This window comes from Mytilus edulis, chromosome 7 (genome assembly GCF_963676685.1).
Source record: "Mytilus edulis chromosome 7, xbMytEdul2.2, whole genome shotgun sequence".
In the NCBI taxonomy this organism is placed as follows: Eukaryota; Metazoa; Mollusca; class Bivalvia; order Mytilida; family Mytilidae; genus Mytilus; species Mytilus edulis.
This window is the reverse complement of record NC_092350.1, coordinates 54669453-54809872: the sequence shown is the minus strand read 5'-3', so window position 1 is coordinate 54809872 and position 140420 is coordinate 54669453. Positions and strand designations below refer to the sequence as shown.

General features: G+C 32.3%; 1 protein-coding gene and 1 long non-coding RNA gene across 2 annotated transcripts; one reads left to right on the top strand and one right to left on the bottom strand.

Moving 5' to 3' along the window:
* Positions 1–31848: 31848 nt before the first annotated feature.
* Positions 31849–128754, bottom strand: LOC139483225 (uncharacterized). The gene is made up of 6 exons (XM_071267256.1): positions 128699–128754; positions 124084–124184; positions 122725–122798; positions 67883–67971; positions 61155–61269; positions 31849–32022 (listed from the first exon to the last, which is right to left on the bottom strand). The coding sequence occupies exons 1-6, from the start codon at positions 128716–128718 to the stop codon at positions 31849–31851; spliced, it is 573 nt and encodes a 190-aa protein (XP_071123357.1). The 5' UTR covers positions 128719–128754.
* On the top strand, positions 97160–98397 carry LOC139483517 (uncharacterized). Its single transcript, XR_011655015.1, has 2 exons — positions 97160–97248; positions 98277–98397. It is a non-coding gene; the product is annotated as an uncharacterized lncRNA (long non-coding RNA).
* Positions 128755–140420: the final 11666 nt, after the last annotated feature.

Sequence of the window (140420 nt, the reverse complement as noted above, 5' to 3'; positions counted from 1 at the left end):
TTTTTATTGTAAATTGACAGGTAAACAAGTAGTTAAAAAATGTATTTTAAATGAATAATATTCTGAAACGATAACATTCTTAGTTCTAAAGAACATGTGTGACCTATTCTATTTTTAAAATGTCAAATGGGTTGTGTTGTTAAAAAAAGAAAAAAAAACACACGTCATTGTATACATATCTTTCCTACAGTTTGTTTGAGTTATAAATAGGGTTTTAGTTGCATGGTGTTTGCATATGAGCAAGCCAAAAGTAACCAACAAGATATTTTTTGTATTTACCGCTGTTCAAAATTCGATTAAATCGATAGAGAAAAAAACAAATCCGGGTTACAAACTAAAACTGAGGGAGACGTATCAAATAGAAGAGAACTACGACACAACACCGAAACGAACTATAATGTAACAATGGCCATTTTCCTGACTTGGTACAGGGCATTTTATGAAAAAATGGTGGGTTGAACCTGATTTTGTGGCATACCAAACCTCCCGCTTTAATGGCAGTGTTAATTATAACATTAACATTACAACATTACACGAAATGGTAACAATAAATAAACAGATAAATGGGAGAAAATATAGGACAGAGAAACAAACGAATAATAGCCATCCAAAGGTAACAGGTTAACAAAAATATATTTATACACTAGACGCACGCTACGTCCACACAAAACTATGCTCAGATGTAAAAAGTTTGAAGGCGATAACAACTACCAAGTTGAAGATCGCCGAGGACCGACAGTTCCAAAAAGTTGTGAGGTCGGGGTTATCCGCCTGGGACAAAACATCATTATTATCAAGAATAATACATAGTTTTGCAAACAGTAAATTTTATAAAATGACTATATGATAGATATATATGATTAAACTGAAGTGGTGACTAGCTAAGAATAAAAAACGAAGAAATTACAAAATCACAGCCCTGTTAGCCATATTCACTGCAACGTCCAAAGTGACGTCACATATAATATTTTTAAAACGTGTTCCGAAAATTAAGAGAATTTGGATGAAAATCAAGATTAGCATCTTGCATGGTACATCAAGGATAATTTAATGACACACGTTTTTATATTTTTCTTCCGTCGACGTATATTAACCGGCTTCGGAACTAGACCAAATGCGGTAGGTTAGATGGATTAGGTTGGAGATAGATTTACTCATAGTCTTAAATCAGTCAATTATATCAAGTTTTATTTATCGGATTGTCCAAAACTACAAAAAAAACCTAAAAAAAGTAAGCCCGTGTATAATCAATGAAATGCGTTTTTAATTAATAATATTATTAGTTACATAGTGTGCTCGTAACCTCATATGGTATATATGGGGTCAGTAAATTCCATATGGGGTGAGAGCGAAGCCATTACTTATCGTGTATGAAAGAAGCCCCGCCTTCCTACTAACCTAATATCAAATATACACGGTCTTCACGCGGACGCTTTTAACCAATCACATTCCTAGAAATGTATAGGAGGTAAGATAAATATCAATACATACAGATTGTCAATCATTGGTGGTATATGTCAACCGAACCATTTTACATCGTGCCAGTTTTTATAATAACTGATCCATAAAACAATATTGATATTCAAATACTGAATACCAGCATGTTTTATCCAGACTTAGCGCTAAATGTAAATAAAGTCAGTGATGAGCGTATATAAGATAATGTTGAATGTTTGGACCGACAATAGTGACGCTCGTTCTTTGCTTTTATCATGTCAGTAACGCTGTTTCAAAACTCTTCATCAACTAAAATAGCACCCACTAAGTGTTACGGTTAACTTTTATTGATACAATTAAATAAAGTGCGTTACGTATTTTCGTGAAAACCACTTCCTGTAGATAAAAAAAAGTATTTACCTGCAAATTTGATTTCGTTGTGTTACTGATATCCAAATTTACATTGAACAAGCATAATTATTATTAAACTCCTTAATATACGCATAAAGATAAAAAAATAAATAAAAACATGTTTTGCTATGGACATTCTTGATGAAAGATATTACAGGACCAACATATACACTAAATCCATTGGATGTTGTATGTGCACGGATTGATAATTTAGTCTTTGATGCATGATTGTTTTATTAGTTGTAAGTGGCTTTGAACTAGCTGTCAGTTAACTGCGAGTACTCTCAGATCTGTACCTAGTGTTGGGATGTACAAGTTCCCGACCACTTTTACTTTTGTCCATCTGATGAGTTTAGCCCTTTTCTACTGATTGTTTTAGTTCGTTCTTATGTTGTACTGTTATGCCACTGTCCTATGTTAGGGAGAGGGTTGGGATCCTGCTAACATGTCTAACCCCGCCACATTATGTATGTATGTTTAATTCAGTGTTTGTCGTTTGTTTATGTGTTACATATGTGTTTTTCATTCATTGTGTGTACTTAAATAAGGCCGTTAGTTTTCTCGTTTGAATTTTTTCACAGTGTCATGTCGGGGTCATTCAAAACTGACTATGCGGTATGGGCGTTGGTCATTGTTGGAGGCCGTACGATGACCCATTTGTGTTAATTGCTTTGTCATTTTGGTCTCTTGTAGAGAGTTGTCTCATCATATACCACATTTTCGTTTTTTTATATACAAAAGCGAAATACTAGATTAAGTTAGATTATTTATTCAAACTTTCAAGTCACATATCCCTTTTTTAAAACATTACATAGTTTGATTACAAATTATAACGAGAAAACATCGAGCATGCTAGGTAATGGTGATATTTTAGAATAATAACAAAATAATTGACAATCTGAAGGCCGTGACAAGTGAAACAGGGACCATTGTATTATGATTTGTTTTAGATACATGTTAGTTAAGGAAAACTTTCAGAACAAACTTTGTTCTTAACCATGATCCTTTCAGCAGTCTGTATATCAAAAGGGACCTGAAGATAATGTTTTATTAAGGTTTGTTTTAAGTAACAAGGGTAACTACTTAGAGTTGAGACCATCCATGCACCAAGAGTTCTTTCCAACAATCTTTATTATTCATGTTAATAAAGTAAATTGTTTTATTCCAAAACCTTAAGTTCATAAAGGTAACTGTTGATATATCTATGATGCCATTAGCATGTCGAAATGAATTATGTAAATTTACGCATAGCTTATGCTAAAAAAAGGCGTAAGCTAGACCTTTCCCCAAAAGATATTACCCACCTTTTAGCATCTTTGAAACTATTCTTCCAAGTGAAATATTTGTTGGCGGATACTTTAACCAAAAGGGTGCTAATTTAGCTTGCTTGGTTGACATTTTTAACACTATATGGTTAAAGACACATTAGTTTTCAAATATCTGAAAAATGCTGTTTAATTGATTTTCGAATTAAGACACAAAGAAAAAGGATGGCTTCTACCTTGTACATTGTTGCGCCTGAAACACTTTAAACCTAAATCCTGGAACTTGCATTTTGCAATTTAATTCCATAACCATTGATTAACAAGAAAACAAATAATCATGGTTTGAACTTATTGTGTCCTCAGTTTTAAGGCAAGGACATCATGTACATGACTTCTAAGATAACATTAGAATATGTCTCTTAGCTATATTTATAAACAAAGGAAAAACGCGTTTGCTACAGAAATGAGACACATTAAATTTTACAAATATTACTATACGTTTGTAGAATAAAATTGAAGAATATGCACAATTCGAAGATACATGTGGTTTAAAGAACTGTATGTGTCAGTTTGTGAACAAGGTCTAATATTTTGAACGAGACACTTATGAGCCGGTCAATGCAGAAAGGTACATGCATTTTATGCACATGCCAAGTGTAAATATCTTATTAAATAAATTAAAAAAGATTTCCATTTCACTTCATATTTAGCCTGTTTAAAAAAATCGCACAAGTTCTAACCCTTGCAAATCAAATTGAAACTAGGAAAATGCAGATATAATGTAATTACAGTTACAGTTATTCCCCCTTGAACGCTTTGCCAAACTTAAATGTATTGTTAAATGTTTTTTTTTTCTCATGCAGGCATAGTAAGTCAATCCTAGCATATATTCCTATGAAAGGAATAACATCGAATAATTATTAAGGATGTCCACCGCTGAGGAGTAAACATTTCTAGAGATAAACTTATTTCTTAAAATTGGGAATAAATTATCAACCGACTTTTGGGTTTATATGAATGTGAAAAAAACAACAAAAAACTAAAAGGTAATGCACTTCTTTGTTTGCTACGGTCATTTGAAATTATCCAATTCTGATGTTGTTGTTTTTTTTAAATTTTTAAATCAATGTTAATAGTTTTTATGGTTATTTTCATAAAACAAATAACAGTTTTGAAATAAAACTATTGTGCATACTTCCAATAAAGATGCAGTTGACCAATCTGAATTAAATTAACTTGAACATAGGTGTTAATGTAAGAATTTAAAGTTTTATAAACTTGATCGTGTCAAATTTACACAGCTGTCAATTTCGTTTTTTTTTCTCAATTTTTTAAACTCAAAGCAAATTATTTCAACTTCTTTGCTTTAAATAATTATTGAATACACATCGAATAAATTAGGTAAGAAAGCATTGATAGGGGATGTACACGTTTCTGATCAAATAATTTCATGTACCCCTCACCTATTTTATCAACATTTATCAACTACTTATTGTGAATACACAATTTTTTCACCGAGTTATAATTGACTAAAATAATTTTTTTTAGATTCATTGATATTTTCCACTTCTATCATATGTTTTGAAATATTTTCAGAACAAGATATCAATAAGACTAAAACGTCAGAAGAATACATCCTTAATTAGAATTCAAAGTAGTTGAAGAAGGTGACAAGTGCGATTGTTGCTGATTCAAACAAAGAAAGCATTGAATTAAATCATATTTCAGTTAACAGTAGGTCAACACAAGTACTCTGGAAAGATTTTTTTTCTCAAAACAATCAATCGATACCTCCATCGTGTCATACTTTTTTTTTTAATATAATGTTCAAGGCTATTCAAAAGAAATAATCTTAAATGGTTTTTACAGAAAAACATCGTCCATGTCAAAAAGATGTGAAGGAAAAGATCAATGCGTACACGTGGAGCTAATACAGAAAATGGCACATGTCAGTCAACATGGAAAACTGCTGACCCATGCAAAAGGATTTAACATATTTTGTATGTGTTGACATTTTAAAACATTTGGGAAAACACGAAAATATAACACCATGAGTTCGGCAAACACATTGATAATCTACTTCCTGATTTATATATTGGTTTATCACTACACAACACTTACAAATTGTTGTCTCCTTGTAATGCAAATATGCTTGCTTCTCTATAAACAGACTTGAATATATGAATTATTGTTTAAAATGTCTAAATTCGGTGCTACAGTGAATAGTTTTAATTTAGTTTAAAAGCTGATACAAGTTCGGCATTGGCAAATTTTCTTACAATCAAACAGAAGTTAGGCAGTTATGTTTAAAGCAGAAAAGCGAACAAACAAATCTATAGAAACAACCAGTTTGATTGGTTAACTTAATTTTGCATTGCTTTTCAAAATAAAACGAATCAATCTAGTGTACATGTATGTCTGACTAAAGTGCATTTTGTTTTGTATGAAATCAACAAGGCCATTTATATGACGTAAGGTGTTTATTATCATTCACACTTTAAACATCCTGAACAAATATAAACCATTTATTTAAACTTGCAACAACAAAAAAAAGATCAGTTGCTCGATAATAATTTGTTAAAAAGCTTCCCACCGTGAAACAGTTATACAATAAAATTCAATAGAACAAAAGTGTTTACGCTTAACATGCATACAGATGATGTAATCTTTTGTTCTTTAAAAACTTGACAATCAGATTAATATTTGGTTTAAATACGCTGATTCACTTGAATATATTCATAACAAGAAAAGTTTACAGGAATCATACACAATAGGAGAGTCTCAATACACATCTCAACATAAGACAGTGAGGACAGTACACAACTGTTTGCTTCATAATTCAAAAATAAGAAGATTTGGTTTAATCGCCAAAACGGCAAAAGTCAATTTTAGCATAAATGAAATTCAATTGAATATTGAAACTAATGCCCCATAGTGCTGTTGTTTTTCAGAGGTATTTCAGTGTAGAAAATGCCTCTACAAATATAACATGTATAACGTTGTTTTAAATATATTTACCTTGATGTAAAAATCAAGGTAAATAAATTTGAAATGTTTACCCCATTTAATATATAAAAAAAGAGGATTTTATCATTACATATGATATTATTTTTTGAAAATTATTCTTCGACTATGGTATTTCTGAACATTGTTTTCTAGTATGGTCTGGCTGTAATTAATTTTAAGGGTTGTTGTTATTGTAATAAAGGACAATTAAGTGTTCGTATTTTTTCTCCTTTGGAGCTTTTATATCTTTGCTTCACTATAATACAATATTTAACAAATCTCTATTATTCCCTCTTAATATCAACTATTAATTCGGTTCATAAGTTAAAACATTCAAGTTGATCTGTAGTAAGAAAACCAAAACGGGTTCAAACAGAAAATTGTGAAAGCAGACAAACGACCCACCTTACAATAAGAACGACTTTATCGGACGACACGGGGAATTAAACAAATCCAGGCGAAAGAAAACATTTACTGTAACATGTATAACTCAATCATGGACTGACGAAGATGGATCCAAGTAAATTCAGTATAATGCGAGGTTACTCTAACCTGTTTACCGAACTGTAATAAATTATTAAGACTACTCAATGTAATCTATGTCTGAAAATAGTGAATCCGATTTTTAAATAAAACAGCATTATATAAATGAAAAGTAAAAAGAACAAAACAACTTTACAACCAACAAAAATGTGTAAAGTAAATAGTTGTATGTACTGTTTCTATATAAGAACATGCCTTTATAACCATGTCAGGAATATGACAGTTGTTATCCATTCGTTTGATGTGTTTGAACTTTTGATTTTGCCTTTCGATTAGGAACTTTCAATTAGGAATTTTTGAATTGAGTTCTTTATTTTTGTTATTTTACTTTTTGTTTGAAATTCCATCTATCTATTCCAATGGAATAATCTATTTCTCTCCATATGCCACTGTGTTCTTGATCTCTTCTACTAAAATAACAAGGTTCAATTTGTTGCTCGACATGATGTTATTACGACAAATAAAATAAAATTCACCTTTATACATACAGTTGGGTGCAGACCAAGCATTACATGTAGACGGGCCGAAAAAGTTAACGCGGCGTTTACTCGCGTGCACTTCATGTAAACGCCGCGTTAACTGTGCGTTAACTCCGAAATTGCAGTAGACATTAAAAGTAAACGGGCGTTTACTTTCGCGTTTACCTCCGCGTTAACGCAAAAACGGCGCGTCTTCTAATTTTGTAAAGAGTAAACGGGCGTTTACTTTCCCGTTTACCTCCGCGTTAACGTGGAAAAATGCGCGTCTTCTATTTTCCTAATAAGTAAACGCGCGTTTACTGTTTGTAGTAAACGGCCGTTAACGCAGATTGTCATCGTAACCTGGATACACTGACCTAAAATATGAAATGATAAGGAACATCAAAATTAATTGACTAACCGGTCATTTCTGCTTGACATATTGACGATTAAAGTTATTTAAAAATGTCACACAATTGTATTTAATTGAACAATAATTATAGTAAATTTCTTGTTCTTCGCAAATAATAGTTTTCTAATCTTAGACAGACTGACTCGTAAAACAAAATTATTTGATATCATTAACCAAAACTGACAATATTTACCTCTTAACAAGTTATCTTATTCTATATAGAAGTAATTCAGTTATATTTTCATGCCATAATTGATCATATAATACGTAACAATTGACAGCAATTTTTGTACCAGCCTGACGGACATGACCTCTTTTTATTTAAAATATTGAATAGTAAACAAAATTCAGTAGTTTTTATACATCAAACTAACTCGTAATATATAATTATTTGTTTGCAACACCAAAACTGACCATATATTAAGCAATTTATTATGTAAATCTATATAGCCGGCATTGTAAATGAGTTATAGTTTGATATACAGATTGATTGTATAATAAAAAAGGAAGCAATATTTAAATATTATGACATAAAAAAAATTTTTTGCATCAATTTAGAGTGACAGCATGTCCTTTTTCACACAAAATATTGAATCGCAAACAAAATTCAATAGTTTTCTTACCTTAGACTGACTCGTTTAATAAAATTATTTGTCCGCAACACTCAAAACTGACCATATAAGCATTTCATTATGTAAATCTATATAGCCGCACAGTAAATGAGATATATTTTCATGTAAGAATTGATTATATAAGAAAATAGGTAGCAATATTTGAATATTATGACTAAAAAATTTTGTTCGCATCAATTTAGAGTGCCAGCATGTCCTTTTTAATTCAAAATATTGAATCGTAAACAAAATTCAGTAGTTTTCATACCTCAGACTGACTCATATAAAAAAATTATTTGTCTGCAACAACCAAAACTGACCATATAAGCATTCTAGTATTTAAATCTATATAGCCGCATAGTAAATGAGTTATATTTTCATGTTATGATTGATTGTATAATAAAATAGGTAGCAATATTTGAATATTATGAATAAAAAATTTTGTTCGCATAAAGTTAGAGGGCCAGCATGTCCTTTTTATATTCAAAATATTCAATCGTAAACAAAATTCAGTAGTTTTCATACCTCAGACTGACTCATATAATAAAATTATTTGTCCGCAACAACCAAAACTGACTATATAAGCATTTAATTATGTAAATCTATATATCCGCATAGTAAATGAGTTATATTTTCATGTAAGGATTGATTGTATAAGAAAATAGGTAGCAATATTTGAATATTATGACTACAAAATTTTGTTTGCATCAATTTAGAGTGCCAGCATGTACTTTTTTATTCAAAATATTGAATCATCAACAAAATTCAGTAGTTTTCATACCTCAGACTGACTCATAAAATAAAATTATTTGTTCGCAACAACCAAACCTGACCATATAAGCATTGTATTATGTAAATCTATATAGCCTCATAGTAAATGAGTTATATTTTCATGTAAGGATTGATTGTATAATAAAATAAGTAGCAATTTTTGAATATTATGACTAAAAAATTGTGTTCGCATCAATTTAGGGTGCCAGCATGTCCCTTTTTTATTCAAAATATTGAATTGTAAACAAAATTCAGTAGTTTTCATACCTCAGACTGACTCATATAATCATGATAATAAAAATTATGTGTCTGCAACAACCAAAACTGACCATATAAGCATTCTAGTAGTTAAATCTATATAGCCGCATAGTAAATGAATTATATTTTCATGTAATGATTGATTGTATAATAAAATAGGTAGCAATATTTGAATATTATGACTAAAAAATTTTGTTCGCATCAATTTGGAGGGCCAGCATGTCCTTTTTTTATTCAAAATATTGAATGATAACCAAAATTCAGTAGTTTTCATACCTCAGACTGACTCATATAATAAAATTATTTGTCCGCAACAACCAAAACTGACCATATAAGCATTCTAGTATTTAAATCTATATAGCTGCATAGTAAAAGAGTTATATTTTCATGTAATGATTGATTGTATAATAAAATAGGTAGCAATATTTGAATATTATGAATAAAAATTTGTGTTCGCATCAATTTAGAGGGCCAGCATGTCCTTTTTTTATTCAAAATATTGAATCGTAAACAAAATTCAGTAGTTTTCATACCTCAGACTGACTCATATAATAAAATTATTTGTCCGCAACAACCAAAACTGACTATATAAGCATTTAATTATGTAAATCTATATAGCCGTCTAGTAAATGAGTTATATTTTCATGTAATGATTGATTGTATAATAAAATAGGTAGCAATATTTGAATATTATGACTAAAAAATTTTGTTCGCATCAATTTGGAGGGCCAGCATGTCCTTTTTTTATTCAAAATATTGAATGATAACCAAAATTCAGTAGTTTTCATACCTCAGACTGACTCATATAATAAAATTATTTGTCCGCAACAACCAAAACTGACCATATAAGCATTCTAGTATTTAAATCTATATAGCTGCATAGTAAAAGAGTTATATTTTCATGTAATGATTGATTGTATAATAAAATAGGTAGCAATATTTGAATATTATGAATAAAAATTTGTGTTCGCATCAATTTAGAGGGCCAGCATGTCCTTTTTTTATTCAAAATATTGAATCGTAAACAAAATTCAGTAGTTTTCATACCTCAGACTGACTCATATAATAAAATTATTTGTCCGCAACAACCAAAACTGACTATATAAGCATTTAATTATGTAAATCTATATAGCCGTCTAGTAAATGAGTTATATTTTCATGTAATGATTGATTGTATAATAAAATAGGTAGCAATATTTGAATATTATGAATAAAAAAAATTTGTTCGCATCAATTTAAAGGGCCAGCATGTCCTTTTTTTATTCAAAATATTGAATCATAAACAAACTTCAGTAGTTTTCATACCTCAGACTGACTCATATAATAAAATTATTTGTCCGCAACAACCAAACGGACCATATAAGCATTCTATTATGTAAATCTATATAGCTGCATAGTAAATGAGTTATATTTTCATGTAAGGATTGATTGTATAAGAAAATAGGTAGCAATATTTGAATATTATGACTAAAAAATTTTGTTCGCATCAATTTAGAGTGCCAGCATGTACTTTTTTATTCAAAATATTGAATTGTAAACAAAATTCAGTAGTTTTCATACCTCAGACTGACTCATATAATAAAATTATTTGTCCGCAACAACCAAAACTGACCATATAAGCACTCTAGTATTTAAATCTATATAGCCGCATAGCAAATGAGTTATATTTTCATGTATGGATTGATTGTATAATAAAATAGGTAGCAATATTTGAATATTATGACTAAAAAATTTTGTTCGCATCAATTTAGGTTGCCAGCATGTCCCTTTTTTATTCAAAATATTGAATCGTAAACCAAATTCAGTAGTTTTCATACCTCAGACTGACTCATATAATAAAATTATTTGTCCGCAACAACAAAAACTGACCATATAAGCATTTAATTATGTAAATCTATATAGCCGCATAGTAAATGAGTTATATTTTTATGTAAGGATTGATTGTATAAGAAAATAGGTAGCAATATTTGAATATTATGACTAACAAATTTTGTTCGCATCAATTTAGAGTGCCAGCATGTACTTTTTTTATTCAAAATATTGAATATTGAAACAAATTTCAGTAGTTTTCTAACCTCAGACTGACTCGAATTTTAACCAAAACAGATAATATTAGCACTATATATAGCTGCATAGTAAATTAGTTTATTATATCCATGTAAAGATAGCAATATTTGAACATTTAAATTGACGAGATGACCGGTACAAATGTACATACTTATATTACCCTTTATCGATATCCCTTTCAATACACTGTACAATTTACGTCTTTTTTTTTATCATTTGTCAAAACAGAATCTTATCATATAAATCCAAGGCAAACAAGGTGAATTTCGATTAAAAATCATGTATTAAATACCCCGAGTTATAGTAGGAATTCGAAGAGACAATTATGAATGGGGAACGAAACAATATAAACCATGATGTTTATATCCCATCATATTAAAATATTCTCCCGATGTCTCGGATAACCTTTCTTTTCGTATCGATATTTGCACATGTAACTTTTGGAAGAAAAATATAGAAAATCTGCCAATCAGTAAAGTTAATGGACTTAATGAAAGTGATTTTGTGTAATTTAATATTTCGAATTAAAAGAGTTTTTGAATTGTTCTGGTTTGAAACACATATACGTAAAATATTAAGACTAAAGGTCGTTTTTATAAAATAAATGTGCAAATGAACTTGAAGTTTATTTCTAAATTTACCCAATCAGTTAACGCGAAAAGTAAACGTGCGCTTACTTTCAAGTGCACGTAAAAATATACTTGTAAAATCTGTACTAAACGCCCGTTTACTTTTAAGTGCACGTACAAATAAATTTGAAGAATTCTGAAGTAAACGCCCGTTTACTACTGACTAAACGGACACATAGTAAACGCCCGTTTACTAAGGTAGACATTAGAAATTTCCATTTCAGCCACGTTAACGTAATTATAGTAAACGTGCGTTTACTAGTAAACGGGAGATTTGAAGTTAACTAACGAAATATGTGCACGCGGCGTTAACTTGCGTTTACTTTATGTAATGCTTGGTCTGCACCCAACTGTACATGATATGATTAATATATTAAAGATATTGGTGTAGTTTTGAAAATCAAACGATTCTGTACTTTTTTTGTTTTTCTAAACAATCAATTATAATATCACCAATTATAAACAAATTCCGGGTCAAAATCGATGGCAATGCCAATAGTATATGTCATGTATATTTCCCTGTTGTAGTTGCGTGTTTTCATCTGTGTATTTTTCCTCTATCAGGAGATCCACGAATTCTTCCGGAATTTGTATATCTAAAGCCCTGGTCACAACGAACCTACGACACATCTGTGAAGCGCCACGTCATGAAATGTGGTCAAATCGTAGGTCATTTTTTGTCTTCGTACGACAGTCGCAGGATATTTTGAGCATCGTGGCGCTGTCGTGTGTCGTGGGACGAAAATTGGACATGCAATTTGTTTGCTCTACGATTTGTTGTCGTGTAAATGTCTTGTGGCTATCGTGAGCGTGTCTTACCACAATCGTGCGACTGTCGTGTGATAAACACATTGTCGTGGGTACCAACATAAACAATTTTAACAAAACAATCGTACGACTGTTGTACGACTGCCGTACGACAATACTACGACTGTCGCAAGACAATCGTGATACAGTCGCACGATTATCTCGCGAATACCAAATTTCGTACTATGCTCGCACAAGATTGATTGTTTGTCGTACGACAGTGGTAAGTTCGTCGTGCTACATATTTTTGTTTTATTTTAAAGAATACAATTCGGTGGGAATTAATATGGAAAAACATACCGTCGTCTGCCGTTTAAAGAGGATGACTATTCCACCAGAACGATAACGCTTGGCCCTGCTGGATAAGCGCCTCGCAGGACTAACAAGAACAAAATATGGGTTTGGTAGCGTTGATTTGAGCTCGTGAACAGTTAAGGAACCAGCGAAATGCCTAATGTTGGTGGGTAAGGCATCGACCGGCGCTTGATGTTTGATGCAATATAGTATACACTGATGCAAGAGTTGGAGCTGGAATCTGCAGGTGATTTCGTCGGATTCATCCGGATAGAGCCTTGTATGATTCAAGACAGGACAAGACAGTCGTACGACAGTGGCACAACAGCGACACGACAGCAACACGCGCATCCCATGACATGCAAACCTGAAAAATAGCCCCATAAAACTTACGATTGTCGTACGACTGTCGCACGACAAACTCACGACAGTACAATTACAATTCTTTTTTCTCTGTCGTGTACCCATCGTGGACATGTCGTAATTGATGTGATTACTCTAAATATCTTTTTGACATTTTGCACGACATTGCCACGACAACGATTTTATAGATCTTCCACGACACAAAATCGTACGATCTGTTGTGACCGGGGCTTAAGCTACATGCATAATATGTATAATACACTATTTATTTAAGTATCTTTTCTTCCATCCCAATACCCTAAAAATGTGGTTTATTAATTAAAACATTCAATTTAGTATATAGCAAAAAATAAACTGGGTTTGTACAGAAAATAATGACAACAGAAAAAATAAACTGACAACTACATGGCTAAAATAAAAAAAAAAAAGACAAATAACAGTACACAAGACACAACATAGAAAAGTAAATACGAAGCAACACGAACCCAACAAAAACCGGGGGTGATCTCAAGTGAACATTATGCTTCTTCTTTAGTTTTTTATATTGCTATTGTTGTCTGTTTTATTTTTTACCATGGCGTTGTCAGTTTATTTTCGATTTATGAGTTTGACTGTCCCTTTGGAATCTTTCGTCCCTCTTTTATGCCGCAAGTTTTCGCAATTGAATTGTTTTATATTTATCAAGTCGGGACCACTTAAAGTGAACTAAATGGTTTGAGGTATTATTAATATTGGAAGCTTTACGGTTGCCTATAATTGCCTACATCCACTTCATTGGAAATTCGGGGAAACTTATCAATGTAAGTCGTTCCACCTCTCCTTAATTTTCATCATTTGTTTTTACGGACTGTCTGCTGATCAAGCTATCTATTTGACGCTCGTCTCTTGATATATGGCTCTCTTGATATATGGCTGTCTTATAGTGTCCCTCATTTTGTTTAATGCAATTCGAAATGCAAACTGCATAGTAAGTTCATAGTCATTAACAAATTCCGTGTCAATTAAGTGTAAATATCTTATTTAATAAATTTAAATTATAGAAAATGATAACCAAACATAATGTTTTATTTAAGATTTTCGTTCATTTTCATAACTTGCTTGTTTGAAAAAAAATCACATAATTCATAACCCGGGCATATCAAGTTGAAACTTGTAAAATTCAAATGAAATGTAATTTAAATCAAGTTATCTCGCCTTGTACGTTTGGGACTTTCAAAGAGAGTTTTCCCAAATTCATTAAATTTTTTCAAGTATACACTAAAGTTGATTGTCTCGTATAGGGATTGGTTTGTTTTATATTGACCAGCAACTGGTCAAATGAGTTTACCGATTGGAACGATATAAACTTAAAATAGAACGCGATCGTTGTGCGCAATAACGGTTAATGATTCTTGTATTGATGCATCATTCATGATATCGTATCATAATAGAAAATTGTATCATACATTTTATTATTACATATTGTTCGGTCAGTTTTCGTTAATTTATTCGGAAGCTTAGATGAAACTTCAGCTTGCAAAATTGAACTTAAATGATTTTGGTCAATACTTACAAGTTTCTCGTAGTTTTTTTTTGTAAAAACAAAAGCGTTATGATTGATGTGTTTGTATTTGAAGGTATCATAAGCGCAGTAGTCTGTCTATTGTTGTGATATTAGTTTCCCCATTCTGTTTAATAGAAGTTTCCCAACCTCGTACGAACGAAGGGAATTCTACGAACGTATCATTAAGGATCAGTTATTTTGTTATAATAAAATCCAAAATAAAAGTCTACCCATATTGCAGTGTTTTTAAAGACAACAGTTAACAATTGCATAGTCTTTTGCAACCAAGCATTTTATTTATTTTGGTAAAACATCGGTGTTCCAATTTATTTTCTGTTGTTGAATGTTACGTATTCTTACGTTGAGTTATAGAGTTTAGTTTAAGTCAAATTCAGAACAAGTTTTTTTTTACGAAGGTGGGATTCCGTGTTTTACACTTGACATACAAAAAATGTATGCCTTGTTGTTGTTAAGCGCTAGACAATTTTGTCATATTTATCTAGCAATACTATACTTGGCCTATTTTGGACATAAATATGTGTTAGCGCTTCATAAAAAAAGCTTGACAAAACATGATCTATCGCATTTTTTAACATGTCTTTACATCAACATGAAATGTTGTTTTATTTTGAAATGATGGATTTTATATCCACGCCGAAATATAGCCTTTACCGAATTTACTATTTACAATCTGTCGTCAACATATATCATGAAACATTTGATTAATAACTACAAAAAATAACCTATATACATTGTAAACAATGCAAGGGAAACAATAAATGGTACAAAGATTCAAAATGGATTTAGCGTATTTTAGCTAGCATTACATGACAATTTTAAAATGACGAAATACAGTAGAGCGTATTTTGATTGTATATGTACTAAGATGGTGTAACTATGCAAAAGGTGCGATAGGGACACTAGAGTGTGGTGGTCTTCGCCGAAGTGTGATGGTTCTTTTCAAATTTGTGCTGAACTATATGACGCATTATTTCTAGTTATAAATATAATTTCTAGTATAATATAAAAAATTATTGTTCTTAACATATTGATGGCATTTCGGTATTGATAAATTCTTTGTTACGGTTTCAAAAAAATAATCAGTAAAAAATATCCTTATGCAGTACTATGGATAATAGTATATTTATTAGATATTATCTGTATTATCTATATCGTCTATACTTTCAATGTGCATGCACATCGTTTTTAACGATGTTTACAATATTTGAAATGATAAAGGATATATCATGTATGTCCTCGGTTTTATACTAAATGAGGGAACATCTTATTCTGTGTTGCAGTCATCTCGTGATGATTTATCATTACCTGAAAAACGTGTATTTGCTGTTACAAAACTATGTAGGTTACTTGTGAAGTAAGGGAATAAAAAACATGGAATTATGGACTGGTTTAAAGGCTGTGTTCAATCGTTAAACATTATTAAGTTAACATGTGCGTTTTCCCAACCATATATTACTATTTCTTATTCATACCATATTTTTCTTCTTCTTTTGTAATCTACTGACCTTTGATGATAAATTGATGCTACCTATAAAGTTGTTACTGATACATTTGCTAATTACATAATGTATATGCCTGTATAAATATATAATAGTTGGTGACAGGTTTTTTTTTTGTACATTTATTGTAAATGCGTGAGTGATAAATTATATGGTACTGTTGAATTATCAAAGGGTGTGTTGCTAAATAAAGGAAGGTAACACTTCATTGTATACAGATCTTCTCACTTAAAGAAATCATTTTGTATTGTATTGTAAATAATCAGTTTTGACTATTAATACTTGAAGTATCAGTTTTCAACTTTAAATGCTTTTATTGTAAATTGACAGGTAAACAAGTAGTTAAATGTATTTTTAATTAATCATGTTCTGAAACGATAACATCCGTAGTTCTGAAGAACCTGTGTGACCAATTATACTTACTGTTGAAATGTCATATGGGTTGTGTTGTTAAAGAAAGAAAGAAACACGATTTATTGTATACATATCTTTCCTACAGTCCGTTTGAGTTATGAATAGTAATTTTGTCGCATGGTGTTTGCAGATGAGCAAGCCAAAATTAAGTAATTAGATATTGATTGTATTTAGTATATTTCTTAAAATTAGCAAGACACAACAAGGATGATTTAATGATACACGTTTTTATATTTTTCTTCCGTCGACGTATATTAACCGGCTTCAAAACTAGACCAAATGCGGTGGGTTAGGGTGTAGATAGATTTGCTCATAGTCTTTAAATCAGTAAATTATAACAAGTTTTATTGATCGGATTATCCAAAACTGCCAAAAAAAAAAAAAACACACTAAAAAAAGTAAGCCCATTTATAATCAATAAAATGCGTTTTTAACGAATAATTGATATCAAGATATACAGATTATCAATCATTTGTGGTATATGTCAACAGAACTATTTTACATCGTGCCAGTTTTTATAATAACTGATCCACAAAACAGTATTGATATTTAATTACTGAATACCAGCATGTGTAACCCAGACTTAGAGCTTAATGTAAATAAAGTCGACGATGAGCGTATTTAGGATAATGTTCAAGTTTGTACCGACAATAGTGACGCTCGTTCTTTGCTTTTATAAGATCAGTTACGATGTTTCAAAACTCTGCATCAACTTAAATACTACACACTAAGTGATACGGTCAACTTTTATTGATACAATTAAAAAAAGTGCGTTACGTATTTTCGTGAAAACCACTTTCTGTAGATAAGAAAAATGTATTTACCTGCAATTTTGATGTCGTTGTTTAACTGATATCCAAATTTACATTGAACAAGCATAATTATTATTAAACTCCTTAAAATAAGCATAAAGATAAAAAAAAAAATTGGCCATGAACATTCTTGATGAAAGATATTACAGGACATAAAAATATACACTAAATCCATTGGATTTTGTATGTGCACGGATTGATAATTTAGTCTTAGATTCATAATTGTTTTATTAGTTATTAGTGGCCTTGAACTAGCTGTCAATTAACTGCGAGTATACTCAGAATTGTACCTAGTGTTGGGATGTACAAGTAACCGGCCACGTCCACTTGTATTCATGTCCATCTGATGAGTTTAGACTTTTTCAGCTTATTGTTATAGTTCGTTCTTATGTTGTACTGTTATTCCACTGTCCTAGGTTAGGGGAGGGTTGGGATCTTGCTACCATGTTTAAACCCGCCACATGATGTCTATATGTATAATTCAGTGGTTGTCGTTTGTTTAGGTGTTACATATTTGTTTTTCATTCATTGTGTGTACTTGAATAAAGCCGTTCGTTTTCTCGTTTGAATTTTTGTCACATTGTCATGTCGGTGTCATTCAAAGCTGACTATGCGCGTTGCTCATTGTAGAAGGCCGTACGATGACCTATATATGTTAATTACTGTGTCATTTAGGTCTCTTGTAGAGAGTTGTCTCATTGTCAATCATACCACATCGTCTTTTTTATATATATTCATAGGCGAAATATTAGATTAAGTTAGGATATTTATTAAAATTTTCAAATCATATGTCCCTTTTTTAAAACATTATATAGTTTGATTACAAAATATAACGAGAAAAAATCGATCATGATAGGTAATGATAATATTTTTGAATAAAAACAAAATAATTGACAACCTGAAGGTCGTGACAAGTGAAACAGGGACCATTGTATTTTGATTTGTTCTAGATACATGTTAGTTAAGCACAACTTTCAGAACAAATTCTGTTCTTAACCATGAGCCTTTCATCTGTCTGTATATCAAATGGACCCTCCATGCGCCAATAGTTCTTTCCAAAAATCTTCATTATTCATATTAATAAAGTAAATTGTTTTATTCCGGAACCTTTAGTTCATAAAGGTAACTGTTGATATCTCTATGATGCCATTAACATGAATTATGCAAACTAACGCAAAGCTTTTGTTATAAAAAGGTTTAAGCTAGACCTTTCTCCAAAAGATATTACCCACCTTTTAGCATCTTTGACGATATTTTTTTCAGGGTGGAATATTTGTTGGCGGATAAACTGTAGCTTCTACCGTACAATTTATCCAAAAAGGTGCTAATTTAACTTGTATGGTTGACATTTTTTAACACTATTTGGTTAAAGACACATTAGTTTAAAATATGGTATTAAAGGATTTCAAAATTAAGACACAAACAAATAGGATGGCTTATATCATGTACTTTGTTGCGTCTGAAACTTTAAACCTAAATCTTGGAACTTGCGTTATGCAATTTAATTCCATAAACATTGATTAACAAGAAAACAAATAATCATGGTTTAAACTTTTTGTGTCCTCAGTTTTAAGACAAGGACATCATGTACATGACTTCTAAGATAACATTAGAATATGTATCTTACCTATATTTATACACAAAGGAAAAACGCGTTTGCTTCAGAAATGAGACACATTAAATTTTACAAATATGACTATACGTTTGTATAATAAAATTGAAGAATATGCATAATAAGAAGATACATGTGGTTTAAAGAACTGTATGTGTCAGTTTGTGAACAAGGTGTAATATTCTGAACTAGACACTTATGAGCCAGTCAATGCAGAAAAATACATGCATTTTATTCAGATGCCAAGTGTAAATATCTTATATTAAATAAATTGAAAAAGATTTCCATTTAAATTCATATTTAGCTTGTTTATAAAAAATCGCATAAGTTATAACCCTTGCAAATCAAATTGAAACTAGGAAAATACAGATAAAATGTAATAACAGTGACAGTTATTTTCCCTTTAACGCTTTGTCAAACTTGAATGTATTGTTAAATGTCTGTTATTTTCATGTAGGGATAGTAAATCAATCCTAGCATACATTCGTATGAAAGTAATAACATCGAATAATTATCAAGGATGTCCACAGTTGATGAATAAACATTTCTAGAGATAAACTTATTATTTAACATTGAGACTTAATTATTTACCGATGTTTTGGGTTTATAAGAATGTGGAAAACAAAACAAAAACCAATGCACTTCTTTGTTTGCTATGGTCATTTGAAATTATCCAATTCTGATGTTCTTTTTATTTTTACATCAATTTTAATAATTTTTATGGTTATTATCATAAACAGATTACAGTTTCACAATTAAACTATTGTGCATACTTCCAATAAAGGTGGAGTTTACCAATTTGAATTAAATTAACTTAAACATAGGTGTTAATGTAAGAATTTAAAGTTTTTAAATTTGTTCGTCTCAAATTTACACAGCTGTCACTTTCGTATTGTTTTTCTATTTTTTGAACTCAAAGCATATTATTTCAACTTCTTTGTTTTAAATTATCATTGTATACATATCGAAGAAATTAGATTAGAAAGCATTGATAGGGGATGTACACGTTTCTGATAAAATAAGTTTATGTACCCCTCACCTATTTTATCAACATTTATCAACTACTTATTGTGAATACACAATTGTTTTACTAAGTTATTATTGATTAAAATATATTTTTTTAGATGCATTGATATGTTCCACTTCTATCATATGTTTTGAAATATTTTTAGAACCTGATATCAACAAAACTGAAACGTTAGAAGAATACATCCTTAATTATAATTCGAAGTACAAACAAAATGTAGTTAAAGAAGGTGACAAGTGCCATTTTAACTGATTCAAACAAAGAAAGCCTTGAATTAAATCATATTTCAAGTTAACATAAAGTCAACACAAGTACTCTGTAAAGAAGTATTTTTTTCTTTCAAAACAATCAATTGATACCTCCTCGTGTCATACTTTTTTTTTAATATAATGAGAAAGGCTAGCCAAAAGAAATAATCTTAATTAAATGTTTTTTTATAGAATAATATCGTCCATGTCAGCAAATATGTGAAGGAACAAGATCAATTCGTACACGTGGAGCTTATACAGAAAATGACACATGCACAAAACCACGGAAAACTGCTGATCAATGCAAAAGAAATTTACGCACTTTTTATGGGTTGACTATTTAGAACATTTGGGTACACAGGAAAATTTAATATCATGAGTTCGGCAAACACATTGATAATCTACTTCCTGATTTGTATATTGGTTTACAACTACACAACACTTACAAATCGCTGTCTCCTTGTAATGCACACATGCTTGTTTCTCTACTAACAGACTTGAGTATATAAATCATTGTTTAAAATGTCTAAATTCGGAACTACAGTTAAAAACTGATATAAGTTCGGCATTTGCAAATTTTCCTATAATCAAACAGAAGTTCGGTAGTTTCGTTTAAAGCATAAAAGCGAATGAAATAAACTATAGAAGCAACCCGTTTGATTGGTTAACCTAATTTTGCTTTGCTTTTCACAATAAAACGAATCGATGTAATATATTGCTAACTAAAGTGCATTTTGTTTTGTTTGAAATAGACAAGCCCATTATCATGACGTAAGGTGTTCATTATTAGTCACGCCTTAAACATCTTGAACAAAAATAAACAATTTATTTAAACTTGCAACAACAAAAGGAAGATCACATAGATCAGTTGTTAAAAATAAATTTGTTACAAAGCTTCCTACTGTGAAACAGTTATACAATGAAATTCAATAGAACGAAAGCGTTTACGCTTAAAATGCATACAGATGATGTAATCTTCAAATACTCGACAGTCCGATTAATATTTGGCTTTAATACTTTGATTCACTTGAATATATTCATAAACAGAAACGTTTACAGGAATCATACAAAATAAGAGAGTCTTACTACACATTTCAACTTAAGACAGTGAGGACATTGAACGATTGTATGCTTTATAGTTTAAAAGTAATACTTGTTCGTTTGATCGCAAAAAAGGCAAAAGTCAACAATAGCCAAAATGAAATGAAATAAAATATTGAAACTAATGCCCCATAGCGCTGTTGTTTTCAGAGGTTTTTTATTTGTAAAATATAATCTTATTTCAAAAATAATCGAGGTAAGCAAATTTGAAGTTTTACCCAATTTAATGACAAACAGGGATTCTATCATTACATATGATTATGTTTTTGAAAATCATTCGTCGACTATGATATTCTCTGAACATTGTTTTCTAGTACAGTATGTACTGTCTGTAAGCATTAATCTTGAGGGTTCTTATTATGGTATCAACGGACAATTCAGTGCTCGTATTTGTACTCTTCTGGAGCTAACAATGTAGCAAAGCATCTTTAAATTTCACTTTTATAAATACATGATAGCAGGTGTATACCAAATCCGGCGTATTTAAGTTGGTATGGTGACTGTTCATATATTACTCTGTTGAGGAAGAGCAACTTTATTATTGTAAGGGGTATTTTTATTGCATCATGTTTGTGCATCTTCTTGGAGTACACTCTATACTGGTTATGTGTCTGTTTTGATCCCAATTAATACAGTCATTTTTGTTTTGACTTGTCAGGTAGTGAGACTATATACTGCAGGTAAACACATGATGTCAATATTTTCCACATTAAAATCATAATGATTATAACTATTAATTTTAAATTGAACAACATGGGGTCAATTCAAAATTCTACAGTTCATATATATTCGGCGAGAGAGAGAAGAGATAGATAGAGATAGACTTCCAGAGCTGTTGCAATACTGATGGATACACAATTATTCCTCTTCGAGTCCACCGTCTTCTGAAAAAAGTCAATATTAAATATTAATTTTTTTTATGGCTGAACAAATGTCTTTATGGAATACAAAGATTGACCGACTCGTCGCTTTTAACTTTTGTTATACTTGGTTTACATACAACTCTTATCATAATTGCCACATTTAAAATATTACAATCGCAAAAGTATTCCACAGACAATATGCCAGTCAAAGGACTATACCGCTCCAAAAATATGTTATATCACAGATACTCTGTCGCAGAATATACACATACAAAATCCCCAGTACGACACATATATCTCTATCAAAGAACGTATGAGTATAAAAACCCTTAAGCATTGTGTTAAGATGTATACGTTTTCCACATATATTTTCCATCCAAGTTTATCTTACAAAATACAACTAATTCATGATAACATGAATATATATCAGCGACAATAATTACTTATAAACCATTTATTGACTTGTATTTAATCCACATACGACGTGAAGACAACTAAATTGAACGATTCAACAACCTTTTATCTACTTTTCAACATATCTTTGACATGTCCTTTTTACCATAGCAAAATCATTGATTCTTGAACTCAGAATATCACATATATCTCTATCAAAGAACGTATGAGTATAAAAACCTTTAAGCATTGTGTTAAGATGTATACGTTTTCCACATACATTTTCCATCCAAGTTTATCTTACAAAATACAACTAATTCATGATAACATGAATATATATCAGCGACAATAATTACTTATAAACCATTTATTGACTTGTATTTAATCCACATACGACGTGAAGACAACTAAATTGAACGATTCAACAACCTTTTATCTACTTTTCAACATATCTTTGACATGTCCTTTTTACCACAGCAAAATCATTTATTCTTGAAGACACCGTTTGGAAAGCTACTGTGTGCAGGAAAATTTGATGGTGCATTGCATTTAAATACTCAGCATACTCGGTGCATGGTTAGCAATTTACCCTCGCAAAGAGTTAGTCAGCATTTGAATATGAAGGTTGGTTAATTATTAAGTCTATTAAATATGTTCACCAAGCACTTTTACTTGGTTCAGAAAGTTATACTTTATGGGGTACTGCGTACTGCATGGGGTATCTTGGTATGAACATGAGCTCTGTATTTTATTTTTATACAAAAGCGTTGTTACGTGTGACAAGAACAGGAACACGTAACGTTATATTAGCCGCGTTATTCTGAAACTAAGTATAAGCAAATAAAAAAGTATTAATTACACACATAAATAAAGTGGATATATATATTAAAAGAAGTCAGTAGATACTGTAAGGTCCTGATAAGCTATTTTTTCTGTAATATACGAATCAGAAAAAATCAACGGACATCTGCATGTATCCAGAGTTGTACTGATATCACAGTTATAATATAAACACTTGCATCGTATTTACACAAGTTAAACCACAGTAAAAATACCAGCTTTCAAATCTTCGGGTCGGGACAATATGTAAAGTCAATACACTATCATTTTCTTTATACTGCAATCTAGAAAAAAATTCATAGCTGTTTATTTTGTTATTGTTAGTTATGTGATTTTAATAATGGGAAAAGGGCCTCATATCTAGCAGGGAAATATATAACACAATGAAATTTTACCTGTTGGGACCGAGCGATGAAGTTGTTTGAGTCTGGACTAAAATATCAACAATACGCAGAAAACATAATGATTTGAACAAAAACATATTAAGAAGTGAAATATGTCTTTTCCAACAATTGTTAAAAAGAAATAAGTTTGAGTCGTTGCATGTTTCGTTGTATACATTGGAAACAAGTACCGTTTGAAGAGGTCGTCATGAATAATTATATAAAGTATAGTTCCAGCAACTACTACTTGGATATGCATGAGGAAAAAAGATATCGGGTCATTGACTGTATATGACCCATAAAATATACAGTCGACGCATTTTGACTGCCTTTATAGAACGAGTGCAGTATAAATGACTTTAAGATGTATATCAATCAAATACTAATTTATTATCAGTAGCTGAAGAAGGCAACCTGTTCAATGTTGGCTAATTTTAACAAACAAAGCATTTGATTGAATCGAATTCAATAAAAGGAAATCCAACGCAAGTCCTCTAAAAGGATGTTATTTTCGAATAATCAATTGATACCGTCATCATATCATACATTTTTTCAAATAATGTGTCAAGCTATCCAAACAAATCCTTTAGTATTTTCAAGGAAGAATTTCTTCCATGACAGCAATAAGGTCAACAAAGGAGATAAATGCATACTAATATAGCAAACACAGGATTAACACGTGGTAGTCAATATTCAAAACTGCTAACCTACACTTTTAACGGTTTGACTATTTAAAACATGTTAGAAAAATCAAACATATAACACCATGAGTTCGGCAAAAACATTGATAATTTACTTCCTCGTCCAAACATTGATTTAGTACTATATCAAACCAACACAGTATTTTCTCCTTGTGATGCAAATATGTATGTTTCTCTAAAAACAGACTTGTGTATATAAATTTCTGTATTAATGTCTAACTTTAGTGCTATTTCAAATAAGTTTGAATTTTGGCGTGAAAGCTGTTGCAAGTTCGGCATTAGCGAGTCTCTTAAAATCGATTGACATTTCGGCAATGTAAGAGCAAGGCAGAACACCAAACAACATGAGCTACGGTAGCAACCATTTGATTGGTTAATAAACATATATGTATGAATTGCTATTTACAGTAAAAGCAGTCGCTGCATTGTATGGTTGTCATTAATGCAGTATTGTCTGAATGAAATCGACAAGGCCGTTGTTATGAAATAAAGTGATCTTTATAAGTCACGCCTTAAACACCCTTAACTAATATAAATCATTCAGTTTAACTTTCAACAACAGCAAACGATAGATCAATTCGTTTCGATTAAATTTCTTAAAAAGCTCATTACTGTGAACTATTAATACAATGCAAGGCAATAGAATGGACGTAATGTACGCTAAATATGCATGTAGTAGATGAAATCTTTCATTTCACGAATACTTCACGATAAGGGTAATATTTGGTTTAAATACGTTGATACATGTACGCTTTAAAGAAACGTTAATTTAATTGTAAGCCTGGTATCTTTGATAACTATTTACAGAATGCATACAAAATAAAAGAGTCTCACTAAAGTTTTCAAATTAAGACATTGAAGACAATGAAATAAGGTTTGCCTTATAATATAAAAGTTAGAAGATGTAGTATGTTTGCAAACGAGACAAAAGTTCACTATAAACCAAATTACATAGAAGTTTACAACTGTAGATCACCGATTATTGATACCAACGCACTATATCGCTGTTGTTGTAGGGGTTTTATTTACCCCGCCTTTTAAAAGTGAAATGTCTCTACAAATACAAAAGTATTCTAAATAAAATTATAGAAAATAGTCCTTAAGTCTTGTAAGTATAATAAATAATTTGAAATTTTTTACCATATTTAATAAATAGAAACAAGAATGTGTCCCAAGTACATGAATGCCCCATCCGCATTATCATGTTCTATGTTCAGTGGACCGTGAAATGGGATAAAAACTCTAATTTGGCATTAACATTAGAAAGATCATATCATAAGGAACATGTATACTAAGTTTCAAGTTGATAGGACTTCTACTTCACCAAAAACTACCTCGACCAAAAACTTTAACCAAAACTTTAACCTGCAGCGGGACGAACGGACGAACAGACGAACGGACGCACAGACCAGAAAATATAATGCCCATGGGGCATAAAAAAATCTATAAATCTAACCTAGCATACATAACTAACACATTATTACTAATTTAAGAAAACCATTCGTTGACTATGATATCCTCCGGACGTTGTTTTCTAGTATGTAATATCTGTAGTTCATTAATTAAAAGGGCAGTTATAATTGTTTCAAAGAAAACCATCTATTACTTTTTCTTATTCTTTTGTAATCTACTGACCTATGATGATAAATCGATGCTACATTCAAAGTTGTTTTACTGATACATTTATCAATTACAAATTTATATGCATGTATAAGTATATAATAGTTGCTGAAATTTTTTTTTGTACATTTATTGTAAATGCGTGGGTGATAAATTATATTGTACTGTTGAAGTGTCAAAGGGTGTGTGTTGCTAAATAAAGATAGGTAACACTTCATTGTATACAGATCTGTTCACCTAAGTGAATCATTTGGTATTGTATCATGTGTATTGTAAATATTAAGTTTTGACTACTGATACTAGAAGTATCAGGGTTCAACTTTAAATGTTTTTTTATTGTAAATTGACAGGTAAACAAGTCGTTAAGTGTATTTTTAATGAATTATGCTATGAAACGATAACATCCTTAGTTCTGAAGAACATGTGTGACCAGTTATATTTACTGTTGAAATGTCAAATGGGTTGTGTTGTTAAATAAAGAAAGAAAGACACACCCTTCATTGTATACATATCTTTTCTACACTCCGTTTGAATTATGCATAGTAATTTAGTCGCATTGTGTTTGCAGATGAGCAAGACAAAATTAACTAGTAATTAGATATTTTTAGTATTCTTAGCATGGTACAACAAGGATAATTTAATAATACACGTTTTTATATTTTTCTTCCGTCGACGTATATTAACCGGATTCGAAACTAGACCAAATGCGGTGCGTTAAACGGGTTAGGGTGTACACAATTTTTACTAAAAGTCTTATCACTAAATTATTGTTTTATTTATCGGATTATCAAAATCTGCAAAATAAAAAAAAGACTGAAAAAAGTAAGCCCATGCGTGTTTAATGAATTATTAATATTAATAGATACAGATTGTCAATCATTGGTGATATATGTCAACAGACCTATTTTACATCGTGCCAGTTTTCATAATAACTGATCCACAAAACGATATTGATATTCATATTCATTGATATTTATAAACAAAGGAAAAACGCGTTTGCTTCAGAAATAAGACACATTTAATTTTACAAATATGACTATACGTTTGTAGAATAAAATTGAAGAATATGCACAATTTGAGAATAAATGTGGTTAAAATAACTGTATGTGTCAGTTTGTAAACCAGGTGTGATATTCTGGACGAGACACTTATGAGCCAGTGAATGCAAAAAGGTACAATTGCATTTTAATCAGATGGCAAGTGTAAATACCTTATTAAAAAAATTGAAAAAGATTTCCATTTAACTTCATCACTAGCTTGTTTGCTAAAAATCGCACAAGTTATAACCCTTGCATATCAAATTGAAACTAGGAAAATACAGATAAAATGTATTTGAAGTTACAGTTATTTCCCCTTGAACGCTTTGCCAAACTTGAATGACTGGTTAAATGTGTTTTTTTTTATGTAGGGATAGTAAGTAAATCCTAGCATACATTCCTATGAAAGTAATAACATCGAGTCATTATAAAGGATGTCCACCGCTGAGGGGTAAACTTTTCTAGAGATAAACTTATTTCTTAAAATTGAGAATAAATTATTAACCGATTTTTGGCTTTATATGAATGTGAAAAAACTATTAAAAAAATTAAAGGTAATGCACTTATTTGTTTGCTATGGTAAAAAAAACATACAATTCTGATGTTTTATTTTAATTTTTACATCAAATTTAATAATTATTATGGTTATTACCATAAAAGAAATGTTTCACAATTAAACTATTGTGCATACTTCTAATAAAGGTGGAGTTAACCAATCTGAACTAAATTAACTTCAACATAGTTGTTAATGAAAGAATTTTATAAAATTGTTCGTTTCAAATTTACACAGCTGTCAACAATTTCGTATTTTTTTTTAATTTATTTTTTTAAACTCAAAGCATATTATTTCAACTTCTTTGTTTTAAGATATTATTGTATACATATCGGAGAAATTAGTTAAGAAATCATTGTTAGGGAATACACATGTTTCTGGTAAAATAATTTAATGCACCCTCACCTATTTTATCATCATTTTGGCTTAAAACTCAACAACTACTTATTGTTGAATACATAATTTGTTCACTGAGCTATAATTGATTAAAATATATTTTTATTCATTGATATTTTTACTTCCATCATATGTTCTGAAATATTTTCAAATATTTTCAAAACAAGATATCAACAAGACTAAAACTTCAGAAGAATACATCCTTAACTAGATTTCGAAGTAGTTAAAGAAGGTGACAAGTGCGATTTTGGCTGATTCAAACGAAAAAAGCATTGAATTAAATCATATTTCAATTAACAGAGAGTCAACATAAGTACTCTGGAAAGAAAGTTTTTTTTTCTAATAACAATCAATTGATAACTCCATCGTGTCATGCTTTTTGTGCATATAATGTGCAAGGCTGTTCAACATAAATAATCTTAAATGGTTTTTACAGCAAAATATCGTCCATGTCAGTAAATATGTCAAGGAAAAAGATCTATGCGTACACGTGGATCTAATACAAAAAATGACACATGCCAGTCAACATGGAAAACTACTGACTTATGCAAAAGGAACAAACATACTTTTTACATGTTTGATGGGTTGCCTATTTAGAACATTTGGAAAAAAAACACGAACATATAACAAATGAGTTCGGCAAACACATTGATAATCTACTTCCTGATTCATATATTGGTTTACCACTAAACAACACTTACACATCGTTGTCTCATTATAATGCAAATATGCTTGTTTTTTTTTAAAAACATACTTGGGTACATTCTCGCTACATTGAATACCTGTTGGTGACCCTCTGCTGTTCTTTTTTATTTGGTCGGGTTGTTGTCTCTTTAACACATTCCCCATTTCCATTCTCAATTTTATTGGGTATATGAATTACTGTTTAAAATGTCTAAATTTGGTGCTATAGTGTACGCATAGATCTTTTTCCTTGACATACTGATTGATCAGCCAAAATCGCACTTGTCACCTTCTTTAACTACTTCAAAATCTAGTTAAGGATGAGAGTCTCACTTCACATTTCAACTTAAAACAGTGAGGACAATGTAAGACTGTTTGCTTTATAATTCAAAAGTAAGAAGAACTGGTTTGATCGACAGAAAGGCAAAGGTCTACCATAGCTCAAATGAAATACATTAAATATTGAAACTAATGCCCCAAAGCGCTGTTGTTTTCAGAGGTTTTTCATTGTGTAAAATTCCTGTACAATTATAACCTTATTTCAAATAAAGTTTATGAAAATAAATAAAGGTAAGTAAATTTGAAGTTTTTAATCCATTTAATGACAAAACTAAGGATTCTATCATTACATATGATTAGGTTTTTTTGAAAATCATTCGCTCCTAGTACTCCTACCGGCATTTGACATGCCAATTGCTTGCCAACGTTCATCCACAGATAACTTATGCCTTGCCATATTACACAATGACTTGATGAAGGTCAAATTTCACCTGTACGCGTGACAGTAGGAATGTGATTTAAAGGTATCGAAACAGTGTATTTGTAAAAGGCAGATGACCTTTAATAAAAAGTTGCTTGAAGGGTTTATCGGAGTTCAATCTTTTTGGTCGTAATGAATTTTCTTAGTGTATATTCAAGGCAATTCATAACACCAAACATTAATAATTTGTTCGTAATAGTTAAAATAATATTTCCAGTTATATTTAGGTGGTGCTTAACCTTTGGCGGACAGTATATATCACAAGAGGTCATTAGATAATGTAAGGTCCTGGTAAGCTTGTTTTTCTGTTTCAGAACACACCAACGGACATCTGCATGCATCACGAGTGGCACTAAGCCACAGCGATAATATAAATACATGCATCTTATTTACACTAGTTAAACAACAGTAAAAATATCAGCTTTCAAATCATCGGGTCGTGACAATACATGTATGTCAAAACCAATAAACAATTATTTTTTGATACTGCAATCTAGAAAGAAAAAAAAAACATTTTCATTAGCTGTTTATTATGTTATTGTTAGTTATGTGATTCATATCTAGCGGAGAAATATATAACACAATGACATTTTACCTTGGTAAACGAAGTTGTTTGAGTCTGGACTAAAATATCAACAATAAGCATAAAACATAATGATTTCAACGTAAACATAATAACAAGTGAAATATGTCTTTTCTAACAATTGTAAAAGTAAAAAGTCGTTCCATGCTTTGCTGTATACATCAGAAACAAGGATGGGTTGAAGAGGTCGTCATGAATAATTAAATATAGTTCCAGCAACTGCTACCTGGATATACATGAGGAAAAGTGATATCGGGTCAATGACTGTATATGACATAGAAATATACAGTCAACGCATTTTGACTGCCTTTATAGAACGAATGCAGTATGAATGACTCTAAAATGTATATCCATCGAATAATAATTTATTATCAGTAGCTGAAGAAGGCAACCTGTTCAGTTTTGGCTGATTTTAACATACATAGCATTTTATTAAATCGTATTTCATTCATTTAAAAGAGAAATCCAACGCAAGTCCTCTGAAAAGATGCTATTTTTGAATAATCAATTGATACCGTCATCATATCATACATTTTTTAAAATAATATGTAAAGCTATTCAAACAAATCCTTTAATATTTTCAAGGAAAAATTTCTTCCACGTCAGCAATAAGGTCAACGAAGGAGATCAATGCATACAAATGTAGCAAACACAAGATTAACACGTGGTAGTCAATATACAAAACTGCTGACCTACATTTTTAACGGTTTGACTATTTAAAACTTGTTAGAAAAATCAAACATATAGCACCAAGAGTTCGGCAAAAACATTGATAATTTACGTCCCAGACCAAATATTGCTTAGTACATCAAACCAACACAGTATTGTCTCTTTGTAATGCATATATGCATGTTTTTTTTCGAAAAACATACTTGTGAATAAATATAAAAACCTATCCACATTTAAGTACTTATGGGTGGGAGAGGGGGGAACTTATCAAGAACCTCATCAACCCAAACAGGCAGTATGTATTGCCTGACCAAACATAGGCCTTAAACCAACCACCACTTGGATATTGAAAGAATGAGGATGTATCACATGTACTTCCGCCAAAGATATCAAACAATGAGGTTATACACATATCCTCAGTGATTGATATAATCTTGCATCCAGTTCCTGTTAAGTTTAGGGCATAGAAAACTCTATAGTCCATACAGCATATTTGCAGGCCAATCTCAAATTACACCACTAGCAAGGCTGCCTCTTTATGAATAGTATTCCAAATACTCAAAACAAAACTATCTTCAACACTTTTATTAAAAATTATTCCTTAATTACTTTAAAACACTACTAAACATTTAAAGATACATGTACACAGTTCTTTATAAATAGTTCATAATTCAATAAATTCTCATCAATTTGACCACATACAGACTTTTAAAAGTGGAGTTAAGGCAATGAATTCTTATCAAAATGAACATTGTCATTATTTTAATAACATCTTCAGCATGTGGAAAGCTTGTAAGCAAAGGGACTTCACCTCCAAGTGTAAACTACGCTGGCTTGTCTCTTTCGTTGCTGTTGTAGTATCAAACACACTCTTTACTTCCTGATAAGGAGCATTGACAATTGTATTTCCACTTAATTCTTCACATGTCTGCTGAAAAGATATTCACCAATAACAAATTGTTTATTTGTACTTAAGACAGCATTAGTCACACTTTGAGAAGGAAAAATCCCTTTGCCTAAAATCCACTTCGAAAACCACTAGGGAATCAGTGTCCCTCGAATTGTAGACAAAAAAATTTAACCAGACATAAAATTTAAGTATACATTTTTACTGGTATACAAAATCATTCAACATTATATTTATTGAATAAAACAAAACAAAACAAAACTATTGCAACCGTTATTTAATCTCCCAAGACAAAAAGATTTTTGTGACATATTTCAACACATCAATGAAATTATATACACATCCTATAGTAACCATCATGAAATTACGGACACATTATTAGAATAAATAGGTTCATTTGAACATAAATCTGGGTTTTTTTTGTAGTACCGTGCCATATTGGCATCTTCTGCCTTTCTCACCAAAGACATACATAATTTAGTGTTGTATCCATATTTTCCCCATTCATTATTTTCCTTTTTTTCAGAAATCAAAACATTATATAAATTGCAATTTGTTTTCACCATATTCTGATCAGAAACAATCATTTCCTTTTAGGTTGTTCGAACTCATTGACATGATTCAGCGTGCAATGCCATATTGCTTCTCCTTCATTCATCAGCCTGTCAAAGCTGTAGGTAACACCATCTGAAAATAAAAACACCTATTCTATTCTATGTACAATCAAACAGACCGCTGAACGCGGATCTCGACGAAGACACCTTATAATTCAATACCCATCACTCCGGTAAACAACATTAATATCAAGTGACATGTTACACTAAATTATTTCACTTTCTCAATAATTCTATTCTTTTCTAACAAAGCCTTTAAAGATCATTTTCTATCAGCATTTACGATGTAATAATCAATGAAAAGTCCACTACACTCAAAAGTATAAAAAAAACTATTTACCCTATAAACAATTGTTTACTCTCCTTTCAACTAGCGAAAGCATTTTGCCCTGCGTTTAACCGGCGCATGGTATAACAAATATCTGACCACCTGGGTTGATAATAACTACCCAAGGTCTAAATCCCAAAACAGTTTGCCACCAAGGTCAAACATTACCATCTAGTTCTATCAAGAAGCCACCAAGGCGAATATAAATGACAACTAAGGTCTTGACGCCCCCAAGGCTAGTATTTTTAATTCATTGTTGCCACCAAGGCTAATGTAAAAAATCATAAAAATGACCACCTAGGTCTATTGCCATCAAACCATATATAAATGACCACCTAGGTCTATTGCCACCAATGCATATATAAATGACCACCAAGGTCTTACAGCCACCAAGGCTATATTGCCACAATGGCAAATGTATGTAAAAGTCAAAGAATATAGTCACTTCCCGAAAACACGTGCAGCACGACCTTCCCACAGTTTGGATATTGAAAGAATGAGGATGTATCACATGTATTCCCGCCAAAGATATCAACCAATGAGGTTGATAATTGAACAAGTAATTACCTGTACAATTGTTGTGGAGAAACGATAATAACTTTTAGTAATAGTTGTGTACTCTCCTTTCAACTAGCGAAAGCACTTTGCCCTTCTTATTCAAAAACACCTTTTTATCGGTTTGTTGTTCTGGATTTTTTGGCATTATGTCGTGTTTTTTTTACTTTATTTATTTGTTTGTTTATTTTTTCGAAGCAGAAACCAATCATTGTACAATGTTGTATGTATGGAATTTTTAAATGTATATTGTGCTTGTTTTTCTTTCGTATTTTTTTAAGTGTTTATAAGTATTGAGTTTGAAATATTAGAAATTTACAGACGAACTACGGACACAAAGTAATAACATAAAAACTTTATACTTGTTATGTCAGTGATTGCTCTTTAGACAGACTCAAGGTGGAATGTTTATCTCTTGAGAAATTAAAAACAAATATTCTAACACTGTAGTGAATTGATAAAGGTTATTATGCATAAATATACGCAAGCATCATACCAATAAAAAGGCCAATACAGAAATAGTAAAAATATAATGAACCCACACACCGTCGATTTAATCTGATCAGCAAGTAAAGTACTCGTGTACAATTAGGTACTTCATGTCCCTAGCTAATGTACAACTTGGTAATTAATGTCCCTAGCTAATGTCATAGTCAGCATCAATAACTTCAATACAGCAAATGTAAGTCTTTTCTATAGTGTTAATGTTTAGATGTGCAATATTATTTCCTGGGTAAATTCATGATTTAGTAGGAATGAATTCAAAAATGAAATGTAATGGCAGGCTATTATCAATTATATATGTAGGACTCTAAAGTGCGATGGGGACCCTAAAACGCGATGGTAACGCTAAAGTGCGATGGCCTACGCTAAAGTGCGATGGTTTGATACGCTAAAGTTCGATGGTCTGTGCTATTCATTTGAACACTCTAAAGTGCGTTTTTTCCGCACAAGTATCGACGTTAGCAACGTTCGACAGCATTATGACGAGAATGTTTGTCCAGATTAAGGATTTTTATTAGACAAGAAAAGAAAGAAGAGAAAAATAAATGATCACAATCTGGAACTTTTTTGGTCGTTGCTGGAAGAGGTTAACTTAATTTGTAAAATTGTAGAAAGAACTTTAATCAATACAGTTACTTTCTAATTGACTAATTCTATTAAAAAAATACAATATGGTTTGTTATTTCTGTTAAATAATGTATATACGTCATCTAGACAGCAACCTTACGAACAGATGTGTAGTATCATCATACTATATGGTTGCACATACGACAACTCTCTATCTTCAACCTAATGGCATTGATGTATGCAACTTTAGGTATGACCTTTAACGCGGATCATTGTCTTGCACAACATATTATTTTATTAAAAAAAGACTTCCATTTATTTCCGGATATACTAACTATAATGAAGTGTAACCATTACACTTTTTGGACAACTATCGTACTTTAAATAAAAATAAGAAGATGTAGTATAAACTATCCATCCAACCCCAAATGTCGTTCATGTATGCAACTTATAATCATACGGCCGTCAACGTAAAACCTTGACCCATGCCGCATAACAAGCTATATAGGGTTGTACAATGACAAGTGTAAAACAATTCAAAAGAGAAGACTACGGCTTGATATATAAATAAAACAATAAACGAAAATGTGATAGGAACTCAGCAACAAACGAAAACTATTGCCTGAACCACATTCCCGTTACACCATCGGACTTTAGCGTTTCATACCATCGCACTTAAAAAAAAAAACAACAATCGCACTTTAAATAGCGTCTGACACCATCGCACTTTAGCGTAGACCATCGTACTTTAGCGTGACCATCGCACTTTAGAGTACCATCGCACTTTAGAGTCCTACATATATACATTAGATTAATCACATGATATTATTTCACAATTATGATCTTTTAAATTACTTCTTTTTTTCATATGTTTCATGATAATTGTCTTTTTAAAAGAATGATATTTATTTTAATATTTCACGATATTATTTTCAATGATAATCTGTGAAATTATTTCCCATTATGATACATTTTTTTTACCAATAAACAAATTTACGATAGATGAGTATTATGTAACCGGTTTCTTATGCAATTGTTTATTAAAAAAAATATGTTTTATATACATTTAAATTCATGAAAGCGTCAACCCCGCACTTATCCACAATACAATGTGTGTGTTGATTGCTTTTCTTTTTAACAAAATTAAGTTAAAATTCAAAGGTAATAGAAATCCTTAGAGATATATCGCGTCTTTAAATATCGAGTTTGATGTCACGAGCCAATAACATAATAGGTTATATTAACAATAATCCATAAAATTAATAAACACATGACAATTTAAAAAATAGATGTGGTGTGGGTCCGTGTATATCTGCGTCCATTCGTTTTTCGTTTTGAAATATCAAAAACAAAAAACAAAAAACGAAAGCGTTTTCATTTTTCGTTTTTGATTTCTTAAAAACCAAAATGAAAAACGAAAGTGTTTTCATTTTTCGTTTTTGATTTCTTAAAAACCAAAATGAAAAACAAGAGTGTTTTCGTTTTTCGTTTTTGATTTCACAAAACAAAAAACGAAAAACAAAAGTATTTTCATTTTTCATTTTTCATTTTTCAAAAAATCAAATTTTCAGTAATCAAGAAAATGTAACAAAATATGAAATAAATTCTGCAGTTACAAATATTACTGACATTTTAATCGATTATGCCAAAGCAACATTTGGTAATAAAAATATGCTGAATTGTAGTAAAAAGCATACTACACAATGGTATAATTTTGATTGTAAAAAGGCAAAGAAAGAACTGAGAAAGGCACAAAATATGTATAAACATTATAGGTCAAATTTATCTAAAGAACGATTACGACACTGTGAATATTATTATAAAAGTTTAATGGACGAAAACATTAAGAAGTATAATAGAGAAGTAAGTGATATTATGAAAGATTAAAATCCAAAAATCCAAAGGAATTTTAGATTTTTTTTAACAAAGGAAGACAAAGAGAAACAAGTAATATATCTATTGAAACTTTATTTGATTTTTTTAAGGAATTGAATGAAAACATATTTGAAGACAAGTTTGTCTTCAACAATGATTTGAACTCACATCTTGTAAATGAGACACTGAATGGTGTATTTACCCATGACGAAATCATTAAAGCTTACAAAAAGGTGAAAAATAACAAATCGCCAGGTGAAGATAAAATAATCAATGAATATGTTGCAAATTCTCTTGACAGCATGATTGATGTATATTGTAATTTGTTTAATCTTATTTTTGATACGAGTATTCTGCCGGATGCCTAGCTTATTGGAAAGATAATACCAGTTTTCAAGAACAAAGGATATAAATTAGACGTAAAAAATGATAGGCCTATTACTTTATTGTCATAGATATAGGAAGATGTGGTGTGAGTGCCTTGGTAAGATTTTTACATCTATTCTTAATGATAGATTGAGGGCATTTGTTGATGAACTCAATATCTTAAACGAAAATCTAGCAGGCTTCCGACAGGGCTACTCTACTAACGATCATATTTTTTCATTATGCACTCTTCGAGTTGCTATGTGTCAAACGAAAAAAAATACATTGTGTATTCTTTGACTTTGAAAATACCTTTGACTTTGTGCAAAGAAACTCACTTCTGTATAAGCTTTTTTTAAATAAAATAGCTGGTAAATTTGTCAGAATTGTAGAAAATGTGTAAAAAGATGTGAAATCAAGAGTTGTACATAATAATGAAGCAACTGACATGTTTGTTAGTGATATTGGGGTCCGCCAAGGGTAAACTATTTCTCCTTTATTATTTTCTTTATACTTAAATGATCTTCATGAATTTTTAGAAAATAGTGATTTAAAGGTATACATTCAATTACGTCTGATATATAAGATAAACTGGATATTTGTCTAATTGTATGCTGACGAATCGATTTTACTCGCTGAGACAAGCACACATTTGCAATCACTTATAAATAGTTTTTCTCAATATTGTGAAAACTTGAAACGTAAAATTAATGTAAACAAGACAAAGGTAATGATATTTTCAAAAGGTAGACCACAGAATAATTTGAAATTTTATATTAATAATGAAGAGATAGAAATTATTAAGAACTATTAATACCTTGTTGTTATATTCTCTAGAAATGCATCTTTTTTTGCAACTAGAAAATACCTTAGAGATCAAGCGACTAGAGCTATGTATTGTGTTAAGAAGTGTAGATCAAACCATCTATCTATAGAATGCCACCTCGATATGTTTGACAAAGCTGTGTTACCTATACTCTTATATGGGGCCGAAATCTTGGGATACGAACATCTTGACATTTTGGAAAGAGTACATTTGAGATTTTGTAATGCCCGCGTCACACTGTCCCGATTTTTATATGCGATGGACACCCGGATGCGAAAATTGTAAGTTCGTACGAAGTTGGTCCCGATCTCGTTAAAATACCAAAAAGTGACCGAAGCAAGTACGATGAATAACAAAGTCTATACGATGGTGCCGAAATTATATACGATAGCAAAAGATGGACATACGAAGGTTAACCGAAGACGGGTATTTGAGCTTCATATCTCAGCCGAAGCCTACACGATGGATCACGAAGGCTACACGATGGATTACGATGATGGCGCGATGGCCATACGATGTCTAAAAGACGTCGTGTACAGCTTACGATGCATTTAAATTATATGCCGAAGGCATCACGCGTTTTAAATTGTTTGATCAATATTGAATATATATTATATTGTACATTTAATGTCTGGTTTGTATATGACACATGCATAACATGGTAAATTGAATATGCATATTTGATACAGGCATTATATGCAGAGACTCAGAGTCAAGTTTTACCCTTCAAGCCTACACGACGTCTTTTAGACATCGTATGGCCATCGCGCCATCATCGTAATCCATCGTGTAGCTTTCGTGATCCATCGTGTAGGTTTTGATGTTATATTTGTTATTCTCGTGGGAGTTTGTCTGATGCTTGGTCCGTTTCTGTGTGTGTTACATTTTAGTGTTGTGTCGTTGTTCTCCTCTTATATTTAATGCGTTTCCCTCGGTTTTAGTTTGTTACCCCAATTTTGTTTTTTGTCCATGGATTTATGAGTTTTGAACAGCGGTATACTACTGTTGCCTTTATTAATCATAAGACGGAAGACCGTGGGCTTGAAGGGTAAAACTTGACTCTGAGTCTCTGCATATAATGCCTGTATCAAATATGCATATTCAATTTACCATTTTATGCATGTGTCATATACAAATATAGTGTCAATATTTGTCCCCAATATGTTACATACGAGGGGATGCCACGCCCGGCATTGCCTTGTTTGAACTGTAAAATGTGTGCACTAGTCTGAATAATCCCCCATGATTATGCCCATATAAAAAAGAAGATGTGGTATGATTGCTAATGAGACAATTATTCACAAAAGACCAAAATGACACAAACATTAACAACTATAGGTCACCGTACGGCCTTCAACAATGAACAAAGCCCATACCGCATAGTCAGCTATAATAGGCCCCCATAAGACAATGTAAAACAATTCAAACGAGAAAACTAACGGCCTTATTTAAGTAAAACAATGAACAAAAAACAAATATGTAACACATAAACAAACGACAACCACTGAATTACAGGCTCCTGACTTGGGACAGGCACATACATAAATAATGTGCATGTTTACTGATCTATCTTAAAGGTAAGGTAATGGGTTCGTTGATCCCTTTTATTCAAAAAGAGCTCTTTCCTTGAGAATATCATAATAATATAGACAAAAGGAAGGATGTGGGAAAAGCAACAAATGCGGCAAAATATGACATATAGAAAACAAAATGGTTATGGAGTAAACATTCGTGTGACAAAAACTCAGACGATACATAAAAAACAGAATAATGAAGAAAAAGTTGGTTTCCCTATATACGTGTACCTGCAGTGTTGGTGTACGAGGCGCATTTATGATTTTCATTATGTTACTTGATATGAAAAATTGACAAAAAATAATATTTTACTTGTAAAAGTAAATCCTGAGCCTGTAATAGCTGCTCTTCTTGTTCCATTTGAATTAATAGAAACAACGCTGTCGCCTTTCTTGTTCTCATAGAATCATATGATATGAGCTCCATGTTTTGTGAACGTCTTTCTTAACTGTCGTATTAGACAGACCAGTGCATATCGCGCATGGCACTTTAAATGTATATTAGCGCGAAAATTAACTTACATTTAGCTGGATTTATTGCCGTCGTAGTTCCATCTTGTCGCCTTCGTACTTTTATTCGATGGCAACACGACGGGATTACGAGGTCTTCACGAAGTCGTGTTGTCATCGTAAGACCTTCGGGTAGCTTCGTGATTCATTCGTGTATACATCGTAATGTCAAAACTGCCCGATGGAAACGACGGAAACACGAATGCAATACGATGTTCAAAGATGCATTCCCGGTGACATTACGATGGTGAGGATGGTGATACGAACTCATTACGAACCCTCAACATCGGACGCACCTTCGGGGATTTTTTAACATGTTAAAAAATTTAGAACCCTTCCCGAAGTTGTCCCCGAAGGCTAGAAAAAGTGGCCGATGGTTCTACGATGGTTAAAGATGGCACAACGAATAGCCCGATCTGGATACGATCAGTCCCGATTTTGAAAATTTCCATAATCGTGTTGCCATCGGCGTAAAAATCGGGACAGTGTGACGCGGGCATAAGCATGTTTTACGGTTAAAAAGATCGACTCCAAATTTTATGGTTTACGGGGAATTGGGAAGATATCCGATTTATTTATACGTTAAATTACGGATGATAAAAGTTTGGTGCAACCTTCTTGATAACACACTTGAAAACAAGATTTCGTCAATGTTATATAAGTATATATATATTACTTATAATAAGTATGGAATTTAAAACAAATGGATGTTGTTTATCATTAGTATTTTTGATAATTGTGGTATGTCAAACATTTGGCAACATCAAGATTATATCTCCAAAAAAATTATTGTATTAAGTATTGAACAAAAGTTAAAAGATCAATTTAGAGTTTGCAAATGTAAATCAATCCTCAAACATGTATTTGTCAAAAGGTCTATGTTATAAATTATTCAAAACAGAACTTAAATTTGAAAATTATATTTCAGTTTTATCGTTAAAAAATGCACTGTAACTGTAAATTTAGATGTGGCAATCATCGTTTGCCAGTGGAGACAGGAGGTGGCAACATGTTCAAAGACCCGAGAGGCTATGTCATCTTTGTGAATCTGATGACATCGACGTTGAATTCCATTATGTAATGTGTTGTCCTTTTTCTTTAAAGAGAAATATTTACCACACTATTGTTGTACAAATGGTAATATTCTTAAATTTTAAAATGTATTCACTACAGTCAATGTTGTCTTACTAGAAAAATTGTGTAGATTGAAAAACTATATATCAGTGAAAGTCTGTCCTCCTTGTTAAACTGCATTTATTTATGTATATTTCACACATGCAAACTATGTTGTATTGTATATATTATCATCTCTGTAACTATGTTATTCATTTAATGATAATAAAGATCTATCTATCTATCTACGAACGTCGAGCAATGACATCACGTAAGCAATCACTATATTTGTTACTTTGTGTATTAACGAATTTATTAGCGACCATTATGCGTTTATATTAAGGTAATTGCCTATTTCATTTTGCCGTTATGAACATTGCTGACCAAATATTATTACAAAACATATGTCTAAACAACAATTCTGCAGTGTATGTATTTAATTATAAAGTAATTCATGGACATATTTATTGAGCAATACGTTATTTCTTCAGTATTTGCAAAATAGTTATCAAAGGTACCCGGCTTATAATTTAATACGCCAGACACGCGTTTCGTCTTCATTAGACTCATCAGTAACGCTCATATCAAAACAGTTAAAAAGCCAAACAAGTACAAAGTTGAAGAGCATTGAGGACCCATGCAACACACGAATAAGCGATTCATGATTAAAATGAATTGTTTAGCAGTGTTTTACTGAAACAGGAACACGCTGATGAAATTAAAAGTTCTTCCTACGTCTAATCTTAACATATATAATATTAGTTATTGAATCCGTAAAATGTATAAAGCCTGCTGTCCGTTTCGTATGTTTCTTCTGGCACATATTGACGATTTCAAATTGCAATACATGGTTTTCGAGATTATAAGTAATTATTCCTTCAACAATTTCCAAAAACAAAATATGTCCATGACAAGACAAAACGAAACATACATTGACATTTTGTCAACAGAAGTGTAATGCTAACGAATGCATTGCTATTAATCATATTAAAGATTACACCGTGCTGAACAAAAAAATCAAAATTTTTTTTTTTTTTTAACAAAATGTTAGGGTCTTAAAAACTAAATTTGCGCATATAACTTAACAAAAGCTAGTTAAACAGACTTAAGTGAGTAAACAGGGAATGGAGCCACACTAATCTATTTCATAAACATGTGGTACTAGTATTAAATTTAGCACCATTTACTGCACCTTTATTAACAATGTACAGTTCAATGTCAGTATGAAGTCATGGATAGTAAACAAAAATAAATAAGAGTGAAAGTTTAAATATGCTACAAAGACAACAACCCTACCAAAGACCATAAAACAGTCAAATGCCACCTATTGGTCTTCAACACAGTAAGTAGATCCCGCACCCGGTCATGGCCCTATGCTGGCCCCTAAATGAAATTGTGTACTAGTTCAGTGAAAATTGACGTCACACTAAATTCCACAACATATAAATGAACTACAATTACAAAACATACAAGACCTCCAATGACCAGATGCTTCTAACTTGGGACATGCGCCGAAAAGCAGCGGTGTTTAACGTGTTTTGAGATCTTAACCCCCCCCCCCCCCCCTAGGCAATGTAGCATAAATCACACAAAAGAAAAACCGAAAACTGAACAACATGAACCCCACCAAAAAACTTGTTGTTATTTCAGGTGCACAAGAAGGGTAAGCAACAGATTATTTTCCACATGTGGCACATGTCATGCTGTTCATGTTAGTACACATCCGTTAAAAAATCAGAAGGTCACATTTGTGAAAAAGGAGACTGGTTTGTAACGACATTTGAACATATCCGCTATTACCTGCAAAACGGGTATATTATAACGGCCAACCAGTTTAAATATGCTATTGAAGGGTTTGTCCTTTTCTTCAATTGTGAGCATAACACAAGTGCATACTCGACAGTGTTACGTCATCTTCACAAACATGAATTTTCAACTAATTAACAGGCCAGAACAAAATGTGTGTATCCATTTTTTTCATACCAAGGCATCTTTGGTCGAGTTTTATTATTAATAAAAATGCTGTATCTCTAGCCTGTCGTGAATTTGCGAGTTTCAATTAAGATACCGTATAGCGTGTTATTTTCGCAGATGTAAAATTTCGCGATTTTCATTGAACATGTTAAATAAGGTATACGAAATATTTTGGCGGTTATTATTTTTGCGGATTCAAAACTATTATCAATACCTTTGTATGTACACTTTTAATTTGGCAATTTTGTTCTATCCGCGAAAATAAGCGAAAATTTACACCCCGCAAAAATCACCCGCTATACGGTATGACAGGTGCATTCGACTCCAAACTTTGTTGACACGGATCGTCCGTTTTACTTCTATGGAATGTGGTTCAACCAAATAGCGCCATAGTGCTGAAAGTTACATTAAACAACCATTAATCAATCACGCATACCTTCTTTTTCCAGTGTTGATTTAGATTTTCACCTTTCAACCAGATGAACACACTTTACACGACCTTTATCTGCGATTTATTGTTGATATGATTTCGTAATAAAAATTCGAGAAACAGTGTACATTGTACGCTCAGCAACGAATTATGAATCATTACTTTAATCTTTGTCTTCAGAAAAATATATAACCATTCAAACAATTTCATATTAATAGTCACATAAAGTCCTTGTAAATCGAAAAGACATTTAAAAAAATAATATTAGATTAAAATAGCAAGCATTTCATTGATTGATTGTGGTTTGATTTACTCCGCATTAGCACGAAAAGGCTATATCAGCTATGTCATGCTGTACCCCTTACCAGCGTTTTTTGTGTTTATATTTGTCAGTCATTCTCATACACAAACATGTGACACCCAATTCATCATACTACAGCTCATCAAGTTAACATGTTTCTTTCAGGACAAAATAAGAATGTATATTATTGTGAACATATTTGAATCTATAAAAAAGAAGATGTGTTATGACTGCCAATGAGACAACTGTCCACAAGAGACCAAAATGACACAGACATTAACAACTATACAGTCCTACACACAGCCCTCTAATTGAAAAGTTTTAAAAAACTACTGTTTAGATAAAAACAACATTAAACCTAAGTGGTTGTTAACATTCATTAAATGAAATTTGTCAAATTTGTAATGTTATCAGTAAAATTAACATTACACAGATTGGGTTGGTTCAAATATCTTACTAGCTACAGTAATAATGTCTGCATCCTTTGTGATAAAACTGGTGTACACATAAATGGCATTGTTTTTGTGCAGAACATGAAATAAAATTGCAGGTGTATAATATAGATAAAAACAGGGTATAAACATTTCAACTAGTTATAATAAATAAGAAGATTTTAAATAGATAACATTTTACATTCAAAAAACGCTTGACAATTGGCATTTTAAAAGTTCATCTTATAAGTTATTTTGCACTTTACATGTATCACACAGTTTAAGTTAATAAAATAAAGAACAAAAAAGGGGGGTTGAAAAATTTAAAAAAAAGTTTTCATTTAAATTTTACTAATGAATTGGAGATCCATAAATAAGGATTCACAATTTATCATTTTAGTGAATTTCACTTAGGCTCTAGCAGAATCTCTCCCACTTTACACACACATATCCCTTAATAATGATCAATAATATTTCAGGACAAATGTAGCTGTTAGTTTATCATTTAGTCATCTAAGAAAAAAACATTCCAATTATGAGCTGACCACATTTTGCAGTTACTCTTTAATGATTTGTGCTTGGTGGGGAAGTCACAAACACCAATCTTATTTTGTATTGACTTAAGCACATCCTACCCTAATTGAATCACAACGTCCAGACTTTAAAATCAATGATTCAAATTTATTATAAAGTGGAATTTTTCAGTTTTGGGACAGTTGCTCAAAAATGCTTTCAGCAATTCTCATGAAACTTTAGTGAATTGTTAATATTTATAAATGTAAGCTCCCTTTTGATTTTCATAAATTTCTCAATGACATTTAAAAGTAATTGAACTTTATTCTATGAAAATGTTACGGGCGTATCATGCACTCAAGGCGCAGCTATTTATTCATTATGTGAAATTTTCATCTATGACAAAACTGTAGTCAGGTAGTGTTTACATTGTTGGGAATCATATTAAACCATTTTGTACATAGTTCAACTTTTAACAAATGAAAATTGAAACAATAACATATTTAATTGAAAGTGACAAGTACTTAGATAATAGGTCCGTGTATATCTGATTTAAAAAAAAAACGAAAAACGAAAAACGAAAGTATTTTCATTTTACATTTTTGATATCACAAAAATAAAAAACGAAAAACGAAAGTGTATTCAATTTATCTATCCTACACTGTTTAATTGTCATTCAAAATATGACAATATTTTCATTTGTCAGCTTCAGAGAATAAAATTATAACAATGTTCTCGAATTTGTTACATACTTAAACAAACAGGGTTAACATAGAGTTTTGTATATAATTTTAACTATTTCTCGGTTTATAAGGTAAAATGTTTCCTTAATTGTTGTACAGTCACTGATAGTAAATGTTGCCAAATTGTAAACACCCCGGTGTTCTTTCAACATAATGTAGACAAAATAGACCGCATGGCTTCTGAATTGAACTATTGTGTGAAGTACATGTAATCAAAGACTTTCAAATTACCTTATTTATATCTTTGATAAATAATAAATTATTATAATTAAATATTAAACGAATCACAAATTTAGATTGTACAATATAATAATATTTAAAGAATAAGTAAATAGATTGATGACAATATCACACTAACAAGGGAGGTATAACTACTGTAAAAACTGACACGAAAACTAGCCCGTTTGCCGGATCAATACTACTTTAATCGAAGATAATATCAACGGATGCTAAAGTCTTCAACAATCTGAACAATATGGGTTCGTGATCTCTACTTTTAAGTTTAGAAAGGTTGATACAAGATTATTAGAATTGATGACCAAGGTCCATCTGTCAGTATTTTATGAACATCGAGGACGATAATGTATTTTGTTTGATCAATTGAGTAAAAAACAAATTTCTGCAATTTTACAATTCAAACCAGGATATTAAAGCATTCAATTATGTTGCCATTCGGAGCCTATTCGGTATTAGTTTTGCTTATTTGTGAAGACTATAAGGTGCATATTGAACAATAACTAGAGGCCGTTGATGGGTGATTATGGTATACATGGTATAATTGAGAATAGTGGACAAAAATGTAAATAATCGAGACAATGGACCAAGAAACAAATAAAATAGCTAAAAAAATTATGGTGTTAACATGTCATGTAGTTTGTCTCTAGGAGATTGTTATTGCTTATCATACGGTTTCTCTTTATTTCTATGTCTATTAATTATGCTTTCATTATTTGCCAACATATTACTTATTTTGCGAACTATAAGATAAGATAAGATAAGAATTTTATTAATCTAATCAAGAACCCATAAAGGGCATCATTTTACAACACAATATGATTGGAAAAAGAAAAACAGAAAACTAATACCATACTATAACGTTATGGACAGGATCAGAGCCTAACACAACATGTGTTTTAAATAACTATTATATCAAATCTTATAACAATAAAATATTATATATATCATAGATTTCCGGTAATTGTTCTGCATAAAACCACATTGGAGTCCTTGTATTTTTTTCAAGTGGAACCGTATGCATAAAGCTACTGAAGTTAATATTTTCCTTAGTAAACACTTAAGTTAAGGAAACTCCGCCCTTTTTATCTAATTGTCGTGCATAAAAAATCTTAAACTAAGTATTTTTAAGTAAAATCTTAGTTGTTTGAAGTCATGTCCACAATACTTACAGGGGCGTAGCTAGAAAGAAACGATGTGGAAGCAACTACCGCCGAGCGTAGCGAGGCGAAAAAATTTTGGGACCCTATTATGCAGAATTTTTTTTTTTCGGTTTTCGGTCATAGGACGGTTAAAAGAGGAGCTATATGTAGATCAAAATTTATGAATGTAAAACTATTAATAAATCTTCTGAAAATAGTAATACATAAACAACAAATATTTGTGATACAGAATTTACTCAAAATTTTCCAAAATCTGCTCTTCGGGTCTGGGCAGAAACAAACTTCTCTATTACTTTGTCAACATTCACACTGAAATGCCGATGAACATGCAGTAATCATGGTAATGCTATGTAACTTTCGTTGTTCATTGTTGATCGTACATTTGTACATTTGATCTCAGGGCCATCATGGCATGGTAGCACTCGCGAGATGTTATAAACCAGCGTACGTGTTCGACATCGAGCGACCTCCCAATTAAATTCGTCAAAATTACATGCTAGGTCAGTTTCGTATGTTTCAGACAATATTGAGATTTGTTCGTTTGTGATATTTCCTACAACACGATGAAGCCGTGAGATACAGCACAAAGAAGCTATTTTCTGATAACTTGACGCGACTCCAGTCTCCAGTTGCCATATCATATGGTCTATAAACGCAAAAAATAATGAGACTTTCCAATACTGTTTTGGCGTGGTTGCAGGGTGATTGGCTCCGGCAGTCTGTCAACCACATCGCCTCGGCATATTTTCAACGATATCGAAGGGATCTGGTAATTCTAATGCCGATTGGTACATCTCATTCCAAACTGATAAACTGTTCACTCTAAAATGTGCTCCAAAACTACATATCTTAGAATAGACTGAGTATTACAAATTCAAAAGTAAAAATCTTGTAAAAGATACAAGTAACCTTCCGATTTTGTCAAAATCTCAAAAAAAACATTTATTTTGAAACCAAATGTCGTTATCTAATGATATTTCATCAATTAAAAAAAGTGACAACATAGGTGTTTCCTTTAACATTCAATTTATAAATTTTTATTTTGCCATTTCTTTTTTTGCATGTCGAATCAATGTGCACGCAACTTCGGAGCTACGATCTTTTTCTGAATGAACAGCTTCATCAACACTTGTACATGTAACTAGGTTGGCAAACGAATATCCGGGATAGACGGAAAAGACACCAACAGTCTCCGATTCCGATTGACCAACTCATATCTCTCTCTTCTGCTCTTTTTTTTTTTTTTTTTTTTTTTGTGAAAACGACGTGGATGCACGTGCTGTCGTGCCTCCGGGTAGCTACGCCCCTGACTTAAGTGGTATGCATAAAACACCTTATACTAAGGAAACGCCTAAGATAACACTTAAGTCTAAGGTACCTATAGAGCTTCCTTAAATTTTCAAAAATAGTTAAAAATCAATCGAAAGTATGCGATTTTTGCAGAACATTAACAGGTTAACTAAAATTAAATTATTAATAACTATATCAGTAATAAAATACTAATTATTCGTTTATGTATTGCCAAATATTAACGATCATTGTGATTTTCATCAAATCACGTATAATCAACAAATCAAGAGATAACAGTGGGTAGTTATATACTATTTCCAATCTCGTGTGTATACCGAAAAGTACTCAGTTTTTTACTCATGTAATTCATGGTTCTATTTTGCTTTTGTTTACTCTGTACGTGCACGTTTTTAATTTTTTTTTTAATATACCGCGCGGGTATCATTTGTAACCGTAAGTTCAAACAGAATTAAGGAATGACGAGAGGGCATGCAAAACCGCATTTTTTATATCATGTGTGTGTGTGTGTTTTTTTTGCTTTTTTTGGGGGGGGGTGGGGGGGGTCGTTTGAATTTTCAATATCACTGTTACTGCAGTCAGAATTCCCCACTGCTACACCCCATGAAATTCGAGAAGTTTATATAAGATCATATAAGGTATTTATGATACCTTACTCGTATCCAATTATTTTCTTATATGTCCTTATGTATTCAACAAAAATGATTTGTTTTGTAAAATGATTTGCTTAGTTTAAACATATTTATTTATAGTGGATTGGGAAACAAGTTTTTGCAACTTATATTAATCCCTTTCCACTTTGCGGGTGAGAGTGCTGCCTTGTAGCGGCATTAGCCTGCTCACTTTCGAAATCTACAAGGGTGTCTTTAACGTGCAAGAGATATGGCTCTCTCTTTACACGGGTCAGCCATTTATCGCCCCCTTCCGACGGACTACTTGCGATATTGCTCTCTCTTAATACGGGTCATTCATTTATCGTCCCCTTCCGACGGATGATTTGCTTACAATGCTACCCTTAGTCTTATGCTACGTATAGGCCACTGAAACCTTGGTCATGTTTTGTTAGAGTTTAAAACATATTGTTGTATCCAGAAAATATTACACCCATTAAAAGATGATTAAAGATTAAGTGTAGGAAAGTCTTGGATAACCAAAATATTTTTCTTCCAATGCTCATCCGTCAAACAAAAAGCGTTGTCTTATATACGCCAATCGTTCATCATTACAATGTATACTATGTTTATACGTTCCATTGAATTGTTTTAAATACCAATATCAATTTAGCCACAGCTCTTTAAAAAAAAGCATGCAATGATCAATAAATTTAAATAATCATAACAAACTTTTACACGGATGAGTATATGTGATGAACTAGTATATATCATACGGTAATTAGAGAAAGGTTCCGATTTAAGTATGAAGACTTAATTAAATTTATTAATACCGCTTAAGAATTCTACTTACTAGTATCTAAGGGAATATTCTTAGTGAAAATAATTCAGAAATCTAAGTTTATGGAATACTTAAGTTAAGATGTTTTATGCATACGGCCCCTGCAGGTACCACTCTACCCCATCACTAAGTAGAAGTTTCTACGTCAATACATTTGTCGAAAAACGTGTAAAGGGGAGCTGGGTAGCTGATGTCTGCTGGAGAAAAAAATCAAGGTTGCTGTTTTTTTGTTTTTTTTTAAAGATAGGTCCAAAGTTGGGGTCGAACAGTCAACCCCACCCTTACCAAAAATGTAATAAATATTGTCCCCACTAGGTACAAAGTGATAATAAAGAAATATATTTCGCACAATAGTGCAATTTAAAAAAAATAATCATTTACGATCCTATTAACACTCAAAAGTGTTGACTATTTAAAATGTAAAGCGGGCAGTACGCTGTGTAGTATATCGAAAGCGATTGATTTTGCCTTTATATAGCTAATGAACCAGAAATGAAATATTAAAATTCATTGAATAGTGTCTTTGACTGATTAATTATATATTAAAAGCTGATGATATAGTAGTCTAAATATTAATAAAAACATTTGAAGTACGTTTGAGTCTTTTGCAACATTTATAAATGATTGAAAACTGGCTGCTTCCGACTGGCTGCTTGAGCCTGGTCTCACAAACTCCGCATTTTCATTACAGCCGATAGACAAGGGATATCTCTTTGGTTTGCTTGCTTGTTAGCTGAACCATCAAGTGATTATTAAGAAAGGTATACTACCCTCCTGTAGAAGTAGCCTAGTCCTACAGACAGATTGATTGGTTATCTGTCAAACTAGTCTCTCTTAAAGGAGGGTAGTTTACCTAACATAATGAAACAAGCAAGATAACCAAGGAAGCTACCTTTGCCTACATACACAATGCAATCGGCTGTAACTTCTTTACATTATAGGTTGCAACCCCTTGCCAAATTATTGGGTTCCAATAACGTTTGGAAAATTAAGTCAATGCGCTTTCCCATAGGGTTTTATGCAGAACAATTACCGGAAATCTATTATGGAAGCTTGCAAATCAATATCAAAATCGAAATCTAACTGAACAATGAAGTTACTCACAATAAAGTAGGTTGAGACATTGAAGGCCAAATAAGTTTTCATATTTCATATTCTTGAGTGTCTTTTTATAATCAGACGGTCATTACAAAGAAATGTAATACCAAAACAAAAATTAATGGAGAGTTTCATTGGTGAAATTAACACTACAATACAAATAAAGGATTTTCAAATAATCATGACTTTTGCTTGAAGTAAAATTATCAATCAATCAATCAATCAATCAAAAATCAATCAATCAATTAATCAATCAATCAATCAATCAATTAATCACTCAATCAATAAATAAATAAATAAATCAATTAATCAATCAATCTGTCAATCAATGAAATTGAGAATTGAAATAAAAAAACGTGTAAAAGAGACAACAGCCTAACCAAAGTACACAGCCGAAGGCCACCAATGGGTCTTCAACACAACAAGAATGTGGTATGATTGTAAATGAGAACAAAAACACACAGAAAATAACAACTATAAGTCACCGTACGGCCTTCAACTATGAGCAAAGCACACAACGCATAGTCAGCTATAAAAGGCCCCGAAATGACAATGCAAAACAATTAAAACAAAAAAACTAACGGCCTAATTTATGTACAAAAATTAAATGAAAAACAAAAATGTGACACATAAATGATAAACAAACGACAACCACTAAATTACAGGCTCTTGACTTCGGAGAGGCACATACATTTAGAAGGTGGCGGGGTTAAATATGTAAGCGGGATCCGAAATTCAAGTCAAATTGATATTTTAAAACAACATAAAAATAAAAAAAAGTAAAAACAAATTATTTTAATAAATGTTGAAAATATTGAGTTAGTGAGTGGAAAACGGCTTGAAATTGTAGAAATATTCGAAAGTAGCTCTGTCGTCTTTGTTCTGCAGCTACGTTAACTGAACATCAATCAAGTATTCGATCTTGATGACTATGGATTCAGTATTCCATGGTATAAAATATCATGTTCTGCTTGTCGTACACTCAATAAGAAATCCCTCATCCAGAGGCGGGCTTTAGCTGGTCTCTAAAACATTATATACTAGTTATGTGAAAATGGACGTCACACTTAACTAAAATAAAAAAAATAAAACAGATCTCATCCCTCCCACTATACAACTATAGCTAGCTAATGTAGAATAAACAAGCACACACCAATATGCACAAACAAACTTAGTTTAAAATAAATCCGAATCCGATGTCAGTAGCACTTTTCACAAAAAATCTAAAGTGTAAAATTTATCGTATGTCTTAAATATTCCTTAACAATTCAACTAAATATTTTTATCGTAAGATTGATTTTACACTTAAGATTGTTTGGAAAGTGTCAATGTTTTTCTCCCAAGTCTCCCAGTTTGAATAGCATATTTTGACATTTTGCTGTGCTTTTGTATTTGTGTTAAGAGCAAACCAGAGCTCACGGCATGATGGTGGGTAGTTGATGATTAATAGTAATCTTTGGATGTCTTTTTGAGTATGACATACGGTGATTTGGTGATGTCTTCATGCCATACATTGTCCCAATACTTTATATAGACAGCCGATCAGACAACATGGTCTATCAACGTAGCTCTCCTAGCCTTTTTTATAGTAAGACGAGGAACAAGATATAAACTGACTTATCTTGATATATACATGTATACTTAATATACTCATATAGATGTAAAAAAGAAGATGTGGTATGATTGTCAATGAGAACAAAAAAACACAGAAATTAACAACTATAAGTCATCGTACGGCCTTCAACTATTAGCAAAGCACACAACGCATAGTCAGCTATTAAAGGCCCCGAAATGACAATGCAAAACAATTCAAACAAAAAAACTAACGGCCTAATTTATGTACAAAAATTAAATGAAAAACAAAAATGTGACACATAAACAAACGACAACCACTAAATTACAGGCTCTTGACTTCGGACAGGCACGTACATTTAGAATGTGGCGGAGTTAAATATGTAAGCGGGATCCGAAATTCAAGTCAAATTGATATTTTAAAAAACATAAACATGTAAAAATAAAAAAAGTAAAAACAAATTATTTTTAATTAATAAATTTTGAAAATATTATTGGGTTTGTGAGTGGAAAACGGCTTGAAATTATAGAAATATTCGAAAGTAGCTCTGTCGTCTTTGTTCTGCAGCTACGTTAACTGAACACCAATCAAGTATTCGATCTTTATGACTATGGATTCAGTATTCCATGGTATAAAATATCTTGTTCTGTTTGTCGTACACTCAATAAGACTTAAGTTGGAATAGATCTATGAAGACTTAAGAACAGGCATGTGTTGTTTGGCAATTGTACATGCCCACGGCACAGATGTCCAGATATTGTTCGGAAGATGTTTTGAGAAGTTACGATTCTATCGGACATGACAAATTAAACTGTTACAATATATTACAGAACAGCAAACTGGCTATCTTTGCTGTAAATACAAGTTAAATAGCTGACATGGGTTACATTAAAGCTAAAAATATCAATCCTGCGGCATCAATTATTTTTTTTAAAAACAGATGGCCTTTAAAATCGGAGGGCTTATCTAGCATTGAGCCGTATCCAGGTCCTAAATAGAAAACAAAGAGATGTGGAGTAAGTGTGCAAGGGACAAAATCGCACAAAATATACAGAAATAATACAAATAAATAATGAACAGGGCATTTATTCCTGTTCTTCATCTTGAATGTAGCTGGAGGGTCTTTAACGAGGAACCAGACCATTGATACTCATTATACAAATTAACATAGGTTAGTGCATCGGACTACAAAAACAAAAGTTCCTGGTTCGATCCTTGCTCCGGGGACAACATTTCCTTTCACACTATTAATAAATATGTTTAAACTAGCAATAGCCACACACTTGACTATGTGGATTACATTGTTGTTTCTTCATCCTACATATGTCTTTTGATATTGTTCCTACATGTAAAACTTAAGAGTCTAACACTGTATCTATATATTTTGCTACGAGACCAGAACATAATAAAATAAGTAAGACACAACTTGCGCTTTAGATTAGGAAAGGTCCGAAAAATTTTGTATCATTTTTTTCCCAGTTCTTCCGGGGTCCTTGAGCCCTTCCCTCGCCAACAATACAGTTTGCTTTTTTTGTAATAGAGGCTAGTTACGCTTCTTTATATTCATCTTAGATCAACCTCTTCAAACTGAAAAGTAAAGATCATGCACCCTTATTATTTAGATTGATAAAGACTTTTGAATCCGTCGAAATTTTCTTCGATTAAAATAATATTAATCTGACAACCGCTGTTCATGTATACTTAAAGGTCGACCGGGCTAGTTTTCGTGTCAGTTTTAAAAGTAGTTAACTTCCAAATCCGATAACTACGACCAATTCACGATCTCTACACAATCTTTACTCGACTAGCTAGACCAAATCGACTATACTCGATTTCAGCCTGATCTCGGCTAGACTAGATCAACTTAATCGTATAGGAGTCGTAGGGATTGCCGGACATTGGTCGGGTATGAACAATTGCAGTATCAAAACGTCCGAATTTGTTTTATATCACCCCGGGAACTGCAGCGGAGGAGGCATTAAGTGTTACCCATGTCCGTCCGTGAGTACGTATACGAACGCTCCAACAATAAGTTTCCGTTCTCTAATTTTATTTTGCCTCATCCAAATTTGATGAAACGCAATACCATAATACACAGATTAAGTGCGAATTTGGGTGGCGTCACGTTAACCATTCTTGACTCTTTATAACGTTATATGCAAGCTGAAGCATAATCTGTGTCCAATGAACACGTTCCCCGCTTATTTGTTTAGATTCATTCATTCACAGAAGGTCTGAGTAAAATTTTACATTTAAAATAATTATCTACATGAAAATCAAGCAGTTGGATTGTTTGGCAAGGTGGTTAGGGCTCAGATAGACAGGTTAATAGCTGTGACGGAGCTTGAAGAGAGCGTAGATAACAATCAAAAAATGGGTAAACAGCAAAGGGTGCCGAAAAATCTAGATATGCAGTGGCAGCCAAGGCGACAACTGTGTATTGTCAGTATCAAAAGTAGTCACAAAAATACTAAACTCCGAGGAAAACTTAAAATGGAAAGTCCCTAATCAAATAGCAAACTCATAAGTATTAGAGACTTGCAGGAGCTGAACAAAGAGGACCCCAATGGTTGTACAAACTTCCTAAAGGTAGAGTAGGACGCAGAGTTGTTATAGGAGTTGCACTACTCTTTTTCTTTAAAATGAGATTTGTCACTGGATAAGTACTGATGTAAGATAGCAATAAACATTAATATTACCATCCCCTTTTCCTTGCTTCTTACAAATTAAGCCTACTGTTTGTGTCATATATGTGCATATGTAAGTAATCAGTATTTTCCATAGATCTGATACCCAGTAGTTGAATGGTTCAAGATATATATTTTTGGTGTAACCTTGGCAACAATCTGCCTTTTTTTTTACTAAAAAAGGGGGCAAAGATTTCCCAAAATTTGACCAAAAATAGAATTTCAATCCCCTTGAGGATACCTTTTCTGAAACAGTTTACATATATCTAGCACAAATTCAAATACAAATCATTTGTTTTTCGTCTCATTTTTTAATAAAATTGTTTCAAATAGTGTATGAAAAAAGTGATTGTAAACATTCGACCGTACGGTGACATATATAGTTGTTAATTTCTGTGTCATTTGGTGTCCTGTGGAGAGTAGTCTCATCGGCAATTATACCAAATCCTCTTATTTGTACACTACAAAAATGTCTGAACATACGGAAAATAGAGACAGTCAAACAAAAAGAACCCATTAGCCCAAAAACTAACTTCGAAGGCTAAATTAGTCATCAGCTGTCTAATAATGAATTTTAATGCACAAGTTCTTTCATATTTTGAAAAATCCTCTGGGGCCAAAATGCAGAATCTACTTCCCTTCAAAAACACCTGATATCATCCAAGGTTTTATTTGGTTTCGTGTTGCTATGTTTTTATGTTTTTGTGTGTTGTGTTATGTTCACTTCTGTTTGTCTTCTCGTCGGCTTTCGTTTTTCGGTATGGCTGTGTCGGTTTGAGCTTTGGGTTTGATTGTTCCTTTGGTATCTGTGTTCTCTCTTTTAAACTTTTACACCTCCTTGCAAAAGTACAGACGCGTACTGTACATGGAGGAATTTGTGTACAGTTAAAATAAATAGTGACAAGATATTATTGCAGAAGCAAAATTATGAAAGTTTATCAGAGCTGCACACATATTAAGAGAATCGTGTAGCAGCCATGTTTACTCATGTATGGCCGAGTAGAGATAGAACAGTGGTCGAATGTGGTCGCGTAAAGATCGGGTATTGGTCGAGTTGATCTGGGATGAAAAATATATAGAAGTCGAAGTGATCATGAAGCGATCTGGCATTAGTCGAGTTAATCTTTACCACATTTCGTACAGGTTGTCGTTGGTCGGGAATTGATCGGATATTAGTCGAGCAAAGATCAAAATGATCGAGTACTGGTCGGTAAACTATTTGTATTCCGACCAAACTCGATCTTTACACGATCCTTTCCCGATCAATTCGACCGCTACTCGCCGAATTCTTGATCTCTTCTCGAGTGAATAGCTTCTCCATCCTCACTCGAATGTTTTTGACATGTCAAAAACTCTCGGGTAGAAAGTCAGATCGATGACGACTAAGGTAGACCACCCTGAATATTCTTGACGATTGAGACAGACCAGTTACCCGATCGCTTAATTTGTCTTGATCAAGATTGGTCGAGTTGGTCTGATCGGCATTGTGAACCTAGCTTACGATGTACACAGAGGCAGCTTTAATATATTATCAAACCATAACCAAGGAGTCTTTGGGTAGTCATAAATTACATGCAAATTAAAAATCATTAACGCAATGATTGCATTTGACTTACGAATACACCTGTTGAGCGTGTTTCTTTGGTATTGCAATTTAATCATTGTGTTAATAGTCGAACCCTTTAAATAACATTGTTAGAAATAACGTATGACAAGCGCATTCATATGATTAGCGGTTAATAATTGTAGTTGGCTAAGTGAAATACCGACCTAGCTCCAAATTTCTTTGACAACCTTGAATTATCTGCTTGTTGAAATTTCAAGGACGAATAATGAAGATATGAGATTGATTTTTCCTAAGACTAACGTGTAGAACTAGTTCTTATGATAGCGTCATTTAACGCTCGGGCCCTTTAAATCGACCTATAAAATATATCTATAAAGACATAAATACTATCTACATATGTAATAGGACACGTAAAGTGGGGGTTGCTTTCTGTCACCATCGAACGAACAAAATATGTTAAAGTTAACATTAATGATCTACGATGCAAAAAGAAGATTTAATCGAAATGTGTGTTGTTTTAGCTGAGCGTTCATTTCATAATGCATTATGGAATTTAAAGAGTATTACTGTGATAACGAAACATTACTCCCGAGCCTTTTAATGTTATTGAAAAACACAAGTTGTTGGTTGTTTTTTTTTTTCTAGACGGGAAATATGAGTTAAACTTACTTAAATTGTCCGTTTATAAATTTTGAAATTATTAAGAAACTAAGGTTTCAACTCCCTCAGGCAAAGTTGGCTGTAGATGAATTTGGCTATTTATATTAGGTATTTCTGACATATAGCTTTTCAACGGTTTCTGTACTTAAAAATCTTCGAATTTTAAATGTTTGGCTTTCAGCGTTCCTGATGAAGGTAAATCCAGAAAAGCGCTTCGGATGCAAAAGTTATTAAACGTGTTGCTTTCAATTTCTTACTTATTTATCACAGATGAGAAAAAGAAGTTGTTGGTTAAAATTAGTTTACATTATAAACAAATAAAACTTTTGATGATAGGATATTCAAAAAGGGAGATGGCGTTTCTGTACCATGTAAACAGTTTGCAAAAAGAAAATTGATGACTCAAAAAAACACCAAGAAACGACCGAAGTTTGTGTAAATGGCTAATTTAATATTTTTGAAACTCTCTCTCTCTCTTTCTCAGTTTCTCTTTTTGCAGTGTAAATTGATGACCTGTAGTATGATGAATTTAGAAAATATCTGCATTTTGTTGAATGGAAAATAATTCGTTGTTGTTTTGAATGTTCATGTGTTGCATACATTTATTGACAAATTGGTGTCAATATATTGGAATTTGATGAGACTGTCATACATTTTCATAGCTTATCTTGCTATAAAAACAGATTTAATTCATCAGTTTCTACATAAGAAAAAACCTATTCCAAGTCAATGATATAACAGTTGTTATCAATTCATTTAGTCTGTTTGAGCTTTTGAGTTTGCCATTTGCTTAGGGACTCTCCGGTTTTAATTTTGCTCGAAGTTTAGTCATTTTATTATTTTTGTGATTTTACTTTATATGAATCTACAGATGATACAACAGTATGGGGATCATATTTGATTTTGTTTTATTTATATATTGCACTCCAAAACACTTTAACTGCAAATATAACTGTTTGTTTTGTTGTCAAAATTCTCTATTCTGAAGTAAAAAAAAAGAAGCCTCTGACATTTGTCAGTCATGTATGATTTATTATTTTTTTGCGTATATTTCGGATTATAGTATGACGTCTATTATTACTTAACCATCATACAGCTGGACTACGCCTCCTGGTGCGGCAGGTTATCGTTGCACTGAAGACCCATTAGTGGCCATTTTCTTAAATTTATAATTGAGTAATCGGCTAATCGAGCCATTCTAATCTTTTGAATAAATATGTTATTAAATTTTGAACCAATTAATGAATCCTGATTGGCAATGTACAGTTAACTACCTTGTCTTAAGAAGGCATACATCCTACTTTTTAAAAAAAATATCACTTTGATTCAAACAATTTTTTTTCTGAAACAGGCTTCATCAAGATGCTGTTTTTTCTGGATTGACAACACATGTGTTACGTTTAGAGGACATTTTCCCAACAAACAATGTTCATGGTTATATTTGATACGTGTAAATGGACGTGTTTTTAACAACACTTATCAATCATATCTCAAATCTCCAATTCAATTTAAGTGTATCCCGATGTATGGATAACTTAGTATTTCTTATTTATTTTGAAAGTGTATACCACTTAAACAAAACAAAAAAATCAAGGGCGATTAGAAAAAACAAAAAAATGGTAAACTCAATGTCTCTATCTAGGTACAACATGAAATGCGTGCTATTTTAATTTAATAGTACTTTTTCTTCTTTTTTTTTCCAATTTACAATGCCTTTATGTTTATATAAACATAACAGCATATAATATAGTTTAAATGGTTATATATTTTTCGTCAGAAGGGCTAATTTAACTTTGTGAATCTGTAAAAAGAATCCATGTTATCAAAGGGAACACATTTATGTTCCTACACATTTTGTTTTGTATTTCCTAGGTAAGGTCGCGACGTAAAGATTTTGATAATCGAATTCCTTAGAGGTAAAGTTGACCAATTTTTGAGCTATGTTGGTAAATACTGATATGGGAACTGTTTTCCTATGTTTTAGTTTCACGTAATATTCCTTTATATCGAATTATCAGATATATAATAACATGCTTTAGATGTACACAGATGCAGCTTTGATTTTTTTTCCAGAATATAACCTAGAGGAGTCTTTGCGTAGTCGTAAATTACATTCAAATTGGAAAGTATTAACAACATGATTGCATTTGACTTACAAATACAACTGTTGAGCGTGTTCCTTTGATATAGTAATTCAATAGTCGAGCCCTTTTAATGAAACTGTCAGAAAAAATATATATAAAAAAAAAAGTTATCCACATTTAAATAGTATAAGGACATATGCTGTTAAACAATCTTTTGAGAATACACCTAATAGATGATCAAAACAGTTTAGAAAATAAATATAATTGCAAACAAATCCTCGTTCAGAATGTCAAGGTGAAGATTTTATTTTGCTTATTTGAAAATATATTTCCCGTTTTAGTCATAAGAACAATACGACATTTTCATTACACTCTTTGAAGGTCGTGTTCTCATTAGGCTAAACCTGGTCTGATGTAGGTGTACTCAAGACTTCAATCAAACTCTGTAATTTATTTTGGTAAACATATAATATGTAAACATGTAGTTTAAAACAGGTTTGGCTTTATGCAGCCGATTTGCAATGTAGGCCTATTAAACATATACTATGATCGTGGATTTGTTTATGAATAGTTAAGGAACATGCATGTATTCAAAACAAATGATTACATTTTTATTATGAATTAAACCTATTTATCGTGTTTCTCTGACAAAAAACTCAATCTGGCTCAAACAAAAACATGCACAATGTATGAACGATAATAAAATATTCATATTAAAAAAGATAAAAACGCGGCAAATGAACGTCATAGTAGTTATTATAACGTAATGTATCCAGGCGATGTAATTGTTGTTTCAATGTTGTAATTTTGTTCCAATGAAGAAGGCCGTAATCGCCGAAACGTATGGGAATTTGTGTTATAGTTTATATATATATATATATCACGTTTGTGAGTACAATAGAATACATGTATATGAAAATAATTTTGTACTCTACAAATAACAATACAATAATGTTCGAGTCCTTGTTGTCTGTTTTGAATATATTTGGTACCTATTATGGATACATAAGATTCAATCTACGAATAAAAACTGTGTTTCAGTGAACATTGTGGACGTTTTAATGATAAAAATATTTGAAAATCAACTGTGCTAAATTATTTTATTTGTTTAAGGTATCATACAAGTTGAGAACTGACAAATGCAACCATTGGAATATTACAGAAACTTGCGAAAGCGTTGTTGAATTAAAATAAGTAGGTTAATACAATTAAACAAAACAAATGCACCTTTTGCAAGTACAAAGGTGTCTAACAACTGTTGTCTTATTCAACATCTTCAAATACATTAAATATTAACACAAATAAACATGTGTGCTTGTTAATTCACTTCAAACTTTTTGGTTGTTTGGTTGATTTTGTTTCGGAATTTTTGAAATACCAAATTTGATCATAGTCAAATTGTCGTCCTTGTTGTAAATTACCTGCAAAAAGATATGATTAAATGACATCGTTTTATGTTTGTCATACAATTTTTATAAGATGATTTTAAATTCATTAATTTGATTTCGTATATTCAAAGCCAACAAATCATGGAATCTATTCTTAAAATTATTGTATGGTGTTGGGTTTGATTGATTTGGAATAAGAGGATATATGCAACTGTTGATGAACGACCTTTCATTGAGAGTTGCATTTAACTGTTGTTTTGTATTTGTTACTATATAATTTCTAGTCTTGCTATGACTCAAATGAATCATTTGTTTTCGATTAAACCGAATAAAAGTTATCCCAGATACATGAGTCGTACACACTATTTGACATTTTACAAACATGACTGCATTTTATTGTATTGGTTTTTTTTTCTTTTGTTTGGTGCGATATGGAAGTTTGTATATAAATAGTGTATATATTTCTTCTTTATTAATGAACTGCTGTAAAATAGATAATATCCCGACCATAAGACATGAGCATCAACCCTCATCTAGAAACACAGAGAGAAAAAGGGTGGAATAAATAAAAGTTCATGATAGACACCAATATGAAACTAAAGACAAACAGTACAGATAAACCAGTCATCTGCATTTGTTTCATACTTTTCATACTTTTTATCAATGACATGCATCAAAATAACGAAAAATAAAGTTACTATTGACAAAAATACTTTACCTTAGGGTTTCTCCCTTTCGTAAGACAAAATGTGTAATCAGATTTGTTGCACTTTGCATAGGTATTTCTATAAGTTGTGCGATTGTGAAGGTCCGTGACATATTGTAATGTCGTTCTGGAAAATAAAATTACGACAACAATAAATGTATTTGTGTATGATGTATATCTACAGAAAGGAAAAACTGATGTATGAAAATTTTATTTATAGAAGCAAACACAATGTAGGACACCACATCAAGGAGTAGAAAATAACACTTGTGGATCAACAAGTTCAAAACAGCCTAATGGGCATAATAAACGGGACGACATAGATACAGAAAAAAAATTTTAGTGTGAGGCATTGTCCTTTATTACAATGTAATTTATATAAATATATATTTCAATTTAGGAAATCAAAAACAGCACAAACAACACATTCCAAAAAAGTGAAAAAGAATATATATACATAATATTGACTAGCATGTCAAACAACGGATGTTCTTAAACCTTGCTGACTGTCATTGGAAATTGCAAAACAAACCGATCACGCGATATAACAACATGGATCTTAATACTTATTTATCACCTAACAGAAACAACCAACTTGCGAAAAATATGATAAATGTATGCCGCAAACATGAGTTGCAAACATTTATCCACCATATCTTGATTTGGACAATACATGTCTCTCAAAAGAGGGACGAAAGATACCATAGGGACAGTCAAACTCATAAATCGAAAATAAAATTACGACGCCATGGCTACAAAGGAAACAGACAAACAGAAAAAATAGTACACATGACACAATACAGAAAACTAAAGAATAAGCAAAACGAACCCAACCAAAAACTAGGGGTGATCTCAGGTGATCCGGAAGGGTAAGCAGATCCTGCTCCACATGTGGCACTCGTGTTGCTCATGTAATAACAAATCCGTTAAATAGTCCTATTCGGTATGACACATTCATGAAAGGGAAGGAGGTTGTAGTTACGACGTAAGGAATATATCCGATATCATTTGGAAACGATTATTCCATAATGGTTAACCATCTCGTGATGGCGTCCATGAAATTTACAAAGGGATGATTTCCATTTCCCAATTTGTAACTCTTGGTTTAATAGCTTCCTTGTGAGCAGCAACCCTCTATCAAGAAAATCATGATAGGAAATGCAAGCACAGGAATATCAATTGTGAGATATATACCCAGTATGCAGGACCTGCTGGAATGTTCACAATTGACAAGCTGAAATTATCTCAAGTTCTGTGTTCAACCGACCCTCATTATCAATGTATAGATGTAAGTCAAGATATGAGGCGCCGACTTAACTGTATCTGTTGTTTTCTGTATTTCTAGGTCAATGGGATAGATGCGTTCAACATTGTCACCTAATTTCGAATTACTTAGTGAAAGGACATCGTCTATGTAGCGGAAAATAGAGTTAAAGGATATTGCTGACTTCTTATATTTCTTCATAAGAAGTTTCTGTATGAAGTTAGCCTCATAATAATAAAGAAACAAGTCGGCAAGAAGAGGAGCACAATTGGTTTCCATTGGAATGCAGACAGTCTGTTGAAAAACACGACATCCGAACGTAATAAATTTGTTGTCAATCATGAAATCAAGCATCTTGATAATGTCAGTTTCAGATTTTTTGTTTGTTTAAACCAGAGTGATCCATTACAAAGTATGATGTATCCCTCCCTAAGACAAGATACTTGTATCTACATTGGCCATTCTTTTTTATGAAACAAAGCAATAGCAACTCTTTCAATTTGTCATTTAGTTTCGAATGTGGAATTCTTTTGTAAGGTGTAGAAAAGTCAAATGTTTTAATACTATAGCCAGATGAAAGAGAGTTAGATTGTATGTACTCTAAAAGATCTTTGTAATTTTTAAGTATCCACATCTGATTCACGCCACCTCGAGAATAGGCAGTTTCACAATAACTTTGAAGCCCGCCTTTAATTGCTGATAAAATGGATGTTGTTTATTAAGAACGAGGTTTCGTGGAGAAATTGGAAGAATCAGCAATATGCCGTTGTTTGTAAGGATACCTATGTAGTTTAGGTATCCATTACAGTGATGAAAGATCAAATTCTTCATCTTTGGTTGAAATTCTAAAGGCACATATAACAGACCTATGATTGTCCAGGATTTCCTCTTTGGTTGTGTCGTGAGAGTATATGTTCAGTTCCCAAGTGAATTGTCAATACCTAATTCGTTTATCAAGCAGTTAATGTAATGAGTTTTACACACAAACACGATGTTGTTTGGGACTTTATCTGCGGGGACAACAACATATTTACCAACACACCTTCTCAAAGATTGCATAGACACTCTAGCGCCTGTCATTACGAACATAGTGAACATGTCGTTGGCTGAATCAATAGTACCTTCAACTTTCAAAGAGGCAGTTGTGCGGCCATCACTTAAGAAAGCGAACCTAGACAAAGAAGTTCTAAAAAATTACCGCCCAGTGTCAAACTTGCCATTTATATCCAAAGTTGTCGAGAGAGTTGTTGACACGAGATTTGGATCTCATATCATGTTGAACTCTTTACATGACGATATGCAGTCAGCATATCGCACCGGACATTCAACTGAAACAGCACTGATCCGTGTTCATCATGACATTACATACGCACTCGACAACAACTCTTGTGTAATATTACTGATGTTGGATCTCTCAGCAGCGTTCGACGTGATCGATCACGACATTCTATTCGATCGTCTACAGTATACTTTTGGTATATCTGGAACAGCCTTGTCGTGGCTTCGTTCATACTTGGCTAATAGGTCGCAATGTGTCTCTATTGGATCTGTTCACTCTGACAATATGGTTCTGAAATATGGCGTCCCACAGGGTTCCGTGCTTGGACCGAGACTTTACTCCATGTTTTCGTACCCGGTTAGTGAAATATGTAAGAAGCATGGCATGGCATACCACTGTTATGCGGATGATACGCAAATTTACCAAGTCGTCAAGCCATTAGATAACTGGGATGACATTACCGAGCGCCTAGAAGCTTGTTTGGAAGATATCAAAATTTGGATGTGTACAAATATGTTGAAGTTAAATCAGGACAAGACTGAATTGATTGTTTTTGCTCCAAAACACAAAGTCAAAAGTCTAAGTAAGTTACAACTGAATTTTGACGGAACTATACTAGGTGAATCTACCTGTGTTCGAAATCTTGGAGTTTTTCTCGATCAAACCCTCAGCATGCAGCAACAGACAAATGCAATTACCAAATCCTGTTTCCATCAGATTCGTAACATAGGACGTATTCGATCCTATATAACGGAGGACGCTTGCAAAACTCTTGTATGCTCTCTTGTTACGTCGCGACTTGATTACGGTAATGCTTTGATGTATGGTGTGAATGCCTCGAGTCTATCCAAACTTCAACGTGTTCAGAACACAGCTGCCAGACTAGTGACCCGCAAAAAGAAGTTTGAACATATAACTCCAACACTTATGACTCTTCATTGGCTACCATTTAAATTCCGATGCCAGTACAAACTGTTGCTTTACGTATTCAAAGCCTTGCATGGACTTGCACCTTCGTATCTTAGTGATCTAATACATTTTTACAAACCAGCACGACCGTTGCGATCTGAAAATGCTTCATTAATTGAGATACCAAAAAATGCACGGACCAAAATGTATGGTGAACGGAGGTTCGATGTTGCGGCCGGGACTCTGTGGAATAGCCTTCCAACAAATCTTCGAAATGAACAATCGCTAGAACTATTTAAGAAAGGACTAAAGACGCATCTATTCAAAGTTGCATTTGTGGATCGCTAATAAGTTAAACCTGGAACTGTGATTTGTTGTATTTGACTGATGTTGATTTTTAATAGTGTGTACATTTTATTCTGATTTTATGTGTTTCTGTATATTTCTATATAACGTTTGTATATTTTTACAAGCTGGAATATTTTAGTAACTTATTTTTAAATACAAAATTCAGCAAATTTTAGAAATATTTAGTTATTCAAATTTTTAGTTATTCAAATTTTTACTTATTCATTAATAATTCTTTTAAGTCATTTTTTACCAAGTTGCTGTAGTCTTAACTTTTTATAGTTGATTTGATGAATGCTTTATACATATTTCGGTATATGTTTAACTTTGTAATTTCGTGTATGTACGAACTTGTGTACTTTTGTTTTAACATGTAAAGCGCTTAGAGTAATTGTATTTTTATATAATGCGCTATAAAAATGCCTTGTAATAATAATAATAATAATATTTGTCATGGAGGTAGGATAAGTGTTTTGCATTATTTGGGTCCTTAAAGATTGACGTAGCATAGGCATTAATAGACCCATCCAGTTTCTTAATTCTGATCTGTATCAACGACCTCACTGCTTTAACCCATTCGGAAAGAGTGTCTACGTCTTCCTTCTCACGCTAAGCCTATTGGCTGGCATAATCCTCGACAGAATCCATCAAAATTTGGAAGTTGTATTTCCAATTGATGGATTGATGCTCACGATGTCTCGGACCTTTCGATAACACATTTCGCAGGGAAGTGTAATTGACAATGTTGAGGTCACCGGTAATAACGTGGCCAGCCGGATTATATGTGAATTGGGAACTAGCACAAGTGCAATCAGGAGGTATATATTTGAAGTCGTCAATATTGAGATCCTGCAAAACGTGTTTGTAATTGGAAATTTTAGTTGCTGTTCACTGAACGGTCTAAATTTGTAAATATTTCAGATTTGACAACGGTAGAGTAGCTCAGTTCCTAAATAATAGACATCAAAATAAAGAGAAGAAAACTTTTGATAACCAAATATTGGTATATGCAACAAGTATGATGGTCTGGATGCGGGGTCCCAAACGTCTGTGTTTTTTAATGTTGTATAGCATTTTTCTCTATTCTTTACACTTTTTGCCACTTATTCTCATTCCTTTATATCTTAAGACCGCATTATTTTAGTTTCTTTATTTGTGGTCCATTCCCTATACTTTTTATATGTTTGCCCACTTTTCTCTATTCATTAAACTTATATCCACACCCTCTTAATGAACGTTACCAAGAAACTTTCACAAACGAGCAAAGTCATACTGAATAGACTCCTAATTGCAAAATTACTGAACGCTGTGTTCGTATAATAATCGCAGATGTACCTTGGTCATCAATTTGACTCATATTAAATCATAAACCTATCTAAACATACACGTAAATATCTAGCACCCTTATCGTTCAGGTAATATAGTATTTCCCATCTGTCAACGTAATCTTTGATTGAAATACTATTAATTTGATAACCACTGTTTGTCCTTTAACGCCTAGACTATTTTTCTTAGCAGTAAAGTAGTAACCTCCCTTGGCAATGTGATAATGTAATCAATTTATTTATTTTTACCATGTGTACATAATATTTAGTTGATTCGTAAAATATTCTAATATGTCATTTGTTTCATTAAAAACAAAAACAAGGAAATTTTAAAGTATTTGATTGATTAACACTTGAGTTCATTTCAAAAGTCAAGCCGTCTATGTTGCCTACATTGAAGTGAAAGAACAATGGAGTAATTACAGAGACAATACTATAATATCAATATATAATATCGATTGATTTAAAATAAGAAAAAAATAACATTGAACAATACAAAACGAAAAATAATTAGTGCAACTTACAAACAGTGAAATAAAAAAAAACGAAAAATGAGAAATGGATGCAAATTTACACTGACCATTTACAAATATTAAATGAATAAAAAGCATATTCTATAAATATAGTATTCTCAACCCACAGTACCTAATATGGGATAATAAACAACAGAAGAGGTCAAGAAATCATGAAACACAACTATCGGTTGACTATATCGACCTACAGAAACACTAAGGGACGACATCAAAAGTTCAATGAAGGATAAAAAACTTAATTCACATAGTTTTTTCACTGATCCCCCCACCCCCCTCTTAACTTAATTTGGGAAAAATTGATTGACCCATATAGATATATGTAAAAATCAATGTCGGATAACCAAATCTTGCAGCCGTTCAACTTCCCCACCCCCAAACTATTTGAATTAAGTTTTTTATCTTACATTGATCTTTTGATGTCGTCCCTAAACATCAAACTGAGTATAATGATCTACTTTGACGGGTTTACAAATGATGTAAATAAGATACATGGACCGGGTGTAATTTTTAGACTGAAAAACAAAAATTGATTCGCTCAACTGAAGATCGGCATTTTTTCTTAACCATCATTTGAAATTATTAGCTTTTAAACGACAGCTACTTACGTCTAAAAGAGAATCTTTATTTAGAAATGTGTCATTTTTTGTCCATTTTATCACAAAAATCAAAATCAAGCGTTTCTGAATTGCTCTGACAGACGATTGTAGTTTTAGAAGAAGATTATAAAAAATATTTATGCTGCTTTGATTGTTAATCCGTTCATGTTTATAGTATATATACAAAAGCCCCGCATTTCAAAATCATATTGTCAATTGTTCCAAAGCCTCAAATTGTCAAGCATAAGTGCACCTTTGCTTAGAATTACTGTTGGTTAATAAGTGATGCATATGAAACAGTGTACTTTTCCGTTTTCAAACAGTTTTAATATTAATATATAAAACTTTCTATTTATCTGAGAATAAGGACTTCTACTTCTCCTGCATTATTGTCATTCTAATGGACAAATTGACATTTTATAGATGTCAATCTACTAGTGATATTTGTTATATTTTGACACAGTTAGAGCAATTAGCAAAACGTACCCTTTTTCTGTTACAGCAACCTTCACGTCACCTTGAACCTTTCCTTTACCAAAATATATAAACGTCTCGTCATAATCCCCTGGTTTAAACTGAAATAACAAACACATAAATGGTTTGAAAGTCCCGTTGTCTTAATAAGATTTTTTTTTCCTGAACGACCTTCAAAATCAAGGGACTACTATGGGTAGTTTACTAATACAATGTTTAATTGGTCAAATTACCACTAAAGGTTTGATAAATTATCCCGATGTGTTTTATACTGGTTATAATTTGCATCACTAATTAACAAAGTTTGATCCGAAACGGTCATTTTGATTTTTACATCTCGTAAATGACTGAACAAGAAGTATTGGTTACTGTATTTCAAAGAAGAAAACAAATGCCCTAATCCTTATTATGTACAGGAGGATATGTTGCTTAAGAGAGTTGGCTTCTCAGTTTTAAAATAATTAACTTTTCAAAACACTAGCATATATCTATAGGGGATTAATAAAGGAATCAAAAGAGCAAAAAACATATATAGGTCAGCGTGCTTGTTATAAATATATAAACGTCTCGTCATAATCCCCTGGTTTAAACTGAAATAACAAACACATAAATGGTTTGAAAGTCCCGTTGTCTAAATAAGATTTTTTTTTCCTGAACGACCTTCAAAATCAAGGGACTACTATGGGTAGTTTACTTATACAATGTATAATTGGTCAAATTACAACTAAAGGTTTGATAAACTATCCCGATGTGTTTTATACTGGTTATAATTTGCATCACTAATTAACAAAGTTTGATCCGAAACGGTCATTTTGATTTTTACATCTCGTAAATGACTGAACAAGAAGTATTTGGTTATTACAAAGAAGAAAACAAATGCCCTAATCCTTATTATGTACAGGAGGATATGTTGCTTAAGAGAGTTGGCTTCTCAGTTTCAAAATAATTAACTTTTCAAAACACTAGCATATATCTATAGGGGATTAATAAAGGAATCAAAAGAGCAAAAAACATATATAGGTCAGCGTGCTTGATTTAGAAATATGTGCCATTGAAATTTTGGTGGGAAAATGTTCTCTCTTGACTTTTCATAGCTTTATCATTGACAAGTTTAAGTCCAAAAAAACTATTAAAAACTTATTAGAAATTTATCAGACTTTAACAGACATCTTACCATTATACATGTAAAAGTAAAATCACATACATACTGAACACATACACCAACCGAAAATATTATGTAAAAATGTGAAAACTAAGAGTACATCAGTTAATAACATCATGAACATAGTGTTATAATCGTATTACAATAAAACTAATAAATATGTCAACATAGAAAACCACAAAACGTATATAGACAAAGAACATTAACAAAAATGAGACATGAATACAAAAAAAAAAAGATTATTTAACATAGTATGGGTTGCGCAAAAGCACAACATTCACACCCACAGCATGATATAAACACAATTAAAGGACTTGACAAGATAAAACAATTGCAACGGTAAAAATCAATAGACTATTGATGTTCAAGACAATTATAAGAATACAAATATGACATATCATAACAAAAAGTAAAATCACAAAAATACTGAACTTAGAGGAAAATCAATTCGGAAAGTCCATTATCACATGGCAAAATCAAATAACAAAACGCATCAAAAACGAATGGACAATAAATGTCATATTCCTGACTTGGTACAGGCATTTTCAAATGTAAAAGAATTATAAAAGGAAGATGGGGGTCACCGGGCAAAATATGTTAAGGCATTCAAATGGATAAAACCAGAGGATTCCAAAAATCTGACCAAAGTTCCAAAACATGACAAGCGAGCTTCCTTTAAATGGTGGCTTAGTCCTGGTTTTATGGCTAGCCAAATATCCTGTCTATGCCATTCATTAAGGCAATGTTAACAATGCCGCTAAAATGAAAACAGTATGACAGGAGTGCATTACAAATAATTGCAAGAACACAGAGAAATACATAAATACATAAATTAGTAATATAACAGTACATTTGGACATACAAAAACACAGAATAACATCGAACATCTGAAATTAATTCCTAGAAGTTCAAGTACAGCACAATAGAGTGTGTCGACCGATTAAATCAACGCCACAAAAAGTGACGTCACCATGGTCACAGGTAAGAATATAATATTTCTAAAAATATAATATTGAATTTGGATTGAGTCTGTAATGGTGTTATTAATTGTTTTTAAATAATTGCCGTAGTCTTAATATTTTGGTCCATGTTTTTTGGTGGGGTTCGTGTTGTTTATTCTTTAGTTTTCTATGTTGTGTCATGTGTACTATTGTTTTTCTGTTTGTCTTTTTCATTTTTAGCCATGGCGTTGTCAGTTTGTTTTGGATTTGCGAGTTTGACTGTCCCTTTGGTGTCTTTCGTCCCTCTTTTATTATTGTCATTAATATAACATCAAATCTACCTCTGTTAAGATAAATGCATATGACACGGATTTATCCTTTATTTCACCAAACTATATCTTAAGGAAAACTCTATATGACTATGTTTAAAATAAAATTGAGAAAGGAAATGGGAAATGTGTCAAAGCGACAACAACCCGACCATAGAGCAGACAACAGTCGAAGGCCACCAATTGGTCTTCAATGTAGCGAGAATTCCCGCACCCGTAGGTTTCCTTCAGCTGCCCCCTAAAAATATGTATACTAGTACAGTGATAATGGACGTCATACTAAACTCCGAATTATACACAAGAAACTAAAATAAAAAATCATACAAGACTAACAAAGGCCAGAGGCTCCTGACTTGGGACAGGCCCAAAATTGCGGCGGGGTTAAACATGTTTATGAGATCTCAACCCTCCCCCTATACCTCTAGCCAATGTAGAAAAGTAAACGCATAACAATACGCACATTAAAATTCAGTTCAAGAGAAGTCCGAGTCCGATGTCAAAAGATGTAACAAAAGAAAATAAATAAAATGACAATAATACATAAATAACAACAGACTACTAGCAGTTAACTAACATGCCAGCTCCAGACCTCAGTTAAACTGATTGAAAGATTATGTCTTCATCATATGAATATCCGGCACAATCCCTCCCGTTAAGGGTTTAGTATCATACTATCATAAAATATATGAGAAGAACATAACCCGTGTCATGCCAATAACTGTTTTTTTAAAAATAAATGTGTTTAGTTCCGATGCAAAAACCCTATACGTGAATCAATATTAAAGCCAAAATATGCCATCTTTAATGACCTGACAACAGTATCGTAACTATATCCCTTCTTAATAAGTTTGTTTAAAGGTTTTGTAAGCTTTTGAGGTGAATACTGACATTTTTGTGCTTTGTAAAGAATATTACCATAAAAGATTGGATGTGAAATACCTGAACGTATAAGATGTCTGCATGTTGAGTTATATTTAAAAATTATTTCCTTATACCGGTGATAAAATTTAGTAAATGTTTTGACCAGTTTGTGATATCGAAAACCTTGGTGTAATAATTTTTCAGAAATACATAAATTTCTCTCGCTAAAATCTAATACGTTGTTACATACAAGAGCGAATCGTACAAATTGAGATATATAAACACCATAAGATGGTGACAAGGGAACGTCACATCTATAAATGGATAATTAACGATAGAAAAATCATCTCTTTTATCATAATTTCTTGTATTAAGCTTCCCGTTAATGATATAGATATCAAGATCGAGAAAAGGGCAGTGGTCATTGTTAGTATTAGCTTTATTTAAAGTAAGTTCAACAGGATAAATTTCTTTAGTATACATACTGAAGTCGTCATTATTGAGAGCCAATAATATCATCCAAATATCTAAAAGTATTGTTAAATTTTTGTATCAAATGTTGTTTCGATGGGTCTTTGTTAATTTTAGTCATAAATTGTAACTCATAACAATACAAAAAACAGGTCCGCAATAAGTTGTGCTAATTTAGTCCCCATTGGAATTCCAATAACTTGACGATATACGGAATCTCCAAAGCGAACACAAATGTTATCAAGTAAAAATTCAAGCGCATGCATAGTATCAAAGCATGTCCAATTGACAAAGTTCTTTTCTTTATTGCTACTAAAAAAATGACCTAAAAGAGTCTGAACATATATACTCGCATTCTGACTTTTTTAATGCCCAGTTAATAAGGGATGTGAATTTTTTCTTAATAAGAATATGATGCAACGTGGTATAAAGGGTAGACAAATCAAAACTTTGAACAGAATCAAAATCACCAATATATGCATGCAATTTATCAAGTACTTCCAACGAGTTTTTGACACTCCAAAATTAATTAATTCCACTATTTTCAAAGGCTGTATTTGAACAATTTATTATCAGTTTTTTTTATTGTACAAAGTGTACTAGTAAGTAAAACAGACAATTTAGTAGTGGAACAATGGCTTGAAGATGAAATAAATCTATATTTGTAAGGTTTTTTTGTGTAGCTGCGAAAGCCAGTACATAGTTGGGACTTTCATTGTAATTGGTTCTGCTTGTAAAGAAGTACCTAAAAGTTTGTGTTTGTTACATATGTCGTTTTCTGAAAAAGCAGTCAGTTGGAATGTTGGTGAATTCGTGATTTCCTTTTGCAGAACCTCTATATAAAATTTACGTAAAACAATAATGATATTATTAGCAGCTTTATCAGCCGGGACAAAAACAAATTCCTTGGCTAGTTCTTTTAGTTTATGTTTGAAACGTGAAATAGGGTTTTTATGGTTGTTGTTAAGAGTAATATGTTCTTTGAAATGTTGTATTCGAATATCAACTATCTTCATTACTGAATTAAAAAAAGAGTCTAAAGATTTTTTGTCAGCTTTTTCCCGTTTTACCCATTTCAAACAGTAAGTATGGAGTGAGTCGTGGATGATATTACGACACTCATTCCAATTAATAATTGACGGGGGACTATATTTAGGTCCTTTACTGAGGAATGATTTTAACTCTCGGTCGTGAACGATGTTATGACATGGAAAATGGGGCCATAGGTGTATTCGGAATTTCTGCAATTACACGACATAGGTGTATTTTCAATGATTTTTATATCTTTACACAATTGGCTATAATTAAACACATATTTCCGGGGAGATTTCTTGTAAATATTACAACTTAGAGGGAGTTCAGTATTATCAAAATATCCAGGAATTTGGTCTTTAACAGAATGGTCGTTAAAAATACCGGCAATATTTACAAAATCAAAACCTTTATTGACATACTTTATTTTAATAAAATGTTTTTTTATGATCTTCAGGGCGGTCAATTGTTGGAAACAATTTGGAATAACAACATGCCATTATAATTTGAACAATTTCATACTTAGGACTGTAATATGAAATTGTGTTGCAATCCTCTAAAAATGTATTTAATTTATTTATAGGTAAAGAACAGAGCTTGGTTAACAGATAATGTCTGCCGTTGTTTTTTGAAATAGAAATTAAGTCCGAAATATTTGTATGGTTGGTCCGAAATTTTCTTTGATTGCGATTTTTTCTGCGTCTATGAGAACGATTTTTACGAACAGTTTTAGAAACTATATCCAAAATGTTAACAGAATCGGTTCTTGATATATTGCCAATTTCCATGATATTATCATTAAGACCGAGAGGGTAGACTGTCTGTAATTTTATAATCCAATTTAATTCAATTATTTTCCGTGATCGTACAAACTTTGAATGAGATTCAACAGGCTGCTTTTTTACTACTTCTAAAGGTTGAACTGTTAAATATGTAATAGGATGATTGTGCTCCTTAAGATGTTGATAAATGATGCTTTTGAATTTTTTTGGGTCTTTTAAAACGATACAGGTGTTCTTGCGTGCGTTTAGATATGTTTCACCTACGTACTGAATACCGCATCCCGGTTTGTTTCATGTGAGTAAATAAATAATACTGTTTGTTAGTATTCTTTGTAATGTTTGCTGCTTTGTTTTTTCTCATTGTATGACTAACCTTTTATTTCTCGTACTGTCATTCTGCGTTGGATGTTTTATCTAGAGGGCGAGCGATCGAACGCCTTCATACATTTAATTAAATCAATCAAAGGAAATGAATTTGCTGAAATACTGATCTAATCCTTATTTTTTTTGCATTTTGTGTTAAGACTCTTAACATAAAGAAAGTGAACAGCAAACCAAAAACAGAAGATGTTACTATGCTAGTAAAATGCTCAATGGATAAACAGTGCATTACACACATTACCCATACGATTATGTATTGACTTGTCCTTACCTGGGACAGTTGTTTAACAGTAAAACATAAGAACGAACTAAAAATCTGTGGAAAATTGCTAAAACGTATCAGAAGGAAACACATATAAATACGTACATCTAACCAAAACATAGAGTGGAAGTGCCCGGTCCTCGTACATCCAAGCAACAACAAAAAAATCAATAAGTACAGATCTAAAAGTACTCGCACTTACTGACAAACCCAATAACAACAAATAAAAACACATGCACCAAAGACAAAATGTTCAATCTTCACACATTCAATGGATTTAATGTTAAGCCAGCATATACTGTCAAAGAATAACATGACATAGTGCAATGTCAAGATGCAGGTATTGACATGTTATAGAACCGTGAATGTGCATACGTAGAACGTATTACAGTGTTGAATTGGTTACCTGTCATGATACGTTTAGGATAGATACGTTTATCAGATTTGTTTTCAAAATGCTGGGCACGGTAAGTAACATCTCCATTAAAATGAGGATGCCATATGCAGTCAGAAAAGAAGTTTTCTACAGTTACCACTAAACTTCAAAACAATATGTTTATATAAATATATATATATGAACGAAATTAGTACATTTAGTAAAGGTTACAAGTAATTTTTGGTAACGAAATCCCTGGTTCAATAATTTATCAGTAATGCATATATTACGTTCAAAACCAAATGTTTTACATGTGTAAACGGAGTTGGTAAAGTTTTAACGTAAATTTTGGCAACAAAATCCTTGGATTGATTATTTCCCAGAAATGCATACATTACGTTCATAGCGAACGAGTTGTTATAGATAAACATCGTAAAAATAAACAAAAAAATAAAAAATACGGAACTCTAAGGATAATGAAGAATTTAAAGTTCGTTATCAAATGGAAAAATCATAAATTCAAACTCATCAACCGAAGAAATAGCAGTTGTCATTTTCCTAAATTGGTGATAAAGGAACACCATAAAAAGGGAAATTAACCATGTGAACGCAAAATCCTCCTTTTTGTCGAAAATGTTATATTTAACATTGCCATAAAAGCGAAAGGTTTGGCAGGCCCCAAAACTAGGTTCAGCCCATCACAATGTCTTAAAATTCCTGTACCAAGTCAGGCCAATGGTCATTGTTACATTATAGTTCGTTTCTGTGTGAGTTATATTTTAATGTAACAGTTGTGTTTCTGTTGTATCGTAGTTCTCAACTTATACTTGATGCGTTTCCCCCAGTTTCAGTTTGTAACCCAGATTTGTTTTTTTCTCAATAGATTTATGAATTTCGAACAGCGGTATACTATTGTTGCCTTTATCTATCGTGGAGATTCTCGTGTAGAACTGAAACATATCGTATTTATTAAACATGTTAAAGAACAGGTACAAACGTTTAAATATATTTTTTTTTATTTAAGTTCGTGGTATTTTTCGTCGTTTTAGGGTCTTTGTTTTGTCATGCCAGTTTAACTTTGACTTTTGTGGTTATGCCGTAGTCCGACTAGGTCACGATCGTACTACGATTTGTAAAAAAATGCATATTTTGACGATCTTAGTGCGATCGTGTAGCTCGCAGAAGGGTCGCGGTGAGGTCTTCATGATCGTGATGAGCGTGGCAAACTTTGAACATGTCGTGATGCGGTCGTGGCGAATACAGGTCGTAGTTGAAGAGTAGTGAGAGCGCCATAAAGTCATAGTAAGATCGTAGAGGTCGCTGTTTCATCGTAGTCAGGGCGTAGCGAAAGTCGGATTCCAGTCTGCGAAAGTGCGCTACGATCTCACAGCGACGCTATTACGACCTTTATATAATCATCACGTTCTTACTGCGACGCAACCACGATTCCACTACGACTCTTTCTTGTTTATACCACGCTTTTCAAGACCATTGTATGATTCGTGCCCTCCCACGCAGTCCTCATCCCGCTCTTCTTACGACTTGACAATGGTCATACTACGACCACCATGCCCATTGTCGTTGTCACATGAAATTTATAAAAGCTCTCCATGCTTTTTTTGGACTGAGTGTTTGAGATTTTGACATATGTCCTTTTTCTTCAACGGCTCAACCATGCTTGACAAATCTGTGTCATCCATACTTTCGTTCACTTAAACATCGTCAAAAAATCTTATTGCACCAACTATAAATTGTGATTAAGAGTGAATTGGTTGGTTCGACATCTCTACTGGATCAGAATTCGTTAAAATTAGAGCTCCCTCTCCCTCTGCCTTTACATCTACCGCTACCACAACACCAACGTGTTCTGGTAAATACCGGTTGTATGATTGTGTTGTTTCGGAGACATCTACGTATTAACGAGAAATAAAAGAAATCTAACAATATTTATACAGAACATTTAGGGTGTGTATTGCACTGATCTGTAGTCGCGTTTATGATTTTGGAAACTAATTTATGTATAACTAGTAAATTGTGATGTTGGGATTTTTGTGACAATCAAATGATCTGAATTTTACTGAACCTTATATAAAAATATTTTGTAAATATTTGTTTGTATACCTCTTATCATTAACAGGATATCATATTCTAATTTTGTGATACTATTGTTTATAAAGCCTTTAGTCTTAATGCAATCTATGTTATTCTGAAAGGCTATCAGTTAATAATTTAGCACCATAATGAAATCTTCGAATATTGTGTTTTTCAGTATTATACCTGATTTTGTTTCTGAAAACATTTGCTTTTAAGCTGTGAAATAAAACAACTAACAAAGTGTGGACAGAATTGAGAGCATTCAATTATATGTTCAAACTCGCCTTAATTTTCATGATCCGTGTGTGTCGGTGATTCATGTAATTGTAAAAACTAGGGCGTCAGTTTTCTGTTTTTGGGGTGTTTTTTTTTTTTTACTTTTAATTGTTTACATTTTTTAATTCGTTGTGTTTGATGGCTGAATATACAGTATGTGGTTTTCTTATTGTTAAAGAACATAGTTGTTTTTATCTTTGTCATTTGAACTCTGGTTTATAGTTGTTTCATTTACCATCATACCACAATCCGCTTTATTTTCTTGACAATACTTTTACAAATTATCTTGAGGTGGTACAATTTATTTCACATTTTACAATTGTATGAATATAATATAACGGCCTATAAAAGCAATGTGAAATGTTAAGACGACAGGTTACATTAGGGTTGTGACGATTTGCTATAAACAGTGGAACATCCAAACACATATAAGTAATTGTTAAACAACAAAAAGTTTCCGATAGAGTATAAGAACAAGAACACAAACAAAAGACGAAACATTCCCTAGACGTTTAATTCATACACGATATATGTCTTTACGGAGACTGTTCAAGGTTGGGTGACAGGTAGACGCTCTAAATATGTTTAAAAATACCATTTTGTTTTCTATTTTTGTCTCGGAGACTTTTGTTCACTTGGTGTCGTTTGTTACTAGAACTAGAGATTAAAGAAACATCAGACACGGCTTCCTCTGCCTCATTTTTAGACTTATATCTCGAATTTGACTTACACGGTCATCTCAGTACCAGAATCTATGACTAACGAGACGATTTTAATTTTGAAATTATAAATTTCCCCCACCTTAGTAGCAATATACCAACTTCACCTGCATATGGGATATATATTTCCCAACTTATTCGATATTCAAGAGCTCGCAGCTCCTACTCAGACTTTGTAAAACGTCATCAGTGTATGAGTAGAAAGTTGATGAACCAGGGGTATGTCAAAGAACGTCTCGTCCTTTTTCTAAAAAAGTTCATCGGAAGGTACCAAGACCTTGTTGATAAATATTCCCTATCAACTTCACAAATAATACACGATGGTCTTGATGTATAGATTCTGCGTACTGATGTTGTTTATCATCTTAACAATGTGCTTTATAGTTCGTTCATTTGTCTTTGTTCTATTATTAATATTACTTTTACTGTTGAACTGTTTTATGTGATATCCGTTTGACGTGGCTCGGTACTTATACATCTCGTCAATGTGTTTGTATTGTCTTTCATTTTTTGGTGGCGTGTTTTGAATATGCGACTTTTTGTATTTCTTTGGTTCTTATAACGTGACTCTGTACTTTAAAAGATCCCGTCAGTATGATATTGTTATATTTTATGTCATTGATATATTTCTATTGTGAATTACAAAATACGTTGAACCATAAACGTCAAAATCATTCAATCGCATAGTGGAATTAACTATTTGTGGATTCTTATAAATTCTATATATAACTTATGGACTATTTTCAATCTCGGTCTATTTCTGAAATTTATTCTTACATACTTTTGATTTTTTAACCCTATATGCTAACATTGCCTATGTAAATTTTAAAATTGTTTGTAGGTACATTGAACGACAAATCTATGTGACGTATAAAATTTTCTGACGTCAGACACACAAAGCAATGAATGTGTTTGTAGATAGATGTTTTTGTGTTCTGTTAAATTGTTCCTTTTAAAATTGTTATACGATAAATTCTATATATATATAACTTTTGGACTATTTTCAATCTCGGTCTATTTCTGAAATTTATTCTTACATACTTTTAATTTTTAACCCTATATGCTAACATTGCCTATGTAAATTTTAAAATTGTTTGTATGCACATTGCACGACAAATCTATGTGACGTATACATTTTCTGACGTCAGACACACACATCAATAAATGTGTTTGTAGATAGATGTTTTTGTGTTCTGTTAAATTGTTCCTTTTAAAATTGTTATACGATGATGACTGATGTACCCATATTTTGACTATTTTATTTATTGTGTCTGTTTTTAGTTAACGCATCAATGTCAATATAACGGAATTTGATGAGACTGTCATCTAAGTGAGAGGTTTAGCGCTATAAAACCAGGTTTAATCCACCATTTTCTACATTTGAAAATGCATGTACCAAGTCAGGAATATGACAGTTCTTGTCCATTCGTTTTTGATGCGTTTTGTTATTTGATTTTGCCATGTGATTATGGACTTTCCGAATTGATTTTCCTCTAAGTTCAGTATTTTTGTGATTTTACTTTTTGTTATGATATGTCATATTTATATTCTGATAATTGTTTTGAACATCAATAGTCTGTTGATTTTTACCGTTGAAATTGTTTTATCTTGTCAAGTCCTTTAATCATGTTTATATCATGCTATGAGGTGTGAATGTTGTGCTTTTGCGCAACCCATACTATGTTAAATAATCTTTTTTTTTTTATTCATGTCTCATTTTTGTTAATGATTTTTGTCTATATACGTTTTGTGGTTTTCTATGTTGACATATTTATTAGTTTTCTTGTAATACGATTATAACACTATGTTCATGATGTTATTAATTGATGTACTCTTAGTTTTCACATTTTTACATAATATATTCGGTTGGTGTATTTAAGTTTTGATTGTGCCATTTAATTAGGAAAATTTTATTTTGAATTTTGCTTGAATGTCTGTATTTTAAGGTCTTTCCACTTTTCGTGGAAAGACCTTTTGTTTTTCTTCTGATTATTAGGTCTTTCAACCTTTTCGGTTGACAGACCTATAGCTTTTGTTCTGATTATTATTATTATTAGGTCTTTCCACTTTACTTTTCCGTGGAAAGACCTATTTGATTTCTTCTGATTATTAGGTCTTTCCACTTTTCCGTGGAAAGACCTATTGGATTTTTTCTGATTATTAGGTCTTTCCACCTTTCTGTGGAAAGACCTATTGCTTTTCTTCTGATTATTAGGTCTTTCCACTTTTCCGTGGAAAGACCTATTGGATTTCTTCTGATTATTATTAGGTCTTCCCACTTTTCCGTGGAAAGACCTATTGAATTTCTTCTGATTATTAGGTCTTTCCACTTTTCCGTGGAAAGACCTATTGAATTTCTTCTGATTATTAGGTCTTTCCACTTTTCCGTGGAAAGACCTATTGGATTTCTTCTGATTATTAGGTCTTTCCACTTTTCCGTGGAAAGACCTATTGGATTTCTTCTGATTATTATTATTTTTTTTTTTTCTTCCGCCTAATTTTTTTCCTTCGCTGTTTTTTTGTTTCGCAAGATGTCGCTTTGATATTTGGAATATGATATCGAACAGGTAATACGCTTTCGAAACCAACTCTGCTTAACTGAATACTTTCCCATATAAGAGTTATCTCCCCGAACACTGTTTTTCTTGTGGCCACTTCTCCTTCGCAACCGTAAAAGATTACAACAAATTTATTTTACCAAATTGCTCGTTATATCCTCAGGATGTTCTGTTTCATTTTGACCGAAGCCGTATAGAGATTCCATATGAGAGTTAGTCCCCCTTTTGTATTTGAAATTTTGAAATGTATTTTAAACTGGAAAACCATAAGTGATAGAGACCTAGGGTCTTTTGATTTGAGATCCTTGGTCCAAAAAAATGAAAATTAGGTCAAGGTCAAGGGTCAAGGTCATATTCTAAATTTTGATTTTGGCTTATTTTCACTCATTTTCATTAACCTTATAAGATATCAACAAATTATTTTTACCAAATTGTTAGTTGCGACATGTCGTAACATAATAATTTTGGTTGAAAGGGTGCGTAGACAATTAATGGGAGTTTTAGCCCCTATCACATCTAAAATTATGCGTAAAGTGATATAACTTATTAACCATACATATTAGAGACCTAGAGTCTTTCGATTAGAGATCCTTGGTCCAAAAAAATGAAAATTAGGTCAAGGCCAAAGGTCAAGGTCATATTCTAAATTTTTGATTTTGGCTTATTTTCACTAATTTTCGTTAACCTTATAAGATATCAACAAATTATTTTTACTAAATTGTTAGTTGCGACATGTCGTTACTTAATAATTTTGGTTGAAAGGGTGCGTAGTCAACAAACAGGAGTTTTAGCCCCTATCATATCTAAAATATGCGTAAAGTGATATAACTTATTTATCATACATATTAGAGACCTAGGGTCTTTTGATTTGAGATCCTCAGTTTGTGAACTTGAAATTGAGGTCAAGGTCAGAGGTAAATTTGACGTTCTAGATTATGACCTTTGCTTAAAATTCATATCTATACATCATAAAGCCATAGGAACTGACATTTTAGACTGATTTTTAATATTTTAATATCAAAATAGATATTTACTGGTGGAAAGACCTTCAATTGTTCTCTGAACAATTGGTTTTTAATTAGGTCTTTCCACTTTTCCATGGAAAGACCTATTGGATTTCTTCTGATTATTTTTTTTTTTTCTTCCGCCTAATTTTTTTCCTTCGCTGTTTTTTTGTTTCACAAGATGTCGCATAGATTTTTGGAATATGATATCGAACAGTTTATACGCTTTTGAAACCAACTCTGCTTAACCGAATACTTTCCCAAATAAGAGTTATCTCCCCGAACACTGTTTTCCTTGTTATCTCTAAGGCTTTGCAACCGTATAAGAAATCGATGAATTTATTTTTCCAAATTGCTTGTTATATCCTCAGGATGTTCTGTTATATTTTGACCGAAGCCGTATATAGATTCCATATGAGAGTTATCCCCCCTTTTATGTTTGATATAAGAATATGCATTTCTAACTGGTAAACCATAAGTGATAGAGACCTAGGGTCTTTTGATTTGAGATCCTTGGTTCAAAAAAAAGAAAATAAGGTCAAGGTCAAAGGTCAAGGTCATATTATAAATTTTGATTTTGGCTTAATTTCACCTATTTTCAAAAGCCGTATAACTTATCGACAAATTATTTTTACGAAATTGTTAGTTGCGACATGTCGTAACACGTAAATTTTAGTTGAAAGAGTACGTAGACATTTGATGCCAGTTTTGACCTCTTTTATATCTAATATTTGTTGTAAGGTAATACAACTCATTAACAATATATTGTAGAGGCCTAGAGTCTTTTGATTTGAGGTCCTTGGTTGATGACCTCGAAATTGAGCTCAAGGTCATAGGTAAATGTAACGTTCTAGATTTTGACCTTTGCTTTTACCTCATATGTATACATGATCAAGACATGGGACTTTTTAAATTAGGTTGCAAGCAATGTGATCTAGAAAAAGACAACCGGAAGTGACCTTTTGTAAACCGGAAGTAGGTATATTTATACTTAATTAATGAAAAAGTATATAGAACCATAAATTTTTGGAATCAGTGATAAGTAAACAATAAAAAATTACCGGAAGTAACATATTTTAAACCGGAAGTAAAAAAGGGTCTCCCTAATTTATATCTTTTTGTATAGAAACCATATATTTTTGGAATAAGCGTTCAATAAGCTGTCATTTGACGCTAGAATTGACATTTAAAATCAAATTTTAATATTTTCATATAAAAAAAGGTCTTAACTGGTGGAAAGACCATCAATGGTTCTCTGAACAATTGGTTTTTAATTATTATTATTATTTTTTTTTTTTTTCTTCCGCCTAATTTTTTTCCTTCGCTGTTTTTTTGTTACGCAAGATGTCGCTTAGATTTTTGGAATATGATATCGAACAGTTTATACGCTTTTGAAACCAACTCTGCTTAACCGAATACTTTCCCAAATAAGAGTTATCTCCCTGAACATTGTTTTCCTTGTTATCTCTAAGACTTCGCAACCGTATAAGAAACCGATGAAATTATTTTTCCAAATTGCTCGTTATATCCTGAGGATGTTCTGTTTTATTTTGACCGAAGCCGTATATAGATTCCATATGAGAGGTTTCCCCCCTTTTATTTTTTAATATAAGAATATGCATTTCTAATTGGTAAACCATAAGTGATAGAGACCTAGGGTCTTTTGATTTGAGATCCTTGGTTAAAAAAAATGAAAATAAGGTCAAGGTCAAAGGTCAAGGTCATATTATAAATTTTGATTTTGGCTTAATTTCACTTATTTTCAAAAGCCGTATAACTTATCGACAAATTATTTTTACTAAATTGTTAGTTGCGACATGTCGTAACACGTAAATTTTAGTCGAAAGAGTACGTAGACATTTGATGCCAGTTTTGACCCCTTTTATATCTAATATTTGTTGTAAGGTAATACAACTCATTAACTATATATTGTAGAGGCCTAGAGTCTTTTGATTTGAGGTCCTTGGTTGATGACCTCGAAATTGAGCTCAAGGTCATAGGTAAATGTAACGTTCTAGATTTTGACCTTTGCTTTTACCTCATATGTATACATGTTTAAGACATGGGACTTTTAAAATTAGGTTGCAAGCAATGTGATCTAGAAAAAGACAACCGGAAGTGACCTTTTGTAAACCGGAAGTAGCTATATTTTATACTTAAAGAATGAAAAAGTATATAGAACCATATATTTTTGGAATCAGTGCTAAGTAAACAATAAAAAATTACCGGAAGTAACATATTTTAAACCGGAAGTAAAAAATGGTCTCCCTAATTTATATCTTTTTGTATAGAAACCATATATTTTTGGAATAAGCGTTCGATAAGCTGTCATTTGACTCTAAAATAGACATTTAAAATCAAATTTTAATATTTTCATATAAAAAAAGGTCTTAACTGGTGGAAAGACCATCAATGGTTCTCTGAACAATTGGTTTTTAATTAGGTCTTTCAACCTTTCGGTTGAAAGACCTATAGGGTTTGTTCTGATTATTATTATTTTTTTTTTTCTTCCGCCAACTTTTTTTACCTTCGCTGTTTTTTTGTTTCACAAGATGTCGCTTAGATATATGGTATATGATATCGAACAGTTAATACGCTTCTCAAACTGACACCGCGTAACACAAAACTTTACCTTGTAAGAGTTATCTCCCCGAACACTGTTTTTCTTGTTATCTCTAAGGCTTCGCAACCGTATAACAAACCTACAAATTTATTTTACCAAATTGCTCGTTACATCCTCAGGACGATTTGATTTATTTTGACCGAAGCTATCCGGAGACTCCATATGAGCGTTATCCCCCCTTTTGTATATGATATAAGTGATATGCATTTCTAACTGGTAAACCATAAGTGATAGAGACCTAGGGTCTTTTGATTTAAGATCCTTGGTCCAAAAAAATGAAAATTAGGTCAAAGTCAAAGGTCAAGGTCAAATTCTAAATTTTAATTTTGGCTTATTTTCACTTATTTTCATTAACCTTATTCGATATCGACAATTTATTTTTACTAAATTGTTAGTTGCGACATGTCGTAACTTATAAATTTTGGTTGCAAGGGTGCGTAGACAATAAATGGGAGTTTTCGACCCTCTTATATTTAGAATTATGCGTAAAGTGATATTACTCATGAACCATACATATTAAAGAACTAGTGTCTTTTGATTCGAGATGTTTAGTCTATGACCTTGAAATTGAGGTCAAGGTCAAAGGTTAATTGGACGTTCTAGACTTTGACCTTTGCTCTAAATTCATATTTATACATCATATAGCGATAGGAACTGACATTTTCAACTGAATTTTAATATTTTCATATCAAAATAGATCTTTATTAGTTGAAAGACCTTCAATTGTTCTTTGAACAATTGGTTTTTAATTTTTATTTTTTTTCTTCCGCCAACTTTTTTTTCCTTCGCTGTTTTTTTGTTTCACAAGATGTCGCTTAGAAATTTGGTATATTATATCGAACAGTTAATGCGCTTCTGAAACTGACACCGTGTAACAAAAACCTTTACCTTGTAAGAGTTATCTCCCCGAACACTGTTTTTCTTGTGGCCACTAAGGCTTCGCAACCGTATAAGAAACTGACAAATTTATTTTTCCAAATTGCTCGTTATATCCTCAGGATGTTCTGTTTCATTTTGACCGAAGCTATCCGGAGACTCCATAGGAGAGTTATCCCCCCTTTTATATATGATATAAGTGATATGCATTTCTAACTGGTAAACCATAAGTGATAGAGACCTAGGGTCTTTTGATTTAAGATCCTTGGTCCAAAAAAATGAAAATTAGGTCAAGGTCAAAGGTCAAGGTCAAATTTTAAATTTTAATTTTGGCTTATTTAACTTACTTCATTAACTTTATAAGATTTCGACAAATTATTTTTACTAAATTGTTAGTTGCGACATGTCGTTACTTATAAATTTTGGTTACAAGGGTGCGTAGACAATAAATGGGAGTTTTCGCCCCTCTTATATTTAGAATTATGCGTAAAGTGATATTACTCATGAACAATACATAAAACAGACCTATGGTCTTTTGATTTGGGATCCTATGTTTATGACCTTGAAATTGAGGTCAAGGCCATAGGTTAATTGGACGTTCTAGATTTTGACCTTTGCTCGAAATTCATATTTCTACATCATAAAGCCATAGGAACTGACATTTTCAACGGAATTTTAATATTTTCATATCAAAATAGATCTTTATTAGTTGAAAGACCTTCAATTGTTCTTTGAACAATTGGTTTTTAATTATTATTTTTTTTCTTCCGCCAACTTTTTTTACCTTCGCTGTTTCTATGTTTCGCAAGATGTCGCTTAGATATATGGTATATGATATCGAACAGTTAATACGCTTCTCAAACTGACACCGCGTAACAAAAAACTTTACCTTGTGAGAGTTATCTCCCCGAACACTGTTTTTCTTGTTATCTCTAAGGCTTCGCAACCGTATAAGAAACCGACAAATTTATTTTTCCAAATTGCTCGTTATATCCTCAGGATGTTCTGTTTCATTTTGACCGAAGCTATCCGGAGACTCCATATGAGAGTTATCCCCCCTTTTGTATATGATATAAGTGATATGCATTTCTAACTGGTAAACCATAAGTGATAGAGACCTAGGGTCTTTTGATTTAAGATCCTTGGTCCAAAAAAATGAAAATTAGGTCAAGGTCAAAGGTCAAGGTCAAATTCTAAATTTTGATTTTGGCTTATTTTCACTTATTTTCATTAACCTTATAAGATATCGACAAATTATTTTTACTAAATTGTTAGTTGCGACATGTCGTAACTTATAAATTTTGGTTGCAAGGGTGCGTAGACAATAAACGGGAGTTTTCGCCCCTCTTATATTTAGAATTATGCGTAAAGTGATATTACTCATGAACCATACATATTAAGGAACTAGTGTCTTTTGATTCGAGATGTTTAGTCTATGACCTTGAAATTGAGGTCAAGGTCAAAGGTTAATTGGACGTTCTAGATTTTGACCTTTGCTTTAAATTCATATTTATACATTATAAAGCCATAGGAACTGACATTTTCAACTGAATTTTAATATTTTCATATCAAAATAGATCTTTATTAGTTGAAAGACCTTCAATTGTTCTTTGAACAATTGGTTTTTAATTATTATTTTTTTTCTTCCGCCAACTTTTTTTTCCTTCACTGTTTTTTTGTTTCCCAAGATGTCGCTTAGATATATGGTATATGATATCGAACAGTTAATGCGCTTCTGAAACTGACACCGCGTAACAAAAAACTTTACCTTGTAAGAGTTATCTCCCCGAACACTGTTTTTCTTGTTATCTCTAAGGCTTCGCAACCGTATAAGAAACCGACAAATTTATTTTTCCAAATTGCTCGTTATATCCTCAGGATGTTCTGTTTTATTTTGACCGAAGCTATCCGGAGACTCCATATGAGTGTTATCCCCCCTTTTGTATATGATATAAGTGATATGCATTTCTAACTGGTAAACCATAAGTGATAGAGACCTAGGGTCTTTTGATTTAAGATCCTTGGTCCAAAAAAATGAAAATTAGGTCAAGGTCAAAGGTCAAGGTCAAATTCTAAATTTTGATTTTGGCTTATTTTCACACATTTTCATTAACCTTATAAGATATGGACAAATTATTTTTACTAAATTGTTAGTTGCGACATGTCGTAACTTATAAAATTTGGTTGCAAGGGTGCGTAGACAATAAACGGGAGTTTTCGCCCCTCTTATATTTAGAATTATGCGTAAAGTGATATTACTCATGAACCATACATATTAAGGAACTAGTGTCTTTTGATTCGAGATGTTTAGTCTATGACCTTGAAATTGAGGTCAAGGTCAAAGGTTAATTGGACGTTCTAGATTTTGACCTTTGCTTTAAATTCATATTTTTACATCATACAGCCATAGGAACAGACATTTTTAACTGAATTTTAATATTTTCATATCAAAATAGATCTTTATTAGTTGAAAGACCTTCAATTGTTCTTTGAACAATTGGTTTTTAATTATTATTATTAGGTCTTTCAACTTTTCAGTTGAAAGATTTATAGGGTTTGTTCTGATTATTATTAGGTCTTTCAACTTTTCAGTTGAAAGACCTATAGGGTTTGTTCTGATTATTAGGTCTTTCCACTTTTCCGTGGAAAGACCTATTGTTTTTCTTCTGATTATTAGGTCTTTCCACTTTTCCGTGGAAAGACCTATTGGATTTCTTCTGATTATTATTATTTTTTTTTTTTTTCTTCCGCCTAATTCATTTCCTTCGCTGTTTTTTTGTTTCGCAAGATGTCGCTTAGATTTTTGGAATATGATATCGAACAGTTTATACGCTTTTGAAACCAACTCTGCTTAACCGAATACTTTCCCTTGTAAGAGTTATCTCCCCGAACACTGTTTTCCTTGTTATCTCTAAGGCTTCGCAACCGTATAAGAAACCGACAAATTTATTTTTCGAAATTGCTCGTTATATCCTCAGGATGTGCTGTTTTATTTTGACCGAAGCCGTATACAGATTCCATATGAGAGTTATCCCCCCTTTTATGTTTGATATAAGAATATGCATTTCTAACTGGTAAACCATAAGTGATAGAGACCTAGGGTCTTTTGATTTGAGATCCTTGGTCCAAAAAAATGAAAATAAGGTCAAGGTCAAAGGTCAAGGTCATATTTTAAATTTTGATTTTGGCTCATTTTCACTTATTTTCAAAAGCCGTATAACTTATCGACAAATTATTTTTACTAAATTGTTAGTTGCGACATGTCGTAACTTATAAATTTTGGTTGAAAGGGTGCGTAGACAATAAATGGGAGTTTTCGCCCCTCTTATGTTTAGAATTATGCGTAAAGTGATATTACTCATGAACCATACATATTAAGGAACTAGTGTCTTTAGGTTTGAGATCCTTAGTCTAAGACCTTGAAATTGAGGTCAAGGTCATAGGTTAATTGGACGTTCTAGATTTTGACCTTTGCTCCAAATTCATATTTAGACATCATAAAGTCATAGGAACTGACATATCAACTGAATTTTTAATATTTTCACATCAAAATATGTTGTAAGTGGTGGAAAGACCATCAATGGTTCTCTGAACAATTGGTTTTTAATTATTATTAGGTCTTTCCACTTTTCCGTGGAAAGACCTATTGGTTTTCTTCTGATTATTATTATTTTTTTTCTTCCGCCAACTTTATGTTCCTTCGCAATTTTTTGGTTTCAGAAGATGTCGCTTAGATTTATGGTATATGATATCGAACAATTAATACGCTTTTGAAACTGACACCGCGTAACCAAAATCTTTTCAATGTAAGAGTTATCTCCCCGAACACTGTTTTTCTTGTGATCGCTTAATATTCGCAACCGTATAAGAAACCGACAAATTTATTATACCAAATTGCTCGTTATATCCTCAGGATGATTTGATTTATTTTGACCGAAGCTTTCCGGAGACTCCATATGAGAGTTATTTCCCCTTTTATATTTGATATAAGTGATATGCATTTTTAACTGGAAAACCATAAGTGTTAGAGGCCTAGGGTCTTTTGTTTTGAGGTCCTTGGTCCAAAAAATTGAAAATGAGGTCAAGGTCAAAGGTCAAGGTCATGATCAAAATTTTGATTTTGGCTTGTTATCTCTTATTTTCAGAAATCATATAAGATATTGACAAAATATTTTCATAAAATTGTTAGTTACGACATGTAGTAACACATAAATTTTAGTCGAAAGGGTACGTAGACATTTGACGTGAGTTTTCCCCCTTTTTATATCTAATATCATATGTATGGTAATATAAGTCATAAACAATATAAAGTAGAGGACTAAAGTCTTTTGATTTGAGGTCCTTGGTTGATGACCTTGAAATTGAGCTCAAGGTCATTGGCAAAATTAACGTTCTAGATTTTGACCTTTGCTTTTACCTCATATGTATACATGATAAAGACATGGGACTTTTTGCAATAGGTTGCAAGCAATGTGACCTTGTAAAAGCCAACCGGAAGTGACCTTTTGTTTACCGGAAGTAGCTATTTTTTGTTCTAAATAAATGTAAAAGTATAAAGAACCATATATTTTTGGAATCAGTGCCAATTAAACTATCAAACTATACCGGAAATAACGTCGTTTGAACCGGAAGTTAACAATTATCTCCCTTATCTATATCTTTTTCCATAGAAACCATACATTTTTGGAATCAACGTTCAATAAGCTGTCATTTGACGGTTCAATTGACATTTAAAACCAATTTTTTAATATTTTCATATAAAAAAAGATCCTTACTGGTGGAAAGACCATCAATGGTTCTCTGAACAATTGGTTTTTAATTATTATTATTATTTTTTCTTCCGCCAACTTTTTGTTCCTTCGCAATTTTTTTGTTTCGCAAGATGTCGCTTAGATATATGGTATATGATATTGAACAATTAATACGCTTTTGAAACTGACACCGCGTAGCCAAAATCTTATCCATGTAAGAGTTATCTCCCCGAACACTGTTTTTCTTGTTATTACTTATATGTCGAAACCGTATATAAAACCGACAAATTTATTTTACCAAATTGCTCGTTATATCCTCAGGATGAAATGAATAATTTTAGTCGAAGCTATCCGGAGACTCCATATGAGAGTTATCCCCCCTTTTGTATATGACATAACTGATTTACATTTCTAACTGGTAAACGATAAGTGACATAGGCCTAGGGTCTTTTGATTTGAGTTCCTTGGTTCAAAAAAATGAAAATGAGGTCAAGGTCAAAGGTCAAGGTCATATTCAAAATTTTGACTTTGGCTTGTTATCGCTCATTTTCAGAAATCTTATAAGATATCGACAAAATATTTTCACACAATTGTTAGTCACGACATGTAGTTACACATAAATTTTAGTCAAAAGGGTACGTAAACATTTGATGTTAGTTTTCCCCCTTTTATATCTAATATCAGTCGTATGGTAATATAACTCATTAACAATATAAAGTAAAGACCTAGAGTCTTTTGATTTGAGATCCTTGGTTTATGACCTTGAAATTGAGCTCAAGGTCATATGTTAATTTAACGTTCTAGATTTTGACCTTTGCTTTTACCGCATATGTATTCATGTTAAAGCTATTAGACTTTTTGCATTAGGTTGCAAGCAGTATGACGTTGAAAAAGCTAACCGGAAGTGACCTTTTGTAACCCGGAAGTAGCTAATTTTTTGTAATAAATTATTGTAAAAGTATTTAAAACCTTATATTTTTGGAATCAGCGTACAATAAGTTGTCATTTGACGCTGAAATTGACATTTAAAACCAAATTTTAATATTTTCATATAAAAAAAATCATTACTGGTGGAAAGACCATCAATGGTTCTCTGAACAATTGGTTTTTAATTATTATTATTAGGTCTTTCAACCTTTCAGGTGAAAGACCTATTGTATTTGTTCTGATTATTATTATTATTATTATTAGGTCTTTCAACCTTTCGGTTGAAAGACCTATAGGGTTTGTTCTGATTATTATTATTTTTTTTTTCTTCCGCCAACTTTTTTTACCTTCGCTGTTTTTTTGTTTCACAAGATGTCGCTTAGATATATGGTATATGATATCGAACAGTTAATACGCTTCTCAAACTGACACCGCGTAACAAAAAACTTTACCTTGTAAGAGTTATCTCCCCGAACACTGTTTTTCTTGTTATCTCTAAGGCTTCGCAACCGTATAAGAAACCGACAAATTTATTTTTCCAAATTGCTCGTTATATCCTTAGGATGTTCTGTTTTATTTTGACCAAAGCTATCCGGAGACTCCATATGAGCGTTATTCCCCCTTTTGTATATGATATAAGTGATATGCATTTCTAACTGGTAAACCATAAGTGATAGAGACCTAGGGTCTTTTGATTTAAGATCCTTGGTCCAAAAAAATGAAAATTAGGTCAAGGTCAAAGGTCAAGGTCAAATTCTAAATTTTGATTTTGGCTTATTTTCACTTATTTTCATTAACCTTATAAGATATCGACAAATTATTTTTACTAAATTGTTAGTTGCGACATGTCGTAACTTATAAATTTTGATTGCAAGGGTGCGTAGACAATAAATGGGAGTTTTCCCCCCTCTTATATATAGAATTATGCGTAAAGTGATATTACTCATGAACCATACATAATACAGACCAAGGGTCTTTTGATTTGGGATCCTTGGTTTATGACCTTGAAATTGAGGTCAAGGTCATAGGTTAATTGGACGTTCTAGATTTTGACCTTTGCTTGAAATTCATATTTATACATCATTAAGCCATAGGAACTGACATTTTCAACTGAATTTTAATATTTTCATATCAAAATAGATTCTTATTAGTTGAAAGACCTTCAATTGTTCTCTGAACAATTGGTTTTTAATTATTATTATTTTTTTTCTTCCGCCAACTTTTTTTTCCTTCACTGTTTTTTTGTTTCCCAAGATGTCGCTTAGATATATGGTATATGATATCGAGCAGTTAATACGCTTCTGAAACTGACACCGCGTAACAAAAAACTTTACCTTGTAAGAGTTATCTCCCCGAACACTGTTTTTCTTGTTATCTCTAAGGCTTCGCAACCGTATAAGAAACCGACAAATTTATTTTTCCAAATTGCTCGTTATATCCTCAGGATGTTCTGTTTTATTTTGACCGAAGCTATCCGGAGACTCCATATGAGCGTTATCCCCCCTTTTGTATATGATATAGGTGATATGCATTTCTAACTGGTAAACCATAAGTGATAGAGACCTAGGGTCTTTTGATTTAAGATCCTTGGTCCAAAAAAATGAAAATTAGGTCAAGGTCAAAGGTCAAGGTCAAATTCTGAATTTTGATTTTGGCTTATTTTCACTTATTTTCATTAACCTTATAAGATATCGACAAATTATTTTTACTAAATTGTTAGTTGCGACATGTCGTAACTTCCAAATTTTTGTTGCAAGGGTGCGTAGACAATAAATGTGAGTTTTCGCCCCTCTTATATTTAGAATTATGCGTAAAGTGATACTACTCATGAACCATACATATTAAGGAACTAGTGTCTTTTGATTCGAGATGTTTAGTCTATGACCTTGAAATTGAGGTCAAGGTCAAAGGTTAATTGGACGTTCTAGATTTTGACCTTTGCTTTAAATTCATAATTATACATCATAAAGCCATAGGAACTGACATTTTCAACTGAATTTTAATATTTTCATATCAAAATAGATCTTTATTAGTTGAAAGACCTTCAATTGTTCTTTGAACAATTGGTTTTTAATTATTATTATTTTTTTTTTTCTTCCGCCAACTTTTTTTTCCTTCACTGTTTTTTTGTTTCGCAAGATGTTGCTTAGATATATGGTATATGATATCGAACAGTTAATACGCTTCTGAAACTGACACCGCGTAACAAAAAACTTTACCTTGTAAGAGTTATCTCCCCGAACACTGTTTTTCTTGTTATCTCTAAGGCTTCGCAACTGTATAAGAAACCGACAAATTTATTTTTCCAAATTGCTTGTTATAGCCTTAGGATGTTCTGTTTCATTTCAACGGAAGCTATCCGGAGACTCCATATGAGAGTTATCCCCCCTTTTATATATGATATCAGTGATATGCATTTCTAACTGGTAAACTATAAGTGATAGAGACCTAGGGTCTTTTGATTTAAGATCCTTGGTCCAAAAAAATGAAAATTAGGTCAAGGTCAAAGGTCAAGGTCAAATTCTTAATTTTTATTTTGGCTTATTTTCAACTTTTTTCATTAATCTTATAAGATATCGACAATTTTTTTTTACTAAATTGTTAGTTGCGACATGTCGAAACTTATAAATTTTGGTTGCGAGGGTGCGTAAACAATAAAAGGGAGTTTTCGCCCCTCTTATATTAAGAATTATGCGTAAAGTGAATTTACTCATGAACCATACATATTAAGGAACTAGTGTCTTTTTATTTGAGATGTTTAGTCTATGACCTTGAAATTGAGGTCAAGGTCATAGGTTAATTGGACGTTCTAGATTTTGACCTTTGCTTAAAATTCATATTTATACATCATTAAGCCATAGGAACTGACATTTTCAACTGAATTTTAATATTTTCATATCTAAATAGATCCTTATTGGTTGAAAGACCTTCAATTGTTCTCTGAACAATTGGTTTTTAATTATTATTATTATTTTTTTTTTTCTTCCGCCAACTTTTTTTTCCTTCACTGTTTTTTTGTTTCGCAAGATGTTGCTTAGATATATGGTATATGATATCGAACAGTTAATACGCTTCTGAAACTGACACCGCGTAACAAAAAACTTTACCTTGTAAGAGTTATCTCCCCGAACACTGTTTTTCTTGTTATCTCTAAGGCTTCGCAACCGTATAAGAAACCGACAAATTTATTTTTCCAAATTGCTCGTTATATACTCTGGATGTTCTGTTTCATTTGGACCGAAGCTATCCGGAGACTCCATATGAAAGTTATCCCCCCTTTTATATATGATATAAGTGATTTGCATTTCTAACTGGTAAACCATTTGTGATAAAGACCTAGGGTATTTTGATTTAAGATCCTTGGTCCAAAAAAATAAAAATTAGGTCATAGTCAAAGGTCAAGGTCAAATTTTAAATTTTGATTTTGGCTTGTTTTCACTTACTTCATTAACTTTATAAGATTTCGACAAATTATTTTTACTAAATTGTTAGTTGCGACATGTCATAACTTATAAATTTTGATTGGAAGGGTGCGTAGACAATAAATGAGAATTTTTTCCCCTCTTATTTTTAGAATTATGCGTAAAGTAATATTACTCATGAACCATACATAATACTGACCTAGGGTCTTTTGATTTGGGATCCTTAGTTAATGACCTTGAAATTGAGGTCAAGGTCATAGGTTAATTGGACGTTCTAGATTTTGACCTTTGCTAGAAATTAATATTTTTATATCATAAACACATAGCAACTGACATTTTCAACTGAATCTTAATATTTTCATATCAAAATAGATCCTTATTGGTTGAAAGACCTTCAATTGTTCTTTGAACAATTGGTTTTTAATTATTATAATTTTTTTTTTCTTCCGCCAACTTTTTTTTCCTTCACTGTTTTTTTGTGTCGCAAGATGTTGCTTAGATATATGGTATACTAGAACACACCCGTGATATCGCGGGTCCGTGACTGAATTAAAGTATATAACTATGCGCGAGCCTTATCTTAGTATTAGTACTGTCATCTGATAAAGTCATGCCGATTATAAGATACACAATTTTCTCTGTTTTCAAATCTTTCTGTTTGAACCCGTCGAACTGGAACTTATCAATTATTGGTAATATTAAATATTTGGAAAACAAAAGGTCCTGGAATGGAGTATTTTTTAATCAACAGCATTGTCCTATATTAGTTATAAATAAAGTTGAATTCTTTGATTCGCTGTTTTACGTCATGCCAGCTAACAAATTGAAACTTATTTTTAGTCCAGATTTTTAGTATTCGTATTGTTATCTTAGAAAGTCTTATGGATTAAAATACTACAATAGGTAACAATTTGACAATTTAGTAGTGTCAACCCTGTGAGTATGACCCGTTTATATACATGTAGCATATTAATCCTGAATACATCGTTTGGTGGTGCGCCTGTCAGATGCGGAACGTACAGATAAGGTAATAGGTAACAGGTGATTATACTATTGGTATCGATATCGGACTCGACCCGGAACTTCCTAATTATTGGCGATATTAATTACGTGGAAAACAAAAGGGCCTGGAGTGGTGTAATTTTTAATCTACACCTTTGTACTATATAAGTTGTATATAAAGTTGAATTCTTTGATTCGTTGTTTTTACGTGATGACGGCTGACAAATTGGACCTCGTAATTTTAGTATTATAGATGATATCGAACAGTTAATACGCTTCTGAAACTGACACCTCGTAACAAAAAACTTTACCTTGTAAGAGTTATCTCCCCGAACACTGTTTTTCTTGTTACCCAGTAAACACACGACGTACTCCCGACGTCGGTTAATGGTCGTCTGAACGTCATGTCGTGAGTTTACGTCGTACTAACGTTGTGGGAACGTAAAAATCCAACGTTGGATGCAGACGTACAGACGACGTTATGAAATTACGTCGGATTCACGTAAATTTAGTACCTTGTCAGGACGTAACATTTTATTACGTTGTGACAACGTGCTTATAACTGTCATAATCCGACGTAACATTTTGTTACGTCGTATCGACATTATAAGAACGTAGTGAATACATTGTAAAAATCTGGTTTTATGGGACGAATTTTTGGGGTATGTCATAATGAGTATTCCTGGATATATCAATCATTCACCTTCACTAGAATATATATTTACGATTTTTTCGATTTAAAAAAAAAATCCCCCTTTTTTCCCGCAGACATAATTTGCATCAAGATGTCAAAGAAAATATTACAAATCCAATTTTAATGTTCTAATATATGTATTTTATATGAATGTTTATTGTTTATTATATCATTAAAATTTTGTCATCATTTATCACTTGGATTTCATAATCGCTTTTCACGATTTGCTTAGTGTAACGTTCAGCAGTACTCGGGTTTTACCGCTGCATCCTATGAAAAGTCTGAGCATGCGCACTTTTGCCGCTTGATTTTTGAAAACAGAGTGGAAATTTAGCTTCATCCAGATTCCAGAACAAAGAAAAAGGTAAAATAATGATTGCACATTACACCAAATAGGTTCTCCATGATAAAAACAAGTTTGATTGATGAAAATAAAACAGCTGTTACCGTGTTGGGCGCCTCTTTCAAGTCGGTTATACGTGATCGTGTTGAAATATGATACTTTTTGTTATACTGTCAATATATTGCACTGATACAAGATATTTTAGCCATGATGTGTGTTATTTGAATCCATTTATCAAATTTCTTGATTAACTTGTGTTGTTTCTGAAGATATATGCAATTAAAAATAAGTAAAAAAAAGGGGGAGGGGTGCACAGCCACAAGTACTGTTTTCTATCTGTGACAAGAGCTACTATCCCTATATATTAAGGCTACAGGTGTCTGCTCTGTTATTTTTTGATAATCATTGAAGCATAAAAGTCTTATCCATGTTATCAATATCAGAAAATGTGAAGCTAAACATCTCCGCACTTTAGATATTTGGGTCCATTACAAACTCCGCACATTTCAAACTTGGCATATTACCAACCCGGCCTATTAATGATAATGCTGCATATATCACTGGGGGTCGTCGCTAACATGCATGAAATATTTGCCACTGGATGTTGAGCAACAAACGATCAATCATTGTATCACTGGGTCTGACATGGAAATAGACAATTGTGCTAATAAAGATGTTGTAAAATATAGGCGTCACAGAAAAAAATTAAGATAGCCATCACAGTTGTCGTAATAGGATTAGGTCGTTGTAGGAAGGCGTCCCAGAAAAAAATAAAAAAACAGCCTTCCAAGTCTTGAAAGTGTCATAATGATTTAGACTAGGATCTAGCCTTGAAAGTTGGGTAAAATTTTCTTGTTTTCAGGGTAAAACCCAGTTTACAGGTGTTAAAACAGTACATAGGGACTTTTTTTTTTGCTGTACAATTTATAATATGAAATCTACATGTTTATCAATGACGAGCTACATGTACATGTACAATCACTAAATATGTGATCAGAAACCATGTTGTAATCAATCATCAAACATACATGTATGAATTTTGGAATGCATTTAAATTTGTCACTTAATTTGTTCTCCTAAAGATTTGTTGGACTAACATTTTTTTTTTATATAAATAAGGCGGTGAATTTTCTCGTTTGAATTGTTTCACATTGTCATTTCGGGCCTTTCATAGCTGGCTATGCGGTATGGGCTTTGCTCATTGTTGAAGGCAGTACGGTTACATGTACCTATAAATGTTAATTTCTGTGTCATTTTGGTCTCTTGTAAAGAGTTATCTCATTGGCAATCATACCACATCTTCTTTTTTTATTTGAAACAGACAGAAGAATATAAAAGATAATTGAACGTATTTTTAATTTTTTTTCCAGAGTCTTGTATATAAATCCACAGATCCAATGATTATGTGTCTGAGGTTGAGGAAATCATTGCAGTAACCATGTAACAGTTAAGCATGCACCAGCTCAAGAATTTGGACCAAGATTTTAAAAAGGTAAACATCAGTTGATCAGCTCTTTTTCTGTCCTCCTTAACTGAGTGATATAGTTTAACTCTTGTACTGTACGTACATACATGTACATTGAACTCAAAAATTGGATTTTGTTATCTAACGTTTGCCTTAACCACATGTTATGCAACCAATACACAACGCTTATTATCATAAAACGCAGAGTTTGAATTTGGAGAGCATCTGCTTTACTGTTCTCTAGATATGTCCTTTAAATTAAGTTTGATAAGATCATTTGTGGCTCATGGACACATTCTTCTTATATTAATTTTATTTATCAAATTATAATTTGTTGATTTTATAGATTGCGTTCATTGGCATATGCTATGAGGTCTTGTTGTATCGATGTACATGCTAAATTTATTAAGGTAGAATCCTTTGCATATCTAAAATTAATTGAAAAATGACAATATTGTGAAACCAAACTTCCTTTATTAATTATTTGGACTCATTATTATTTGTAGAATAACCACTGGTTGCTCCAGAAAATATTATGTCCCCTCTCCCCCAGGGAAAGCTCTTTTCTTAAATTTTATTTGGGGGTGGTTGTGTATGAAATACCAAAATGCAAAGGAAGTGTTGTTCTTATTAATTTTTAATTCTGTCGGTGCTGGGATTTTTTTTTTTTAAAAGGGGCTTAGGGCTGTCCCTTAGAGGCGGACATAGTATTTTCTGGAACAGACATAATTTCATTAACACATGTTCAATTTAACAACAAATTTATTTTTTAAATAAGAACGAAGGTTAATCATAAGTTATGAATAATTATATACTGTTGAAATTGTGTTAAATTTCTAACATACATCATCAAAATGTGTATAATTGGCAAAGATACGAACATCTCAGTAACAACATAACATAATTATGAATCTGCAGTTTATTATAGGACCAGCAATAGAAAAAATATTGATTATGTGTAAACACAGGATAATTTTTAAGAACTGCTGTATTAAATTCATAAGTTGGGATCCATTTATGTTTTTGTATTTTATAATTTATGATTTTTTTTTCAGAGATCTGAAACCAACACAAGACCAGCTGGGTCAATATTCCTAATGCACCTCCAAATGAGGAACTAATGCGCCATCAAATGAGGAACACAAAAGTTGTGTGTAAACAAAAATTGTCTCTGTAGTGATATTGAACATGTTTCATTTTTAACAAGTGACTGAGCTTTACCATTTGTGTTGATCTGGAAAGTAGAGGATCATAGTATAAATATGTAAAAACTATGGAGTTTTTTAATGTATTCAAAGTTTTAAATTTTCAAAGAAATTGTGTGAAAAAAAATCGCACTTCGTATTCCGAAAATTTAACCACATATATGTGAAAATGTCTTAGCTTCGAAACAAGCCATCCTACATATCCAGTGTACTATATTGACTGAGCTAGAGTAGAAAACATTACCAATATTAACTACGTGTATGCAGAAACAATTGTGCAAATTGCCCAGCTGATAAGAGGGCAGAAAACCAACATTTGGAATGACATGTATAATGTATACAACCAACACAAGACTAAAATTTGGAATAAAAATTAAAAATTCAGAAACAAACTATTTTTTTTTTATTGGTTTATGTAGCTACATGTACATTGTAAGAAAAAAGAAGTCTAAACTGTTGGATAGGTTTTGGTCTCTTGTGGACAGTTGTCTCATTGGCAATCATACCACATCTTCTTTTTTATACTCTCTCTAGTTGGTCAAAGGAAAAAAGCAATAGTTAGTTGAATTGAATTTCAGGTATTTTCTTCATTTGGGATATTTTTAGAAGTGTGTATGAATTGTGTAGAATATATATATTTATAAATTAGACAGTCAGATTTTGGGCCGATTTTCCTAGCTTGTAATCGTGTAGTGAATCCAGCTGAATGCATTTTCAGTAAATATTAAGGTAAATATGGTAGTTTGTTGTATTTCTGAATAATATATTAAAAATGGTTTTCCGTCGTCAAAGTGAAACCTTCATTGTAGAATTTCCGCCATCGTAGTGAAATCTGAGTTCTAGGCCACTGAAACACTAAACATTCAGAATTTGAAGCACTTACCAAGATGTCATGTTGAAGGCTGTACATGTACCTATAATTGCTAACATCATCAATATTTGATTTTAGGATAGAGGGTTGTCTTATTGGCCATCATACAAAATTTCTTTTTTTGAAAAGTATTATGTGTTAAAAGGAAGAAAAGTTGCAAATTTGTGAAATGGAAATGTGTAATTCTTGTACTTCAGTATTGCAAAAGTTAAAAACTTAAGACTTTATAAACCTTAAACAACTTTTTTTGGGAAAACTAGACATTTATACATTTCACACTGAAACCTGCCAAAGATTAATAAAAACCAACTTTTTGACAATTTCATATACAGCTGGCAGTTTGGAAATAGAGTACATATAAACAATTGTCCATCTTTCCCACATAGAAAAATTTACAACTTAAAACGGGTCAAAAGTAAAAATAAAGACCCTGTTTACATACTTCTTCAATGGAATTGCATTGATTCTATCAATTAAATGAGGACAAGGGACATTTATAGTTGTGCTGTGACGTTGTTACAACGTTTTATGATGGTAATAAATTACGTCACAAATTACGTTGTGCCAACGTTGTGTGGATGGTTGTCAGCACGTGCCTTGGAGTTCACAAAATTACGTTGTACCAACGTAATTTTACTACGTTGTCACAACGATAGTATTACGTTGTCACAACGTAATGTCGACGTTGGATTGTTTACTGGGTATCTCTAAGGCTTCGCAACCGTATAAGAAACCGACAAATTTATTTTTCCAAATTGCTCGTTATATCCTCAGGATGTTCTGTTTCATTTTGACCGAAGCTATCCGGATACTCCATATGAGAGTTTTCCCCCCTTTTATGTATGACATAAGTGATATGTATTTCTAACTGGTAAACCATAAGTAATAGAGACCTAGGGTCTTTTGATTTAAGATCCTTGATCCAAAAAAAGGAAAATTAGGTCAAGGTCAAAGGTCAAGGTCAAATTCTAAATTTTGATTTTGGCTTATTTTCACTTATTTTCATTAACTTTATAAGATTTCGACAAATTATTTTTACTAAATTGTTAGTTGCGACATGTCGTAACTTATAAATTTTGATTGGAAAGGTGCGTAAACAATAAATCGGAGTTTTTGACCCTCTTATATTTAGAATTATGCGTAAAGTGATATTACTCATGAACCATACATAATAAAGACCTAGGGTCTTTTGATTTGGGATCCTTCTAGATTTTGACCTTTGCTTAAAATTCATATTTATACATCATTAAGCCATAGGAACTGACATTTTCAACTGAATTTTAATATTTTCATATCAAAATAGATACTTATTGGTTGAAAGACCTTCAATTGTTCTTTGAACAATTGGTTTTTAATTTTTTTTTTTTTTTCTTCCGCCTAATTTTTTTCCTTCGCTGTTTTTTTGTTTCGCAAGATGTCGCTTAGATTTATGGAATATGATATCGAACAGTTTATACGCTTTTGAAACCAACTCTGCTTAACCGAATACTTTCCCAAATAAGAGTTATCTCCCCGAACACTGTTTTTCTTGTTATCTCTAAGGCTTCGCAACCGTATAAGAAACCGACAAATTTATTTTTCCAAATTGCTCGTTATATCCTCAGGATGTTCTGTTTTATTTTGACCGAAGCCGTATATAGATTCCATATGAGAGTTATCCCCCCTTTTATGTTTGATATAAGAATATGCATTTCTAACTGGTAAACCATAAGTGATAGAGACCTAGGGTCTTTTGATTTGAAATCCTTGGTCCAAAAAAATGAAAATAAGGTCAAGGTCAAAGGTCAAGGTCATATTATAAATTTTGATTTTGGCTTATTTTCACTTATTTTCAAAAGCCGTATAACTTATCGACAAATTATTTTTACTAAATTGTTAGTTGCGACATGTCGTAACTTATAAATTTTGGTTGAAAGGGTGCGTAGACAATAAATGGGAGTTTTCGCCCCTCTTATGTTTAGAATTATGCGTAAAGTGATATTACTCATGAACCATACATATTAAGGAACTAGTGTCTTTAGGTTTGAGATCCTTAGTCTATGACCTTGAAATTGAGGTCAAGGTCATAGGTTAATTGGACGTTCTAGATTTTGACCTTTGCTCCAATTTCATATTTAGACATCATAAAGTCATAGGAACTGACATATCAACTGAATTTTTAATATTTTCACATCAAAATATGTTGTTAGTGGAAAGACCATCAATGGTTCTCTGAACAATTGGTTTTTAATTAGGTCTTTCCACTTTTCCGTGGAAAGACCTATTGGATTTCTTCTGATTATTAGGTCTTTCCACTTTTCCGTGGAAAGACCTATTGGATTTCTTCTGATTATTATTTTTTTTTTTTTCTTCCGCCTAATTTTTTTCCTTCGCTGTTTTTTTGTTTCGCAACATGTCGCTTTGATATTTGGAATATGATATCGAACAGTTAATACGCTTTTGAAACCAACTCGTTTTAACCGAATACTTTCCCAAATAAGAGTTATCTCCCCGAACACTGTTTCTCTTGTTATCTCTAAGGCTTCGCAACTGTATAAGAAACTGACAAATTTATTTTTCTAAATTGCTCGTTATATCCTCAGGATGTTCTGTTTTATTTTGACTGAAGCCGTATATAGATTCCATATGAGAGTTATCCCCCCTTTTATGTTTGATATAAGAATTTGCATTTCTAACTGGTAAACCATAAGTGATAGAGACCTAGGGTCTTTTGATTTGAGGTCCTTGGTAAAAAAAATGAAAATAAGGTCAAGGTCAAAGGTCAAGGTCATATTATAAATTTTGATTTTGGCTTATTTTCACTCATTTTCAAAAGCCGTATAACTTATCGACAAATTATTTTTACTAAATTGTTAGTTGTGACATGTGGTAACACGTAGATTTTAGTCGAAAGAGTACGTAGACATTTGATGCCAGTTTTGCCCCCTTTTATATCTAATATTAGTTGTAAAGTAATACAACTCATTAACTATATATAGTAGAGGCCTAGAGTCTTTTGATTTGAGGTCCTTGGTTGATGACCTCGAAATTGAGCTCAAGGTCATAGGTAAATGTAACGTTCTAGATTTTGACCTTTGCTTTTACCTCATATGTATACATGATCAAAACTTGGGACTTTTTAAATTAGGTTGCAAGCAATTTGATCTAGAAAAAGACAACCGGAAGTGACCTTTTGTAAACCGGAAGTAGCTATATTTTGTCCTTCATTAATGAAAAAGTATATAGAACCATATATTTTTGGAATCAGTGTCACTTTAACTATCAAACTATACCGGAAATAACATCGTTTGAACCGGAAGTAAACAATTATCTCCCTTTTCTATATGTTTTTCCATAGAAACCATACATTTTTGGAATTAGCGTTCAATAAGCTGTCATTTGACGGTACAATTGACATTTAAAACCAAATTTTAATATTTTCATATAAAAAAAGGTCTTAACTGGTGGAAAGACCATCAATGGTTCTCTGAACAATTGGTTTTTAATTATTTTTTTTTTTTTCTTCCGCCTAATTTTTTTCCTTCGCTGTTTTTTTGTTTCGCAAGATGTCGCTTAGATTTTTGGTATATGATATCGAACAGTTTATACGCTTTTGAAACCAACTCGTTTTAACCGAATACTTTCCCAAATAAGAGTTATCTCCCCGAACACTGTTTTTCTTGTTATCTCTAAGGCTTCGCAACCGTATAAGAAACCGACAAATTTATTTTTCCAAATTGCTCGTTATATCCTCAGGATGTTCTGTTTTATTTTGACCGAAGCCGTATATAGATTCCATATGACAGTTATCCCCCCTTTTATGTTTGATATAAGAATTTGCATATCTAACTGGTAAACCATAAGTGATAGAGACCTAGGGTCTTTTGATTTGAGGTCATTGGTCCAAAAAAATGAAAATTAGGTCAAGGTCAAAGGTCAAGGTCATATTCTAAATTTTGATTTTTGCTTATTTTCACTCATTTTCATCAACCTTATAAGATATCGACAAATTATTTTTACTAAATTGTTAGTTGCGACATGTCGTAACTTATAAATTTTGGTTGAAAGGGTACGTAGACAATAAATGGGAGTTTAAGCCCCTATCACATCTAAAACTATGCGTAAAGTGATATAACTTATTAACCATACATATGAGAGACCTAGGGTCTTTTGATTTGAGATCCTTGGTCCAAAAAATTGAAAATTAGGTCAAGGTCAAAGGTCAAGGTCATATTCTAAATTTTTGATTTTGGCTTATTTTCACTAATTTTCATTTACCTTATAAGATATCAACAAATTATTTTTACTAAATTGTTAGTTGTGACATGTCATTACTTAATAATTTTGGTTGAAAGGGTGCGTAGTCAATAAACAGGAGTTTTAGCCCCTATCATATCTAAAATTATGTGTAAAGTGATATAACTTATTAACCATTCATATTAGAGACCTAGGGTCTTTTGATTTGAGATCCTCAGTTTGTGACCTTGAAATTGAGGTCAAGGTCATAGGTAAATTTGACGTTCTAGATTATGACCTTTGCTTAAAATTCATTTCTGTACATCATAAAGCCATATGAACTGACATTTTAGACTGATCTTTAATATTTTAATATCAAAATAGATATTGACTGGTGGAAAGACCTTCAATTGTTCTCTGAACAATTGGTTTTTAATTAAGGTCTTTCCTTTTACAAAAGGGAAAGACCTTACTGTATTTCTTCTGTTTATTATTATTATTATTATTCTTCCGCCAAACTTTGACGAAGTTAGCAGCCTAAACCGTAAGACGTGTCGCTTTCATGTTCACACTTTGTATCGGTGTCATGAATACCTATCTGGAACTCACCCTGTTAGTCGAAATATTTTGTCGGTTCGGAGTAATCCCTCCGTAACCAAAAAACCTTGTTATCGTTCCAACACCGTAACCATAATAGGTAGAAAAAAAACAAAGGGTGAAATTTGTTCAGGACCAGACCCCGGTTCTTCGTTACATTTGGATCGAAAAGATTCAACGACTCATTGGTAGGGTTATGCCCCTATGAAAATTAACCGGTGTCGGTTGACCACCAAAACTCAGAAACCGTAAGTCGTAGACACCTAGGATCTTCACCATTCATCATCAATTGATGTATCTTTGTAAAATACCTCAAGGTCAAATTTGTATGTTGACCTTGACCTTTGACCTAACACCTTGTTATGGGATAATCTCAGAAACCATTATACTTACAGAAGTTTTAAATAGTGGAAAATGTTTGGGTCATTACGGCGCAACTTTGTTACATTTTGACCGAAGAGATTTGACCTTTTTTTAAGGGGCATAACCCCTGTTTTAGGTTTCTGGTAAGACAAAATCAGGTTTTACTATATAACCAAAGGTCCTAGACACATGGGGTCTTCAGCAATAACATTGGGGACTAATGACCTTGACAAAGGTCAAAAGGTCAAAGGTCAAGGTCATGTCCCAGATAGCGAATTTAGTGTTTTAAACCTTATATAAAGGATTTTTAGTGTGTTTTAAAGCTTTTTAAGGTTGACCTTGACCTTTGACCTTTCACTTTTTATTGGATATCTCAAAAACTATTATACTTACAGAAATAGTAAATAGTGCAAAATGTTCAGGACATTGGGGACTATTGACCTTGATAAAGGTCAACAGGTCAAAGGTCAAGGTCATGTCCCAAATAGCGGATTATGTGTTTTTGACCTTATTGAAAGGGTTTTTAGTGTGTATTAAAGCTTTTCAATACATTCTACGTCTATTTGAACATGTATTTTACATTACAAAAGGAAAGACCTCTCAATTGTTCAAGAACAATTGACAGTTTAATTATTATTATTATTATTATTATTTTTTTTTTTTTTCTTCCGCCTAATTTTTTTCCTTCGCTGTTTTTTTGTTTCGCAAGATGTTGCTTAGATTTTTGGAATATGATATCGAACAGTTTATACGCTTTTGAAACCAACTCGTTTTAACCGAATACTTTCCCAAATAAGAGTTATCTCCCCGAACACTGTTTTTCTTGTTATCTCTAAGGCTTCGCAACCGTATAAGAAACCGACAAATTTATTTTTCTAAATTGCTCGTTACATCCTCAGGATGTTCTGTTTTATTTTGACCGAAGCCGTATATAGATTCCATATGAGAGTTATCCCCCCTTTTATGTTTGATATAAGAATTTGCATTTCTAACTGGTAAACCATAAGTGATAGAGACCTAGGGTCTTTTGATTTGAGGTCCTTGGTCCAAAAAAATGAAAATAAGGTCAAGGTCAAAGGTCAAGGTCATATTATAAATTTTGATTTTGGCTTATTTTCACTCATTTTCAAAAGCCGTATAACTTATCGACTAATTATTTTTACTAAATTGTTAGTTGCGACATGTGGTAACACGTAGATTTTAGTCGAAAGAGTACCTAGACATTTGATGCCAGTTTTGCCTCCTTTTATATCTAATATTAGTTGTAAGGTAATACAACTCATTAACTATATATAGTAGAGGCCTAGAGTTTTTTTTAATTGAGGTCCTTGGTTGATGACCTCGAAATTGAGCTCAAGGTCATAGGTAAATGTAACGTTCTAGATTTTGACCTTTGCTTTTACCTCATATATATACATGATAAGACATGGGACTTTTTAAATTAGGTTGCAAGCAATGTGATCTAGAAAAAGACAACCGGAAGTGACCTTTTGTAAACCGGAAGTAGCTATATTTTGTACTTAATTAATGAAAAAGTATATAGAACCATATATTTTTGGAATCAGTGTCAAGTAAACAATAAAAAATTACCGGAAGTAATATCTTTTAAACCGGAAGTAAAAAATGATCTCCCTTATTTATATCTTTTTGTATAGAAACCATATATTTTCGGAATCAGCGTTCAATAATTTGTCATTTGACGCTGAAATTGACATTTGAAACACAATTTTAATATTTTCATATAAAAAAAGGTCTTAACTGGTGGAAAGACCATCAATGGTTCTCTGAACAATTGGTTTTTAATTATTTTTTTTTTCTTGCGCCTATTTTTTTTTCCTTCGCTGTTTGTTTTGTTTCGCAAGATGTCGCTTAGAAATTTGGAATATAATATCGAACAGTTAATACGCTTTTGAAACCAACTCTGCTTAACATAATACTTTCCCATATAAGAGTTATCTCCCCGAACACTGTTTTTCTTGTTATCGCTTAATATTCGCAACCGTATAAGAAACCGACAAATTTATCTTACCAAATTGCTCGTTATATCCTCAGGATGATTTCCCTTTCATGAATGTGACCTACCGAATTAGACTATTTACCGGATTTGTAATCACATAAGCAACACGACGGGTGCCACATGTGGATCAGGATCTGCTTACCCTTCCGGAGCACCTGAGATCACCCCTAGTTTTTGGTGGGGTTTGTGTTGTTTATTCTTTAGTTTTCTATGTTGTGTCATGTGTACTAGTGTTTTTCTGTTTGTCTTTTTTATTTTTGGCCATGGCGTTGTCAGTTTGTTTTAGATTTATGAGTTTGACTGCCCTTTGGTATCTTTCGTCCCTTCTTGATTAATTTTGACCGAATCTATCCGGAGACTCCATATGAGAGTTATCCACCCTTTTGTATATGATATAAGTGATATACATTTCTAATTGGTAAACCATAAGTAATAGAGACCTAGGGTCTTTTGATTTAAGATCCTTCGTCCAAAAAAATGAAAATTATATAAGGTCAAAGGTCAAGGTCATATTCTAAATTTTGATTTTGACTTATTTTCAATTTGGCTATACTTTTTGGACCTTTTGGATTATAGCTCTTCATCTTTTATATAAGCTTTGGATTTCAAATATTTTGGCCACGAGCATCACTGAAGAGACATGTATTGTCGAAATGCGCATCTGGTGCAACAAAATTGGTACCGTTGATTTTATTACTACCACTGGGTCGATGCCTCTGCTGGTGGACTATTAGTCCCCGAGGGTATAACCAGCCCAGTAGCCAGTACTTCGGTACTGGCATGAAAATACGGATTTTTTGTGTTATTAAAATTTGCTTGGTGCAACAAAATTGGTACCGTTGATTTTATTCATTAACCTTATAAGATATCGACAATTTATTTTTACTAAATTGTTAGTTGCGACATGTCGTAACTTATATATTTTGGTGCGTAGACATAAAATGGGAGTTTTTGCCCCTCCTATATATAGAATTAAACGTAAAGTGATATAACTCATTAACTATACATATTACAGACCTAGGGTCTTTTGATTTAGGGTCATTGGTTGATAACCTTGAAATATAGGTCAAGGTCATCAGTAAATTTGACGTTCTAGATTTTGACCTTTGCTTAAAATTCATATGTATACATCATAAAGCCATAGGAACTGACATTTTCAACTGAATTTTAATATTTTCATATCAAAATAGATCCTTATTGGTTGAAAGACAATTGATTTTTAATTTTTTTTTTTCAGCCGTCTGAGATGCTTTTTTGTCTTACAACATATCGAATGGATTTTTTCGCCAATGATGTTGTACAGTAATGGGGGTTTCAAAACTCACCCTGTGTGACCGAACACTTATTCTTACAGGAGTTATCTCCCCGTGTCCCCTTTTTTTTGTTTTCGCTATATCTCTAAAACCGTAAAATATTTTAGCAAACTGTTTTCACCAAATTGTTCGTGTACTCTTGAGAATGATTTGGTTTATTTTGACTTGAGTGATCGAAAGACATCTTTTGGGAGTTATGTTCCTTTGAAAATTTAAGATAGGCGATTTGTTGGATAAATTCATACGTTATATGTCGTAGAGGCCTAGTCTTTTGATATGATGTCTTTGGTCAATTTTAAGGAAATTGAGGTCAAGGTCAAAGGTCAAGGTCATGTTCTAAATTTTGAATTTTGCTTGTTATCGTTATTCCACAGAAACTGTGACAGTAAATGATATGATGTGTTTGCCAAATAACTGCTTACAATAAGGCGCAACTTCAACCTATTTCAGTCAAAGTGTTTTGGTTAACCCTTATACATGTTATAGGAGTTTTCTCCCCTTATGTATTTCAAATCAGTATTTCTCCACAACCATACAAGTGATTGACCTCCGGTTCTCCGTTTTGAGTTCACTGACATACGACCTTGAAATTGAGGTCGAAGGTCAAGGTCATGGTATAAATTTTGAATTTTGCTTGTTATCGTTATTCAAAAGAAACTGTTACACTTAATGATATGATTTGTTTCCAAATTACTGTTTACAAAAAGGCGCAACTTCAACCTATTTCAGTCGAAGTGTTTTGGTTAACTCATATACGAGTTTTCTCCCCTTATGTATTTGAAATCAGTATTTCTCCACGACCATACAAATGATTGACCTCCGTTCTTCCATTTTGAGTTCACTGACCTATGAAATTGAAATTGAGGTCAAGGTCAAGGGTCAATTTGACGTTCTAGATTTTGACCTTTGCTAAAAATTATTTTCTGTTCATAATAAAACAATTAAGTCTTCTGCATATTAATCTTATTTTTTTATATCAATTTGAAGAACCAAATTACATCAACAAGGAGTGACATTTTCTAACATCGTTTTTTAAATTTCATTGTTATTATCGAGGTGGAAAGAGCTTCAATTGTTCTCTGAAGAATTGGTTTTTAATTGTTATTAAACTTTTTTCCTAACGTTAACGTTTCTGGTAGATAGTTTTGTGAGTGAAAATCACACCACACCTTCTAATATGACCAAAACAATGCACAAAGCAAGTAGCAATTTTGCCACATTTCTGTCTTTTAAATATCATTATAAAATATATGGCATAACCTAACTATACTAAAAGGGAAAAAAGTCTGAAAAAACCAATGTTTGTCTTGATTTTAATGATTTTTACTCGACATTCTCTCTGTGTCTAAAACATTTTTACATATGTCTTGACAGAATTAACATTGTTTTATTCATTTTCAACATGCAATGTATTTATTATCTGATAAGTGTTTGATGAGTTTCGACCGATTCTTGACTGTCTATAAATCTGTCATGGGGGGGGTGAAAAGTTTATGTCTTTGGAAAGGGTTTTGGTTTGTGTTTTTTTCCCTATTTCAAGGTAATGACTTGGAAATAAAAAGAAAGATTCCAATCTTTCCTACCACGTCCATACCACCAATGATGAAAATGACAATAATTATGAATTTCTTGTTTTTAAATCTGTTCTTGTCTATAATATTTTGCTCTATAGATAAGTTATCAAGATAATAGGCAATAAAACAACAAAACTCATAGGAGTCAAAATTGCCAAATGGGACCTTAAAATTTACCACAGAATCTATTCAGACACATTGCACTATTTTTTCGTAATCTATTAAAGTTTTAAAGATAAACGCAAAATCTTAAAAGTCACCGTCGTAATTCTTCAATAAGATAAATTTAAAACACAAATTTCTATCTGTCAGATACCACCAGTGTTCAGTAAACCATTTCTAAATGCAGTGTGTAATGTTCATTTAGACACCAATCTAATTACTTTACATATATTGTGTGTCCAAGCTATGCTTACGCGGGTCTGAAAACGCTCGTTTCTATTTTCTGTTTAAAGATCATTAGGATTCTCCGTTTTTCGGATTTATATACACCTTCAAAAATGTGAAGGCTAAATTTAATTGGCTGACTAAAGAACTGAAGTAATGATCATCGGATGACTGCAAGTTCATGTGGATGGTCACACGCACTTGTCTAAAAACTAAAACAAAATCACATATCTATACCTGAAAGTGAGGTTAATTTACAGAATTATATTTCTTCTGAGACAAGTTTGTGCGTGGATGATAAATAAATTACAGGGAATTCAACCGCTCCGTAATCACTTTTATATTGTAGTGTACAAATCAGTATACTTTGGTTTGTTGTTATATAGTATATTCATATTTGTATATAGATGTAACAGTAATATGTATATATAATTTTCATCCATTTGTATATCATTCTATTCTACTAATCTAATATACTGAGTGCCAATGAAAACGCAACACTTGTAAATTTCAAATATTTTAAAATATATAATTATTTTTTTTTAAATGATTACCTATATCGGATAGAAATTGAATCGTCAGACTTCTTTCGAAATCTTTACGCTTGAATGATTTTAGAAAAAAAGTTACGTGCTTGGTTACAAACAAGAGGCTCTCAAGAGCCTGAATCGCTCACCTGAATTTTTTTGGTTTAATCTCTCATCAATGATTATTTTGGCTTTTCAATTTATTTAAATGTTCTTTGAATCGTCCTATTTTCTTCAAAAGCAAAAAAAAATCATTTTCTCCTATGTTCTATTTTAGCCATAGGAGCTATGTTTCTTGACATACAAGGAAATGAAATATAAAATTTATACTAGATACTCTGAAACTCTAAAACTCATTTAGCCTAAGTTTGGCTGAAATTGATACAGCAGTTTCAAAGGAGAAGATTTTTTAAAGTAAGTCAACATGATGAACAAATTGTGAAAAAAGTCTTTAAAGGGCAATAACTCCTTAAGAGGTCAATTGACAATTTTGGTCAAATTGACTTATTTGTAGATCTTACTTTGCTTAACATTTTTGCTATTACCAGTTTATCTGTATCTATAATAATATTCAAGATAATGACCAAAAACTGCAAAATTTCATTAAAATTACCAATTAAGTGGCAGCAACCCAACAATGGTTTGTTTGATTCATCTGAAAATTTCAGGGCTGATAGATCTTGACCTAATGAACATTTTTACCCCATGTCAGATTTGCTCTAAATGCTTTCGTTTTTGAGATATAAGCCAAAAACTGCATTTGACCCCTATGTTCTATTTTAAGTAACGGCGGCCATGTTTTTTGACGGATCAAAAATCGAAGCACACACTTTGTGCAGGATAATCTAAGGAACAATCATGCTAAGTTTCATCCAAATCCATTCAGCAGTTTCAGAGGAGAAGATTTTTTAAAGTTAGCAAATATGATGAACAAATTGTGAAAAATTGTCATTAAAGGACAATAACCCCTTAAGGGGTCAATTGACAATTTTGGTCATATTGACTTATTTGTAGATCTTACTTTGCTGATCATTTTTGCTGTTTACAGTTTATCTTTATCTATAATAATATTCAAGATAATGACCAAAAACTGCAAAATTTCATTAAAATTACCAATTAAGTGGCAGCAACCCAACAATGGTTTGTTTGATTCATCTGAAAATTTCAGGGCTGATAGATCTTGACCTAATGAACATTTTTACCCCATGTCAGATTTGCTCTAAATGCTTTCGTTTTTGAGATATAAGCCAAAAACTGCATTTGACCCCTATGTTCTATTTTAAGTAACGGCGGCCATGTTTTTTGACGGATCAAAAATCGAAGCACACACTTTGTGCAGGATACTCTAAGGAACAATCATGCTAAGTTATATTCAAATCCATTCAGTAGTTTCAGAGGAGAAGATGTTTGAAAAATTGTTAACGACGACGACGACGGACGCCAAGTGATGAGAAAAGCTCACATGGCCTTTTAGGCCAGGTGAGCTAAAAAGGGGGATGAGTCGAGTGCACCGCTATTTAACGCACGAGTGATTTTCTCATTGTGTGTTTTGGAAAGCCTCGCTTAAGAATTGAACTTTCCCATCCTTTTTTGTTAGCCGCTGCAATAGACTAAGCCGTAGATGCCAAGACTTTTAGACAACCAGAGACATGAAGTTTGGGGCATGGTGCAAGGAGGCATTTCAAGTCGTGAAATTGCACGCAGAATGCATTGTTCAGCCTCAACAATTACGAGACTTATCCAAAGATTCAACCAAACTGGGTCTTTGAATGATAGACCACGTCCCGGAAGACAGAGAGCAACTACTGCCCAGCAGGACCGATTCATTCGTCTTCAGCATCTGCGAGATCGGTTCCGTACGGCTGTCCAAACAGCACGGGAGACTGTCGGCGTCCATAGGAGACAAATTGGAGCAAACACGGTAAGACGCCGTTTGCGCAGCAGTGGATTGAGGGCACGGAGGCCTTTCCGTGGTAACATGCTGACAGCAGTACGACGCCAAAATCGCTTAAGATGGACACAACAGCGTCAGAGATGGTCACACAGGCAATGGACAACTGTCCTATGGACGGACGAATTAAGATTCCATCTTCGCCGTAGTGATGGACGAACTCGTGTGTGGAGACGAAGAGGAGAACGGTATGCAGATTCGTGTATCCAAGAGACAGATCGTTGGGGTGGTGGTAGTGTCATGGTATGGGGAGGAATATCATTCAACCATAAAACTCCTCTCATCACTATCAATGGCAATTTAAACGCTCAACGCTACATTGATGAAGTTTTACGACCGACCGTTATACCGTTCATGGCTGGACATCAAGATGTTAATCTTTTTCAGCAAGATAACGCTCGTGCACACTCCGCACGACTCACAACTGCGTTTATCAAAAACAACCATGTTCAGACATTACCATGGCCAGCTTTTTCGCCGGATTTGAGTCCAATAGAACACCTATGGGATCAAATTGGACAAGCCGTAAGACGACGACAGCCACCACCAGTTACGCTGCGCCAACTCGAAATTGCATTGCGAGAAGAATGGACAAACAATCCACCACACCGTATCCGACGTCTGGTCAGGTCAATGCCACGTCGTTGTAGAGCTTGCGTTGCAGCACGCGGTGGACACATTCGTTATTGAGACTGTGAGTTAGTGAATTTTAGCGTTGTGTTGCATTAATGTATTGCATTCGAATCGTGGTAATTAAACATTTTTGGTTGAGTTTTATCTTTGGATAAACCCTTTAACTGTCTTTAACAATTACTGTAAACAAAATATTATTTTTTATAAAAAAGTTATTTCTAAAAAACTTAGTGTTGCGTTTTCATTGGCACCCAGTATAATAGTGCAGTGCAAGTGCATGTTTAAAACTCTTCTGTAATAATTCTATTTTTCTAAAAGATTGGATTTAAGAAGGCATTCATATTTTCCCGCAAAAACGTTCTTGGGATATCCTTTTGCTTGAGTTAACACAATTTTTCTGTACGTATGCACATATATTAGTGATTTTTTACTAACTAAATGTATATACATATTTCTAACGACACAACATTTTGATATTATTATTCAATATGTTCTAAAAAAAATGTTTTATTAGTATTCCTTTAATCGACAAGGAATGTTATTTTGCACTCGATAATGTCTGCGTTTTTAAACGATCGGTTACCAGTAAAATACGAAAGTAAATTTCTGTGGCGACAATACATCGGAATACCCTCGCGGTCAACGTGATGTAAATGATGTAAATGACAGATTATCTGTAAATTGTATCTTAATCAGATAGGTTATGCACCGACTCCTTATCTAGTGTTGGCCGGAGCACATGTACTTTCTTGTTCCAGGAAAAAAATGTTTATTGACTATAATCAAAAATAAACTTTTTGTTTAAATAACATGGTTAATTATTTTTTTATTTTATAATTGTTTTTTTTTTCTCTCCTTTTCAAAGGAAACAAAAATGTTGATTCCCTTCTGAAAAGAGTCGTATCTAAGCGGCTTTCCTTTTACATTACGGGTAACTGTATAGTGGTGGTGCTTTCATGGTAGCATACTCGCCTCAAGTGTGGCTGGGCGTGGGTTTGAATCCCGGCATGTTTAAAACCAAAGAATTTAAAATTGGTATTTGCTGCTTCCCTGCTAAGCAAAGACTTTTTCGGCTCGGAATCAGAATAATATGTCCGGGTAAGGTGAAATCTCTACCTGTGAACTAGCATGTTAAAAATTCGGTTCAGGGTGTCGGTCTAGGACAAACAGTCAGGAGCCTGTAATTCAGTTGTTATCGTTTGTTGATGTGTTACATACCGGTATTTTTTTTCGTTCAGTTTTGTACATAACTTATGCCGTTAGTTTTCTCGTTTAATTGTTCATTGTCGAAGGCCGTACGGCGACCTATAGTTTTTAATATCTGTGTCATTTAGTGTCTTGTGGAGAGTTATTTCATTGGCAATCATACCACATCTTTTTTTTTAATATATATAAAATCAAAACTGAGAAAGGAAATGGGGAATGTGTCAAAGCGACAACCACCCGACAATAGGGCAGACAACAACCGAAGGCCACCAATGGGTCCGTATATATCAATTTTCTGCTCAACGGCAAGATTCTATTCATTATCATGCAAATGAAGTTGTGCAATAAATGCATGACAACATAATAAAAAGATTTTCGGAAATGTTATGCACCGAGTTAAAGATCATCCCATATTTCCTTCAATTCATGTTTTATGGAGGGGGTAGGTAGCCGACTGGTCAAAATATCTAGCCTGTCAACATTTAGGTTGTGAGTTCGAATCCCACAAGTGGCAGGTAAGGACTCAAATCTTAATTGAAAAGAATTATCAGTTGAATTTTTACCGAAAGTCGGTTGCTTGATATTTTTGAAAGTGGCGTTTTACACCAATTAATCAATCAATCAATCAACAAATTAATTAAACAATCAATCAATCAACAAATTAATCAACCAATCATACATACTGGAATAATTATACAAGAGTAGACAATTTTGTAGCTGTCTTTATGAAACATTTTTAAAATTGACTTTGGATTCATTGGTGTTTTTCGCAATGAATAGAAATAAGAAGATATCTACATCAGCGTCATAATGTGAGAACAGTAAAATTTTAAAGGTCAAAGTACGGCTTTCAATACGAAACATTTCCTCAATCCGAACAGCAAGCTATCAATAAAAGCCCCATAATTTGTTTTAATCATATTTCCGCCGCAGCCGGGAAATTCTTCAACTAGCTCCTGTATTAATTGATCTTAATCTTCCTCCGAAATGATTGAAGTTTATTTGATTTTTTTTGTGAAATTGCACTGAGTCTGTCTCACTCCATCTTAAAAATATACTTTAAATTGCGATAGCAACATTTTTAAGAACCATTTCGTAAACTTAATAACTTTAATTGTATGCTCATTATTGTAGACCCCGTATGTTCATTATTGTAGACACACCGAATTTTTCATCTTAAATCGTGGATTCAACCCGTCAAGGTTTTTCTCTTCTTAAATCGCAACTATTTTCAAAACGATAACTACAGTTTAAGCCGAGATTATAATTATTATGCAGAAACAGGCCGGAATTAGTCATGACGTAGACAGTAATCATACTAATCGTAATCATGTTCATTGACCACGACGACGATAAAAGCACACCATATAATGACGTTTCGACATCTTAAATAAAGTCAACCGAACCACATGATACAAGCACATGATATAAAGATACAACCACATTATATAAAATACAAACATGATTGCACATAATATAAAGGGAAATGCACATCGTATAAGTATATTGGCACATCATATAACTACATTTGCACATCATATAAGGATATTTGCACATCATACAAGTACATATGCACATCATATAAGAATGTTTGCACATTATATAAGTATGTTTGCACATCATATAAGGACAAGTGCACATCATTAAAGGGTAAATTCACATCACATAATGAAAATGGTCATAACAAGATAGTTTTGGCGTTCCATACATTAGTGCTGATAGTGTAGTTTATTTGTCAATATGCCGAATCAAAATAAGTTTTACTTACTTACGTTGGTTGTATTTTTTTTTACATTAGTAAAAATATTGCGGAATTGATTTCAGAAATTGGACTATCATTTACCCAAGTTACCTGTTAGAAACCGTTATGCTACCTTCAGCTGTCCAATATTTTAAGAGAGAGGAGAGTTATTCTTTAAAATATTGATCAGTTAAAGGTACATAATGGGTTTTTTTTTGCAGGTAAGTGACAGTTTAATCACTGAAATAAAGAACAGGTACAACAATAGAATGACGATACTGCAATGTTCCAATTACAAACCTACATTAAAATCGGTTCATTCCAACATACATGTACTCACAATTTCATTTGTTAATATTTGCATACTCATATTTGTATTTATATGATGTATTTTTATACCAAAATTTTTCATCATAAAAATATTTACATGCCAAACTTTTTTTCTTGTAAATAATATTAATTTGAGAATACATTATATTTAGAATGTCGAGAATGAGTCGAGTTAATTCCTTCAAATTAACATAAATCATAATTCGTAAAGAAAAATAAAGACACAAGTCATACTCCCGGAAAATGTGAGTAATTATTCATGCAACATGAGAAATACATTCAATTTGGTTTGTCAGACTTTTCGATATTGTAGTGCCTGTTTATTTGTCTTCTTAAAAGAAGATAACGATGTGTAACAGTGAAGTTGTTAAATCAGTGATTTGATAAAATCCCTCGTATAATTGGTGATTTTATAAAATCACTAACAGTTTCAATGATTGAGTAATTATAAATTCAGAGGTGTATGGCTTAAACATTTTAATGTGTTTTTCTCGTCTCATAACTGCAATGACTCAAATTTTTGTCTTTGTATTTGATGTTACAATATGATATACTCAGTTTATACGTTTGAGAAATAATACAAAAGCACTATAAACATGATAAAAACATTTCTATGTTACTTAGTTTCGAACAAGGTAATAATTGTAGTTTTGCTGTTGATTTACAGGCATATGTACCAGGGATATGGTAATTGAAAACGGAATTATAATTAGGTATAAAGCATTTTACTTTTCCATGTAAATGAATGTAAAATGTAATTGAGCATTCTTTTATTTAAAAAAGAATAATTTTTTTTCCAAAAATTACCGGTAAAGAGATAGAGTTATCCTTTTAGTTATAAAATGTGTCGATCATGATTGTTTTTAAAAGTTTACATACAAAAATGAAAAAAGTTACACGTAAGTCAATGCCTCGTTTATTATTAACTGAGAGAGAAGGAGCAGTTTGCATGTTGACAGCAGGAATGATTGAAGTACAAGTTGCAAATCACTTTAATGTCTCTATAATGACTATTGCAAGGATGAAGATATCCTGATACTAAAATTATCGCCCCCGTAGTGGAAGACCATTTAAAACAACGTTACGTCAAGACAGGCACATCCGCATCATTCATCTCCGGAATCGATTTGTAAACGCGTCACAAACATCATGACAAACCCACGGATGAAAAAAACACATAATATCTGCTCAAACAACTAGTAACCGATTGCGTCAATTTGGTCTTGAAGCTCGACGTCCGTTCAAGAGACCTATTCATAAGCAGTCACATAATGCACTCGAGTGCCAAATTGACAGAATAGACTAGCATGAAGACAATATAAAATACAAGATGTTGTATGATTGGCAGTGAGACAACTCTCCACCAGAGATGAAATGACACAAATTACCAAATATAGGTCACAGTATGGCCTTCAAGAATAAAAAAAGCCAATACCGCATAGTCAACTATAAAAGGCTCCGAAATTAAAATGTAATACAATTCAAACGAGAAAACCAACGGCCAAATTCATGTACAAAAACAATTAACGAACAATTAATATGCAACACATATCAAACAAACGACAACCACTGAATTACTGACTTGGGACAGGCACATACATGCAGAAATTCTTTTGACCGATGATTTTAAATTCAAATTGAATTTTAGCGACGGCAGAGGAATGGAACAACACCCCTCAAGACTTTATTTGACGTGTAACAGCTTCAATTAAACGCAGGTGTCAGGCGGTCATAAGCACAGGAGTGGTCAAACTAGGTATTGTCAAATTAACTTGAATTCTTTACTCATCCTTTTAAAATTGTCCGAACATCTTAACTATTAAACGAGAAGACCGCATTTTGTGTGTCGCTTTTCTTCTTTTTACAATAAGTTAATCACCATGCCTCTGTGTCCTATAGGTAGAGTGCATAGTCGCATTCGTCATCCATTCATATGATTATTCAGGTTGAGTTCAAACGTGAAAAAGGCATCCGGCTATGTTTCCGTCATTGGGCAAAATTTTAAGTCAGATAAGACTTCCGGTTTGCGTTTTTCTGTTTACTTTGAACATGCATACTTATACTACAAAAAAAGTGTATTTTCTATCTGCTATCATTTTCAAGTTTATTATCCACGGCGATCACATAGTTCAATAGCTCTTCATCTTGTATATAAGCTTTGGATTTCAAATATTTTGGCCACGGGCATCACTGAAGAGACATGTATTGTCGAAATGCGCATCTGGTGCAGGAAAATTGGTACCGTTAATTTTATTAATAAATAAAGAGGGTCTGTACAGTATATCAATGACCGCCGTGGATCGATTAGTAGACTGAGAATTGAAAGTAAAAGACAAATACACTTTATTTATAGTAATGAATGTTCATCATATACAGATAAGCACACACAATGTTCATATGTTATTAAAATTAATAGAAAACAATTGGAATTTTGGAGCCAAAAAAGGAGGAGCCGGGCTAGAAAAACAATTGTTCTGTCCCAAAGTATCTATGACTTTTGATACCTTTTCTGAAATTCTCCAGTCATTAAATATTTTACAAAAAATCATTGATTAGAAAAAAAGATATGGTACGATTGCCATTGAGACAACTCTCCACAGACCAAAAATAACACAGAAATTAACAAATATAATAGGTCACCGTACGGCCTTCAACAACGAGCAAAGCCCATACCGCATATATAGCCAGCTATAAAAGGCCCCGAAATGACAATGTGAAACAATTCAAACGAAAAAACGAGCGGCCGTATTTATCAGTGTACAAAAATTGAACGAAAAACATATATGTAACACATAAACAAACGAAAACTACTGAATTACAGGCTCCTAACTTGAATGTTCATAACATGCTAAATGTATGTTCATATTGAAATTGAAAGAAAACAAAAAATTCGGAATTTTGGAAATAAAGGAGGAGGGATTAAATTAAATCATGCCCCCAAGTACCTATGACTTTTGATGCTGTTTCTGAAATCCTCAAGTCATTAAATCTTTTACAAGATTCTTCCTACAACACTTTACATACTTTCAACCACGCTCTGAATGCCCTCGATTTCGCGGGTGTGTTCTTGTGTTGTTTTAAACAGAGAAAACTTGTTTTTCTGCTTTTTTTGCCTTTCACTTACTATTATATTTTGTTTTTGTTAAACCAGAAATGATCTTACAAGCATGTAACGTTTAAAGTTTTGAATAGTATAATATTTGCTGTACTTTGAAGTATGTTTTTTTAAGAGAAAAAAAAATGTTAAATGTAGATTTGGAATAAATAATGCTTAAGGAAAGATGGGTGTCGTCTGCCGTCTTTGATGATTAAATAGTAGAAAACAATCAGTTTGTATCTTTCATGAACACATGGTGCAAATGTTGAAAGAAAACATGTAATAAATCGATAAGAATTTGCTACAAGTAGTTTTATTTCTAAAGCCTAAGTCCCACTAGACCACTTTTGCACCACGCTCATCGATATCTAAAAGCGATTCAGATCGTAGTGAGGTCGCGGTTTGAGCGGCCTGAAAATGTTAATTTTCGTTTTTTTCACGATGATACTACGTTCTCATTACCTTTCTACAACGATCCCGCTACGATTATACCACACTTTTTCTAGGATTATCATGATCTTACTACGCTCATCACTTTCTCACTACGACTATATCATGATTTATTCAATTGCAACACAATCTTACCACGCTTCTACTGCAACTATAGCACGTCCATACTACGATTATACTTCGTTCATACCCCGATCTTACTACGATCTCATCAATAACGTCAAGATCGTGTTCCATATACTGTTCTATTCTTTCTATTTCTGATTAATACTTTTATTTCTAGGAATATACAGTCATGCTACCAAAATCTACTGGAACACGTGGGCGTGGTCGTAGGGGTAGACGAAGAGGCAAAGGGGGCTCTGCTAGGAACGAATCCTGATCCAAAAGAGATGTCGGACCGACCAATCCAACCTAAATTACAACCTATTGCTGGTCCATCAAGCTTAAATGATGAAATGTTAGTGAAAGATAGCAGAGAGATGACACAGATGTGTCAAACATGGTTGAGCCGTTAGAGAAAATGGACAAGAAGTCCTAATTACATACAGACAAAAAAAAAACTCGAGAGATATAATAGTATATTTTTTGTGAAAATGAAAATGAGAATGATGGTCGTATTAGGAACGTAGTTGGGTCGTGAGAAGAGCGTGATGATGACGGCAAGGGCGTGCTAGAATCGTAATAGGGTCTTTAACAGCGTGTTGTAAATGTAGTATAGTCAAAGTGGAAGCGTAGTTGGGTGGCGGGGAAAACATGATGGTCGTAGTGAGGTCGTAATAATGTCGCTGTGAGATCGTATCGCAGTCTCTCCGAATATAATCACGCTTTCCCTACGTTCTCACTACGAAGGTACAGCAACATTTGCGATCATACCACGACCTTAGTGCGCTCTCACTACGCTTCTATTACGACCTGATTTCGCCACGACCACACCAAGATTGTTTTGAAACTGTTCAAAGTTGACCACCCTCATAAAGATCTTCAAGACCTCACCACGACTGTGATACGAACTACTGCGATCTACAAGATCGAAATACGATCGTCAAAATTTGCATTTATTTCAAAGATCGTAGTGCGATCGTGGCCAAGTGGGACTGCGGTATTACACAAAATATGATTTTCATTCATAGTTTATATAAAATCTGATAATATTGCACAACATGTAGCTTAAAAATCTTTCCCGTGACCAATAAATTTTCTCATTTTGTTAACAAAGCATTGTATGAAGTATATTTGGGCTATTAAGAAGAAAACTGCTATCGATTTAAATGCATTACCCTATATCTATCCAAACAGAAATCTGCCAATGCTAAGTTAACTTCTTATAAAATAAATTGATTTGTCGATAGAGTATATCATTTAACACAGACATTAACTAATTGTTGTAACGGTTGTCATCGCAAACTAAAAAAAAAACGAAAACCACATTCACAATCTTTGCATCCGGGACTTTCTCGACAAATGACAACAGATAACTAGTTTAAACCTTGGCGGAATGTGTTAAACTATTATAAAATATGATTATATTGATACGACACTGGTCAAATAAAAGATTTATTTACAATGAACTTATAGCAATAAAGGTAACGGTTTCATTGACGCGCTTGGAATTAATTTGAAAGCGTAGGCTATGTAAAACATTTCCCATTTATTGTCAACTACTTCTTGCTTTGGTAGTAACTTATTTTAATAAAATAAAAAACTACTTTAAATATGTGTTTTCGCAGCATTGAATATTATCTGTACATTAGATAATACCAGGAGTTTCATTTTTTATTAGTTCTATATCTTTTTTAAGACGAGCTGATTCATCAATAAATAGAATATCGACATACATTAAAACATAATTGAATAATATAATGCATCAATAACCTTTCATGTTGAATCATAATTATTGTCTTGTTTCAATCTGTTTTGTAATACATAACAGTCCTGACTTACATGTATCTGTAGAATGCATTTTTTTACAGATAATTTTAAGCGCTTTGTCCAATCATTCTATAAAACTAAAGATCTATTTCAGGATCATTGGGAACTGTTCATCTAAAGAAATAAGCATTGACACTTTTCTCATATTCATACAAACTCTATATATTGGTTTCAAAGAATCTATAACACGGATTTCGAAATTCCAGATTTCAGTATCGAAACTCACAAAAATAGGTTTTTAAAAGGATAGTATTGTTCGGATCCATTTTGTAAACTTTCCCTAACTACTAAACAGTTTATTCCCTCTACAAAACGTGAATGGAATAAACTTGATCCAAAAATTCGCAGTGTCGACTCTATTTCTAAATTTAAGAAAAAATGTATTTTATGTATAATTAAAACGTTTTATTTGTACGGCCGAAGGAAATTAAATATTATCTTAACGCAATTGCGATATTCCGCTTCATTCTTAAACAATGACCTATTTAGAGCTAATATTATAAATGATCCTTCTTGTCATTGTGAATCCGATATTGAGGATGTCTTCCATTACTTCTTTGTTTGTCAAAAATACACAATATGTAGAAAAACCTTATTCAATAACAACAACAGGCTATCCGAAAACTTTGTTATAGATACAAAACTTTTAATTTGGGGACACTTGGAACTTTCGAACGAACAAAATATTCAAAATTTCATAAAAAGGTCAAACAGATTCTTATGCCTTGATAGAGCGTTATTATTACTGGCACGGAACGACATCGTCGTCATGAATACACAAGTCAACGTCACAGAATTATACAATTTTTCAAACCTTATTTTTCTCTTTTTACTTTCTCTCCTCTTTTTTACCTATGAAAGCTAGGATTATATTCTATAAACTGTTTGCTTTATATGCATGTCCATTATATTATACTATTATTGTAACTTTATATTGTATTATGAAGAAGACTTCATAAGTATGATTTACTTTAATTCAGCAAATAAATTGTGTTTAAACTAAACTAAAAGGATACTAATTTTTATATATATTGCAACATATAATGTAATATACACATTTTTTAAACATACTGTTTAATACTAATACAACATACTTTGTTCTGCATGCAGATCGTATATGCAATTATTGGAGTCACACCGATCCCGACTGCTACTGTCGATATTATTGCTAGAATATTAAAAATTAAATATACATGATTTATGCTAAAACTGTAGACAAAAGATAATGTTAATTCATAGTCACAATAATCACCAGGCTAAAGTTATTTGGTTATAAAAATACAAGAATTTAATTCCTTGATAGTAATATCAACGAGTATTAAGAATGTTCTTGGGAGAGGTTTGAAAATGTGTGTCAGATGTTCGAACTCCTTTTTTTTTTTTGTTCAATACAGGGTAAAATACTTTGCACATTAATATCCATTTTTTTTCTGTTTATGTTCGTCTTCACTATCCCATAACAGGTTTTTACAAAAATTAAACAGATTCTAGATTTCGTATATTTCGATTTCAAAACCAAATACTATCAATGCAAATATGGGATAAAAGTCCAATTCAGTCTTTTCTCGCCATTTCTGAAAGAATTAAATATCTCGAAAAGTGTTACAATACAACAGTTAAGCAACATACAAAACACACACCACAAGTCGAAAGTCCCAGTCAAATTCAGGTTTACCTGACATTGACTTTTGATACATTATTTTCTTTCGATGCACAAGGATACCAAGGTTGGTAAAATTAAATTTGTTGGTACAAATGTAAAAAAGGTTTTGCGCAGGACAGAAATCAGACCAGATTTTACAATGATTATTGTCAAAATTAAGGTCAGAGTGATATTGTTGGGAAATCAAATAATGACGGATTATTCGATTTGTTTATTTGTCTCTGTACAGCTTCCTTATGCTAATGATCCATATAATCACAAGTTACAAACATGATAGAATATAGTGCATAGTTCTGAAAAGGGGCCCGGTAACATATCGGTTTGCATTGTCTTCAAATATAGTGTTGACAATGTGTTTCTTGGCATTGTTTTTTTTTACCCTTTCCAAATGTATTTATGATGGTGTATGTCTCGAAAAGGGGAGTAAAAACTAGTATTTCGGAAGCAGTTGAAAGGATATATGACCACACTGTTAAATTATCAATTATAATGCGCAAGTTGGATTTTTTTAATTTTCAATATACTGTCGAAAAGAAATGCAGTACGAAATAACTTAGAGAAAAAAGGTATATGACATGTGAATGTGCGATGGCACATGGTTATATTCGGGATTGTTTTTGTGCAAAATATAAAATCCTAGTAATTAAAATAACTGAATGAAACAATATTACAGCGGGATGTAGTTACACATGTATACGTAATGCGTCTGCTTCATAAGTTGCTATCTGTTTCAAATGTGTTTCAAGCGTCTAAAACAAATGAATGAATCTCATTAAAGTAAGCTACATACCAATTTTACTGCTGTTATCAATAAACTTCCAAGTGCTTGAATTACGTCTGAAATCAGCTTTGATAAAAAGCTCATTTACTCTTAGACAACTTCGTCCAATTCTTTGAAAAGAAATCAAAAATTGAAACGCCAAGCTTTTTTCAAACAATAGATTTGGCTATATCTGAATAGAAATATTGTTTGACGAAATGACAAGACTACATCACACATTGTTACACTTACAGTGCAATTCATCAGTAAAAAAAAATCAATATTTGTGTTAGAAACATCTAAAAAGGTACGCTCTGTTATGACATTTGGTAAAGCAATTGTTTTCATGATAATTCATATTTTAGTATATTTGTTTTATTTATTTACATGTACCCCTTGAATACAGATTTTAGTATCTAGGTTAACTGACATTTTAAGACCATTTAATTGCATCTAGCCGAAAAGGCTACCAACGCCATATATTCCTTATTGAAAAAAAAACAACGTTACCACACTATTTACGTTAAATGTGAAATTGACCTGTTTTGACAAACGGATTCTACTTCTTGTATATGATTGTGAAGTAAAGCGATTTGATAAAAAGTATATACTTGAAAAGAATCAATTGAAATTTGATAAACTTATACTCTAGGTAACGTCTTGAACGACATCTTCTTATTTTCATATGAATCTGAGTTCCTTCAGACAATTGTCTAGGACAAGAAGATAAAAAAGCTAGATTATTTAATTTCACTTTTAAAATCATTAATCCCCCACCTTATTACCAATAAACCAACTTCGCCCTCATAAGGGTTATATATGTCTTAACTTTTTCGACATTCAAGAGCTTGTAGCTCCTACTAAGATTTTGTTAAACGTCACCAGTGTCTGGGCAGAACATTGATGAACCAGGGATATGTCAAAGAACATCACGTCCTTTTTCTAAAAAAGTTCATCGGAAGGTATCAAGACCTTGTTGATAAATATTTCGTATCAACTTCACAAAAAATAATTGATGGTCTTGGTGTATAGATTCTGCGTACTAACGTTATTTATCATCTGAGTAACTTTTATTTGTCTTCGTTCTATTATTTGTGAAGTCGCCAAAACAGAGTTTTGGGGACTTTATGTTTTTGTCCCGTTTCTTATTATTATGTCACCCGATCGACAATGTCGGGTGAAATATTGCTTTTCCTATTTTTCTTTTTCCCTATTATTATTATGGCACCCTCAACGGAGTTCGGGTGACGTATTGTTATTCTATGTTTCTTTTTTATGGCACCCTCAACGGAGTTGGGGTGACATATTGTTATTCTACGTTTCTTTTTTTTTCTTATTATGGCACCCTCAACGGAGTTGGGGCGACATATTGTTATTGTTCGTTTCTTTTTTTATGTAACCGTATTGTTCGTTTCTTTTTTTATGTAACCCTGACGGAGTTATGTCACCCTGACGGAGGTCGGGTGGCATATTGTTATTGTACGATTCTTTTCTTATGGCACCCTCAACGGAGTTGGGGTGACATCTTGTTATTGTTCGTTTCTTTTTTCTTATAAAGTCGCCAAAACGGAGTTTTGGGGACTTTATGTTTTTGTCCCGTTTCTTATTATTATTAAGTCAGTCAGGGGTACTACTTGTACAAGTTATTTTTAATTACTTGGAGAAGTAATATTAATATACTTATATAAGTAAATTTGTAGGATACTTATACAAGTACATTTTATTTACTTGTATAGGTTAAAAAACATTGGTTGAGTTATGTCCCTTAAACATTCAGATTTCTTTTTTACTTTTAAAAGTAAAAAAGTCATCCTATCTTCTTTTATTGAATACTTATGATTTCATTGCTGTTATAGAATTTTAAATTATCTGCCCTTTGCAGATGTCTTTACTAATCATTTAAGTGTAATTTCATGGACAATGAAAATCCCATTTGTCTGTTATCTTCAAAACACTGCTCATTTACAAGCCCCCAAGAAGCAATTTTTGAAGGCCTTGCGCAATAACTTAAGATCTTTGTGCAACCAGTTTCGTTGTTGAATTAATGAGATAAACCATTGAACTCTAATAAAAAAATTCAGCAAACCTGGGAAAAATCATGAAAGGCATAAATTTACATCTCAAAACTTGATGATCGTTGTGGGATTGTAAGACAAACTTACTGATACAAGTAAATTTTTCAGAAAATTAAGGGGAGATTATTCAAACATTATTTGTTTACTTATATGTGTATATTTTTTTTACTTCTTCAAGTAAATAAAAAAATAACTGGTACAAGTAGTACCCCTGACTGGAAGTCGCCAAAACGGAGTTTTTGAGACTTTATGTTTTTTCCCGTTTATTATTATTATGGCACCCTTAACGGAGTTGGGGTGACATATTGTTATTCTACGTTTCTTTTTTTCTTATTTTTATTCTTCCACACATTTTGTCCACGCTATTTCTTGGAATTCAATGGACCAATGTTGATGGAATTATACCATAATATGGACCACCATTTGAAGTTGTGAACCTGACTTTGGAATGTGCAAGATGGCCGCCGTTACCATGGAAACGGAACAAATGTAAAAAATATTTTTTTTGGTTTTTGGTAAATAATTCGAATATTCCTGAACTGAAAATCATCAAATCTTTATATATTGTTGGTGTCCACCATATACTGGTTTAGGATGATTTTGGGAATCTTTGGAACTACTATATTGCCATGAAAACTAAATATGTTTAGCATTAAACCTAATGAGAAATATCTTAAAGTAGTATTTAAACTCTTAATATGGTATATCAAACCATTGAAACTTTAATGGTATGTTCTTTATCATGTGCCAATGTGGTAGGTGTCTTTGGAATTTTTAATATGATCACCGTTACCATGTAAACAGCAGAAATGTCCCCAAAAAATTATTGCTCCAAACTTTCTGAAAATTTACAGACATGTTTAGTGGCCCATCAAGAGTGTGTATTCGACTTTCGAATTTCCAAAATGGCCGCCTTTTCCATGGAAACAACAAAAAAATAAAAAAATTCAAAATGCTCCAAAATTGATGAAATTTTACAACAATGTTACTAGTCTTCTGTAGATGCGCTCTTTGACTTTGGAAATTTCAAAATGGCTGCCGCTCGCCTGGCAATGCAGAACCCAATGTTCATGATACCAGGGTCTCATCTTGGCATAATTAGGAGGCCTGAAAGATGGGTGGGGTCAATTTTTTACATTTCTTTAATTTTCTACTGTATGTCTAGTAGATGGAATTATGATTACTTCTATGAATATTAAGAGACACATGTCTGCTTCAACATGGAACTTCTTTTATTTCAGTAGGGGGTCTTCTTGGCATAATTTTAGGGGGGTGAATTTTAAAGGAACTTTCCAGAACATCAATGATAAATTTATTCTAGAGACATTTAATGTTATATGATGGTATATAATTAAGGAGAGAACAAATTGCAGCAGCAGTTTGACTTTGGAATTTTTAAAATGGCCAGCGTTACCATGGAACTTCATAATGCTTCAAATTTAATAAAGCTTATAACAAATGTTGCTTAGTGTATGTAGACTTGACTTTTGAGTTTGGAATTTCCAAAATGGCCACTGTTACCATGAAAAATGCTAAAAGTAAAACATTTCAAAATGCTTCAAAATTGATAAAACTTAAAACAAATATTGTCTAGCATATCTGGACTTGACTTTTGAATTTGGAATTTCACAAATTGCCGCCATCACCATGGAAATGGCTCAAATGTAAAAACAATCAAAATTCTTCAAATTTAATGAAACTTTATACACATGTTATCGGACATCATGGATACCACAGAACACTGATGTGGGGTCCGTTTTGGTGACTTTTGTTTTAGCATCCTAACACAGGATTACTTGTTAATATTATTGTTACTGTTTGGTCTGATTTTGGTGATATCCATTTGACGTGGCTCGGAACATATGCATCCCGTCAATGTGTTGTTTGTATTATCTTTCATTATTGCTGGTGTGCTTTGTACGTGTGACTTTTTCAGTTTGTTTGGTACATATATCAACGGCCTGTATTTTCAATCATTCCGCCATTGTGTTTTTGTTCTATTATCATGTCATTATGTTATTATAATTTTGCAAATAATTTAAACCCCAAAATTAACATTCTAACGTCAAACACGCGATTCTACACCAGAGTTGTTGTGAACCTACCCATTCAGTAACATAACTTCAAATATTTTAATCCTCTATAGGTTGATTTAAAATACTTAAACCAGTAAGCAATGAACGTGACTGTTAAATCTGATATATGCTTTGTGTGCTTCTTTGTTTAATATTTGTTTGTTTTTGTTCTGGTTTATTGTCTAACATGGTGTTGACGGCTGTACCTCTAATTTGACAATTTTACCTATAATGTCTATTTTGTTCATGCATTGTTGTAAACATAATGGAATTTGATGTGACTGCCCTACGAGTACACGTTATTACTGTTGAATATCAGGGTTAAGACTACAGTCGAGTAATGTAAGTGATGTCGAGTAAAAGTCGACACAGTCGAAGACAGATAAAAGTTATTTCAGACTTTTACTGGTTTGTAATGTTTTCATATTGTCTATCCCTTTCATTGATAAATTTTACAAAACAATGTACCATTTTCTTGTACAAATTGAATCTTACCTTGTAGCCATGCCCAGCATATTCTCCAACCTGATCAGCAAATCGTGTAGTCTTTGAAGCTCTACAGAGTTGTATATAATATTTACAATAATTATTGTTTTGAAAATATATATACACAAACAAAAACACACTACACATGTAAAATTGACTGCTTCTTTATAATAATTAATATTACTAAACAGAGTTTTATCTGTAACTATTACATGTACCAAGTCAGGAATATGACAGTTGTTATCCATTTGTTTGCTATGTTTGACTGACGATGGTTTTTGCAAGATTTCTATTTGATTTATTGTCCTTTGTCAATACAGGAATAACTATGACAATGAAGATACTGTGTCGCGAATTAAAATTTGGTATTTTGTCTTACCTTTTAGTTGTATGGAATAGAATTCATAAGAATAATGCTGCTATTGTATATAATGGCAGATTTAAAACATACAGTGGAAAAACAACATTTAATAATAAAAAACGGTAGTAGCGTTATTGATTATTTATTGTTTACACAAAGTGAAATGTTTAAATGTTTGAAATCGTTTTATGTTGAACCATTTAATATGTATTCATGTCATGTCCCAACAGTAGTTGAATTGTACCTTAACACTGGTGGTAAGCGGATGGTCGTAACTTTTCCGGAGATGGGAGACAACTCTAGGGATAAGTTTTTCTTTTCCGATTTTCGTGCACTAAAAGGTTCATTTGAACCAAACCGCTTGTCTCGTACATACTATTCGGCAGTCCGGTGATATTAAAACCAAATTTGATGCATTAAAACATTCCAATTTTCGTAAAATAGTCATTCAAAAATTCAAGCATGATGGTCGTAACTTTAAATGTGTGATGGTCGTAACTTCAACTATAGTATTTTGGATGATGGTCGTAACTTTGAAAGATGACCGTAACTCGAGTATTTAGACAAACTTGTATTAATGTATTTTAATTGTTAAGGTAATAATAAATAAATAAATAATCTTTATTTCAAGAGGATGATCCCATTAGTTAAAACTAACCTTCCTGAGAGTCCTCAAAATAATAATAACATAGTTATAAGTACACACAGTATTATAAAGTTATATTATACACAATATACAATTATAATGGAAATAATAATGAAAAGGCATATTAATTTGCACAATTGATGAAAAATTTGTAACATTTTGTTTTAAAAGATACAAGTGTATCACTCATTTTGATTTCATTTGGTAAACTGTTCCATATTTGAGAACCTGAATATGTAAATGATTTCTTTAAAAAAAATGTTTTTGGTTTTGGAAGATTTAATAGTTTTTTATCAGCTGAACGTAAGTTATAGTTTTGATTATCAGTAAAATGAAAATTTTCTTCTAAATAGTTAGGAACCATACCATTAATTGATTTAAATACAAGTATTGCCTTTTGGTATTGAATTCGTTTTTCCACATTTAACCAGTGTAAACTATTAAACAATAAACTGGATGATGTCATTATGTCAGCTTCTACTATAACCCTAGCAGATTTCGTTAATAATTTATTAAGTGTATCTATTCCACTCTCACAACAACTTCCCCATATATTGCAACAATAATCAAATAATGGCAGAATATAAGCATTAAAATAGATAATACGTATATGCATAGGTAAATATTTTCTTATCTTTTGTAATAAGTTGATTCTATTTGATATAGTAATTGACATTTTATCTTTTTGCTGACTTCAATTAAAGTTTTTGTCAATATATAAACCAAGTAGTTTTTCACAATCTACATTTTCTATTTGTTCATTTGAAATATTGATATCAAAACTGTTTCCAGTTAAACAAAGCCATTGTTTTGAACCAATAATCACTGATTTACTCTTTTTTTGGCATTTAATTTCATACAATTTTGCGAGCACCAGTTTTCAATTACATGAATATCATTTTAAAGGTTAGAAGCTAACTAAAATTACATCATTATCTTTACAATGTAATGTAGAATCGTCTGCATATAAATCTATTAATGAATGTTCTATATTAAGTGGTAAATCATTGATATATAAAATAAATAACAAAGGGCCCAGGATAGAACCTTGTGATACACTAGTTTTTCTGCATTTAGTATTAGACATGACGTTATTGACCTTAACTTGTTGGCTTCGTTCAAACAAGTATGACTTAAACCAGTCAAGTGTACTATTAGAAACATTATAATATTCAAGTTTTTTCAATAAAATTATATAATTAACCAGATCAAAAGCTTTCTTTAAATCTAAAAATATAACTCCATTTATCTCTCCATTATCTTTTTTTGCTAACCATTCATCTACTAATTTAGTATGTGCAGTAGTATACGAATGTTTAGTTCTGAAACCTGACTGTGTAGTATTAAGAAGGTCATTACTATTTAAAAATATATACAAACTATTAGCTATATGTCGTTCTATGATTTTAGATAGACAAGCCAAAACTGCTATTGGTACTATAATTATCAGGATTACAGGCATTGCCACTTTTAAAAATTGGGCATACTCTTGCAGTTTTAAAAATACTTGGAAATTTACCATAATTGATGTTTAGATATATGTCAAAGCTGGTAAAATGACATTGCTGCACATACTCAAAATAATTGGTCCGACATCATCTAAACCAGTTGCTTTCGACTTGTCAAGTTTTTTTAAATACATATTTACATCTAAAATGCTCATTTCTGGTATAATGAATTTTCACTACCCCTTTATAACTTTGATTTTACAAATTTATTAAGTGCATCAATTTAATCAACTCGCATTAAGCCAAAAAGTATGTTAGGGTTGAGAATTGATATATTTTTTACTGTACGTTAAGGCATTAAATTATTAAATGCACGTGTACATGTATTCCCTTATATTTGTTTTTAGTATTTTTTATTTACGACTTTTTTTTTTATCTGCAATCATGTCGGCAGATGAAATTATTAAACGTACAGTCTGAACAATCATCTTTAAATCATTTATTGCAGCTCTTATGTCTTAGAGTTTTTGAGTCTTTGTTTACTCCTTGACTTTTTTTAAATTGTTATTGTCTTATAAACTATTGGCCTTCAAATATTCGTCTTTTGGTCGTTCATGAGGAAATAGAATCCACAAATGCACTTCTGAGTCAGGGTTGAGTTCAATATCGTAGCTGCTACGTAGTGCTACGTAGATCTTGACGATTGAACATGCAGCTATAGACTAGTTGTCACATAGATATTGATAGCAGCTACATAGCCGCTACGATATTGAACTCAACCCAGGATTTTATTACGTGTTGTCGTTATTTTTTATCGATTACATAACGATTATATATTGCTGTATAGTATTGATATTAGTTCTAAGTATTGGTACGGAATGAAAACTGAATCCATGGTGTCGCAATGATCATTGTGTTAACTTCGAACGTAGGAAAATTGTTGATATATATTTTACACTGCTACATGCACTGAATTTAAGAGTAAAATAAAATACTTGTTTGTAGCCAGGATAATGTTACAAAGACTTAGGTCAAACTAAATGTACTGCGGCAATTATTACATACAAATCCCGGTATGCAGGTTGAAAATCATGTGTAAGTTATATGTTTACATTGTATGAATGGCTACAAGCTACTCATGGACTTCGTCATTGGGCATTACTGTGCACCTAATTATCAGCTTGATTTCACCAAACAACAATATGACGTCTAAGCATCCAGGCTAAAAATAAAGCGTATGTTCTTTTTAAAACTCAGGTACGGACCTGCGAATTCGCGGGTATGCTCTAGTCTCGATAACGACCTTCATAACCTATCAATATGTTAAGCTTATTTTGACTCCTTATTAATACTCTTTCGACTTAATGTATCATTCTTCAATTGAAGATTTAAAAAAATCAACTAGTAAGTACATCCTCAAAAAGTTTATGTTTGCAATAGATGCGAATTCCAATCGGAAAAAAATTTAGGATACTGCTATTTCATGTGATGTCCAATTTGTTAATTTGTTTCTTAAACTCATTTATTTTGTAATTAAAACAATTACATGTATTTGATACATTTTGTGCTTTTTATTTCTAACAAAGAATGATCATAACCAGAGCTGTGTTTCTTGTTTTAAAATGATTTCTCCACTTTTGAGAAATTTACATTGTTAATGAATTTAACCGCTTACATTAATTCAACTATTTGCCTCTTTATTAATTTTATACATTATATTTTAAGAATACATGACTGTTCATTTCATTTTGTATTGTTTCGTTCGATTCGTTCCAATTTTCTTCTTTACAGGTATCCCTGTCTCCATCTAGTTTTTATTATTTGGTGAAAACAACTTCACAAATATATAATATGATATATGATATATTCATATAACAGAAGACACGTTTAGAACTCTTGACTGGTTCGGTTACATTTGAAAAATTTGGAATTTTAAATCGAACTTTAATCAAAATTCCCCAAAACTAATATTTGAAAATTTCTGAATTGATAAGTGTTACACGCATTGAAACTGCTTTATTTTACATTGTATGTAAAAAATGAAAAAAAAATCTTCAGAAGTACATCATATGAAATACTAGTATGCATATAATAAAAGACACGTTTAAAACTCTTGACTTGCCTTATTCGGTCTTATTTAAAACAGAGTTACGACCATCACAAATTTAAGTTACGACCATCCTCAATATTTTGTTTTTTTAGTTACGACCATCATGCTTGAATTTTTGAATGACTATTTTACGAAAATTGGAATGTTTTAATGCATCAAATTTGGTTTTAATATCACCGGACTGTCGAATAGTATGTACGAGACAAGCGGTTTGGTTCAAATGAACCTTTTAGTGCACAAAAATCGGAAAAGAAAAACTTATGCCTAGAGTTGTCTCCCATCTCCGGATGGTCGTAACTTTTAGTTACGACCATCCGCTTACCACCAGTGTTAAGGGTAATAATCAGTCTTACGGTCAATGTCATTGTTATAAAACTAAGTTCAATGTATTTAACTGGAATGAAGGGTCAGAAGATGATATCAGAAGTATATTGATACTCAACACATAAACGTTTGATGATCTACTGGTAAATTTTGACGAAAACAGCGATATTGATATGTGTGTAGAAAGACTTAATAGAGATTTCCAATGAAATAACATACGTACCTCACTCGACTTATGCATGTGACGGGACCGGTGATTGCTAACCAATTAATTTTGTTAGATGCTTCACTCAAGTTTTAACTAAGTATTCCTAAATTATAAAACCCATTCATAATAAATTTTATCAATATAAAGTATTTGTAAGATAATGAAAAACAAAAGAAATCATGATTTTTATATATCACGTGATTATTGAGATTCCCACCTAAACTTCACTGTCATAAGACCACTTATATATACGACACTTTACCTATCTTACCTATCTGAGTTGTCTTTCATGCATTTGACCATGACTTTGTTTTTCCGATATACTTTGCAAAATTTACTGAACCTTTTATTATTTGATATTTTTAATGCTTTTGTTTGTCGTTACTAGATTGGTGTCCCTTCTTCTTTTCTTTTTTTTTCTAAATGTTTTATTATATTAAATTTCCGTGGGTATTTATTATCAAATAAGTTTTTTTTTAGCAACTTCAGAAAAATCAAACTCAAAGTGTTTAATCAGAATGTGTCTCTGTTAAAGTTTATTACTGGGATTGCATCATACTTTATTAAGCATCATTTCAAACGTTCTCTTTTTCTGCAGTTAAACTCCTTTATTTACAATCTCCGATTTTTTTGTTCAACTGGGAAAACGTACGACCACGGGGTGTGTATATTTAAGAAAAATTAAAACAGGTCTGGTACTTCTTTAAATTTTAATAGTTGACATACACTTTTCTTTCAAATGAAAGTCAACGAACATTAAAAGAAAGAATATTGTAATTGATAATAATGTATGTAAATAAATGTGTACACCAATTCATGACATGGATTGTAATTTGGAAGGTGTACTTGATAAGCAACTGATGAATAATAATCTGCATATAAACAGTGGCCACTCTGAACGGTAAACTATCAGTTTATAGTACATAGTAATGTATGGAACGTCGGAACTGTCTTACAGTGTAAATATTTAATGTGTTCTGTCGCTTTGTCTTTACGTCCTGTCGTTTCTTCTTTATGTTGTGTGCAAATGTCTGTATTTCATGACACGGCATCTCTGTGTTATGTCAATGTAGTTATTTGTTTGGTCAAACAGTAGTATGATTTGTCATTGCTAAAGTTTGTTGTGTACAATAGGCATTACATCATGCTTTAACTACTATATATTCTGTGAATACTTCGAAACTTTATGATCAACCACCTTTACATTCTCTCATATTTTATCTATGTTGTGTCTATTCTTCTTTTACGTAAGTCAGTAAAAAATTGCGTCCTGTCTCAAATGTGATTGTTATGCCGAATATCACAACACATTATAGTAGAGTTCCTATGCGTTTTGCCGAACCATTGATACTCTCTGTGAGTATTCATTACGTCATGTGCAAATGCATTTTACATTACGTGCAAACAACTTATACGTTTTGTGCAAACCTCGTTTACCTTATGTGCAAACATCGTTCCCCCTATGTGCAAACATCGTTTACCCTATGTGCAAACATAGTTTACCTTATGTGCAAACACCTATTGCGTTATGTGAAAATACCTTTTAAGTTATGTATAACAACTACATTAGTATGTGCAAACACTATTACGTTATGTGCAAATACCGCTTACATTATGTGCAAACACTATTACGTTATGTGCAAATACCGCTTACATTATGTGCAAACACCGATAACGCTATGTGTAAATGCCTATTACATTATGTCCAAACATCTGTTACGTTAGGTGCAAACACCTATGACGTTATGTCCAAACAACAATTACGTTATGTGCAAACACCTATTACTTTCTGGTAAACGCTTTTTTGACACAGATTAAAACAAAACGCATCAGTGATATACACTTTGAAAATAAAGAAAATTATAAATTTGTTAAGGCATTCAAACGGATAAAACCAGAGGATTCCGAAAATCTGACAAAAACTCCAAAACATGACAAGCAGACATCCTTAAACTTTGTTTGATTTCAACAAAAATTGAGTTCTTTGGGTTCTTTGATATGCTGAATCTCACCACGTATTTACATTTTGATGTTTGGGTCCCGTTGTGAAGTTGGTCCTCATTGGGGTTAAAAGGGTACAAAATCGAACTTTTGTTTGATTTATGAAAAATTGAATTATTTGGTGTTTTTGGTATGCTGAATCTAACCATGTATTATGATTTTGAATATTGGACCATAAAAGGAAAATTTAAAAGTTTTAAGTTGTTAGACCACATTTATTCTGTGTTACAAACTTATGCTGAGTCAATTATTTAATCACAATCCAAATTAATAGTTGTATCAAGCTTGAATGTTGTGTCCGTACATGTACTTGCCCCTTTTTTAAGGGTACTACCTCTGCGGTTGTATCAAGCTGCGCCCTGAAGAGTATTTTATTATACATGTTATAGGAATATTGCCATGATGATTTTCCCCATATATATGTATTTTTGGGGAAAACATAGGGGGATTAAAAAAATTTAAACAACAAAAATTATCAGCAAGACCATTTAAAATAGTTATGCTTTCTGGACTGTGCGTTTGTCTGTCCATCTGTTTCGCTTAAGGTTAAAGGTTTGGTCATGATAGTTTTAGATGAAATTGTATTGCAATCAACCTGAAACTTAGAACACATGTTCCCTATGATATGATCTTTTTCATTTTAATGCCAAATTAGAGTTTTGATTTTAATTTCACGGTCCACTGAACTGCAGAACATAGAAAATGATAACTTGTGCGATTGGGGGAATCTGTATACTATGGACACATTCTTGTTACGTCATAAATTATATTTTAGATTTATACAATGTAATAAAGATTTGAGAGTGGACATTCATTTGGCTTTGTTAAACATGTTAAAGGTGCAAATTTATATATTTAGGTGTGTGACACAGTTTGTTAAGAGCCTCAAATCAATCCCTCACCCATGAACAGTTTAAGTTTGAAGTATCTGTTTGTCCCTCCATTGGCATCAGTTTGGCAAATTAGTTTTACTCACTGTTTTTGTCATTCGTGAAAACATTGATTTGATGGTGTTTTTTTTATTTTATCATTGCAAGTTACAAAGAAGTTTGAATTGTGTTGCAGTCTAATGATTTTGGGCAGAGTTATGGTCCTTTGACTTTTGAAAATTCACTGAAATAATCAGTTTTCCTCACCTTTTTGTCATTCTTGAATATATGGATTTGATAATTAGTAAATAACTTTATCATAACAAGTAACAGTTCAAGTTTAAATTTTGATTTGGTCTAATAATTTTGTGCAGAGTAATTGTTATTGGGCTTAGAAAATTATCTGAAACAATCAGTTTTAATCACTTTTTTTGTCATGCTTAAATACATTGACTTGATATTTGTTATAAAGTTTACAATGACAAGTTATAAATCAAGTTACAATTTTGTTCCAATACAATGATTTTTTTTAACTGGTAGGGGATTTTGCATTGCCATGCAAATCTCACAGAATGCTTGTTGTACGCCCGTTTACGGGACGTACAAATGACGTATTATGGTATATCTTTGAAAGTTTGTCCGTCTGTCTGTTCGTTCGTCTTCAACATGTTGTACATTAACTCAAAAACGCTTTAACCAATATGCATAAAACTTTGGTGAAGTGTTTATATCTATTGACGTGAGTTGCTTTTCCTTTTATAATAATATACTTGATTTACTGTTTCCTACTTTTATTTATTTAAAAAGGGAGATTCTCAAGTTTACGGACTCTAACCTTAAAAATAATTTCACCAACTTGCAAGAAACTGTGGTAAATTGATTAATTCTATCTGCATGAGCTCTCTTTTGATTTTTATAATTTTATACTATACCTTTTTTTTATTTCTGGGGTTTTATTCTATACAAAAAGGGGAATTTCCAGTTTTTGGACAGTAACTCAAAAATGCTTTTAGCATTTTTTCAAACTTTGGTAAATTGTTTATATCTATTGTTGTAAGCTTTCTTTTGGTTTTTATAAATTGAAGATTTTACGCTTCCGAGTTATAATATTTATTCATAAAAAGGGTTGATTTTCAAGTTTGGGACAATATCCTTAAAGTGCTTCAAACAGTTTGTATTAAGATTTGATGACTGATTTTTATCTATTAAGATAACCTCCCTTACGTTTTTCAATTTCTAATAAAACATTGAGAAGTTATTGAAGAATATTTGTTTATAGTCTGACAACAGATTTACTAAGTATTGCCCAGCAGCATACTAAGTATTGCGCAACAGCACAGTGTATTGCACAACAACAAGAAATCTTTTGTTGAATATAGACTTAATTGATATAATGTTCATTTAAAATTGTCTATTCACATGGTTTACTTTAACAAAAATGTAATCTGAAACTTGTAGGTAAAATTTTACCAGACATGGATACAATTATAATTGGAATATGTATTTTTGTGTAAACTATGTACTCTGACTCCGTCCACCTGCCAATGAAGATGGCAGATATGGTAAAAAAAAGTACACAGTGTAAAATGTAAATGTTGTCTTTCATTTAGTTATAAACTGTAATGAATTGATATAATCTGACAAGAGCAATGTTGGAGAGTATGTGTCCTCTGTAGAATATGCACTTAGACTAAGGTCAACAACACAGGCTCTATAGAGCCTATAGTTATTTTAAAGTTGAAGAATTGAATGCTTTTTACATTTTATTTTTATGCAGATATATAATGTTACGAAGTTATAAATGTCTGTCATATGTACATGCATTGACCTGATTTTCACTGTTAAGTTACTTCTTTTTATTTTAAAAGCACTTGTTACATTTTATAATGATGTTTAAATGACTGTTAGCAGGCTGGTAAGTCTTTTTTGAAGATGTTTGTATCCCTTTTTGGAAACTATTTCTAGCTATTTAATTATAAAAAATGTAGCACTATTTAGTTTCTGGATAGGTTGCAATTGTTCAACTTGATTAAACTATTACTTTTTAGAGATGGTATTAGATTTGCATGATTTTTTTATTTCACAATAGATGGTCAAGTATATATCCCTTATGTTCTTAAGTATTGATTGTCATTATGAGTTTTTATTGATTCTGATTTTTATATGTTTTTTTAATGATTTGAATGTTGGCAATTTTAAGGCGATTTATTTATGAATTATGTCTTTGTATCAATGATGAAATTTAGTTAATGTAATGACTAGTTTGTGATAATGAAAACCCTGGAGTAATATTTTTTTAGTAATACAGAGATATTATTTATTTAAATTAAATGCATTGTTACAAACACAAGCGAAACTAGGCAGATTTATATTTAAATAACATCAAATATATTTTAAGTTGGCGAACCTTCATTATGTTTAGATTGTAAGCAAACAGTGGTACTAGTACTGTTAATAATGTTTCCAATAATGAAGAATTTTAACAACAAGGGTATTATTTAGAATGTTTTAAGAAGTTTGTGAACATGATCACTGTTTAGAATGTTGGCGAACAGGGGTACTGTTTAAAATATTGGCGACGTTGGCGAACAGGGATACTGTTGTGAATGTTGGCGACATTGGCTATGTTGGCGAACAGGGGTACTGTTTAGAATGTTGGCGATGTTGGCGACGTTGGCGAACAGGTGTACTGTTCAGAATGTTGGCGATGTTGGCGACGTTGGCTAACAGGGTTACTGTTCTGAATGTTGGCGACGTTGGCAAACAGGGATACTGTTGTGAATGTTGGCGACATTGGCTATGTTGGCGAACAGGTGTATTGTTCAGAATGTTGGCGATGTTGGCGACGTTGGCTAACAGGGGTACTGTTCTGAATGTTGGCGACGTTGGCAAACAGGGGTACTGTTCACAATGTTGGCGACGTTGGCGACGTTGGCGACGTTGGCGACGTTGGCGAACAGGAGTACTGGTCAAAATGTTGGCGACGTTGTCGATGTTGGCGAACAGTGGTACTGTTAAGAATGTTGGCGACATTGGCGACGTTGCCGAGCAGGGGTACTGGTTAGAATGTTAACGACGTTGGCGATGTTGGCGAACAGGTGTACTGTTTAGAATGTTGGCAACGTTGGTGACGTTGGCGAACATGGGTACTGGTTAGAATGTTGGCGACGTTGGCGAACAGGTGTACTGGTCAGAATGTTGGCGACGTTGGCGACGTTGGCGAACAGGGGTACTGGTCAGAATGTTGGCGACGTTGGCTAACAGGGGTACTGTTTAGAATGTTGGCAAAGTTGGCGACGTTGGCGAACAGGGGTATTGTTCACAATGTTGTCGACGTTGGCGACGTTGGCGAACAGGAGTTATGGTCAGAATGTTTGCGACGTTGGCGATGTTGGCTTACAGCGGTGCTTGTCACGATCCAGATGAATTTTTATAGAGTAATTCACATATTTATTCAGTCAAACTTGTATATAGATAATGATTTCGAAATTGTCGTAATGATCAGAGAATTGCACTTGCAGTCTTTGCGCAGGACGCCTTTTTTCACAGTTTATTTTATACATAGTTTTAACATACGCTTTTATGTATATATGTACGTTTGGCCTAAGTTTGGTTCACCTGTGTTTAAACGCACACTGATTAGGCTTGGCCTATTTACACACCTGTTGACTATTTTTAAATAGTGGTCAATCGAGTTCTTCGGACAGGTTTGGCTATTTTTAAACAGTGGTCAGATGAGTTCTTTGGACACGTTGTAATTTTAT

Excerpts from the sequence above, each read along its gene's own strand:
- LOC139483225 (XM_071267256.1), bottom strand. The coding sequence starts at position 128,718 with ATGCTGGGCATGGCTACAAG. Across the intron at positions 124,185-128,698 it reads ATGCTGGGCATGGCTACAAG|AATTGGACGAAGTTGTCTAA; the intron begins GTAAGATTCAAT and ends TTCTTTTCAAAG. Across the intron at positions 32,023-61,154 it reads CGAAAGGGAGAAACCCTAAG|CAGACATGTGAAGAATTAAG; the intron begins GTAAAGTATTTT and ends ATATCTTTTCAG.